Source organism: Castor canadensis, chromosome 16, assembly GCF_047511655.1.
Source record: "Castor canadensis chromosome 16, mCasCan1.hap1v2, whole genome shotgun sequence".
Lineage (NCBI taxonomy): Eukaryota > Metazoa > Chordata > Mammalia > Rodentia > Castoridae > Castor > Castor canadensis.
In genome coordinates, this window is record NC_133401.1 from 42,432,269 (window position 1) to 42,549,069 (window position 116,801).

Consider the following 116,801-nt stretch of genomic DNA (forward strand, 5'->3'; position numbering starts at 1 on the left):
CAGAAATAGGTCCAAATAAATATGGCCAATAAGAGTGCAGAAGCATTTCAGTGCAGGAAAGGTTTGATTGTAACAGACAGTGCTGGGACAACTGGTCACCCATCAGTCCCCCAAAAAAGGAAACTCAACCCAAATATCACATCTCACACAAAAATTAACTCAGAATGAATCACTGACTTAAATGTAAAACCTGAAATTACAAAATGTTTTTTAAAAATAGAAAATCCTTAGAAATATACGGCTAGGAAAAGAGTTCTTAAACTTGCTACCGAAACAAAATCCATTCATTGAAAAAATTGATAAATTGAGCTTTACCTAAACTTTTACCTATGTAGCCCAGTCTGGCCTCAATCTCACAACCCTCCTGCCTCAACCTCCCTAGTGCTGAGGTTACAGACCACTACAACCAGTTTAGAGAAAATATATTTCTAAACCTCATATCTGACAAAAGGACAATATCTAGACTATAAAGAGCTCTCACAACAGTTAAGAACAACTCATGCATTTAGATCATTAAAAGACACAAAGATATTTCACACACAGAGATGGCAAAAAAGAAGTTTATGAGTGGAAGAAACTTCAAATTAAAGCCACAGTGAGACTTTATACAACAGAAACTCAAAAATAAAAAATTGTGACAATAAACTGGGGTTGTAGCTCAAGTGGTAGAGCACCTACCTAGAAAATGCAAGGCCCTAAGTTCCAGCCCAGCACTGTAAAAAAAGAAAAGAAGAGAAAAAGCCCATTTGGAAAGTCTGACCACACGATTCCAGCTATATGACATTCTAGAAAAGGCAAAATTATGAGAAGGAAGAGGTCAGTGGTTGCAAAGGGTTAGAGGAGAGGGAAGGACGAGCAGGCAGAGCACAGGGGATTTTTAGGGCAGCGAAACTATTCTGCATGATGCTGCAATGGTGGATACATGTCACTATACATTTTTCAAAACCCATAGAAATGTACAACACTGAGTGAATGCAGTAAGTGATGGACTTTGGGTGACATCCATGAGTCAATACCAAATTATTGCTTTGGTGCATAGTGATAGTGGGGGAGGCTGTGTGTATGTGAGGCTGGGTATACACACCTTCTGCTTAGCTTTGCTGATAATCTAAAATTTCTCTTTAAAATGGGGTATATAATCCTAGCACTTAGGAGGCTGAGGCAGGAGGATCTCAAATTCAACAAGGCCAGCCTGAGCTACATAGCAAGGACTTGTCTCAAATTAAAACACAACAATAAAGCAAAATGCAAAACCATATGCAAACATTCATAGGATCTGTATTTGTAATAGTGAAAACTTAGAAACAACCCAGAGGTCCTTCAACAAATGAATGATTAAAGGAACTATGCTACATCCATACAATGGAGTGTTACTCACTAATAAAAGGAATAAACCAACCCCAGGATACTCTACCCAGCAAAGCTATCATTCAAAATAGATGGAGCAATAAAAGTCTTCCATGATAAGCAGAAACTAAAACAATATGTGACCACAAAGCCACCATTACAAAAGATTCTGCAAGGGATCCTGCACACAGAAAGTGACACCCAACTTAACCATGAAAAGGCAGGCAGCACCAAACCACAGGATAAGAAAAAGCAAGACAGTAGAGAGTAACATCAAGTTAGGTACACACAATCAAACCTTCAAACAACTAAGATAACTAAATGGCAGGAATCACCACATACCTATCAGTACTAACACTTAATGTTAATGGACTTAATTCACCCATCAAAAGACACCGTTTGACAAAATGGATTAAAAAAGAAGATCCAACAATTTGTTGCTTACAGGAGACTCATCTCACCGACAGAAATAAGCATATGCTTAGGATGAAAGGCTGGAAGAAGATTTACCAAGCCAATGGCCCCCGAAAACAAGCAGGAGTAGCAATACTTATCTCTGACAAAGTAGACTTCAAACCTACATTGATCAAACGAGATAAAGAAGGACATTCCATACTAATAAAAGGGGAAATAGACCAAAAGGAAATAATAATCATCAATCTGTACGCACCCAACGTCAACGCACCCAATTTCATCAAACATACCCTGAAAGACCTAAAAGCATATATAAACGCCAACACAGTGGTTGTGGGAGACTTTAACACTCCATTATCATCAATAGATAGGTCATCCAAACAAAAACTCAATAAAGAAATCCAAGATCTAAAATATGCAATAGATCAAGTGGACCTAGTAGATGTCTACAGAACATTTCATCCAACCTCTACACAATATACATTCTTCTCAGCAGCCCATGGAACCTTCTCCAAAATAGATCATATCCTAGGGCACAAAGCAAGCCTCAGCAAATATAAGAAAATAGAAATAATACCATGCATACTATCTGACCACAATGCAGTAAAAGTAGAACTCAACAACAAAAGTAAAGACAAAAAACATGCAAACAGCTGGAAACTAAATAACTCATTACTTAATGAAGAATGGATCATCGATGCAATAAAAGAGGAAATTAAAAAGTTCCTAGAAGTCAATGAAAATGAAAACACAACCTACCGGAACCTATGGGACACAGCTAAGGCAGTCTTGAGAGGAAAGTTTATAGCCATGAGTGCATATATTAAAAAGATTGAAAGATCCCAAATCAATGACCTAATGATACATCTCAAACTCCTAGAAAAACAAGAACAAGCAAATCCCAAAACAAATAGAAGGAGAGAAATAATAAAAATAAGAGCTGAAATCAACGAAATAGAAACCAAAAAAACCATACAAAGAATTAATGAAACAAAAAGTTGGTTCTTTGAAAAAATAAACAAGATCGATAGACCCCTGGCAAACCTGACTAAAATGAGGAGAGAAAAAACCCAAATTAGTAGAATCAGGAATGCAAAAGGGGAGATAACAACAAACACCATGGAAGTCCAGGAAATCATCAGAGACTACTTTGAGAACCTGTATTCAAATAAATTTGAAAATCTAAAAGAAATGGACAGATTTCTAGATACATATGATCATCCAAAACTGAACCAAGAGGAAATTAATCACCTGAATAGACCTATAACACAAAATGAAATTGAAGCAGCAATCAAGAGTCTCCCCAAAAAGAAAAGTCCAGGACCTGATGGATTCTCTGCTGAATTCTATCAGACCTTTAAAGAAGAACTGATACCAACCCTCCTTAAACTGTTCCATGAAATAGAAAGGGAAGGAAAACTGCCAAACACATTTTATGAAGCCACTATTACACTTATCCCAAAACCAGGCAAAGACACCTCCAAAAAGGAGAACTATAGGCCAATCTCCTTAATGAACATTGATGCAAAAATCCTCAACAAAATAATGGCAAACCGAATTCAGCAACACATCAAAAAGATTATTCACCACGACCAGGTAGGCTTCATCCCAGGGATGCAGGGGTGGTTCAACATACGAAAATCAATAAACGTAATAAACCACATTAACAGAAGCAAAGACAAAAACCACTTGATCATCTCAATAGATGCAGAAAAAGCCTTTGATAAGATCCAACATCATTTCATGATAAAAGCTCTAAGAAAACTAGGAATAGAAGGAAAGTTCCTCAACATTATAAAAGCTATATATGACAAACCTACAGCCAGCATTATACTTAACGGAGAAAAATTAAAACCATTCCCTCTAAAATCAGGAACCAGACAAGGATGCCCACTATCTCCACTCCTATTCAACATAGTACTGGAATTCCTAGCCAGAGCAATTAGGCAAGAAGAAGGAATAAAAGGAATACAAATAGGTAAAGAAACTGTCAAAATATCCCTATTTGCAGATGACATGATCCTATACCTTAAAGACCCAAAAAACTCTACTCAGAAGCTTCTAGACATCATCAATAGCTATAGCAAGGTAGCAGGATATAAAATCAACATAGAAAAATCATTAGCATTTCTATACACTAACAATGAGCAAACGGAAAAAGAATGTATGAAAACAATTCCATTTACAATAGCCTCAAACAAAATCAAATACCTAGGTGTAAACCTAACAAAATATGTGAAAGACCTCTACAAGGAAAACTATACACTTCTGAAGAAAGAGATTGAGGAAGACTATAGAAAGTGGAGAGATCTCCCATGCTCATGGATTGGTAGAATCAACATAGTAAAAATGTCTATACTCCCAAAAGTAATCTACATGTTTAATGCAATTCCCATCAAAATTCCAATGACATTCATCAAAGAGATTGAAAAATCTACTGTTAAATTTATATGGAAACACAAGAGGCCACGAATAGCCAAGGCAATACTCAGTCAAAAGAACAATGCAGGAGGTATCACAATACCTGACTTCAAACTATATTACAAAGCAATAATAATAAAAACAGCATGGTACTGGCACAAAAACAGACATGAAGACCAGTGGAACAGAATAGAGGATCCAGATATGAAGCCACACAACTATAAGCAACTTATCTTTGACAAAGGAGCTAAAAATATACGATGGAGAAATAGCAGCCTCTTCAACAAAAACTGCTGGGAAAACTGGTTAGCAGTCTGCAAAAAACTGAAACTAGATCCATGTATATCACCCTATACCAAGATTAACTCAAAATGGATCAAGGATCTTAATATCAGACCCCAAACTCTTAAGTTGATACAAGAAAGAGTAGGAAATACTCTGGAGTTAGTAGGTATAGGTAAGAACTTTCTCAATGAAACCCCAGCAGCACAGCAACTAAGAGATAGCATAGATAAATGGGACCTCATCAAACTAAAAAGCTTCTGTTCATCAAAAGAAATGGTCTCTAAACTGAAGAGAACACCCACAGAGTGGGAGAAAATATTTGCCAATTATACATCAGACAAAGGACTGATAACCAGAATATACAGGGAACTTAAAAAACTAAATTCTCCCAAAACTAATGAACCAATAAAGAAATGGGCATGTGAACTAAACAGAACTTTCTCAAAAGAAGAAATTCAAATGGCCAGAAAACACATGAAAAAATGCTCACCATCTCTAGCAATAAAGGAAATGCAAATTAAAACCACACTAAGATTCCACCTCACCCCTGTTAGAATAGCCATCATCAGCAACACCACCAACAACAGGTGTTGGCGAGGATGCGGGGAAAAAGGAACCCTCTTACACTGTTGGTGGGAATGTAGACTAGTACAACCACTCTGGAAAAAAATTTGGAGGCTACTTAAAAAGCTGGACATCGATCTACCATTTGATCCAGCAATACCACTCTTGGGGATATACCCAAAAGACTGTTACTCCAGAGGCACCTGCACATCCATGTTTATTGCGGCACTATTCACAATAGCCAAGTTATGGAAACAGCCAAGATGCCCCAGCACTGACGAATGGATTAAGAAAATGTGGTATCTATACACAATGGAATTTTATGCAGCCATGAAGAAGAACGAAATGTTATCATTCGCTGGTAAATGGATGGAATTGGAGAACATCATTCTGAGTGAGGTTAGCCTGGTTCAAAAGACCAAAAATTGTATGTTCTCCCTCATATGTGGACATTAGATCAAGGGCAAACACAACAAGGGGATTGAACTATGAGCACATGATAAAAGCGAGAGCACACAAGGGAGGGGTGAGGATAGGTAAGACACCTAAAAAACTAGCTAGCATTTGTTGCCCTTAATGCAGAGAAACTAAAGCAGATACCTTAAAGCAACTGAGGCCAATAGGAAAAGGGGACCAGGAACTAGAGAAAAGGTTAGATCAAAAAGAATTAACCTAGAAGGTAACACCCATGCACAGGAAATCAATGTGAGTCAATGCCCTGTATAGCTATCCTTATCTCAACCAGCAAAACCCCTTGTTCCTTCCTATTATTGCTTATACTCTCTCTACAACAAAATTAGAGATAAGGGCAAAATAGTTTCTGCTGGGTATTGAGGGGGGGAGCGGGAGGGGGTGGAGTGGGTGGTAAGGGAGGGGGTGGGGGCAGGGGGGAGAAATAAACCAAGCCTTGTATGCACATATGAATAATAAAAGAAAAATGAAAAAAAAAAAAAGATTAAAAAAAAAAATAAAAAAATAAAAGGAATAAACCCCTGATACACACAATAACCTGGATGAATCTACAAAGAATTATGCAGAGGGTGTGAAGGGGAAGTCAATTCCAAAATGTTCCATACTGTATGACTGTAATCATAGAATGTTTGCACATGACAATAAGGTAGAAATAGAGAACATATAAAAGATTGTCAGAGTGTGGAGAGTGGATTATGAGAAGCCTATGAGAACTGGACATAAGCACAGCTGTGCCCAATGTTCTGTAGGCTGAGTTCGGCACAGCCCTGGCCAAGAATTAGGTGAGAATAAGATGTAGAGCAGCTGCTTTTCCTAAGATGTTTCTGTAGGCTGAGATTGGCACAATGCTGGCCACAGAAGAGGAAAATGCAAAACAGCTGCTTTTCCTAAGTTGTTTATGTTCAGAGGCAGGTTCCTCTTGTTAGAATGTCACATCCCTCCCCGAGAACTGCTGTTCCACCTTGTTTATCAGTGGGCATAAAAGACTTGTTGAAGGAGGACATGAGGCTTTTGCTTTTGGCTTTTGGTTTTTTGGATGAAGGGGAGGCTTTTGGAAGGGAGGATTGCTGGAGGGAAATTTCTGAAAGGGGAAAATGAATGGCTGAAGGGAAATTGCTGAAGGGGAATTTCTAAAGGGGAATTGCTAAAGAGGGGTTGATAGAAAGTCTGTACAGAGAACTTTATATGTAGGCTTTAGAAAAGCTAAGCTAAAGAAAAGCTAAAGAGAATAAGAGACAGTGCAAGTCTGAGCACCGAGGCTGTAAGAAAGCTAAAGAGAGAACACAGGACAGTGTAAGTCTGGGGGCAAAGACTTTAAGAGAGACTATGCTAAAGAAAAGCTAAGAGAAAATCTGGGACAGAGCAAGTCTAAGGAAAGAAACTTTAAAGAACAGAAAAGACTGAAAAAGCAAGGTTTTAAGGAAAGACTTTAAAAGCAAGGTTTTAAAGAATTATAAAGGAGTAAGGCCTTAAAGAATAAAGATAGAGAAAAGAAGCAGAGTAAATGAAGAGAATAATAGAGAAAAGAAGCAATGAAGCTGCTGTGTGTCTCCATCCGAGCACCCAGCACACCTGGCTGCAACTTTCTATCTGTCTGTCTTATCCTGTGTCCTTTCTGCATCTCCTGTTGCTGCCCAGTTAGCCCCAGTTAGGTTCAGTAATAACCAGGAGCTAGAAAAAAAGCTCGCTCCTGTCAGAGGATAGATAAGAAGAGGCTGTTCTGTAACTTGACTGCGTCAGTGCTACCATTCTGATTGTGCTACTGTACTGTACAGTTTTGCAAGATGTCACCTCTAGGAAATGGTTGCTAAAGGGAACATGGGTCTCTCTGTACTACTTCTTACAACTGCATATGGTCTACAATTAAATCTAAATAAAATCGGAATTAAAAAGCTAAGTGAAGTGACTCTGTTGTTACAAATAAGACAGCTGGACATAGAGGTGCATGCCTGCAACCTCTCCACTTAGGAGGTTGGGGCAGAAGGGTCATGAGTTCAAGACCTGCTTGGGCTACATAATGAGACACTGTCTCAAAAAAAAAAGTAGACAGTATTTGTTAGCAATGGTAAAATTTAAGCTTTCAAGCAAAAATTAGAATTTTGGAAATTCTGTTCCTGCTAAATGAGCACAAGTTCCTAAAACCTAATGACTTTTTAGATGAGGTTAGTAGTGATACTAACTCGTGTTGTCTTGACACTGCATAATGAAAAGTGTCAAAAGTTGTTAAGAGCTGCATAACTCAGTGAATCAAGAGTTTCTAAATGATCAACGTAGACTATTACAAAACATGCATAGTTAAAACCCTTTTCAAAACACAAGTGGATTTTACTGGATAGAGTACAAAGTTTGTCCACATGGTTTCAGATTCCAGTTGCACTAACCTTTAAGAAATTACCATTTGTCACTGGGATATGGCTCAGGTGATAGAGTGCTTGCCTAGCAAGTACAAGGCCCTGAGTTCAAACCCCAGTATTGAAAAAAATTTACCACTTGTCAACTTTTAATAAAGTATTAAAGACCAGTATCCACATTTACCTGAAAAGATTATTCTGCTATGCCTCCCTCTTGCACTACATATCTATGTAAGGTTACATTTCTCCATATTCTTCAACTGAAATAACAAATCATAACAGACTGGATGCAGATGCATAGATGAGAAATCACCTTCTATTAAGCTAGATGTTAAAGATTTGAAAGAATGGTGTAAATCAACACCCATCTCCTTGCTACATTTTCTTTTGTTTCAGCAAATATTAGAAATATTGGGGTGCTGCCGCAATCACAAATCAGACATATTCTTGAAAGATGGTTGGCAGGGCAAAATTTACTTCTGCAGGGTGTGGCTCTGACCTTCGTCAGGCAAGCTAGCACACACCAGGTGAGAAAACAGCCCTAGTTTTTATACCTGACACAAGATTGCCCCTTTGCTCTAAAGGAGGGAGCTCATATTCACAGTTTTCATGATTAATTAAGGTTGAGGTTTAGGAGAGGGCATAGCGGAAGAGCATGTATGATTGGAGAGCATGGACATGAACTTAATTTGGTTGGTGTACTCAAAGACATAGAGGTGATGTTGTGGGGTGGGGGTGGGGATGGGGGTGCTCCAAGGGTTCTTGTCTTCGCTGAGTTTAGGAATAAGCTCAGGAGACATAAAGAGTGCGCACACAGATAGATTTATTAGTGATAGAAAAGGCTACAGATAAAGTAGTGCAGCAGTGACCAGAAACTGGTAGCTCCCTGCTACAGTGGAAGTTGAGACTTTTTATTGATGCTTTAATTCCGGGTTAGGGTAAGGGTTAGGTGGGATCTTGATCATGGATTTGTGCATGTGGGCTCTCATAATAACCTCCCCCCCCATAAACTGACCTGTTTGCCCCTTATCGGGGAGAAACAATCTTAAGAGCATCCTGTTTATCAACCCTGTGGCAGATTTTCGAGACCGTATGTCTCCTTCTCAGGATGCAGAGTTCACAGTGCTTCCATGGGGGTTGGGGGCACTGACTTGCTTCTCAGTCTTCAGATTCCCAGACCCAACAGTGTCTCATAAAGTGGGAATTCTAGAATTCTGGGGAAACTGAGGCCTGAAATGACTATCTGACCTGAAATGGCAGCACCAAGTATATAATTAACCTGTGGACCAAGGGGACCTTGAAGCAGAGATTCCTTTGAACAATGATTGTCCTAACACTAGCAGCTTCAGTTTAGGATATCCAATGACAAATGATTCTCTGCTTAAAGGCAGAAACTTTACAGCCAGGTGACATGCCACAGAGCACATAGACAACTGAGGAAATTAGTTAATATCCACACAATGACAGACATATTTTGTGGTGTGATGGGTGGGAGGAGGAAGGGTGTCAAACCCATGGCCCTGAGATTGTCTCACGCTGTACTGACTGAGCTAGCTCTTTGACAGAAAAGACCCAATTTAGTTGAGTCTCACAGCAAATAGTTATTTTCACTAAAAATTTATGTTGACACATAATGGGCTTATTCTTTTTAATGATTAATACATACACAATTTAAAGTTTTCTCATAATGTAAATACTGACTGATGCAATGTTCATAAGTAAAGCTCTATGGAGATTCGTGCCAGTGGCTAATGCCTGTAATCCTAGCTACTCAGGAGGCAGAGATTAGGAGGATCAGGTTCAAAGCCAGCCTGGGCAAATCGTTCAAGAGACACTATCTTGAAAAAATCCTTCACAAAACAGGGCAGGTGGTGTGACTCAAGGTGTAGACCCTGAGTTCAAATTCCAGCACCACAAAAGAGAAAAAGAAAGAAAGAAAGAAAAGCTCTTTGGGGTCTTCAGTAAATTCTAAAGAGTGAAGTCTGCTAAGACCTCAAGCTCTGAGAACTGCTGCTCAAGGAGTTGCAAGTTTTCTTGTTGATCGTAGGCACATGCTCAAACAAATGCTAGACAACTCACATACCCAAAGGATTATGTGAGAACACAAGGAAGTAGTTAGTTTTAGAGAGAGACAGATGCCAAGAAAGGGCAGAGCTGTCCCACTGCCTTCCCTACCTTGGGACAGGACAACCCTGAACTGCTGAAGCGGTCTAATTTTTAAGTGAAGTCTCCATCAGCAGTCTCCTGGCATCCCTCCCAGCTGGCAAATGGTGCCTGCTGGACTCCAGAAGGATGCCCTGGCCTTTCAGGCCCGCTTTTGTTAGATGCTAAAACATCAGGCTGAGCATACAAGGGCCTCAGAACAAAGGTGATGCTGATTTAAGATCTAAACTGGATCACTGCTGGGTTAACAATTGCTATGAAAAGCTAGAGGAGATGGTGGCAGTTACATAGGTTGGTTGCTCTGGACTCTTGGGCAAGCTGAGAGTTTGTCATTCCCTTGAGGCTAGGTGTGGTCCTTCCTATAAGTGGTGGGGTGTTTCCAGTAAGTTGCCTGAAAAGGTGTGTGTGGGGTGAGTCCAATCCTAACATGAATTCCCTTTTGTTCACAATAACTATATATATATATATATATATAATATACATATTACAGTAATGGGGTTTGAACTCAGAGATGATACCTTCAGTCACTCTGCCAGCCCTCTTTTGTGATGGGTTTTTTCACGCTAGTGAGGCAGGCTAGGAGTAGGGAAAGCTCAGCACTCCTGTTCAGGTTGCCCAGGGATGGCCCAGACCACCACACCTGGCCAGAACTGCCCATGCCCCTCCCCGCTCATTGATTATTGGATGGGAATCTCCTGGTTCTCCCCTTCCCATAGGTTACAGTAGGTTTTAAAAGCACCTGAAGTGCAGAAACACTCTCTCTCTGCTTCCAGCTTCCACTTGGGCCTCACCGCACTTCCCTTTGTATTCCCCTTCCCTAACTTTTAATAAACTTCATTTATACTCAGTATTCTACCATGGATTCTTCCACGTGGGGACAAAGAATTTGGAAGTCTTCTGATCACAGATTGAACCAGCCACGTTAACAATAGGGTTAGAAACTTTTTGCCCAGGCTGGCTTCGAACAGGGATCCTCCTGATCTCTAACTCCTCAGTAGCCAGGATTAGAGGTGTGAGCCACAGGACCCTACCTACAGCTACCCTGATAGTATTGAGTGCCAGCGTTGCATCATGACTTTCCTGCGCCTCAGGCACTTTTGCCTTTGGGTTCCTCCTTTCATAATAACTTAAAATATATTTTGTGACTGCTGTAGTAAGGACGAATATAATCCAAATTGGGATTATTATTGTACAAAAATTATTGTATTGTCTTCTGATGTTAAGGGAAGTCAACACCATCATTTTGACATTTTCATGGGCTCAAGACTATGGGGAGTCCTCAGCCTCCTGCCTGCTGTGCCCGATGAGTAAGTCGGTCACCTTATTGGCCCACATTGTTCAAGAAATGACACCAGTTAACAAAGCACAGTGCTTGCTTTCGTGTAGCTTGGTTGCATTCATTCCAACAGCAGGAAGCAGACAGTAAATAAAATGAGAAGGCTTAGCCCGCCAGGTGGTTATGAGTGCGAAGGAGATAAAAATATGACGGAGACGGGGAATAGCGAGCATTGGCAATTTAGCTACAATGGACAGGGAAGACTTCATTGGGAGAATCTCATTTGAACAAAAACACAAGAAAGCCTGGGAACAAATCAGAACCTCTTGGCAGAAGCGCAATTCAGGGTGGGAATCTGCGCGAGAAAGAATCCTAGCGCCACCTCCCGATAGCGTCTGCGCGCATTACGTATCCTCCAGCCTATCAGAGGAGCCACAGATGGACCGGGAATCAAGCGCCTGGCGCTGCAATCTCCATTTTGCTTCCTGGCACCAGACTAGATGGACCTGCCGTTCACGGGCATCCCTTTCCTGCCCGTTAGAGAACCGGATTCCGGTTCTCTTCACCTCCGAGAGAACGGCAGAAGGAACCCGAATCAGGGGAGTGGTGAGGCGAAACCAAGGCGGAGAGGGACTCGGTAGCCCCCTAATGCCCTTACCCAAGATGGCGGACAGAGCCTCGCGCGGTTCCTGACAGCGTCGCGCGCGTGGTCACTCCGCAGTCTCGGCACCGCGCTTGGGGGTGGGTCTACCGTGGGCGGGGGACGCAATCCCTGTGGCCAGGCCTTGAGTCATTGGCGCCACCACCACCACAGCCGCCGCCGCCACTCTTCCCGCACTGTGGAGGGAAAGATGGAACCGGTGACTGTGCCTACCGACGGCGGGGACAGGCCGGGGGCCCCGGTGGGCTCGAGCTTGTCGGCCTCGCAGCGTCGGGCCGAGCTGCGGCGGAGAAAGCTGCTTATGAACTCGGAGCAGCGCATCAACCGGATCATGGGCTTCCACAGGCCCGGGAGCGGCGCGGGTGAGAGCCTCAGTTTCCCTGCACGACCCTTGAATGATCAAGATTGTTCTTCCCGCTACAGTCCGCTGACCTTTTGACCCGGCCCCGTTCCCTGACCTCGCTCTGTCCCCACCTCCCCGCCCCTAGGGATGCCCCATGTCCCCACTCCTTGACCCCAGGTGGGTCCTGGTGGCTTCCCCCTGTATTCCGGGAGCTTCGCCCTGAGATTGTCGCCGTCCTCTCCTCCTTTCCCACTCCCTCGCCTTTCTGCAGGGGTGCACGTTTTTTTCCCCCTGCGTCCCTCGGGTAGATCGTCCCCTGTTCGTGAGTTCCAGTCCCCGACAGGGCGTCTACCTTCTTTTTCTTGTGTTGTATGACTCTTGTCCGCCCCCTCACTGCTCCTATGGGAGTTAAGGATCCTGGTCGTCATGCCTTGGTGGCTGTCCCCGGGGTCCCCAACACTGTCACCATGGATCTTCTAGAAGAGGTGGAAAAGGTCCATATGAGTGAGCATTCTTTATGGTCCCTACAAGTGTCTTGTCCCAGCCTGAGGTTTCTTCTCCTAATTAGCACAGATTACTGGTATTCATTTGGGGATCTGCATTTAACCTAAAGGAAAGTCCTCATTTTTCATCCCATAAAATTTTTCATATGATATAATTGAACACCTGGTGTGCTCTAGGTTTCCTTTAGTGATTGGCCTTAGTCACTGGTTGCAAGTGATTTAGATCCTTTGTGACTTCTGTGCGGCCTCAATTGTTAACTCTGAACTTCTAGATAGTTCAAACCAGATGGAAGAAAATCATTTTCAAATTCTTCTAAAACAATAGAAGAAACATTTTTCTCTTTAATGATTAATATCAGTACACTTATTATTTCCCAAAGTATTGCTTATTTTCTTTCTCGAAGTACTATATTTCAGTCTTTTGTTTTGAACATTTTATCTATCCTTAAAGGTTTGTTTTTTAAAAGCAGGACAGCATTCTAAAACTGCAGTAAGTGCCTACTAATGGCTGCCTGACTAGGTAAACAGTAAGTGTAGCCATGCCACGCCCTATGCTCATAGGGTTCTGGGTGTGGAAATGTAAGTTTTAAAATACAGGTTTTTAAAAAGCTTGAATGACTTTATATTTTTAGTGGAATCATCCAGGAAAAGTTAGTCTTTCTTGATTGCCCATCCTTTAATGTCTTTCCTTCTGCCAGAACACTCTTTTGGGATGCTATATTTTGAGGGTATGGAGGAACAGACTAGTTTTTTGTTTTATGCAGAATCAGCATTACGATTCTTGCAGACAGCTGAGTTCTAGCTGTAGGATCATATTTTTAATATTAATTTATGGTTTTTGGTATGTAATGTGCAGTCTTTAAATTTTCTTTTTTTCCTCAGATGAAGAAAGTCAAGCAAAATCAAAGCAGCAGGACAGTGACAAACTGAACTCCCTTGGTGTTCCTTCAGTTTCAAAGCGAGTAGTGCTGGGTGACTCTCTCAGTACAGGAACTGATCAGCAGGGTGGTGTGCTGGAAGTTAAGGGTTCCCAGCTAGGAGACAAATTGGACTCGTTCATTAACCCATCAGAGTGCAGTAGTGACATCAATTTTGAGCTCCGGCAGCGGAACAGAGGGGACCTGTCAGCCGACACTGTCCAGAGGGGTTCTCACCATGGCCTAGAACAGTACCTTTCCAGATTTGAAGAGGCAATGAAGCTACGGAAACAACTGATAAGCGAAAAACCCAGCCAAGATGATGGAAGTACCACAGAAGAATTTGACTCTTTTCGAATATTTAGACTAGTGGGATGTGCTCTTCTTGCTCTTGGTGTCAGAGCTTTTGTTTGCAAATATTTGGTAAGAAAAGAGCTGTAAAATATTCATTAACTTAGAAAATAACTTGGTTATAACAACAGGTACTTATAATCCACAGAATTCACTGCCAATATTAAGTTACTATCTACCAGATCTATGGGGCTATTTACAGGTGTATTGTAAGCTTTGTTATTCATCTGAGTTACAGAATGAGAGGCTATTAATAATAATTACTGAAGTCTTTCTACGTGCCAGGTTCAGTTCTAAATGCTTATTCATCTAACTCTCATTCTTACGAAGTAGATGTTGTTTGAACTCATGAGGGAATGAAGACTCAAAAGAGGTTAAATCATTTGTTCAATGTTACCCAGCAACTGAGTGACAGCTGGGATGAAAGCTAGGCAGTTTCATTCCAGAACCAAATAAGTGTTTATATATACTATATGTTAATTATTTTCAAATAGTTTGAAACATTAAAATGCAATGTCTGTAGTCCTGAGGATAAGTAACTTTTTTATGATTCAAAAGGTATTTCAGTGTTGTGTAACGTAGTAGCCTCATTACGATAGTCCATTTGTTTCCTATGATGGGGTCCTGTACTCCAGCATGTGGAAGAATGCAGAAGAGCAAAGCCTGTACTTCACTGTCTTTCTCTTTGAAGTATTTCCATTCAGTAGATATTTAAAAAATACCTACCATGCATCAAGCACAGAAATAAAATTTTCCAGATAATTAAGATTTCTATCATTAAGCAAAACAGTTTTTTAAAATCTCCTTTTATGCACATATTTTCTTTTTGTGTGTGTTTGTGGTCCTGGGGTTTAAACTGAAGGCTTAGTGCTTGCAAAAGCAGGCACTCTACTGCTTGAGCTATACCTCCAGTCCATTTTGTTCTGGTTAGTTTTTTTGAGATGTAGTCTCATGAATTATTTGCCTGGGCTGGCCTCCAACCATGATCCTCCTGACCTCAGCCTCTCAAGTAGCTAGGATTACAGGTATGAGTCACCACTGCCCAGCTTACATATCTTTTTAGAATCTATTCATCAAATTTGACTTTTTTCCCCATGGGTGATAAGTTGTCAGCTTAACAAAGATCAGTTATGCTTTTAGCACCTGATGATCTGGTAGCTGCTTTTTTCTCTCTCATCTGAAGAACTGTGTGCTTTCATTTTTTGAGCTGTGTTTCAATTTTGTGCCTTAGTTTTCCATGAGGCATTTGTTGTTTTTGTTCTCTGGTTTTCTTCACTGTCAGATTTCACCTGTTTATTTCTCCTTGCTGCCACTTGGGGATGTTGCCTCCTTTGATCCCTCTAATCTTTTTAATTTTAGGAGTGTTTTAAGTTAAATGTCGTTTTGATCTTTTTCATTCTGTCTGAGAAGCCAGATTGCCAAGCCATTTTATCTGCAGTAAGAATAGCTTGTCATTTGAGATGGTAGCTGTGTGATTAACTCTTTGCCCCGAACTCTGAGGGATGGGTGAGTGCTGGGCCTTTTATAAGGGTTTCAGGTTATCAGTTAACTCTGTCTGGGTGAGGGAGATATTGTTGCATGATGCATTGTACATCTTTCACCATTTAATACTCTAAATAATTTCAAAGATGTGGTAGTGCACATCTGTAATCCCAGCACTCAGGAAGTGAAGGCAGATGCAGGAGGAGCACCAGTTTGAGGCCAGCCTGGGCTACATAGCAGGACCCTGTGCAAAAAAAAAAGATTTTATGGAGGAAACATTTTGGGAGACACTGAAAGAATTGTTGACTTGAGAACCATGTTTTTTGCTAGGAACTTAAATCTCTTCATTTTCTTCTGTAAAAACAAGATTACTTTCAGCTACTTAATTCATTATTTTACTACAGTGTCTTGCTTGGAATTTCATAGTTAAAATTAGGTTTATATAGCTGCTGTTGGTTTGATTTATTGTGACTTGAATGCTTCTGTTGAAAATGCTCACTTTTACCTTCTGTCTTCACAGTCCATTTTTGCTCCGTTTCTTACTTTGCAACTTGCCTACATGGGACTGTACAAATATTTTCCCAAGGTAAATGAACTTCTTTCTAAATTATGGTATATTTAAATTATGTATATTTAAATTTTCTGAATTATGGTATATTTTCTAAATTATGGTATATTCTAAATTTTAGTATATTTAGCTAATTTTAAGGACTTAAAAAAACTAGTTCTACTTATGGTCTGAGTCAGTGCAACTCAAAATGTGTTTCATCTGCCAGGGCTGGTCTTCCAATTTTGTCTGTGCACGATGCATTAAGTTCAAAAAGTGATTAGAAACTTTCCTAGCAATACGTCATTGCCAGAACACATTAATTATATTTTACAAAAATTTTGGTCTGTGTAGGTTGGGAGAAAATTGGTCCTTCATGATAGGGTTTCAATAATATTCATCTAAAAATTATTTGCTTAATTACTTAGTAAATTTAATAATTCATTTTATTTATAACAAAAGAAATTATTTATTTATTTATTTTTGATGGGTCTGGGGTTTAAACTCAGGGTTTTGCACTTGTAAAGTAGGTGCTTCACCACTTGAACCATACCTCCAGTCCATTTTGCTCTGGTTATTTTGGAGATGGGGTCTCATGAACTATTTGCCCAGCTGGTCTCAAACCACAATCCTCCTGATCTTTGCCTTCCAAGTAGCTAGGATTATAGGCATGAGCCACCAGCACCCAACAAAAGAAATTAATATTTAAAATAGGTTTCATTATCTTACTGTGCCCCTTAATGGACAAAGAATAGCAATCTACTTTATCTTTAATGTTGAAGACAAAAAATATCTGTCATAAGTTACAGAACAGAATGATGGTGAGAGAAGTGTTTACCTGGTCAGCTTAACTGCAGATGTGTATACCTTCTGTAGGGCTTGACTTGCCTGATGCTGAAGATAACCTTAACTTGTTGGCCAGGTGAGGTATAATTCCTCCAGGTGGCAGAAGTAGAAGGATCACAAGTTCAAAGCCAGCCTGGGCTACATAGTGAAACCCCCGTTTAAAAAAAATGATAACCTTTATTGTGTGACTGAGTCTTGCTATATAGCCTAGAATAGAGTGGATGTCAACTCTCCTCCTACCTTAACCTCCAGAGTGCTGTGATTACAGGAGTATGCTATCATATCTGACATATGATGGAGTTTTGTGCATGTGGTTACTAAGAAATGACTACTTGGCTGTTTTCTGAACAAAACAGTCACCACCCCCCCTCCAAGCTGGGCATTGAACCCAAGGCCTAGTTTGTCCTAGGCAAATGCTCTACCACTGCACTGCATCCCCCATCCTGCTTAGTCATTTATAATGAGCTGACAGACCTGTGTGATTTTAAAAGATTAGAACATTTATGTTTTTGAAGGGTCAAATTGGTAAAATACACAAAGTAAAAGAGAAAGAAATGTAATGCTTTAATTAAAGTATTTGTTTAGAAACTCACTCTTGAAACATTGTTTATAGTTTTGCAATAGCAAAAGCTTGAGAACAACCTAAATATCCCTAATAAGTGATTAGATTAGAAAAAAAAATGTGGCATATCCATTCAGAATGAAGAAGCTCTCCATGCACTGGTAATTGTAACCTGTCCATGAACTGTTAAAAGAAGGTAAAATGCAGAACAGCATCTATAGTATGCTCCTTTTTTGTGAAAAGGAGGAAAATATATTTGATGTTGCTTAAACGATGAAGAAGCTCTGGAAGAAACTTAACGGTGGTTAATAGTGAGGGAGGATTTACTGTACACTTTGAACAAAGCATTCTGTTGAGCCATATATCCTAAGTCATACTGGTCATCCCAGCCCTGGGGCAGTTGTGGTAGGAGGATGGTGAGTTCAAGGCCAGTCTAGGTTATATGGCAGGACCCTGCCTCAAGAAAAAAAAAAGAAAATTTTTGTTACGGTAGTTTTTAAACACAGAAATGAGAGAATTGTGCAGCGAGCACCTGTTTATACCTAGATACTACAGTTAGCATCTCATTATATTCATCAAGCATCTGATTTTCTATCTGTTTTCAATCACCTCACTTTCTTGATGCATTTGAAAGTGTGTCCATCCAGTGTATCTCACCTACTGCAGAACAGTAGCTGCCAGTCAGTGTTTTATGGCTCTTGTCATTTCAATTGTTCTTTAGGCAAACACTGAAGTTTCAAGTGTATTATTTGCTAAGCTTTTGTTTTGTTTTGTTTGTGGTGCTGGAGATTGAATCTAGGGCCTCCTACATGCTGGGCAGGTGCTCTACCACTGAGCTACATCCCCAGCCCTCATTAAGTTCCCACAACCCATGAAACCCAAATCCTTTAAAGGTTTAGACCATATTTGTATCACCCCAGGACATTTGGTCCTGTGCCTTTCCCAGCAGTCCTAGCTCCTACCCTCCCCTACCCCCCCTCACCCAAGGTCTAATTTTCTTTTTCCTGCCATAGATTAGTTTTCTCTATTTCAGTAATTCCTATAAATGTTATCTTTCCTGTTTTACTTACTTATTTAGGTACTGAGGATTGGACCCAGGGCCTTGTCCATGCTAAGCAGGCATCCTCCCTCTGAGCCACACCTCAGCCCTGCACTCTTTTGAACAAGTCTTCTTGCATTGCACATGATAGTTTTGAGATTCATCCATGTTGTTGAGTGGATCTGTAATGCATTTCCCCCTTTTTGCTGAGTAATAGTCCATGGTACAAGTACATCCATCTGATTATGTAATCTGTTGATGGACATCTTGGTTGTTTGCTTTTTGGCGTTAATATGCTTCTTACACAAACCTTTTTTTGTGGAACTGGGGTTTGAACTCAGGGCTTTGTACTTGCTTGGTAGGTTCTCTACCACCTGAGCCACACTTCCAGCCCCTTTTGCTCTGGTTATTTTGGAGATAAGGTGTCGCTTTTTGCCCAGGCCAGCTTGGGCCACGATCCTCCTATTTTATGCTTCCTGCTGTCACAGGGATATCAGGCATGCACCACTGTGCCCAACTATTAGTTGAGAAGGGGTCTTGAAAACTTTGCCTGGCCTGGGATCCTCCTGATCTCAGCTTCTCAAGTAGTTAGGATTATAGGCATGAGCCACTGATACCTGGCTTATGTGAGTCATTTTGAGGACATAGACTTTTCTTTCTCTTGGTTAACTATAGCTGTTATATATGTATATATATATAATTTTTTTTTTTGCTGTACTGGGCCTACACCTTGAGGCACTCCACCAGCCCTTTTTTGTGATGGGTTTTTTGATCTAGGGTCTTGGGAAGTATTTGCTTGGGCTGGCTTTAAACCATGATCCTCCTGATGTCTGCTTCCTGAGTAGCTACGATTACAGATGTGAGCCACTGGTACCCAGCAAGCTGTTTATATTTTTTAAGTTATTAAAAAGTTACCATGAGTTAGCTTTGAATCTCTTAAAAATATGAAAGTAGAAAATCATAATAGAAAATAAATGTTCTTTCCCCACCACGTATTCTAAACTGTTCAGTGGCTTCCTAGTTAGTGAGTAATCAGTGGGATTTTTTCTTCATAAAGCACTCAGACTCTACATGATGTCTTGTGGATTCTGTTTGAAATTAGCCACTCATCTTCAATACACCTAGCACTCTTCTGTCACTGACTTTTGTTGTCATAAATCTTAGCTTATGATAACATAGCTCCTCTCCCTCTGCCATTCTAAATTCTGCTTATCCTTCAAGGCGTGTTCTCTGTCTTCTGCAATCCTTCCTTATATACTGTGTGTGTGTGAGGAGTGGTGTGGGGGATCTGATCCTGGGCCTTGTATATGCTAGGCAAGTGCTCTAACACTGAGCTACAGTCCTAGATCCTTTCTTCTGCTTTATTTACATAAGACAATAGAGCAATCTTCTTTGAGTCTCTGTGCTACACATTGTCCATGCCGTTCATTTAGCAGTAAATGCCCTGACTAGTACTATTTTTCCTGGTTTTTGTCTTGTGCTGTTATCTGCCTCTTGTTATTTATATCTTGCTTCCAAAAAACACTTTTTTAAAACCTTTGATAGAATGTTGTCTGTGATGGCCTAGCAGTCTGCTGATTTATATGCTCAATAAATGTTAATTTTATTGTTTTGAAACCTCACTAATAGTTTTGAAAACAGTTCTGAAAACCAGTGTTGATACTGTTTTTAATAGAATTTATGTAGTCTGCTGAAAACCGTAATATTAATTTGACTTCTCTGTACAGAGTGAAAAGAAGATCAAGACAACAGTGCTGACAGCTGCACTTCTACTGTCTGGAATTCCTGCTGAAGTGATCAATCGATCAATGGATACTTACAGCAAGATGGGCGAAGTTTTCACAGATCTCTGCGTTTACTTCTTCACTTTCATCTTTTGTCATGAACTAATTGATTATTGGGGATCTGAAGTACCATAAACCTGCAGAACTCAGTAGAAAAAACTTACAAAGTAAAAAACATATTCCATATTGCAGTGTTTCTAAAGGAGGCAAATTGGTTTACACCTTTATGTAATTCTTTTACTTAACAGGGGTGAAAAAAACACATTAGGAATGGAATGACAGATTCCCTGATTTAAAAGGGTTGAGTTTGTATTTGTCCTGGTAGGAAAAATAGGGTAACAATGTCTTTACTGATTTTTCTCGTTTAATTAGATTTCCCATTCCCCCTAACTTCTCAGATTTGTGATTCCTCTTTTGGGGGCTGAGCTAGGGATTTTAAGGTTGCAGATGAACATGGTCTCAGCCAGCCCTCAGGATTCTTCTTGTATTTATGTCATTCTGTCCTGAGAAATGAAACCATCCTAAAAATAAAATGAAAGCATTTGAATCGTCTAGTGTTGAGTCTGCACAGTTTAATGTGAGGGCTGAGTGAGGTGGCTAGTTTTATCTCTTCTTGTTGAGTTAGTGTCTTTTTACTCCAGTACAAATATTTAATGGGAGAAATGATTAAGATTCATACACATGAGCCGGTTGTATAGCTCAATGATAGAGTGCTTGCCTAGCATGGGTGAGTCCCTGTGTTGACTCCAGCATTCCAGAAACAAAATAATACATGTGAAATGAGAAGGTATTTGTAAGATTTTTACTTGCTGTATATTACACTCAGAAATATTCTCTTGTGAGTTTTCACTTACCACAAGTATGAGGTATTGGGCAGGGGTGTGGCTCAAGTAGTAGAACACCTGCCTAGCAAGTGCAAAGCCCTGAGTTAAAACCCCAGTATTGCCAAAAAAAGAAAAAGATATATAAACAAGTATGAGGTATTTCATGATGGTTGTTTGATTTTTTTGCTGTGTTGGGATTCGAACCCAAGTCCTTGTATATTCTAGAGAAGCTCTCTCCCACTGAGCTACAACCATATACATGGTAGCCAGCCCCAGAAGTATGTTTTTAAAGCAAGCTGAGAATGATTAAAAATGGGGCCTGAATAATGAAGGCATGTGATGTATAGCATAAATATCCTTTTAAATACTTTAGTAACAGTGTGACATTCAGAAGGATTATCTTATTATCCTAAAGCAATATAAAACTCAAGTTATATACAGATTTTTATATGGTCTGTTTGGTTAATCTTTGTGATATTAAAAACACTTTTTTTATTTTTTAAGCTACTCACTAAGTCTTGGCCTTTATCATTTTATTTTGAACAGAGTAATGAAGAATAAGCATAATAATTTAAGTCCATTATTTTGATTTGGGATTAAGGTCACAAGCACACACATTTCCTGATTTTGTAATGAATCTAATGTCTAGAGAACTCTGAAGTATCTTGAGCGTTGTCACTTCCTTCCTTAATTCCTGGGAAGACACTAGTGGTCTTGAAGTGCCTGTTTACTACTTTTTTTTCCCCCCTTTTTTTAAAAAAAAGGACAGAAGGAAGGAGGCTGCAGGTGTGGCTCAGGTGGTAGAGTATCTGCCTAGCTAGCAAGCTTGAGGCCCTGAGTTCAATCCCTAGTATTGCCCAAAACAAACAAACAAATAAATAAAAAACAAGCCTCTTTTAACCAGTTGACACATGCAAAGTTGGAGTAATTACAGATCATTACTAAGTTTATCTGTTAAAGAAACAACCTATATCTGTGTCCCTCAATGCCCCATTTTCTAACTGATCAGCATCGCCTTTCGTGTTGTTGACTAAAATGAAATGGTAATGGAGGTTTCTTACTGTTTCAGGGTTTTAAAATGTGTATAGGTTAAAACTAGTCTGACAAAGAGGGTTTATAGAGATTCCTGGAACCATGACACCCAGTCTTTTTTAATTGTGTAAATGGACATATATGTATCACTGTTGTTAAAAATAGTAACAGGTTGGGTGTGTAGTAGAGCACTTGCCTAGCTTGCATAAGGCCCTGGGTTCCATACCCAGCAGCACAAAACAAACAAGCAAGGAAACAAAAAAACCACAAAAAACTTAGCTGAAGGGTTATAAGGTGTTCAGAACTGAGATGAGCAATAATTGCTCCAGTCAGAATTGTCTTTTATGGGTTCTCTTAAAGGGAAGTTAGAAATAAAACATCTTTAAAAAGAGCTCTGGCCTAGGCTTCAGCTGCCTGGATTCTGGTTATAGCTTGTATTCACCACAACTGGTGAGGGAACACTGAATGTGTTCCTGAGCCTCAGTTTTCACTCTTCTGGTAGCATCTGCATGATTTAAAAAAACTCTTCCAGCTGCAACATTAACTCTGTAATTCTAAGCAGTATTCAAGTTGTGTTAATTTTAAAAGTAAGGCATCATAATTCTCAGTCACTTCTGTATGGCCTCACTTGGTTCCAAGACAGCAAACACCATGTATTACACATTCCACAAAATGTGAGCAACCTATTTTTCCCCCACTATTCATATGTAGCTGTTGTCTCTTGGAGGTCTGAACATCATACGACTGAAACAGAATCCCCAATTTTCTTTGCTTTCCCAAATCTGGTGTTCCCATGTCTTTCTTATCTCCACACATTTGCCATAACCCCCAACAGTGCTTTTAGCTCTCTTCAAAACCGGGGAGTCATCTTTCTTCTTTCCTTACCCCCAGCTACCAGGCTTAGACAATGATTCTCCCACCTATGTCGCCTGTAGCGTGGAATAACCAGCATGTGCCACCACACCTGCCTTGTTTGTTGAGAGGGATTTCTGCTATTTCTGGGGCTGTCCTACAACCATAATCCTCCCAATTTTTGCCTCCTGAGTAGCTGAGATTACAGGTGTGATCTGTCACCTCTGGCCTAGGTCACTGAATTTTCATCAATGTATACAATCAGACAATTGACACAATCAAGATAACATTTCTATCACCAGCAAAATAGTACAAAAAACAGCCTTTCCTTACTCCATTACAGCTTTCTTCAAGAACCACATTGTAGTGGGTGTTGCTCTAAACCCTTCTCAATCTTGACTGTATTTTTCACCTGGGAGGTTTAAAAATTCCCAGTGCCGCAAGAGCTCTCTAGATAAATTCAATCAGATCATCCATTTTTTTTTTCTAAGGCTTCCCAGTGCGGGCGGTGTTGAGAACTAACAGGTTGAGGATGAACCAGGCTGAGGCTCTGCTCTCCCTTGCACAACCCAGCCCTGGCGCCTTGTGCAGGGCAAACCCGGCCAGCCCGCCCTATTTCTGTGCAGCTATGCTGCGCGCCCTCCCGCCGACAGGTGGCGCTGTGGCGAGGTGACTACTTCCGGCAGGCTCTTTCCTTCTAAGGCCCGCGCCAGCACATCCGGTTTTCGTTGGTCGCGCTGGAATGGCGGCCTCAGCTGTAGCTGCGGCTGCTTCTTAAGGTTGGTCCTTGCTGGGCGCTCCTGGGATAGCGTGGCCTCATCCTTCTTTGTCCCGTTGACCCGCGCGTCGTCCCATCGGGTGCCACTTTCCTGCAGCCGGTAGCATGGGCCGGGAGTCGCGGTGAGTCTGTGCCGAGGGGGCATTCTGGGATCGGGACAAGAGGCGGGAGCCGAGCGGCGGCCGGGGGAGGCCTGGGGCAGCCACACGTGTGGCCCTCTCTGCTTGGAGCCTGCGGGAGCACCTGGGGACCTCGGCTGCGGGGAGGGCTCAGGCGTCCCCTGGACTGGCATCAGCCGGCTGGAGCCCCCTGCGGTGGGAGCAGCCCTCCAGGACGTTAGAGATCTGGCACCGCAGGCCGCCACCTCCAGGGAGCCCTCCCTGGTCACCTGGCGGCAGTAGCGAGCCGGTGGGACTTCCTTACCTCTTGGCGTTTGCAGCTTTTCTCGGCGCCCCGCTCTCTTTGCGTCAATTCTTTGTGCTCGTGTGGTCCTTCCCCAAGTTGGTTGAAAAGAGCATGTGCGCATTTTTTTCCCGCACTTTACAGCACTCGCTTTTATTGGGCTTCAAGAAATACTTGTTGCGCAGACGTACTTAGCAAATAGATTTCGTATTTCTTCTGTTATCTGCTTTCTGTCTTTTTGAAACCGTGCACTTGGTGAGACCTTATTGGAACTATATGACTTCTTCAAAACTTTATAGATTGTTAATAGCTCGGGACCTTGAGATTTTTGTCTTAAAGATGACTATTTGGTATGTAGTTAGCAGTATCTAGAAGGTGCTTGAGACAGTGTCCAGGCACAGCGAAGATTTTCCTCTGTTTTTAATGCTACCAGTATTTTATTGAGGTGTAACTAGCGTTCAGGGAAATGGACACGTTGTAAGAGTAGATAGATCTAGCGAAATTTAGCAAATATATAAATCATGTAGCCATCGCCTGGATAAAGAGGAATATTACCTTAACTACAGATATTTTCTGTGACTCTCTTTTAAATCTTCCCCCATTCAGCTGGCTACCCCAGACCAGAAATCTGGAAGTGATATTTATTCTCTTTCACTGCCTACTTCTAGTTAGATTCCTGCCCTCCCTGACTCAGTTGAAGCCCCCGATCACTCATTGCCCAGACTCTTACACCCTTTTGACATTGATTATCTTCCTTTTATCTTGCTAATCACTAGACCGCTCATACTGCAGTTAGAGAGACACTTCTGAAATACAGGTGAGATTTTGTCATTCTCCTGACTTTAGTCTCCATTGGTTCCTGTGGCTTCCAAGATGAAATTCAGACTCTTCTGGAAGTCTTCGAAACCCTCCACAAGATGGTCCATTCCAGGCCCTGCACCAGTGGCCTGTGCTGCCCAGGAGGCAGAGATCAAGAGGATGTTGGTTCAAAGCCAGCCTGGGGCAAATAGTTCACAAGACCCTCTCTTCAAAAAATCCAACATATAAAAGGGCTGGTGGAGTGGCTCAAGAAGTAAGAGCCCAGGTGTGAGGCCCTGAGTTCAAACCCTAGTGCTGCCCCCCCCCAAAAAAAAAAAAGTCCATTACAGCCTTTTAACCTTTTGCCATCTTTCTGCCATCTTGGCCTGTGCTCTAGGCTTGTTCTGGGAATAATGAAAGGTGCAGAGTTGGGGGAAGAGCATGGTATTAGAGAAATAGGTAAAGAACCCAGTTTGTAAATTTCATGAAGAACTGAAGAGAAGCAGAAGGATTAGTTCTGAAAAGGCCCAGAAAGTGAACAGACTGTTGATTAACTTTGAAGTTATGAATTTCTTTGTGAGCTCTTGAAGATTTTGAATAAAAAAATATGGTAATAGGACCAGAATTCTACTTCAGGAAGATTACCCTAACAGCAGTAAAACTTTTAGAAGGGATAAAGAAATAGAAACAGAAAGACCAGGAGTCTTTTTTTTTTTTAATTTTTATTTTATTCATAAGTGCATACAATATTTGGGTCATTTCTCCCCCCTTCCCCCTGCCCCCTCCCTTACTCCTCACTACCCGACAGAAACTATTTTGCCCTTATCTCTAATTTTGTTGAAGAGAGAGTATAAGCAATAATAGGAAGGACCAAGATACTTTAAAGCAACTGAGTCCAATAGAAGGGGACCTGGAGCTAGAGAAAAGGTTAGTTCAAGAAGAATTAACTTAGAAGGTAACACACATGCACAGGAAATCAATGTGAGTCAACTCCCTGTATAGCTATCCTTATCTCAACTAGTAAAGACCAGGAGTCTTAAAAAGTGTCCCAGCTACATAGATCTGCCGTGAATGGTGGGAACTCTGAGGAGGTGATATAATGTGAAAGAGAATTTCAGAGGTGAAATTGGTATACTTGGTGTTTTATTGGTTGTGTAGAATGAGAAAAAGAAAAATGCTGGAGATAACTGGATTAAGCCTAATGATAAATAGTTTGGGGAGGGAAGGTTCACAAGTTGGGTTTCTACATGTTGAACTTGAGGTGCTTGAAGGATAATTGGTTGTACTTATTCTCCAGTGGTCTTATACAGGTTTATGGCTTTAAGTAGCCTGTGTACACTGATGGATCCCCAGTATATATTTCTAGACCAAATCTCTTTTCTTCAACTCCACACTCATATTTCAACTACCTACTCCAAGTCGGAGTCTCCACTTGGATATTTAATACTCTGATTTCCCTTCCCACCTCCACCTTAAATCTACCCCTCCTTCAACCTTCTCTTTTTAGTAAATGGCAACCTTGTTATTATTGCTGGGTATTGAACCCAAGGACAGTGAGCAGGTGTTCTACCACCAAGCTACTCCCCAAGTGCAACTTTGTTTTTCTACTTGCGCTGGTGGCATATCTTGGAGACACCCAGGACTTGTCTCTTGCTGTCATACTTACATGTAATTCATCCTGAAATCCAATCGATGCTAGCTTTCCCCACCCCCCACTTCCAGATTTAACACTTCTCAATATCTCTACACCTGCCATTCTGACCTAAACCTTCACTTTCTCTTATCTGGATGATTGCTGTAGCATCCTAACTTTTCTCTCCTTCTACCCTTGCCTCCTTTTTTGATGTGTTCTTCACTTAGCAGCTAGAATAATACATTGAAAAGAATCATGAAGGGTTCTGGCGGCTCCCACCAGTAGTTCTAGCTATTTGGGAGGTTGAGATTGGAAGGATATAAGTTTGAGGCCAGCGCAGGCAAAAAGTTAGCAAGACTTCATCTCAGTGGAAAAAAGCTGGGCATGGTGGTGCACATCTGTTATAAAACAGGAGGATCTCAGTGAACTTGGTCTGTTTTGTTCACTGTGGTTGCTTCCCTTTCCTGATAGTTCCCCTCAATATGTGCTCCAGCAAAGGGGTTCATTCTTTTCCTCCCAATTTTCAGAGTTTATATGACACCATTTGTGTTCAGTTTGTCTGCTGAGGTTTTTTTGGAAAAAAAAAAAAAAGCTGTGTTTGCTAAGTGTATTAGTTATCTTTTTATTGCTGTGACCAAAATAACTGACAGAAACAACCTAAAAGAAGATAGATTTATTTTAGCTCACAGCTTCAGAGGTGTCACTGTATTATTCTGGGGGAGGAAGTGGCAGAGCAGAGGAGGTCACTTCGTGGCAACCAGGAAACAGAGAGGGGGTGCAGGAAGGGACCAGGAAAAATACAGACCCCAAAGAAATGTCTTTGGTGACCTTTCCTCCAACTGGGCCCAACTCCTGCTTTTCACCACTTGCAGAGATGCCATCATACTGTGAATCCATTAAGGGTTTAATTTAGGTCAGATCCCTTACTCAGAAATGTGCTTTACTAATCTCCTATGTGATTCTCAATCCAGATAACCACGATTAACCATCACACTAAGTTTAATCTTTGTATTAATACTATTCTAGCCACTATCGGAAACGATCAGCATCCCGAGGACGCTCTGGAAGTCGATCTAGAAGTCGCTCACCCTCAGACAAAAGAAGCAAACGTGGAGATGACAGGCGATCTAGAAGCAGAGATAGAGATAGAAGGAGAGAGAGGTCTCGGAGCAGGGATAAAAGAAGATCTCGTTCAAGGGACAGAAAACGCCTAAGGTAAGACATTAATCTCTGAAGGACCAGTGACAGTATTTTCAGCTAATCAGCTGTCTTAGCTTTAAGTTAAAGAGCACTAATTTATTTTACTTTTACTTGTTGCACAGTCATTGGTACTTGTTCAGCAGCCCCAACCTTTCTCGAGGTGAAAACTTGTCTTTAGCTAAAAACAATTTTCTCCACACCAAAAAAAAAAGTTTTTGACTTTTATTGAGGTGTTGGAAGCAGAGAAGGGGGGTTATTTATTACCTATTATTCAGGGAAGGTATTCACCCAGGTCAGTGCTGATAGTGCTGACTTACTCATTTTTCTATTTATGGTCCCAAGGACGAGTTTACACAATTCAGTCAAGTGCTCCTTAAGTGAAATTGGTCACATAACATCTGGTTTTTTACTTTTTTGGTGTGAAAGTAGAATTGCAAAATTTTAATCAGAGAGCTGACCTTTGTGATTTCACAGGCTACTACCAATCCAGGGCAGAAATTCTTGTCTCCTAATTTTCAAATCAGTGGTCTTTTTTCACAGTCCCATTCTTCCTATCCTTATACTTAGGCTTACACTTTTTTTTCCTTGGTACTGGGGAATTAAACCCAGGACTTTGTACTTGCTAGGCAAACACTCCCTCAACTGTAGGCTATCTTTGAAAATTAGGTTTTCTACACTGAACTGTAGACTTTAAGTATCTATTATTATAGATTTGTTGTTTTTCAGCAAACAACATTGTAAAATGATTATCCTCATGTTTTCATTGGGTACTTTTTAACAATTGCTTTAGTTTTTTATTTAGCTGATGTGATAGTTAATTGAGGTCTCTGCCTTTAATAATAATTTTAAGAAATTTCCTTCATGATTAGGCCATAATCATGATCTGAAGTAACAGTTCTCTTGGGCCACAGAATAAATGACAAATGTTCTCTTCCAGGCGTTCCAGAAGTAGAGAGAGAGACAGAAGTCGAGAGCGAAGAAGATCTCGAAGCCGAGACAGGAGGCGCTCAAGGAGTAGAAGCCGGGGCCGGCGATCCCGCTCTTCCAGTCCTGGCAATAAAAGCAAGAAAACTGAGAATAGGTAATGTTACCATTGGATTGTCTCTATTGTGTATGTTGGGAACTGACTCCCTCCCTTGGGTCTGCTCCCCTTCAAATTTTCTTATAAATAATTACTGAATTTGGCTCCTGCTATCGACTGTTGGCAAAATTTTAATTTAACAGGTTATGAAGTTATAATGCAGTTGGGAAATACTAGATTCTATTGGCTTTAACATTTGTTGTATTCATTGTGCTCTAATACGTACTACTAATGGTCAGAAATGTATTTTGTAGACATCCTTGTGGGAATTTAGGGGTTTTGTTTTGTTCTGTTTTATTTGTGGCAGTGCTGGGGATTGAACCCAAGGCTTCATACATGTTAGGCAAACACTCTGCCACTGAGCTATACCCCAAGCTCCAATGTTCCTTCATTTGAAACTGCTTTCTTAGTAGTGTTTCTGACATTTGTTGACAAATAACTTTTTAGATTTATGGTATACATTGTGGAATTGCTATTTAGGATGGGTGATCTTTGCTTGTCTAAATTAAATGTATCCATTTCTTTGAGATGCCAGTAACATTTTGGGATACAGGTTGTTAAATACAGGTTTATTATGGGGGGGGCAGGGCAGTGGTAGTGGGGTTTGAATTTGGGGCTTCACACTTCAAGGCAGGTGCTCCACCACCTGAGGCACACCTCCAGCTCTTTTTGCTTTGGTTATTCTGGAGTTAGGGTCTTGCTTTTTATTTAGACCATGATCCTCCTATTGTAGGGTTTCTGCTGTCACTGGAATGACCGGCATGCATCATCATGCCCAACTTTTGCCTTTGAGATGGGGTCTTGCTAACTGCCCAGAGTTACTTGGAACTGTGATCCTCCCGATTTTAGCCTCCTGTGTAGCCTGGGGTGACAGGGGCACACCACTGCACCCAGCTATTGGTTGAGATGGGGGTCTCACAAACTCGAACCATGATCCTCCCAAGTAGCTAGGATTACAAGCGTGAGCCACTCGTACCTGGCAATATGTTTACTCCTTATATTTCTCTTATCAGTTGTTCTTTACTGGTTAGTTTCTTCACTGGAGTCATAGTTGGTATATGGACTCACATTCTTCATGATTTTGCGCAACACTGTTTGAAATTCATCTGTGTTGCTTCTAACAGTAGTTTTGTGTGTGGGGGGGGGTTGTAGTAGTGGAGTTTGAACTCAGGCCCTTCCACTTGCTAGGCAGGTACCCTACCACTCAAGCCCTTTTTTGTGTTGGGTATTTTCGAGATAGGGTTGGGGACCCACTGGGCTGGGTATCAAGGTTGAAAGCTCTAGGGACTTCTGATGAGTCCATGTAGATACCTCTATCCTTCCTGCTTGTTTAGGTTGGTGCCTGTGTGCTGAGATTGCATCCACATGCGATGCTGAATCAGTTGGGGGGTCTACCCCAAAGATCATTGTGTGTCAGAAGCATCCTCAAGCTCTTGGCTAAGTAACTTGACTACTTTTTGGGGGAGTTTCAGCCTTTAGGAACTCCTGTACATTTTTTGTAGGTTTATGTCCAGATTCTATGACCACTGTATCTGAACCTGTCAGGTACCCATTGTAAGTAACACTGATCTGTCTGTATCTTCACCCAGCACTAACTTGTTTCCTAGGGCCCTGGTATGTAGCATTTATTTATATTGAAGCTTTTTGGCTGCCTTGTGTTTTGCACTGATGAATTTTGCCAGGATAATGGCCACTTTATTTGTGTGATACTGTTGTAAATAGCTGTAGCTCTTTATAAAGAAACTCAATATTTTATATTCTTAATGAATTTCAAGTAAATAAAACTTTCAACTAGTAAAAAAATGTTTTATAGGAATTTTTTGTTTTTCACTGTTTGAAGTGATACAGGTTGAATCTCTCATCCAAAATGCTTCAGAATAGAAGGATTTTCAATTTGGGATTTCTTTTTTTGTATTTTGTTTTATTTGCATGCACATAATGAGATATCGTGGTGGTGGGAACCAAATATGAACCCAGAATTCATTTTTGTTTCATATACACCTTACAAACTTATTGTCTGAAGGTAGTTTTATGCGATGTTTTCATGGCATCTGAGTTGTGACTGCAGCCAGTTGTAGTGGTCAGGAGTGAAGTTGTCCTCTTGTGGGCACTAAGAAGTTCAGATTTTGGATTTCAGATTAGGAGTGTTCAACTGGTACTTATAGTGAACAGTGATTTTATAAATTGAGAATAACAGATATTAATATAAATCTGACAAGGGCAGTATTAGAAAAGAAAACTATAGGGTACGCTTAATCTGAACATAAAGATTATCATGCCACATCCAACACTGTGTATAAATGTTAACATTGTGGAGCTGGCGGAGTGTCTGAAGTGGCAGAGCGTCGAGCAAGCATGAGGCCCTGAGTTCAAACCCCAGTATCACAAAAAAAAAAAAAAAAAAGAAAAAAGAGAGAACATTGTGAATAAATTGAGTTTATTTTAAGAATGGAAGGTTGGTTTGGCATAGAAAATAGTCAGTGTAATATTCTGTTATTGAAGGAGAAAAGCCATAATTATCTAAATAGATTCAGGAAAAATATCTTAGTAAATTTAAAATACTTTCATGTCTTAGTTTCCTAGCATACCTGGATGAAAGAGTATTTTGTAAACTAATCATAAAATCAGAAATGTAAAGGGACATAAATATTCTGAAGAATAAGGTTGGAGGACTTCCTCTACAAGTCTATTAAGACTTGTCAAAATTACAAAAATTAGGATAGTATTAAGTATTAGTGTAAGGACAGACAAATTAATTAGTGCAACCATATAAAGGCCCAGAAATAGATCAACACATATAGTTTTTCATAAGTGACAGGTGACACTGCAGTCAGTGGGGAGAAGTTTTTAAAGTAAGTGGTACTAGGAACATTTGCCAGTCTCCAATAAAATAAGACCACCTACCTCATTGTTTGCATGAAAAGCGATTCCAGGCAAATTATAGACCAAGTTATGTGGTAAGACTAAATCTTTTAGAAGTTTATATTGTAGGATATCTTTTTCATCTCTTGAGTAACTTTAGCAAACCTGGAATGATTTCTAAACTACTCAGAAAGTACTAGTCATAAAGAAGTGAAGGAAGATTGATTAATGTTATTACATTAAAATTAAGACACTCATTGTAGGAAGCCTTTATGTAAAACCAAAATACAAGTCCATTGTGATTTTCAATGTTTTTACATACATACATTATCATATGGAATATGAAGATCTTTGTGTATTTCTACATTTACTAAATTCTTACTTTCCTATTTAAATTTTGTAATTGTTTTTAAATGGCACATCCAGTTTTTCTTAACCTAATTTCTTAATATTTAATAATGGTTCCCATTGGTTTTGTAGAATTAATTTTTCATTATTTTCAAGGTTTTTATTATTGGAATAAGAAAATGCAATTGGTTCCTGGAAGAAATCAAAAAGTGAAATATAGATCTATGAAAGAATTTTAAAATGAGTATTTCCAATGTCTCTTTGTTTCTCCCTGTTTTTTGGTAGGTCTAGGTCCAAAGAGAAAACAGAAGGTGGGGAAAGTTCTAAAGAGAAGAAAAAAGACAAAGATGACAAAGAGGATGAGAAAGAAAAAGATGCTGGTGTATGTTTACTAACTTAAAAAGTAGTTGTGTACCAGTCTTGTTTCTGTGACAATAAGTTATTTGTTTAATGATATGCTTTAATTTTAAGTAAATGATAACAGATCTATAAGATAAACAGGAGCATAAAATAGTCCCTGTGAGAAATTTTTTTTCTGAAAACAGTTGCATAGATAGACATACCTGTTTGTACTTAGAAGATGTGATTAGACAATGTAAATATCACATTGCCCTCCAAAAACGTTGTAGAGACTATGAATTTATACATATGAAAATGTGTATCCTCACATCCTTGCCAACATGGGGGTATCAAAATTTAATTTTGTCAATCTAATAGAAAGTAATTGAAAATTATTTTTAGCTACATGACTTTAAATGAGTGAATATTTCAGTGGTATAAATTTATAATGCAATAAGAATGTTTTCTTAAGCCTATTGACTTTGTACTTTTCTCTGAATTGCCTATTCATATCTTTTGCCAACTTTTGAATGTTATAACTACACTTTTTGGGATTGGGGAGAGCCAGGGGAGACTAGGTAGTGCCCTACCACTTGAGCAACATCTCCAGTCCATTTTGGCCCTGGTAATTTGGAGATGGAGTCTCTCGCAACTATTTGCCCAGGCTGACCTTCCAACTGAACTCCTCCTGATCACAGCCTCCCAAGTAGCTAGGATTACAGGTGTGAGCCACTTTTAGGCAGCTGCTCCAATACTTGAGCCACTCCACCATCCCGTTTTTGAGTTGGGTATTTTTGAGATAGGGTCTCGATTTTTGCCTGGAGTGGCCTTGACCCGTGATCCTGATCTCTGCTTCCCAGGTGGCTAGGATTACAGGTATGAGCCACTTGAGCCCAGCTAGTGTTCTCTTTTTTTAATATCTCTCTCTCTCTCTCTCCCTCTCTCTCTCTCTCTCTCTCTCTCTCTCTCTCCCTCTCTCTCCCTCTCTCTCTCCCTCATTTATTTATTTATTTATTTTTGGCAGTGCTAGGGATTGAATACAGGACCTTGTGTATGCTAGGCAAGTGCTTTTCCACTGAGCCATATTCCCAGCTCTGTGTTCTTTTTCTTTCTTTCTTTTTTTTTTTTTTTTGAAGAAACTTGCTTGTTGAGCAGAGCAAGGGAAGTTTGGTTGCTGGTTTCTGAACTAGTTTCTTCAGTTGAATGACTGGATGATCTTGAGAAAAGCAAACTTTCAGGGGCTCATCTTGAGCAAGGGTAGTTTTATTATCGCAGACAGAAGTTGAGGAATAAGGCTTTTTTGTTGTTAAAGAAATACATTTGTATTTAAAACTCAATATAGCCTTTCACAAAGAATTTGGAACAATTGAAATAATTTTCTGCAATTCCAGGTGCCCAGTACACCCTTACTCTTAGACTTCTGTAGTATTTTTTTCATCTGTGTTTTTACATGTGTGTTTCCATAAATAGCTATAATGGTAGCATAATGTAAAATTTTTATTCCTGTAATACTTTATCTCTAAATCTCTATTATTTTGAAAGTGAATTATTCACTCCTCTTGAGAGCATTAATAGACTTGAAGAAGGCTTAAAATGACTACTTCCAGAAAACTTTGACCTAAAAGCGTAAAGGCCAAACTTTTTTTGTGGGGAGGAGAGTGGAACTGGGGCTTGAATCCAGGACTTCTTGCTTCTCTTAGGCAGGTGCTCTGTCAATTGGACCAAAACCTCCAATTCTGTTTTTGCTTTAGTTATTTTTTAGGTAGGGTGTCACATTTTTGCCTGATGCCAGTGTTGGCTGTGCTCCTCCTACCTACACTTCCAGGTAGCTGGGATGACAGGCATGCTGTTGGTCTGTCTTGTTGGTTGAGATGAGGTCTCCCTAAGTTTTTGCCATGGCTGTCCTCAAAATGAGATCCTCCCAATTTCTGCCTCCGAAGTAGCTGGGATTATGTGGGATTATAGGCATAAAACCACTATACCTAGCTAAATGTGAAGTGTTTTTGTTTTTGTTTTTTGGCAGTACTGGAGTTTGAATTTAGGGCCTTGTGCTTACTAGGCAAGCACTCTATCTTGTGAGCTATGCCCCCAGATTTCTCCATTTTGTAATAGAAAATTGCTTTTTGTAGAGGCTATCTTAGAAGATTTTAAATTGAGAATAACTGGGAAAACTGTGCTTGCTAATTCAGTTGTTACTATAAGGAAGAAATCTAATTCAAATGTACATATTCTTGTAACTAAAATAAGATTGATTTATGGTATTTGAAGGAGTGATTTCATTTTGATAACATAATGTGTGTATATAAAGATGTGTGATCTAAATCTGGCTTTCACTTAAGAATTTGTGCTTGCACCTATTTTCCCTTTTCCTTTTTTATGCATTGTAATGTCATGTGGAATAAAATTGCTAATGTTGATTTTGCTTTTTTTTTCCCCCCTCTCTCTTTTTTTCCCTCCCCCAAGAACTTTGACCAGAATAAGCTGGAGGAAGAAATGAGAAAGCGAAAAGAAAGAGTTGAAAAATGGCGAGAAGAGCAGCGTAAAAAGGCAATGGAAAACATAGGGGAGCTGAAAAAGGAAATTGAAGAGATGAAACAAGGAAAAAAGTGGAGTTTAGAAGATGATGATGGTATATTTTCTGTTAGCCTAATAGCATATAACAGTTCTTGTAGAACATTCTGTACTTATTAGTAGTACTTCATACTGGGATTTTGGGGGCTTTTTATTGTGGAAAATACACATAGTTTGGGGTTTACCATTTTAACCTTTTTTCTTTTTTGTGGTGCTGATGATCAAAGTCTGGGGATTGTGCATGCTAAGCAAGTTCTGTGCCCAGCCCCATCTTAACCATTTAACGCAGGTGGTTTCACAGTGTTATACACCCATTTCAATTATCTGTTTCTAGGGATTCTTCATCGTCCCAGACAGAAATTCTCCACTCATTGAACAACTCACAGCCTGCCTCTCACAGCCCCTTATAATCTTCGTACTACTCTCTGTCTCTATGAATTTGCCTATTTTAGGTACTTGGTATAAATGGAATCATGTACTAGTTGACTTTTTGTGTTGGGTTTTGTTGCTTAGTTAGTGTAATGTATTCATTGTTTGTAAATATTGTAGCATGTGTCAGTTTTCTTTATATGGCTGAACAATATTCCATTGTTTATATATGCCACTTTTTTTTTGTTTCTTTTGATTTCGAGATAGGGTCCCACTACGTAAGCCAGTCTATCCTCGGACTTACAATCCTTTTGCCTCAGCCTCCCAAGTGCTAGAATTCTAGGCTGTGCTGCCATGCTCAACTTATGCCCATTTTCTTTATCCATTCATCTGTTCTTGGACATTTGGGTCATTCCCGCCTTCTGCTTATTGTGAATAGTGCTGCTTGTGTGTATTGGTGTGCATATACGTAATTGATATTTTAATTTTTTGCTAATATTTTCTATTAATTTTTAATTAATATTTTTTATTTAATTTTTTGGTGGTACCAGAGTTTTGAACCTGCTTGCTAGACAGGTACTGTGACCACTTAAACTACTCCATCAGTCCTGTTTTCTGATGTTTTGTTTTTGAGATAGGGTCTCATGAACTATTTGCCCAGGCTGGTTTTGAACTGTGATCCTCCTGATCTCTGCCTCCTAAGTAACTAGGATTACAGGTGTGAGCCTTTGGTGCCCAGCCTGTTTTCAATTCAGTACCTGAATGCTTAGATGTATAAGTGCTGGATTCATATTGAAAATTTCGGTTTTTTTTGGATGTGGGGTGTCTCTGTTGCCTGGAAGCTGGCCTGGAACTCCAAGGGAACAAATGATTCTTCCCGCCTAAATCTCCCAAGTAGCTGGGACTATAGATGTGTACCTGGTCACATTGAGATTTTTAAGTGCCTCATTATTTATATTAAAATTTTAATTGTGTGGTAGCATTCCATAAGAATCACTGATTTTATTTTAGAGTGAACGATTACTTAAGTGCTTGTGGACTTGGTAAATAGCTCTTTTTTTTTTTAACCACCAGTGTAAGCATTAGTAATAAGAGTAAATTAAGGAGGGCTGGAGGCATGACTCAGGCAGTAAGACACCTGCCTTGCAAGTGCAAAGCTCTGAGTTCAAACCTCAGTACCACAAAAAGGGGTGTGTGTGTGTGTGAATTAGGACATACTTTTTAAAATTCTTCCTCTGTTTTTTCATAATTTAGGAGAGAAACATTCCCCCCTGCCTTTTTTTTTTTTTTTTTTTTTGCTGGTGAGAACACTGAACTATATCCCAGATTACCCTTCTATTTCTGATTTTGACTTTTGGGGCATTTTAGTAAAGTAGAAGATTGTGGAATTTTATAGGAAAATGGAATTTTGGTGCATTTTCTGTGAAAGTTCTAAAGAATGGTTTATATATAAAAAGTGGCCATTATGTCTTAGTTATAAAGAAAAGTAAATCGTCTTAAGGTTGAAAATGCCATTTTTTTTCTGTCTGTGAGTGAAAGGTATTTGAAAGAAATCATTTAGGTATAAAATCTAATATTCGAGCGTTTGTGGTGGTTTGTTCTTTGAGTCATTGGAGATCATATCCTGGGCCTTACACAGCGAGACACGGTGCTCTACCACTGAACTAGGTCCTAGCACTGGACATAGGCATAATTTCTTATGTAATTATTATTTAAAAGTAATACATGCTTAATTTGAAGATGTAAAAATTGCAAGTTTCTGGAAGTAACTGGTAATGAGGGTGTTTGGGTAGTGGGAGAAAATGTTAGAAAGGTATGTGGTCTGTGCTGAATATTTTCTTTTGAAACATATACACAAAGAAAGCATATTCTGATATTTTAGATGATGAAGATGATCCTGCAGAGGCTGAAAAGGAAGGAAATGAGATGGAGGGTGAGGAGCTAGATCCATTGGATGCTTACATGGAAGAAGTAAAAGAAGAAGTAAAAAAGTTTAACATGAGAAGTGTAAAAGGTGGTGGGGGGAATGAAAAGGTATGGAATTTTAATATTTATATTAAATAATATTAATACTTATATTTATATTGCTGCTGGATTTATCATTGCATTGTCCTACTTATTTGCATTTTATGAAGTTAATGGTTTTTCTTTCCCTTCAGCTCAGAGATGGCAGTTCTATATCATTTATTATCTTTTGTCAAATTACATAATACTTTTTGGGTTTACTGCTTTTCCCTCTTCCCTGTAAAATAAGCTCCAAAACCACAAAGGCAGTGACCTTTATCTGATTTGTTTATTCATTCATCCAAGCTCTCAGAACAGTGCAGGCTTATCTAATGTGAAAAGTGTCATTTAGTAGTATTTAAAAATGTATACAAATTAAAGAGAAAAGCAGACTGGTGTTGTGTTTTTATTGATTAAATTATTAAGTTTGTCTGAGATATAAATTGTAAACTTAGCACCGTGTCACATTTGGCATTTAACTTTTGTTTCACTTTTGCAAAATATTTTATATTCCTTTTTTTATTTCAGAAGTCTGGGCCAACGGTCACAAAAGTTGTCACTGTTGTAACAACTAAAAAAGCAGTCGCGGATTCTGATAAGAAGAAGGGTGAGCTGATGGAGAATGACCAGGATGCCATGGAGGTGATTCTTCACTAACTTTGACTTTGTTCACAATACTTTCCTGGGGAAGTATTTACTGCAAAGCATTGATGGAGATATGCCTTGCAAATATGCGAGCTATTATTAGGAATTCTTGCTTCTCTTAGTGGTAGTGTAGTTTTGTAGCTATATATCTGGTTGGTGGGGCGTTCTGGCATTTTTTTATCCCTTGCGGTATGCCATTTTTTCATTCCCCTCTCCATCAGCTCAGCTCGAGATGATACAGAAATGTGACAATGAATTAAACTTCTTCCCATTAACTTATGTTGTAAAGGTTCATCTAGTGAGAACTATGGCTAAATTTCACTAATGGCATCTCAAGTATTTTAGTTTTTGTGTTGACATAACTGTCTTTAAAGTTTCTATATCTTAAGACAAAGAAGAAAGAAATTAAGTTTAACAATTTTAGGAGCTGATGTATTTCTATTAAGAGCCACGGACATCATTTCAGGAGATTTTGACATTAGGAGGTTTTTAGTTTCCTGGAATAGCACAGAAACGTTGAGTGTCAGATTGTCTAATAGGACTATTGCTTCCACTAAGGGGAAAATAATAATGAATTTTTTTTTTTTTTTTTTGTAAACTCAAGTATTCTTCAGAAGAGGAAGAAGTTGATCTTCAAACGGCCCTTACAGGCTATCAGACAAAACAGAGAAAACTTCTTGAACCAGTTGATCATGGAAAAATTGAATATGAACCATTCAGAAAAAACTTTTATGTTGAAGTTCCAGAGCTAGCAAAGATGTCTCAAGAGGGTAAAATTCTTTTATTCATTTTGGGTTATAGTGGAATCAGTGGAAGATACACTTCACATTGCCTGGGAGGAAATGTGGAGGGCCTATGAGTTGGAGGATGTTTTTGGAAGTATTAAAAAAAGAGCAAAAATTTTAATTTAGTTCATGGACTTGATATTTTTAGGGGTAAAAATACTCTTCATATGAAGTTGTGCATGAGATATGTATATTACCCTTTCTGGTGTTTGAAATTTGGGAACCTGGGTATCTGTGCAACTCTTGCTAGGAGAACAAGTGGTTGTGTTACTTGTCAGTCAGTTGTTGGCTATGTTACTGCAATTTAAGAAAAGAAAATCAAGTGTGGAAAGTGGGGTGTTTCTTTGTCCTTAGTTGATTGCAGCAGTAATTGCTTTTAACTGTCTCTCTGAGATATTCGGTGCTTCCTCTTCTACGAAATTATCTTTGATAGCATAAAAAAAAAAGCTAAAGATTCTTAGTCTGAACCATGCTTAAGAGAAAGGTATAAAGCACCAGCAGAACAACATTTTAAGAATTTTAATTTGGGTTTTGCTTTGTAGAGGTGAATGTATTTCGATTGGAAATGGAAGGCATTACAGTTAAAGGAAAAGGTTGCCCCAAACCAATTAAATCTTGGGTCCAGTGTGGAATTTCCATGAAGATCTTAAATTCCCTCAAAAAGTAAGTGATTATCCACATTTTTCAGTGCTTTCCTACTCAAAATAGCCTTTTCATACAAGTATCTTTCTTGGCTACATTTTTACTCTAGCAGAAAAACTTACTCCTTTTTTCCTGTGGTGGTGGGGATCCAACCCAAGGCCTTGCATAATGTTTACTACTTAGGGTATATAATTCAATGGTACGTGTATGGCCTTGTGCAGCCATCTAATTTTAGAACATTTTCATAGTCCCAAAAAGAAACTTGTGTCCATTAGTAGTTAGTCTTCTTCCATCTCCTATACTGTGGGCAGCCATTAATGTACCTTCTGTGTCTGTAGGTTTGGACATACTGACATTTCATATAAGTGGGATTAGTTAATATGTAATTTTTTCTTTATTTTCACTTGTGATAATGACAGTGTTTTCAAGGTTCATCTCTTGGTACTTCATTCCTTTTTATTGTCAAATGATATTTTATTGTGTGGCTATACACATTTTAGAAAAGCTTATTTTTATGGGACTCTGAGGAGTCCATATATTGTGATTCTTATTTGTCTTCTTCCTTTTGTTCTCTTTTTAAGGCATGGCTATGAGAAGCCTACGCCAATCCAAACCCAAGCGATTCCTGCCATAATGTCTGGACGTGATTTAATTGGCATTGCCAAGACAGGAAGTGGAAAGACCATTGCTTTTCTATTGCCCATGTTTAGGCACATCATGGATCAGAGGTCATTAGAAGAAGGAGAGGGGCCAATAGGTACCATTCTTCTCATTAAATTATTCTTGAAGGTATCTTTGTTGTCAGTTAGTCAGAAAGACCTGATAGTCTATATAAAAGTTACTATGACTATAAAGATGTCTTTATGTACATTTCCTCTATCAATTTGGCAGTTTGGGGCTGATTTCCCCTTACCAGCAGGTGGAGTGAGAATCTTCAGAGCTCTGGAATGACATCTCAGAAGTATAAAAACAGCCTCTCCTGGCACAACTCAGTTTTTAAACTCTGACCTGGCAGGTAGACCCCTCATGCACCTATCTGTTTATTTATGTTGAGGTTTTGTTCTTGGCCCAGCATCAATGGATACACAAGCTCAATATAGAAGCTAGTAGGGAAATGTGTTTTCCCAGGCTTGTTTTGGCTTTACAAGGCTATTGTGCCAGCATTTCATTCAGGATTAGGTCTTCAGAATCACACATCTTGATTCATTTTGGCAGAGATATCTTCTGCGAATTTGAGTAGGGCTTGGAAAATTGTTCAGCTCTTTTCTTGGAAACACAGGGCACAGTGTATGTCTCCTCTGTGCCCTCAGACCAGGGTTGTTTCCGGAAGCAGCGGTATGGCTTCTGCAACACAGTGAGTCATTTGATTTTCTTTGTTCTGTGATTTGCTGTTGAGAACTATTTGCATTCTGCTTAACCAAGTATTTTCCTGAGGACTGAGTGTGGCATTTAATTCTCATTTATTTTCTTGTAGCATGTTTTTAAAAATGTACGTTCCTTTCATCACAATCTCTGCCATTACAAAGCTTTTGAAATAGAATTTTCAGAGTTACATAAAAAAACAAAAATTTCACTGAGACCTGAACTTTATTGCAGAGGTTAAATTTAGCATTTTAAAGCATGGCCTCTCAAGAATCTTGGTGGTTAGGCTTTTGACATATTTATCTTTTCAGCTGTCATCATGACTCCAACTCGAGAACTGGCTTTACAAATTACTAAAGAGTGTAAGAAGTTTTCAAAGACCTTGGGACTTAGAGTGGTCTGTGTTTATGGAGGAACAGGAATCAGTGAACAGGTAGTTACAAAAGAAACATTCCTTTTTTCTGTCTTTTCTGAAATTGATTCAATAAAGAACTAATTTTTTCCATTTTAATGTTTTGAATAGTGAATGTTTCACATATCTTAAAGTATATTAAATGTGAAAATAATCACAAGAATGAATTATGTGCTGGCATTGTAGCTTATGCCTGTAAACTCTAGCACTTGGGTGGCTGAGGCAGAAAGGTCACAAGCTCAAGGCCACCACGAGCTACATAGTGACACCCTGTCTCAAAAAAATGTTAAGTAGGACGAATATGTTCTGAGATCTATGCACAGCATGGTTGATAATACTCATATACTTAAAAATCTGGTAAGAGTAGATCTTAAATGTCTTTACCACAAAAGAAAAAATTGGTAATTATGTATAGTGATGATATATTAATTAACTGGATTATGGTAACTATTTCAGTTTGTATTTAAAGTATGTATACCTTAAATACATACTGATTTTTTTTTTTTGTGGTGCTGAGGATTGTACCCAGGACCTTGTACATGCTAGGCAAGTGCTCTGTGAATGAGCTACATCCCTACCTCCTAATGCATTTATATTTTGTTAAATTATACCTTACTAAACCTGGGGAGAGAGAGAACTTGTATTATTTTACATTTATTTTAGAATTTTGGACTCACTTTTGCATAGCATATCCTTTTGCTCCATGAAGGTAGATACTTTTTTATTTTATAGATGGGAAAATATTCAGAAAGATGAATACAGTTGATCAGTTGGGTTAATAAGAGCTGGAGTTTGCCCCAAGACCTAGGTCTTCTGATTCCCAGACCAACATTTATTGTCTCTCATGCATGCTGACATCTTTAAAGGATAGTGGTTAATGGTAGGCATTAATATCAGGTTTTCATCTGCATTCTTAAATGAAATCATTTAAGAATTATTTAAACCAACCTTGGCTCTTTTAAGTTGGCATTTCTACAGATGTCTTCTAAAGAATGATAGTAATCAGATATTTTACCTAGAAAGAAAAAAAAATAGCTTTTAGGATCACATAAGTTCTGGAAATGTTGGATTATGCAAGGTTAAAGTAAGTTTCTTTTTTATGATCTTATTCTCATATAATAGTTGTACAGATGGATACACTGTGTTGTTTACATATATACTTAGAATATATTGTAGTTGGATTTACCCCCTCCATCATTCTCCCTCTCTCCCCACCCCAAAAGTGAGTTTCTTTTCTTCAAGGGTTCTTAATCTTTAACAAACTAATGTATGTTGTGATACCAGAAAAATGGGATAAAGTAAGTGGCATTTTCTGAATTTAAACACAAAACCCTTTCTTAGGATGAGTGTTACAAGAACACACCTTGGGAATATTTGTTTTTGTTACCCAAATGCTATTTTAGATACTTGAACTTAGGTGATTTTCCAAGTTTATCTTTGCCAATTTGTTCATAGTAAGCAATACAGTTATATAACAATTTTAAAAAAACAAAAGATAAGTGCTCAGAGTACACACAGAGAGCAGGCAGTGAGGTGTGCTTTTGCATGGTGATCCACTCCTTTTGACTGTGCTTTGGAACCTCTGGGGCTTGAAGTTCCACCATCAGGACTGGGTGGGAGCAATGTTGCCTGGCTCACCTCATCAGCCCACCTTGGCTTTGTAGTGAGAGGAGCATCCCTGACCTCTTTCAGACAAGGAGGAGAAGGGAAGAGAGTTAGATAAAAAGTGACAGAAAAAGAATGTCTGTAATTGTCCGAACTGAGTCAGGACAACTTCAGCTCTTTTGACAAGGGTGTGATGATGGATTTTTTTTTTTTCATTTTTCTTTTATTCATATGTGCATACAAGGCTTGGTTCATTTCTCCCCCCTGCCCCCACCCCCTCCCTTACCACCCACTCCTCTCCCTCCCTCTCCCCCCCCCAATACCCAGCAGAAACTATTTTGCCCTTATTTCTAATTTTGTTGTAGAGAGAGTATAAGCAATAATAGGAAGGAACAAGGGTTTTTGCTGGTTGAGATAAGGATAGCTGTACAGGGCATTGACTCACATTGATTTCCTGTGCGTGGGTGTTACCTTCTAGGTTAATTCTTTTTGATCTAACCTTTTCTCTAGTACCTGTTCCCCTTTTCCTATTGGCCTCAGTTGCTTTAAGGTATCTGCTTTAGTTTCTCTGCGTTAAGGGCAACAAATGCTGGCTAGTTTTTTAGGTGTCTTACCTATCCTCACCCCTCCCTTGTGTGCTCTTGCTTTTATATGATGGAATTATTTTTGAAAGACTTTCAAAAGACTCAAAATACATGACTGAAACTATCTGGAATATGTCCTGTTCACTGTTATGGATGAATTCACTGTGATTAGGAGCGACAGCCATAGAGGATCACCTGGAGTTCCTCGGCTGGCGGAGTGGCTCAAGTTATATAGCGCCTGCCTAGCAAGTGTGAGGCCCTGAGTTCAAATCACAATGCCACAAGAAAAAAGCAAACAAAAAAATGGAATTCCAGAAGAAATTTAAATATGAGTATTAACAGATGACAAACAAGAAACTGCAATATAAGTAATCAGTTCTTAAAATTAAACAAAGTAACCATCAACAAATGTATTTATAGAATAACCTCATACATAAGTGTATATTATTTATATAGAGGTCAAACAAGTTGATCATGCCTAGGGCACTTAATTTGGTGTTTTGGGTTTTTTTTTGGTGGTACTGTGGCCTCATCCTTGCTAGGCAGGCACTGTACCACTTGAGCCATTCCACCAGTCCTCTGTTTCATTCTGAAAATGCAGGTTGTGACTTAGCAATATTGATTTCATGATTTACTAATGGTGGCGACCCTAAATTTGAAAACATTGATCTCTATATATAAGTACATATTTTACTACTCTGTCACTTTGCTTTCTTGGTTTGGGGGGCAGTGGCAAATTAAAATTGGTAAAGTTCTTTGTTTTCATTGGTTTCAAATTTATGGTACCAGGTGGCCATACTGCTGTGACTTGCTCCCTTAGTGGGGCTCCAGCATTCCAAAGAATTAAGCAGGAGACTTTGGAGTCTTCTAGTCAGACTTTATCTTGCCGCATGGAGCCATGCATGGGCCAGATGGACTGTTTTTAAATTTGATTAAGCATTAGTAATGAATGGATTATACAATTTCATCTTTTTTTTATTAGATTGCTGAGTTGAAAAGAGGTGCTGAAATTATTGTTTGCACACCTGGTCGAATGATTGACATGTTAGCAGCAAACAGTGGTAAGTCAGGGATTTTTTTTTTTTTTGTTCTTTTTTTTTTTTTTTTTTTTAACTTTACACATTTTTTATGGTTTTTGTTGTTGTTGTTGTTGTTAAAGCAGACATAAGAAACCAACAGAGGGTTTCTACATTTCTTCTTAAAGCTGTAATATCGTAAAATTTGTACTTTGACAAGTTTATTGTCAAAAGCATTAATAATTGTTTTGAGATTCAATTTAACATTTCTTTGTAGAGTTAACTCTGTACAATCTTTTTAGCATTTAAGTTGGATTCTTAATCCATTCTTTTGCCTAGCTTTGCTTTACAAAGGGTTGGGTGCTGGTCTTTTTTTTTTTTTCCCCTCCCCACGCCCCCAGCTGGGGATTGAACCCAGGGCCCTGTGCATGCTAGGTAAAAGCATTCTACCACTGAGCTACATCACCCACCCCCATCTTGTCTTTATTATAAAATTTAGACTTTTTCACCACATGAGCTAGTATTTTACAATACTAGGTAAATTAAGATATTGCAGCTTCAAGAAATTTTATCTTTTGTAAATATTGCATGTTTTTAGCTCAAATGTTTTGCTTTGTTAAATTATTCCCTATCAAAACTGTTACTAAACTGTTGACATTATTTAACTTCTGTGGAGAAAGGCCCTTCAAGATTTATAGAACTGGGCTTCCGAGACTTAAACCATCAAAGGTAGGTCAATTTAATGCTGTTCCCAACCTTGCAAAACTAATTGGGGCTGCACGTGCTAGTGTGAAGTACTTAAGTATTAGGAAGCACTATTTTGGCTCATTTTTTTTTTTTTTTTGAAGGAAACGCTTTCAAAGGTTTTCATTGCAGTATTCAAATATACATAATAGAGTGTTAAAAACTGAGTATGCATGTTTCTAATAGCATTCTGCTTGAATTTCCTTATCAATTCTAATTCTACATGAAGTTGAAAAAGTGACATCAAAGTTGTTTGATAAGTCATTGTGCTTGTGTAGCATATGAAAGGTTTTGGGATGAACGCTGATTAAATAATCCCTTGGTTTTTTTCTCAATGCTGCATTGATTAAATCTTCTGAAATTCATCTTGATTAATTTTACCTTTTTCCTTTATCTGTCCTTTTGATTTATCTTTAATAACTATTTTATACATGTTTTTGCCAGGTGATTGATTCAACAGTTGATAGCAATGCTTGTATTAATCCCTTAGAAAGAGCTTCGTTTGTATTTGGTTTTCACCGGTTAAGAAGCCAGGAACATTTATTTAAACCGGTGGGAACACTTAATAAAATTGGATTTGTATATGTACATAGGCAAGTGTATTTATGTGTATTGTATTTGGTATTCCAAGTTTTTGTGAAATGTGTTAGTTACCTAATCATGTTGAATAGCTTCTCGTGATGGTTCCACATGCCCACTTACGGAGTGTCTAACTATGTGGAAATAGACTAGAAGTAGTAGAGAAGTTTTCTGCGTGTCAAGTAGTTAGCACTGGACTTGCTTTCCACACATACGCTGTAATCTCTAATATGTTTTTTCCTAGGTGATGCTGTCAGATAATGGCTGATGTGGCTCGATGCTTCATCTCAGTCTTAGTTTTATGATGTGTTTTGGAGAGGGCTGTTTTCTGAATTTTACAGGTTCTTCAGGCCCTATGATGGTATGCAAGAGACGAGTTTGACAAAATAAAGGGCCTCATATACCCATTGTCAGAAAGTATTTGCCTCTAGATTAAGACATTGTATATCAAAATTTCTTTTCACTGTTTAAAGACACCTAACCTACCCCTCTGGTTAAGTCAGGCATTTTAGTTCCCTTTACAGTTTTTTAAAGTTCTTGGTAGTCATAAAATGAATGGGGCTGATTTTTAGTTTTCTTTTTGTCTTTTTTTTTCTTCCCATCTTAGGTCGGGTGACAAATCTTCGAAGAGTGACATATGTTGTTTTAGATGAAGCAGATAGAATGTTTGACATGGGTTTTGAACCACAGGTAAATAAATTCCTTTTTTTTTAATTGTGCTGGGTGTACATTGTGGCATTTACAGAAGTTCTAACGGTATATCAAATATATCATAGTTGAATTCACTTCCTCCATCATTCTTCTTTATCCTCTCTCCCCCCTAAATTAAATTTTTTAAGTAGTTTTAATTTTTTTTAACTTTTTGAGACAGGGTCTCACTATGTAGCCCAGGCTGTCCTTAAACTTGGTGTGTAACCCCAGCTGGCCTTAAACTCATGATCTTCGTGCCTCAGCCTCCCAAGTGTATGTGCTACCATACTGCACTTCTTAAATGTTGGAAATGTAAACCTATAACCTCAACTGCCGTGAGAATGAAATATTTGTGTGGTCTCAAACTTACACATACTTCTGGTGCCTGGTAATGCAGCTGGGTTTGGGTTGCATGGAATTAAAATAGTTATGTTTTAGATTCCTCATAAAATTCATCTAAAGGCATTGTTGGTCAATCTAGAATTACAGAACTAATAAGAGGGCCTTAAACTTTCATATCTTCTAGTTTTCATTATCTTTCCAAACATTTTAATTCATGCTTTTAACTAACTATGTGATCTGGCTAGCATGTGTTATATGTATTTGACAAATGTGAAAATTAGGCTCAAAGTATTTTGTCTAGCTTAGGTTTTTATATTTCTTGTGTATGTAATTTCCTCAAGCACAAAAGTTCAGTGATGGATAAGTGGTAGAGCCTGGCACAAAGCCCTGAGTTTAAACTCCAGTGTATCCCCCAGAAAACAAGTAAACAGGATTATGATAATATTTGAACCATGTGAGAAACAGGGAAAGGAGGCCTGTTGGCTTGGAGTAGAGAGCTTGGTAACATCCTTTAACTCGTCAAAAGTCTGAAACTTGAAAGGTGCACTGAATTTGTTCATTTAGTCTAGAGGAATAGAACTGGAACCCAGTGGAGAAACCATAGGGAACTTGATCTGAGCTTAGTGTGAAAAGGTCTGAGTAAGAGTTATTTCAAGATGAAACTGGTTGCTTTGTGAGAGGTGGTGGATACTGAGTAGCCTTCTCATTCAGGGGTTCAAGCAGAGGCACTGGGTCCATTTGTGGAGCTACTAGAGTGAATTGAAGCATCAAATGAAGATGGAACTACATGCCCCTTACTGCCTTTGTCAGTCATGTGAGGTCTTAGATTTTGTGACCATGCCTAAAGTAAAGTGATAGAACTTTTTCCTGAATGAGTTCAAAACAATGCTTTCCATTGATATACAAAATGTGAGTCATTCCTTGTCATAAGCACCTACATGTATATAAGGACATGTGTATGTGAGCCCACGTGTAACCAGGTTTCAGCAAAATAACCAATTATTCGGCATTTCTCCCTTGTGTATGTGTGTACTAACATCTATGTAATTGGGAAAATCCTGAATATATTTTTTAATTCCAAAAAACCCATCTAGAGAGAGGAACATTTATAGTTAATTAATGGTTATTTTTGTGAACTTACTAGATTAAAAAACACAGCTTAGGGCTTCAGTGTAATGGGGTACTATGTAAATCAAAGCTGGTGTTGCTGAGTGTGAATCTACATCTGACATATACTGAGAGAAGAGTAGGCAGGCATTCGAATACTTCCAGGCAAGGTTCTACATGAAGAAAAGAATGGACATTGAGAATTAACTCAAATCACATATAATGACATGGGCAGTAGTATAGGACTCTGCTAGGTGGCCCAATACTTATGCAGATTTTTATAAATTGCCTTAAACTTAGCACTGCAAAAAGTTTGAGCTATATTCTAGAGGGTAAGATAATAGGATTTAAAAAAAAAAGAATAAATCTGTATAAGTGATTGTTTAGTTTGCCTTTCTTAAAACTTACTTTTTTTTGGACTTAAGAAAAATTACAGACTTGTAATGGTTATATTTCTAAGTGCTACAAGAGAGTAGAAGAAATATTTTTAGAGCTAAATACATCTGAAGGGTGGTATTAGGCTTCCATTTGCCCCATTTGAAATGGAAATCATTTTAAAATTAGCACTGCAAGAGTGGCTTTCCATGAGAAATTGCTCCATTTTTCCTTGGTTTGTTTTTCCTTTTTATTATTTTTGTGGTTTTTGGAGACAGAATCTTGCTATGTTTTCAAGGTTGGTTTCAAATTCCTGGACTCAAGTGCTTATTCTGCCTCAGCCTCCCAAGTAGCTGGGACTGTACAGTGCCACTGTGCCTGGCCTTTTTCTTAAAGAACAAGAAAAGGGAGGTGTGGCTCAAGCTGTAGAGCACCTGCTTTGCAGGAGCAAACCCCAGTCCCACCCCAACCCCCCCCCCCAAAAAAAAAAAGAAAAAGAAATTTGCTTGGTCCAGAGATTGAGCTCAAGCAGTAGAGTGTCAGCTTTGTAAGCATGAAGTTCTGAATTCAAACTCTAGTCCCATTTAAAAAAAAAAAAAGAAGAAAAGGACTGGAGGTGTGGCTCAAGTGGTAGGGCCTCTGTGTTAACAAGCACAAGACCCTGAGTTAAACACCAGTACCACCCAGGAAAAAAAAGAACAAGAAAACAGATGAAAAGAAATTGGCTGGAAATGGAAATTGATCTTTAGCTCAAGTTAATCATTGTGGAGGTAGTTACCATATTTTGTCAAAATATGCAAATAATACTCCTGTTACATGAATGAAACCATGTATACTTATCAATTATACACTGCAAAGCATGATACTTTCCTGAGTCATTTTAAGGATCTTACTGTCGTTTTTGCTTTTTTGGGTTTTTTTTTTTTTTTTTGGTGGGACTGAGATTTGAACTTAGGGCTTTGTGCTTGCAAAGCAGATGCTCTACCATTTGAACCACACCACCAGTCCATTTTGCTCTGGTTATTTTGGGGATGGAGTCTCTTGAATCATTTGCCCAGGCTGGTCTTGAACCTTGGTCTTCCTGATCTCAGCTTCCCAAGTAGCTGGGATCACAGGTGTAAGCTATTGGCGCCTGGCAGTATCTCACTGTCTTATGGGATATTTAAATAACTTCGAATGCCCTCTCAATTTGGCATCAAAAGTAGGTAACAAGATAGATCATTAGACATCTCAGCATCTCTGTCATCTCTTTTCAGGCCTCCTGTGAAAGGTTAGATGCATAAGCAGTTACTGTTTAATAGCATGGTTGCTATTAAATAAATATTAAATATTGCTATAATTAAATATTAAATAGTATGGTTAGGTATTGAAAGAAGAGAGATATTAAAGAACTTATCTTTTAGTCATGTAATTCTTTACCTCAGAGGAAGGAGAATCAGTGTCTCAAGTGATGACAGAAAAGACTTTTCTTCCCAAGTTTTTGTTAATGTTTTCTTGTAGTTCTGGGTCTAGAACCCAGTGCTCTACTCTTGCCAAGCCATTCTCTGTTACTGAACTACATGCTCCCAGCCCACGAGGTTTCTTTTATGTGTGAGTGGTATCAAGCATTGAAACCAGGGCCTCATTCATGCTAGACAAATGGTTTACCCCTGAGCTATATTCCTAGCCTCTGTCCCCAGGTGTTTTTTGTTTTTGTTTTTCTCTCCCCATGTTTTATTCCTGTCTCAAAGTGTGTTCTAATTCGGTGTTTTTACCAACATATATATTACATCGCAGGGATCATTTTATTTATTTATTTATTTTTTTGGTGGTACTGGGGCTTGAACTCAGGGCCTCCACCTTGAGCCATTTCACCAGCCCTGTTTTTGTGAAGGGCTTTTTGAGATAGGGTCTTGTGAAATATCTGACAGGGCTAGCTTCGAATTGTGATCTTCCTGATCTCTGCCTCCTGAGTAGCTAGGATTATAGGTGTGAGCCGCCGGCGCCCAGCGAGGGATCATCTTTGTAGCTGAAATGTTAGGGTTGTGATACTTACATTCATGAGTAAGTTGATAATCTGCTGGCATATTATTTTCTTGAGAATAAAGAAGGATATCACATATTGCTTAAAGAAGCATCAGACGGGAACAAACTTTTAGGACATCTTTTAAATCAGCATATATCAATGATCTAGAGTTTGAGTCAATGAAAAGTAGGATAAATGCTAACTTGACAGCATAAGAGACTGATGAGTTTTAGCTATGAGAGAAAGGAGAGAGAAAGTAGTGGGGAAGGTTTTAACATAGCAAAAGAGATATACTCTTAACAGCATATTTACAGACATGAACAGATAATACCTGCTGCCAGTCATATAGCACATTCATGAGCATAACGAAGAGGTTTGCCTGGGATGCTGAGCTGACTCATTCAAAGATTTTTAAGTAATTGAAATGGGAACTTCATCTATAGGAAATGGTTTGTCCTTTTAAGTTGCTGTTTAGTAACTCTTAGTAAAAACGTGGGGAAAGAAAAGTATTGTCTTGAACTGTGTTTTTCAGAGTTCCTGCTCACCCATTGAGTTTAAGATATGGTGTGCAGGGGAGAGAAAAGAAAGATTTGTAAAGAGACTCCAAATGGCATTTGTGTACTTTTTTCTTTTTTATGCTAAGAAGTTAAGGAAGTTAGGGGATAATAAGATATATTTAAATTTAAGATAATTATCAAATATTGTTTAACTATGGAAGAGGATTTGGTTGGCAGGAGAAAAATAATGATTTGCTTTTCTCAGTTGCGTGTGTTACATTCACACAGCATTTAGAAGTTATTCAAGGCTGGGGGGGGTGTGGCTTAGTGTTAGAGCTCTTGCCTCTGCAAGTGTTAGAGCATGCGTGAGGCCCTGGGTTCAATTTCCAGCACCACACACAAAAAAAACATTTGCATATTTTTCTTCATTTAAAAAAAATTATATTTACTCAGCAAGTACAGTCAGGAGGACTATAAGATCTAGGCTAGCCTGGGCTACGTAGGGAGACCTTGTCTCAAAAAAAAAAATTCTTTGTTGGGAGGAAGTGCACGCAGTGGTAGCGTGCATGGTGCAAGGCCATGGTTCAGTCTCCAGCTCTGAAGAAACGTCTTTGTCTATGGAAAGTTTGATTATGATCTGTCTCAGGTGAATTTCTTTGAGTTCCTTTTATGTAGACTTTACAGAGGAAAAACATGTCCTCTTAGGGAGGATTGGGTCCTAATCTGTCTCATTTCCTTGTTCTTTGCTTACTTTTCTTAAAATCTTTTTTTTGTTTCTGTTTGCGCCTCAGATTTGATCATTTCCATTGTCTGCCCAGTTTTTTGCTGGTTATTTTTGAGATGGCGGGGGGGGGGGTCTCACTTTTTTGCCCATGCAGGCCTGTACTTTGATTCTCCTGATTTATTCTTTTTGTCATAACTGGGGTGACAGGTGTGTGCCACCATGCCTAGCTATTGATTGAAATGGGGTCTCTCAAAGATTTTTGCCCAGGCCAGCCTTGAACTGCAGTCCTCCCAATCTCGGCCTCCCCAGTAGTTAAGTGTGAGCTATGGTGACCAGACCATTTTCCATCCTGTCTTCAAGTTTGCTGATCCATGCTTCTACATGCTCAAATCTGTCTTTGGTTTCTAGTCAATTTTAGATTTGTTGTACTTTGTAGCTTTAGAATTTGTTTTCTGGAAAGTATTCATAAGTTGCTCCAGCTGGTCTAAAACTTGTGACCTTGCCTCAGCTTCTTGAGCAGGTGAGAGTGCAGGTGTGTGCCCTGTGCCTGGCGAAGATAGTTGTTTTAAAGTTTTTGTCTAGCAGACCTGCCAACACCATCTTTTTCACAGACAGTTTGTATTAACTAGGTTTCTTTCCTTTGAATGGGCTATCCTCTCCTGTTTCTTTGTATGCCTGATGAGGTTTTATTGAAAACTGGGTGTTTGAATCTAGTAATGTAACTCTGAGTTAAGAGTCTTCCTTAGTGTTTGCTGTTGTTGCTGTTTTGATTGTTGTCAGTGGTCTCTGCCAGGGATCAGTCTGAGGTGTAAACTTAAGGTCTTATGTCTTTTTCTTTTCCTTCATTTTTTATTAGTGTATATTGTACAAAGGAGTTTATTGTGATTTCTCATGTCTTTTTTGTCTGAGTCTGTCCCTTTCTCTGAGAATGTGTGGCTACTTTCTAATTTTCTCTCTGTATTCAGTTGCTGTTCAGTGTCTTTGTCTTTAATGTTTTATTCCCCAAAAGGGACAGAAAGAACAATGAAGGGAAGAAAAAGGAGGCACTGGCTTTTAAATCCCCTGAAAGTCACTTCAGCTGTAGGAGGAGGGTCTTATAGCAATTTGGGAGGTGGGTGCCACGATAATGACCACTTCCTCTGTCTATACCCCAATTATGAAAAGTAATAGTCAGCACACATCCTTGGTATTTAGAGTACCAGGATCCTTTTTGCTCAGCCTGGTTCCTCCAGGATGTGCAGACTGCTCTAGGAACATGTGCACACTTCTCTGCTGCGGGGCAGGGGACACCACCTGGGTTGTTGCTCCTGTGCTAAACACTCAAATTTGGTGGAAATTAATCACAGTTTACCTTCCACGTCTTCCCCTGGAAGTTTCAAACCTTCAGGAGGTTCCAGGATTCCAAAATAGTTACATCAGACAGAATTTGCTATTGTGGCAGTTATCTAGGTGGAAAGACAGGTTCCTGATTGCTTCCCACTCTGCCATCGTTCTGTACTCATCCTTCTTTGGTCTGCTTTTATTGCATATTTCTAGCACTTAACAATGCTTGGCACATAAGGTGTGCTTACTAAAAATGTGTTGAATAAATGAAGGAAAACAATGCTGGAACTCCCTAGATGTACTCTTAAAGACCACTGAATTTATTGATGGGGTTGTAAGGTGAGTGATAGATTAGACAAAGATGGATGGCAGTTTGACTATTCACCTGAGCGTGTGGAATTGTCATTTTTTGAGATAGTATAATTAACAGCAAATTAGAGGTTAGAATAAGTTCTGCTGTTCTAAGGTAAAAAAATGTAAAATATCTATAAGTAGTTGTCAAAAGTTCCTTCTAGGACTGTGGGCATGGCTCAAGTAGTAGAGTACCTGCTTAGCAAGGATGAGGTCCTGAGTTCAAACCCCAATACTGCCAAAAAATTAGTTCCTTCCACTTGCTTTTAACTTATATAAGTTTTGGAGACTTACAGACACAGTATTTGTTCTGTTTTCTTAGGTCATGCGCATTGTGGATAATGTTCGTCCTGATCGACAGACTGTTATGTTTTCAGCTACCTTCCCCAGAGCTATGGAGGCTTTGGCTCGCAGAATTCTGAGTAAACCCATTGAAGTACAAGTTGGAGGCAGGAGTGTGGTTTGCTCAGACGTGGAGCAGCAAGTGGTAGGTACTTAAGAAGATCTTCAATCCTCTTACTGTGTAGATCGTTTTGGCATCACTGTTTGTGAGGTAGACAGATACTTGTGAAATTAAGTAGTGTGCATCAGTGTTCTGCCAGATACACTTCATTGTTCTCTTATGTGGAGCTGACTGTTTAAAACGCTCTTTTTGTTTCTCCCACCAGAAGTGGGGGGCTGAGCACACCTATCTTGATCTTTGGTTACTAGGATTTGTGGTTAAGTACAGAAAGAACTGATGATCATTTGCCTACCTTTGAGAAGTTCTTATTCTCTGAAAGTTTGCAGGATTTTTTTTTTTCTATTTGTTGGCTTACCAGTTAAAAAATCAAAAATTTCCCAGCTCTTCCTTAAATTATAGGATGTTGTTAGTGTTTATTCCTTCACCACAAATTAAGGAATAAATGAATATTTCTGCTCAAGGTACACATTTGCATTTTTTACTCCATTAACTTGGTACAATTTGGTGTTTTCAGATTGTGATTGAAGAAGAAAAGAAATTCTTGAAGTTACTCGAGCTTCTAGGCCATTATCAGGAATCGGGATCTGTCATTATATTTGTGGATAAGCAAGAACATGCTGATGGTCTTCTGAAGGATTTAATGAGGGCGTCTTATCCTTGCATGTCTCTTCATGGAGGTAATGCTTAATTTCATTCACACAAGAAATATCTTTTATATCCTTATCCTTGACTTGCCAACATTGTCCTATGTGTTCTGAATAATATTTGCTTCGTTTCTATAATTTCATATCATTTATACCAAAGGGATTTACTTATAGCAGCTTTCTGTGGTAAGCGTCCATGTCTTAGAGACTATAAAAATCATACAGGCACGCATTGGTTTGACCAAATTTCAATACTTTTAAATCAGTTAAGGAAGAATTAAAGTGAAACTTTTCGGATTTCCCTTATATTTGTCCCATTGTACATGCTTCCTGGAGATTCTTGTGATGCACCTAGAGATTTTATTGCAATTTTAAAGTAACGTCTTAATTTCTGTGACATTGAAATATTTACATATATGTGGGGCTTAAAACAAAACATGTGGAACAGTTTGAATTACCTTCATTAACTAGGTGTTCTCCCTAGCAATGGCTTTGCGTAATGAACTGCTTCCCAGTTTAGTGGCAGCAGTTGTTTTCTTAGGTTTCTGTAGCTTGGGCTCAGCTCAGCACATCTACTCATTGTTTCATCCTGTGTCTCCAGGGATGGCTCAGTTGGGCTGGGGATCTATTTCCAATTTGCCTCATTTATATGGCTGGTAGGTTAGTACTGGCTCTTTTTTTTTTTTTTTTTTTGAGTCCCCAGGAGGGGGTGCACCATTTCTGGAAGTACTGCAATACCAGGTTGATGCGTGGAGTGGACGGAGCAAGCCCCTATTCCATCTTTCCTGTTCCAAAAATCCATTTAATGTATTGTCCTCGGATAGAGGACGTATCAGATATTAAACTGATAAGAACAGATACTACACTTGATCTTAGCCAAAAGGCCGAGAAGTGATTAGTACTGGCTCTTAACTGGGAGTTCAGTCAGCCTGTTGGCCAGGGGCCCCTGTGGACCTCTGTGAGGCGTTTTGGCCAAGAACCAGAAACTGGCAGGTGATTACGGATGATACTGGGTATTGGCTCTATTCTGTGCCATTGGTTTATATGTCTGGTGCATGCCCAGGTTATTTCATTTTAATTCCAGTCTTTTTTGCACTTACTTTTTAAAAATTAGGGCTTGCCAGGTACTGGCTCATTCCTGTAATTCTAGCTACTCAGGAGGCAGAGATCAGGAGGATCTCCATTCAGAGCCAGCCTGGGCAAATAGTTTGCAAAATCCTATCTTAAAAAACCCAACACAAAAAATGATTGGTGGAGTGGCTCAAAGTGAAGGCTCTGGGTTCAAACTCTAGTATCACTTAAAAAGGGGAGGAGGGGGGCTTAATTTTTAGAACAGTTTTAGGTTCATAGTAAAACTGAGCAGAAAGGATAGGAGTTGACTATATCCCCCGCCCCTTTCCCCAGCCTTCCTCATTATTAAGGCCCTGCAACAGAGGGGTTCATTTGTTAAAAATCAGTGAACCAGTTTACTGTTTCCATACTAAATATGTAAGTTGTTAAACATTGGTTTTTTGACACAGGGCCTCACTTTGTAGCCCTGGCTGCCTGGAATTCACAATTCTCCCACCTCCAGCCTCCTGAGTGATGAGATTATAGACCTGCTAAAAATGTTTTTGTTGCCACTTGTTGCAGAGTTTCTAGTCTAGAACTTTAGTTTTTCTCCATATTTGAAACACAGAGTCACATTTCTCACCCTTGATGATTTCTTCTTTGTCTTATATGTACTTTAAATTTTAAATATTTTGATTAACAGTTATTTGTCAAGTTGGCAGAGTGGTTCAAGTGATAAAGTGTCTTCCTAGCAAGTGTGAAGCCCTGAGTTCAAACCCCAATACCTCAAAAAACAAAAAACAGAAAAAAAAACCCCAAAACACTGATTTGCCTATGTAAGTTTTATATCTCAAAGTGCATTCCAAATGTATTCTTTGGACAGTTCTGAGTCTCTGAAAGAGAACTAGAGAGTTTTGGTTTGATGTTGAGTCTTATAATTAAACTCAATTAATACACAGGTAAATAAAGTCCCAGTTGCTTTATAAATTTATGAATGGAGAAGGTAAGACTTTTTAAAACTTGAAAAAAGTATGTATAACCATGAAATTCCTCATGTGGTATACTGCTTTAAAGTTCCAGGCCAGACTAGGTTACGCAGTGAGACCCTGAAACACCAGACTGCTCTGAGAGGACAGAGAGCTTCATGGAGACTTTTGACATGCACTGTTAATACTGATTTGGGGAGGGTTTAGCTCACTGGTAGAGTGCTTACCATGCCCAGCACATGCAATGACCTGGGTTTGATCTCTAGCACTAAAAACGAGAAACCTGAAAAAAGAGAAACCAAAAGTGTTTTGGTTTTGTGCCAGGAATAGAAAATAGGAACTCAGCTACCTTAAATTGTAAGGAAATTTTATTATTTCTCTTATTAAATCCCATGGCAAAGTGATTCAAGGATCGCTTCAGTGGCTTGACATCACCAACTTGTGGCTTGTTCCCCGCCATCATAAGACTGTTAGATTGGCCACTCAGCAGTTTTCAGGGTGATCAAGAGGTAGAATCGGTTGTCATAGATAAGATAAGCTTCAGATAAAGAAGGCTTTTCCATGTGTCTGTGTACGTCTTTTTCTTACCATTTTTATTACTAAAAATCTTGAACATAAAATCTGAGAGAATTGTGTAGCAAATACCCTTATATCTGATACTAGATTCTACCACCAGCATTTTGTTGTATTTATTATATCTTCAACTGTTTTCTACCCACGTGTGAATTTTTCTTAGTTTTTTGATGTGTTCCAAAGTAAGTTGTAGCATCAGCTCACTGTGTTTCACTTCAATTTCATATTCCTAGTACTAGTTGAATGTTGAAATTCGTATTTTAAAAATGAAGCTATAGACAAACTGCTAAAATGTAAGCTCTAAGCAAACCATTTGATGAGTTTCATAAATGCATGTAAGCTGTGACACTCAAGCCCTTGTTAAAATATAATGTTCACACAAATCCCCCAATCCCACATTTTCTTCAAGCATGAGGCAACTGTTTTAAACATTTTTTTTCCAACAGATTAGTTTTGCCTATTTTAGAATTTCAGAGAAGTGGAGTCATGCATTATTATTCACTCAGCACATGCTTCTTGAGATGAATCCATGCTGTTGCAAGTGTCAGTTGTACTGGGGACCTAGGGCCTTGCTGTTGCTAAACAAGCACTATACCCAGTTCAAGTATTTTCCAGTTAGGAATTGAGTTGCTGTTAAATGTTCAAGTTAAGGTTTTTATGTAAATGTAAGTTTTCATTGCTTGGTGGAGATAATCAAGAATGAGATTATTGGGTTGTATGGTAAATTTATTTAAGAATACTTTTCCTTGTATTTATTCTGGTTGGGGTTCATGTAGCTTTTAGAATCTGTAAATTTGTGGCTGTTATTTCCTTATTGTTGCTTGCTTATTTGCTTTTTCCTGCTTTTGTGTTTTCTCTTAATAGAACTCCAATTTTTATATGTTTTGATCTTTTGATAGTGTCCACCTATCACTGATGCTTTATGCAGTCGTTGTTAGACTTTTCCCCTCTATAATGCAAAATGGACAATTTCTTTTACTCTGTCTTCAACTTCGTTGGGGTGTGTGTGTGTGTGTTAGACAAACCAGATGAGCAGTTAAGTCCATCTGGTGAATTTTTAAATTCAGTTATTGTGGGTTTTTTTTTTTTAGTTCTAAAACTTCCAGTGGGTTCTCTTATTTTTTCTTGTTTTTCTCAGTAGTTTTCAGGCATTCATTACAAGTGTTTTTTTTGTTTTGTTTTGATTTGTTTTGTTTTTAAAGTCCCTGATCATAGCATAGATCTTTAACATCCTGAATAACTGTAACCTTGGGGTTATGTTGACACCAAACTATCAATTATCTTTTCATTTTCTTTTATGTTTCTGTTTCTTTGTATGTTTAATAACTGGTTTTTACACTGGACTTTATGAATGATACATTTAGAGATTCTGAATTCTTAGTGTTCCCTTGTTTTTCTTTTTCTTTTCTTCTTTTTTTTTTCTAAATAATACATTAATTTGGCCAGATGTAGCCTGTAAACTCTGCTTTTCTTGTAATGGGCATCATCTGAAATCTCAAGCTGATTTTTTTTTTTTTTTTTTTAAGCCATACTGCCATTTGGACTCTGCTCAATGAGTGTGTGCTTTAGGTATTAGCAAGATACTTGGCTCTCATGCACACTTGAGCATTGCCTGCTCTGTTTTTGTTTTTTTTCCCCAAGATTTTCCCCTTTTTCTTTTCCAGTGTGTGTCTTCTAAACTCATTATTATTATTATTATTTTTATTTTTTTTTTTTTTTGGTGAGATTGGGGTTTGAACTAAGGGCTTCACACTTGCAAAGCAGGTACTGTATCATTTGAACAATGCCTGCTGTTCATTTTACTCTGGTTATTTTGCATATGGGTTCTTTTGAACTGTTTGCCCGAGCTTGCCTCAAATGGCAGTCCTCCCAATCTCAGCCTCCAAAGTAGCTAGGATTATAGATGTGAGCCACTGGCATCCAGCCTGAACTCTTTCTGATGGCTCTTTTCATTAAGACAGTTCTGCCAGGTGCTGGTGGTTCACACCTATAATATCTAGCCCCACAAGAAAGCAAAGAGAGATGATAATGAATCTGTGTGTATGTATTAAACCCAGATTTTACGTGATATCTTTTGCAAATATGAGTTTTAAGGTTTGAGGATTCTTTTCTCTATACCAGAGATTCTTGGGTATTCCATCAGAAAATGTGTGGGCATTTTGTACCAGAACACTTTTGTGTTACCTTCCGCTTTGTCATTCATCCCTAACCTCTTGGGTCACATACTGAAGAGAGATAAAGTTGGATACTTTTAAAGTTTAATACATATGTGAAATTCACACAAGGATCTTGTTAAAATGCAGGTTCTGACATAGTAGTTCTGGGTGGGACCTGAGATTCTGCTTTTCTAGTCAGCCAGCTCAGGTGATGCTGCTTCTGGTCCTTGGGCAAAACCGAGTGGCAGTGCTCTAAATATCCCACAAGAGAAAGAGGCAAACGTGATTCCTGTTAGTGCAGGCTGAATGTTTTTGCTTTTTCTTTGTCCCTAAAACGGGTTGAAATTGGCGATTCTCAGATTGGACCTCTGCAGTTATAAGATGGGCAAATTTGGGAGATTCATGAATGAGTGAATAGCCTTTAATCTTGCCACTAACAATTTTAGTCTTATTTCATATTTAATTTCTCTGTCAAAGGAAATGAAAAATTCCAACATGTTTTACAGCTTGTGTCTTTACTCACAGGTATTGATCAATATGACAGAGATAGCATCATAAATGACTTTAAGAATGGAACCTGCAAACTTCTCGTGGCCACATCTGTTGCCGCCCGAGGTCTAGACGTGAAACATCTGATTCTTGTAGTAAATTACAGCTGCCCCAACCATTATGAGGACTATGTGCACAGAGCAGGGCGGACTGGGAGAGCAGGCAACAAGGTAAATGTTGGTTTCTTTTGTATTAAATATAGGCCTTTCTTTAGTATTTTAAGCACTAAATAATAGTAAAGGGGGTATTAGTAGGGTGTACAGAATGATAAATTACTTGTACACATATGCATGTCTGAGTATTGTTAAAATTACTTCCTATTGGCTTTCTATTGGCAGATACTGTCAGCCATTTCTGTGTGTTTAGTTTTTTTTTTTTCCTTCCTTTGCCTAAAAATGCCTATACACATAGATGCATATGTGTATATTTGGGATGTTTTATTGCCTTTTTTTAAGAACATGGGAGCATAAAAAACACCCCACCCCACACTTCATCACACACACACACACGCACACACACACACACACACACAGCTTGCTCTTTTGACTTGTGTATTCTGGTAACTCTAAGTCATTCTTTTGTTTGGTTTTTGAGGCAAGATCTTACTATATTGCCTAGGTTGTCTTCAAATTCCTGGTCTTAAGTGATTCCCCTGCTACCTGAACTATGGGCATGTGCCACAGCTGGCAAAGTCATTCTTTTTTCCTTTTTCTGTTTTTTTCTTTCTTTTTCTTTTTTGGCAGTGCTGGGGATAAAAACCCAAGTTCTTGCATTTGGGTAAGCAAATGGTCTACCAATGAACTACAACCAGAGTCAGACATTCTTTTTGAAAGCAATAGAGCAACAGCAGAGTATTCTGTTGTTAGAGATGCAGACAGAAATATATTTGATTTTTCCAATCTTGGATGTTTCCTAATGGAGCAACAATAGTATTAATAGCTTACATTTATGGTGTACTTATTGTGTGCCAAACTCTATTCTAGGTCTTTTTTTTGTTGTTGTTGTACTGGGATTTGAACTCAGGGCCTGAGGCTTGCTAGGCAGGCATTGCTATTATTTGAGTCACCCCACTAGCTCTAAATTCGTTACATATGTCATTGCATTTTGTCCTCAAAACTTCCTTTTGAGGTAAGTATTAGTCCTTTTTATTGATGAGAAAAAATGCACTTAAAAGTTGTCACACACTTGAGGTTACACAACATGTAGATAATGATAGCATTTATTCTTTAACTGAGATATTCTGAGGAATCGGAAAGTGATCAGTCAAAAGTCAAGTACTAAAAGCTGTAGTTTTTTGGGCCACATACAGTCTCATGTTCTTTATTCCTTTGTATATGCATTTAAACCCTATAAAATTGTAAATTTTCTTAGCTTATGGAAGGCACAGTGACAGTCCATGGCTCAACCATGGTGAAGTAAAATCTAAACCATGTTTTTATAATAGTTCACTGGGGCAGAGTGTGTTGTGAAGAAGACAACCTGAGTATGGTTTGCTGCTGTCTTACCACCACTACGGCCTTCCACATCATTGTATCAAAGAAGTCGCTGGGGGGGGCAAATGAAACTTTAGTCTTTAGAGAATCCTAGGAAGGTGATGAAGTTGATCTCACTTTTGTAAAATAGCTACAAAAATAAATAATAAAGTCCTTTGTACTTATAATCAAATACACACGCATTTACATACTTTTTTTGGTCTAAAAATATGGAAAGCAATATCCTAGGAAGTTAATATCTGCGGAGAGCAGGTTATGAGAAGCCTGTGAGAACCTGACATAAGCATAGCTGTGTCAAATTTACAGGTTGAGTTTGGCATGGCCCCGGTCATAGAAGAGGGCAAAGTGAAGCACAGTTGCATTTCCTAAGATGTTTATGTTCAGAGAAGTGGGATCGCAGGTTTCTCCTGTTACAGTGTCACACCCCTTCCCGTGACTGTTGGTCCACCTCCTTGTTTACCACTGTATATAAAGACTCGCTGAATGGAAAGGGAGGAATTGGTTGAAGATTGTTGATTGATTGGTTGGCTGCTTGGGAGAGGCAGAAGCTACTGCCAGGGTGGTTTGAGGGGACTGCGGCTGAATGACAGTGGCTGGCAGCTGCCGCTGCTGCTGCTGCTGCTGGTTGTTTGTGTGTCTGCGAGTCTAAGGACTGAGACTTTTAAGAGAGAACATGGGACAGCATAAGTCTGAGGGCCAAGACTTTAAGAGAGATTAAAGGGACCATGGGATAGTGTGAGTCTGAAGGCCAAGACTTTGAAATTAAAGAAAACATGGGACAAAGCGAATCTAGGAAAGAAAGTTTAAGAAATAAAAAAGAAGAAAGGTTTTAAAGAATAGATAAAGAAGCAAAGTACACCTGATCCCAACTTTCTCATGTTTGTCTTCTATCTTTTGTCCTTTTTGCATCTCCAGTCGCCCCCAGTTAGGTAGGACCAGGAGCTCGCACAGCTCGCGGCAAATATGAGTTAAAAGCAAAAAAGAGGAAGATTAAAACGTACACTAAAGAGAATTAATATATACAATAACGCAGTTGTGTAAAATCTCACATATTTCTACTTAGGTGTAAAGAAATTAAGAAATTTTTTTGTTTTGCTTATCTCATTTATCTACTTGGCAATGCTGAGGATTGAATCAAGGGTCTCGCACATACTAGGCAAGTGTTCTACCGCTGAGCTACACTTTCAGCTCCCTTATTTTAAATATTAAACATGTATTTCACTTTGAAGCATTGAAGAATTTAATAGGACTTTTTTCTGGCCTTTATAGTGTTTGTTTTGGTTTATTTCTTTGTTTGGTGCTAGGCAGGCACTCTACTACTTGAGCCACTGCACCAGCCCTGTTTTTGTGTTGGGCATTTTTGAGATAAGGTCTCCTGGCTTCAAACCTCATCCTCTTGATCCCTGCCTCCCAAGTAGCTGGAATTCCAGGTATGAGCCACCCAGCACCTGGCCGGCCTTTAAAATTGTTTACTAATAGTGTCAGATTTGAAGGATTTATTAGGTAGTTCATATTTTGCACTTATTTGTGATCTAAGTAGGATTCATTGTGTTTGTGCCTAATAGTGCCACATTTTCTCTTCCATTAGGGTTATGCCTATACTTTTATCACCGAAGACCAAGCTCGCTATGCTGGTGACATAATTAAAGCTCTTGAATTGTCAGGGACTGCAGTGCCTCCTGATCTAGAGAAACTTTGGAGCGATTTCAAAGATCAGCAGAAAGCTGTGAGTTTTAAAATGTCTGTTTCGTTTATGCAAATCATTAATATAACTAGTATTTGAAATTTTTTTTTTTCACTCCGGTACTGGGATTTGAACTCAGGGCCTACACCTTGAGCTACTCCAGCAGGTCTTTTTTGTGATGGATTTTTTTCAAGATAAGGTTTCATGAACTATTTGCCCAGGCTGGCTTCAAACCTCGACCCTTCTGATCTCTGCCTCCTGGGTAGCTAGGGTTACAGGAGTGAGCCACCGGCGCTTGACTAGTATTTGAACATCTTGATAAGACTATTGTCATTTACTCATTGAGGGGGGAAGTGAAAACAAAATCATCTATTTTTGCTTGAACTTAGTATGTTGTGAAATCTATATAGAGCTCTGTTTTTTTTAAACATGCAAGGTGACTTTTGTTCCATTGGCATATACCACCTTAAAATATTTAATACATTTTTACTCTGAAATTAACTTTTTAAATTTTCCTTAAAAGGAAGGAAAAATAATTAAAAAGAGTAGTGGGTTCTCTGGCAAGGGATTCAAGTTTGATGAAACAGAACAAGCATTGGCCAATGAGAGGAAGAAGTTACAAAAAGCAGCACTTGGTCTACAAGACTCAGATGACGAGGATGCTGCGGTGGATGTAAGTGTTTCTCTGAGTCTCGTTCTTGCAGTTGAAGTCATTGTGTACTGGTGGTCTTGCTGAAGGCTTATTGATTCTCCTTCTAGCAGTTTTCCTTGGGTGTGCATGTGTGGGGCGAGACACATATGTTCATATTTATCTATTTTTTGCTTTATAACCTTTTTACAAAAATAGTATGTAAAAGTCTTTCAATTAGTAAATTCACTCTTTCTCTGTATGGGTACATAATACTTCATTATGTGGATGTTTTATAGTAGAGGGAATCAAACTCCTAGTTTTCAGTACATTCACTATTTGGAATTTACTATTGCAAACTATTTCATTGCACATCCTTGCACACCAGTCAGATTAAGTCTTGTGGATTTATTTGTAAGTGGAATTGCTAGGCCAAGAAGTATGCTTAATATGGTCTTTTAAACATTGTTGGATTGTTCTACAGCAAGACAGTACCAGTCTGCACCCACCATAGTAATATGAAAGAGAGCCTGGCTTCCCATCCCTCAAAAAACATTGTTTTGTTTTGGCAGTGCTGAGGCTTGTCAAACTCAGAGCCTTGTGCTTGCTGGGCATGTGCTCTATCACTTGAGTCATGCCCCCAACAACAGAGACTATCAAATCTGTGGCCTTGCATTGGTAGGCAAGTGCTCTCTGTCACTGAACTACACCCCCTCCTGAGACTGTTTTCTGTGTATCTATATATTTATTTTTGATTTATGTTTGAGACAAGGTCTTACTATGTAACCTTAGCTAGCCTTGAACTAACAATCTTCCTGCTTCAACCTTCTGAGTGCTGGCATTATAGATGTATACTGTGGTTTTTAGTCTTCTTAAATTTGATAATTTTCAAACATCCTTAATATCAGTAAACATTTTTTGAGTGCCACTAAGTACTACACACTGTGTCAAGTGTTTTACATGATATTTGATTTACTATAAAAAATAAACAGAAAAAGAGAAAAAAAAGATGCTTATTTCCTCATAGTAGCCATGTAACTCAGAATATTTCTATTTTATAATCAGGAGACTTAAGCCTGCAAAGGAAGAATACTTCAGGTTTGCACAGTTAGTATTACTCTTATCAAAGCCCGTGTTCTTAGCAAATTGGAGCTTTCAGACTGTATTCTTCAGAATCCTGATCCCAAAAGGATATATCAATAATAATTTGTCTAATCTGCCTAGTATATAACAGTACCTTCGCTCAAAAAATCCAACTCTATCTCAGAACAGGGATTCATTCTGATCTTGTCCTTGAGGAAAGTAAGGCCTAGTAAAATTTGGTCTAGGACCACACTGGAAGTTAAACACAACCAGCACATGGGCCCTGATTTCCTAGTAACTCAAGGTCATTGCTTGTTTGCTTTGGGGGGGGGGGGATACTGGAGTTTGAACTCAGTTCCTCATGCTTCTTTGGCAGGCACTCTATGCATAAGCCACTCCTCTAGCCCACCATTTCTTTCTTGTATGCCTTTTTAGCTCAGAGTTCAATAAAGTCAATGTTCTGGGTATCTGTTACTGTGTAATAAATCAATTCAAAACTTACCAAGTTAAAATAATAAGCATTTATTGTCTTATAGTTCCAGAGAAACGAAAAGTTGGGTGGTTAGCCAGGTAGCTCTGACTTGGGCTCTCTAAGGTTGCAGTCAAGTGGTTGGCCTAGGCTGCAGTCCTTTGAAGGTTTGCAGGGTGCCTCAGTTCTCCACTTTCCCTGTGGAAGCTGGCTTCCTCCAGAGGGAAAGATAACAGAGTGCACATGTACTAAAGGAAGCCTTAGTGCCTTTTATAACTAGTCTCTGATGTCACATACCATCACCTCCAATTTTCTGTTAGAAGCAAATCACTAAGTCCATCTCACATTCAAGTGTGGGGCTCCACCTTGTGAAGGAAAGAGTGGAAAATAATTTATAGCCATGCTTTAAAACCATCTTGGTCAACTTTTTATATTATTTTTTTAAACAGTTTTAAAAAATCTCATGATGACCTATGTTGATTCTTTAGCTGTTAAAAGTAATATATAACTTTTGTAAAAAGAAAGAATAAAACAACTTAAGTTAATAAACCAAAAGTAAAGTTAACCCTACCACCCAGCACCACACACAGTCTCCATTCTTGATTTTTTTGGCTTTTGAATTTAGGGCCTTGTGCTTGCTAGGCAGGTATTCTACCAGTCTCCCATTCTTGATTTTATGTATTTATTTAGATGTTTTCTTTTTTGGTACGGAGACTTGAACTCAGGGCTTACACCTTGAGCCATTCCACCCCGCCCCTTTGTGCCCTGTGTGTGTGTGTGTGTGTGTGTGTGTGTGTGTGTGTGTGTGTCTTGATAACTTTTTGCTCAGGGTGGCCTCAAAGTTGATTCTTCTGCTCACCACCTCCTCAATAGCTGAGATTACAGGTGTAAGCACCTGACCATTAACCAGTTTTTAAGGCAAATCCAGTTGCAGTTTTGGAGTAGAGAATGAGAGCCCTGCCTTTAGAACATGTTGCACCATTGCCCTGAGAATTACTGGTTGTGTTTTAGTTATCCACTGGCCTTGAGTTATACCCGCTTTCCAGCTTCTTTCATTGTAGGATAATTTGGCCTCAATATCTGAGCCCTGGAGCAGGAGAGGTGCATCATACGGCCGAGTCTGTCTTGAGCGTGTATTTATTTGCCATACTGGGGTATATTTTTGGACCTCTTAGAAATCTGATTAAATGGTTCATACAAAATTGTATCTGTTTACTTTTCCACCATAGACAGTGAATTGTTATAATGAAATATATCACCATTAAAGATATTAATGGTATAGTAATATTAGTATAGCTGGTATATTTTCCTATTGACATGTGTAGTTTAATTTGCATGTTTTTTAACTGTCTGATTCTAGACTTTCAGTGAATGCTTTCCTTACTAATTTTTGTGGATATAAGTATTTCTGATCCAGTTTTTACTAACCTTCCCTGATTTTTCCTTGTTGTAGATTGATGAACAAATTGAAAGCATGTTTAATTCAAAGAAGAGAGTAAAGGACATGGCTGCTCCTGGGACGTCTAGTGTCCCTGCTCCAACTGCAGGGAATGCTGAGAAATTAGAAATTGCCAAAAGACTGGCTCTTAGAATCAATGCTCAGAAGAATTTGGGCATCGAGTCTCAGGTATTAAGTACTTTGTTCCGAATCTCAGTCATTACTTTGATTTAGATAATTTTCAAGAATTATATCGAGCATGAGTCAACAACTTTTCTTATAAGCCGGGTTTGTAAGAATTTAGCATTTTCAAGGATTCGTTGGTATTTGCATTTGGATGATTTCACTGGTGTGGTTAACACAGGGCTGTGTGCTTCTTCTAGAGTGCCTGTTAGGCATGTTAACCATGGTTTTGATAGAGCAGTTGAATATCCCTGCTCTGAAAATCCAAAGTACCCTAAGCTTTGAAACTGGACATGATGCTCAAAAAGTTATGAATTTGTAGCATTTTGGATTTGGGGTTTTCAATTAGAAGTATTGTTCCTTTTCTCCCTCCCTCCCTTCCTCCCACCTTTCCTCCCTTCCTCCTTCCCTTTCTCTCCCTCTCTTCCTTCCTTCTTTGGGAACTCTGGATTGAGGTTTTGAAGTCAGGGCTTCCCACTGCTAGGCAAGCACTCTACCACTTGACTCACTCTGTCAGCCCTCTTTCTTTCTTTCTTTCTTTTTTGGTGGGACTGGGGTTTGAACTCACAGGTGCTCTACCACTTTACCACTTGAGCCATACTTCCAGTCGCTCTCCCCCCACTCCCTTAATCTCTCATTGGGTGCATAATTGGGTACACAACCAGTTCCCTAAATGTGCAAACACCCAGTTATGACTCAAACTAACAAGTTTAAATAGTGAGGCAGTATGTTCTTTAAATACTTCACATGGTATCATTTTCTTGGGAGCCTTTTTTTTAAAATCAACTTTTAACTAAGTAAATTTTCATGGCATTCTGAAAGAATGGCTTACTAATTTCAGAGTATTTTGAGTTAGTCATTTACTGTAATTTATTGAATGTTGGGTTGGGCCATGATAGAGGAGAACCTCAGTAAAATTAGTGGTACAAAGATTCTAATTCAGAGGAAACTTCTAGGAGACACAAAATACATGAATGATTTTAGAAATACGATACTGTGTGTGCTATGAAGTAGTTCATTATCGAGGGTATATCTGTGATCCAGTGGAATATTTAATAGATAAATTGAATATTACTCAGTTTTCTCACCAAGAATAAGATACAGTGAACTACTGGTCAAAAACATACTGCAAAATTGCACGTTTGAGAAGACTCTTCATTAGAAAGATGCTTTCTGTGTATTTAAAGAGTTAAATAAATAGGATTTGTGAATAACTTGTGGCATGGTCCTTGGTCCTGTCTCTGCCCTCATATGAGATTTGACTGTGATCTTCTTTAACTGCAGGATGTGATGCAGCAGGCCACCAATGCCATTCTCAGAGGCGGCACTATTCTTGCTCCCACTGTGTCTGCAAAAACCATTGCAGAGCAGCTTGCAGAAAAGATCAATGCCAAGCTCAATTACGTGCCTTTAGAGAAACAAGAAGAAGAGCGACAGGACGGTGGACAGAATGAATCTTTTAAGAGATATGAGGAAGAATTAGAGATCAATGACTTCCCACAGGCAAGTGACAGATCTGAACACTTTTATATTGTGTTCCTAAAGAAGGAACAAAAATCCCTTCTTTAAAACCCATGAACAATTTACTTGTTCATTTATTTATTTTTGCATTGTTGGGGATCAAAACCCAGGGTCTGACACATGGTAGGGAGAGCACTTTACCACCAAGCTACACCTGCAGTTCCCCAAAACACATGAACATTTTGTTTTTTATTTTTATTTTGGCAGTACTGGAAATTGAACTTAAGGCCTCTCACTTGCTAGACAAGGGCTGTTACTTTTGAGTCACACCCCCAGTTCACACGTGAATATTTTAAAATGAGCATTAGTGACTTCATTTTTTTACTGACATGGTTGGATAAGTGAACCACCTGTGCTGGTTTCATCTCCCTGCATTGTAGCATTGTTCTCAGTATTTCTGAATGTGTTCTGGTGCGTTATTAGGATCTAAAGGAACTTATAATGTAGGTATGTGGTAATTATCATAATATTGATTGTACTACATTAAGCCACCCCTTGTTCTTTGCACAGATTTTTACATTATGAAGTGATTTTTGTTACGAAGTGATTTTTTTTTTTTTCCTCCCACCCTTTCTTTTAGACGGCTAGGTGGAAGGTTACCTCTAAGGAAGCTCTACAAAGAATAAGTGAATATTCTGAAGCTGCCATTACAATCAGAGGAACGTACTTCCCTCCTGGCAAAGAACCCAAGGAAGGAGAGCGGAAAATCTATTTGGCAATTGAAAGTATGCACTGTTGGTTTTGAAGTTTAGTGAATGTAAAAAAGTGAATGATCTGTTGTCAACTTAAATTTGAAAGTCATTCTAAAAAAAATAAGAATTTTAAGGACCTAACTGTTTATGCTTCTACTAAATGAAATATTCTGACCAAAGTTTAGGTTAGAAAGAAAATCAGCTGTATTCATCTATTTAATGAATTCTTCAGCAAAATTTGCCTCTGAAATTATGCTCAGTGAAGCTCATTGACACCTTTAACAAACGATCATGTGGACAGTTGATGCCACAACTTAAAGGATGAGGGAAGCAGTTTCTAAGAGTGGTCAGTCTTTCAGCCTTATTTCATTCATTCCTGAGTGAATTTATTCTATTGCAAGTTTCCATCTTGATGTTTTCCTGATTACTTTGTTCTATAATAGCACAACCTGGCATACTTTATTTTTATTTAAACTGAACATACTGTAATAGGTTTTTTGGGGGAAGAGGGGGGTTGGACTGGGATTTCAACTCAGAGCTTTGTGCTTGCAAAGCAGTTGCTCTGCCACTTGAGCCACATCTCCCATCCATTTTGCTGTGGTTATTTTGGAGATGGGGGTCTCTTGAGCTTTGTGCCCAGGCTGCCTTGAACAGTAGTCTTCCCAATCTTAGCCTCCCATATAGCTGGGATTGTAGGTGTGAGCCACCAGCACCTGGCTTGTAATAGATTTTGTTTTCTTTTGGTGAGTCTGGGCTGTAATAAATTTGTAAGTATGGTTTTTTTTCTTTGTTTTTTAACTTCATGTGTAATAGAAACATTATCTAGTGCTGTCTAAAACTGCTAGATAGTGAACCAGTTGTGCTGGCTTCTCCTCCTTGGCGTCACAGCACTGTCCTTAATGCAGGGCTTAGATTGCCAGTTTTGCTCTTTTCAGCTTAGACCATCCCCATTTAGACCTGGTTTTAACATTTGTCAGCATTCTTATGCCACTCAGGACTGAAAGTATGAAATATTTATTTTAGATATTAACCATTAGAACTTTTTATTGAAGTAAAAGTCACCATTTAATATTAAATTCACCATTTTAGCCATTTAAGATGTACAATTCATTAACTTTTAGTACATTTGCCAAATTTGGGTACTATAAAAGCAGTACTCAGAAATTTATAACTGTAAATGCTGAAATTAGAAAAAACAAGTCTTAATTGGTTCCTTCTTTGTTGTTAGATATTTTATTCTGTGCCCTCTCATATCTCTCTCTCTGTTTTTTTCTTTTACTGTTACTGCCCAGGGTGACCTCAAGCTCCTGGGCTCAAACAGTCCTCCTGCTTTAGCTTCCTGAATATTTTGTTTGCTGTTTTGATTTGCTCTCATTTACACACACACACACACACACACACACACACACACACACACACACACACACAGAATTAGCATCTTAAACTAACTCAGAGGATTTTTGTTGTTTGGGAGATGGTGTGGATTGAACCCAGGGCCTTGTACATGCTAAAATGCACTCTACCACTGAGTTACACCTGTCTCCCTGTCTCCCAACTTAGTTTTCATGATATATAAAGACTTTGCTCCTATATAGTTGTCTCATTACTTTTTTGTTGTTTTGTCACAAAGTACATCTTTATACATTATATACCCTTCATCATAGGTTTACAATTGTAAATTTATGTAGTTTTCTTTTAAATTATATAGGAAAAAAAGTAGATCTGCAAACTAAAAATAATACTGAATTCGTATTTATCTATGTTGTTACCTTTACTGTGTCCTTTATTTTTTCATGTGGATTCAAATAACTCCAGTCCCTTTCACTTTGGTGTGGAGGATTCCTTTTACTATGTTTTATAAGACAAGTCTAAGCATGCTTGAGACAGTGGTTTTTTGCTTTAGGCTATTTTTCGATAAGGTCTAGCTTTTTTGCCCAGGCCAGCCTTAGACTGAGATCCTTCTACATACGCTGGCATTAACAGATACCAGCTACCATGCCCAGCTTATTTGTTGGCTTGGGGGTCTTGCTAACCTTTGCCTAGGCTGGGCTCAGACTGCCATCATCTGGCTGTCTACCGCTCAAGGCATCTGGAATTACAGGCATGAGCACTGTGCCCAGTAAATGTCTTAGTTTCACCTTTAAAAATATTTTTTTTGCCATCACTTTTGAAGTATAGTTTTATTTTTTTCTTTTTACTCTCTCAATGTCGTTTCATTGTCTTCTGGTCTCCATGGTTTCTGATGAGAAATCAGTTATTAATGTCATTGAGGATGCTATATGTGATGAGTTGCTTTTCCAGGACTCTTTCTTTATCATTGTGTTTTAGCACTTTGATTATGTGAGTGTATTCCATATCTCCATTTTTTAAATTAAACTTTTGGCCATTTCCTCTTACATTCTTTCTATTCCTTCCTCACCTTTCTGGAATTCCTATTAGGTATATATTGGTGCATTTGATTGTGTCCCACAGGTCTCTTGAGCTCTTCTTCCTGGCCTCTCAGGCTCAATCTCAATTGACTTGTCTTCAGACTCAATTATTCTTTCTTTTGGCTGCTCAGATCTGCCTATTAATACCTTTAATGAGTTTTTCATTTCAGTTATTGTACCTTTTAACTCCAGAGGTTCTGCTTGGTTCGGTTGTTTCTGTCCTCTGTATTGAGATGCCCTATTTGTGTCAACCTTTACCTGGTTTCCATTATATCTTTGTCCATGGTTTCCTTTTGCTCTTTGAGCATATGTAAGGTAGTTGACTTCAAGTCTTTATTAAGTGCAGTGTCTGAGCTTCCTCATGGATTGTTTCATTTATTTTTTTTCCTTGGAAAGGGCCATGCTTTCTTCTTTACATACTTCTTCATCTTTTTATTGATGAGAACTAGACTTATGAATGTCTTAACTGGAAATCAGATTCTTTCCTCTGCCTGTTGTTTGTTGCTGCTGCTTATTGTAACTGTTTAGTGATTTTATTTCATCTGTCTAATGAAGTAAACTAATGACTCAACAGAGATTTGCTTAAATGCCTGGGAAGAAGAAAATATCTCTTAGTCTTCACAGAGATGGTGTGTGTGTGTGCTCGGGCAAGCCTTCATGAAGCTCCTCACCCAGGCAGTTTACAACTCTGCCTTAGGTTTTGCTTTCTGTTTACACACACAGGCTGGAGGTCAGCCAGAGGTGAGAGCTGAGGGCCTTCTCCGGTATTTTCTGAGTCTGTGCTCCACTCTGGCTGTGCACATGGCCTTCTAGGTTTCCAAGTATTGCGGAGCTTTTACAAAGCCCTTATTTCCCCAAAGCATTTTATTCCCCAACCTTTCCTCCCAAGCTTTTTGTCTTTTGAACAAGCTGTTACACTTGTCCCAGGGAGAAAGGCTTTTTTAACAAGTGCATCGTCCCCCTTCTGAATAGCTGTCTTAGCTCTGGGAGATTTCTGACTTAGGTGAAATGAAGGCAAGCTCTTTAAGTTGGTCTTTCAGGGAGCCACCTGGCAGAGCGGGTCAAAACAACCAACCATGTTTCTTTGAGAAGTTCTTTCTGATCCTAGGAGTGTAGGCTGTTGTCTTCAAGACTGGGCAGAGTATGGGTGAGTTTGGAGGGAAAAATGATTCAGGGTACAACAATGAAAAGCTCTGTTAAAGAGATTTAATGGGTTTTTTGTTGTTGTTGTTGTTGTTTTTTCTTCCTCTCTCTCCTGAGTGTGCCTGGTTGTTACAAAACTGTTAGTTTCCAGAATTCAATGAAAGTTGATTTTTGACAGACTGTGCAAGTTTATTCTGTTTTTGTGGAGGCACAAGCTTTTTGGAGTCCTCTGCTCTGCCTTTTTTGTTGTCACTCTTACAAATAGAGTTTTGAATTAGGGATGTATTGTTGCAAAGGTGAAACCCAAATGCCGCCCTTTTGCTTTCTATGTATTTTGCCACACTACCGTTTTTTTTTTTTTTTTTAATTTTGTTTTGGTGCTGAAGATTGAACTCAGGGTTTATTTATGCTAGACAAGCACTCTTCCATTGAGCTACAGCCCCAGCCCAGTTTCATACATATTTTTTAGTGTTGTACAAGAGCTGTGTGTCCAGAAATAAGCAAACTGAATTTTCTTTTGTTCTCATTTGTGACTGAAAAACTGACATAGCTATTTCGAGTCAGGTTTTAAAATGGCATCCATTTTATATATCCTGAAAGAATTTTGGTCTGTTAATGTTTTAGTATATTTCTTTTTAGGGCAGCAGTGCAGGGGATCAGACCCAGGGGCGCTTGTGTACTAGGCAAGCGCTCTACCACTGAGCTGCACACCTAGCCTTCTTTGTGTTTCTAAATCATCTGACGCTTCCTTACTATGTAGTAAAATGTGGGTTGCTGGCACCTGGATCTTCGGGCAGAGAAAATTACACCATCTTTCTGCACTTTAAATGAATTAGACTGTACAGGATGGAGAGACAGGATATGCAAATGGTGATAAAACCTTTGTTATCCATGGAGCCATACTTTTATTCTCTGCCTATCAAGCTATCATTTAAGCAAAACTCATACCTTAAAAGCTTGCCTTATTTTCAAAGAGATTAATCAGAGCCACAGTTATTTACTTTGAAAAAGGATCTTTTGTGTTTGATTTATTGAAGATTGTTAGGCTTGCATAGTATAGTATAATTCATATATCAAAGTTGGATTTACATATATCTTTTATTAGAACACATGTATACTGCCGAGTGACATGAGGTAAGATAATTATAGTATGCAGTTCACAGCTTCTCTTGTCTTTCTACCTAGTATGGTTCTGGGCACTTTCCTACACTGTCAGCTGTACTCAGGAAGTAACCTGTAATTTTTGTAATAATCTAAGCAAGTTCTCCCTCCCCCCCCCCCAGTAAAAAAGGCAAACTTGCTGTAAAGAAGTCTTAATATTCTAGAGAGATGGATGATGTGGAGTAAGAGCTAGCAACTGGTTATTAAAATCATGTAAAGCTTCTTGAATTCTGAGAGATTAGATTTTTTAAAGAATTGTTTAGTTTTTAAAACTCTAGCCAAACTCAGCTAAATACTAACAGGATGAAAACAGGTGTTGTTAGCGTGGAAGGAGCCCAGGGTCATCTGTTTCTAGTTCTGTAATTGGAGGGACCCCACTGCGTGGCTCCTGTAAGGCCTCCCAGCAGGCAGCGTGAAGGAGAACAGGAAGGGCTTACAAGCCTAAGGCAGCCTGTATAATTTATAGAGTCTGTTCTGTGACCCTTTTTTTTACTTGTGGAGAATCCCTTAAAAGCAACCAGAGTTGTTTTAGGACCAATGAAAGGAAATTCCCCCTTTTCGTGGTCATCTATAAACATGTGTAAGCTAAAGAAGTTACGTAAGTCAAAATTGTATGCTGGTGCAAATGGCCAAGCGGTTGCTGAAGTAGGAAAATTCCTCTTCACCTGGTTTCAGTGAGAGGGGTTTTCCTTATTCTAATAGCACAAAAATAGCAGCAAACGTCACAACAACATATTTTCCTTCCAGATTTCAGTTTGGTTGTAATTTTCAGTCTGACTTGGCTCTTGCTTCTACCCTTACATTCTCTTTATCCACCTTTCTTCAAACACTCATTGTCCCCCTACACAATTGTGTTGCCATGATTTCATAGCCCTGCTCTTGATCTGTTCCTTCCTTGAGCTGTTTCTGCATCTGTCCCTCTGAAATCAAAAAGTATAGTCACTTCTAGTGAGGGGGAAATTTCCTCTCAATTCTTGTGAATTATTTTCCTTATTCATATACAAATGAGACTTGAATGTAGTTCTCTACGTTGCAATCCAACTTTCCTTTTCTTCTTTGGCATTTCCATCTAGGCTCTTTTGGTCTAGTGCACTGTGCCACATACCTGTACTTACCTACTCCCTGCTGTTACCTTCCCGCTTCAGATCCTCCCCCACCTACCTTTGCTGGCATTCTTTTCTCCGTCTCTCCTAAACTTCTGGTGCATATTTCAATTAGCCTTATTTACATTTCCAACTGGAGGTCCCATGAGCATAACTACAGCAATCGCAGAATTAAATTTTACCCACTGTCATTGTTAAAAACACCTTCTCTTCCTCCTAGATTCAGTGTTTTGTTTTTGTGATACTGGGATTTGAACTCGGGGCATCATGCTTGCCATGTAGGCACTCTACTACTTGAGTCACTCCACCAGCCCTAATTTTTTTTTTTTTTGGCAGTACTGGGGTTTGAAATCAGGATTTTGCACTTGGTAGGCATTCATTCTACCTTTTCATTCACTTCTAGCCCTTTTCCCTATAATTATTTTTCAAATAGGGTCTTACACAGCTGGAATTACAGGCACATAACACCATGCCCAGCTTACTGGTTGATATGGGATCTTCCTAACTTTTTTCCCAGGCTGGCAATCCCTGCCTCCTGAGTAGCTGAGATTACAGGTGTGAACCACCAATTGTTTTTGGTGTTTTGAGGCCGGCTTTAAACTCATTATCCTCCTGTCTTCACCTCCCAAGTGTTGGGATTATAGGTTTGTGCCCCCACGCTCAGCTAAGCTTCTTAAATCTGTACCATTGCATATGTGGTTCATTTTTTTCAAAATGCTCTCCTTGTCATCTCCTCTCCCCCAGTGTGGATAGTCTTTCCTTTATGTTTAAGATGTTTACAAGACTTCTTCTTCACACACTTGTAGACTTCAAAGAACATAATAAATGGCCAATAAACCGAGCAAGTTGTATTTCCCTTTAGCCTTATTCTCTTCTGGACAAATTGCTAGTCATCTTTTCTTTGTTCTTTTTAATCACCATACCAAAGCTTTTTTTTTTGTTTGTTTTTTCTTTTTTTCCTATGTTGTACTATGGTTTGAACTCAGGGCCTTATGCTTGCTAGGCAGGTGCTCTACCACTTGAACCACACTCCCAGCCTGACATACCAGAACTCTTACCAATAAATGTAATAGAACCTCCAGTGGTTACATTAGACACTCTAAAAGTATTCAGAATGATAAGCAGCTGTTGTAGTACATGGGTGATGGTCTATCAGGTATTGAACGGCTATCTCAGCAGTGTTCTGACCTACAGTATTTCCTCCTGGACTCCATGACATGGGTAAACAGTGTAATTCTAGTAATATGAGTATTTTCTACCCAATCACAGGTGCCAATGAGCTGGCTGTGCAGAAAGCAAAAGCAGAAATCACCAGGCTCATAAAGGAAGAGCTGATCCGACTGGTGAGTAAAAGCCTCAAGGGCTTTTTTGTTTTGTTTTAATAAATGCCTTATTAATTCTAATTAAATACTGAGAAACACACACACCATAAACACAGCTCATTGATTTTTCACAGAGTAGGCACATCAATGCAGTCACGCCCTACCTAAATCAAGTATAGAACATTACCAGCCTCCAGAAGCCTTTCCTATGACTTCCTTGTCTCTGTCTCCTTCCAATGTAACCATATTATGACTTTTAAAATCATAGATTAGTTTTGCCTGGTTTTGAACGCCATATAAGTGGAGTCGTACATGCTGCGTACTCCTTTTGTGTCTCAGCATTATTTGGAGGAGATCAATCTGTTGTTGTAGGTCTTTCATTTTCTGGCTGTATAGTATTTAGTTGTATGAATATTTAACAGTTAACATACATGTTGTACTTTGGGGTTATTTAGTTTTCAGCTTTAATGAATGACACTTCTGTTAATACTCTTCTATGGCTTTTTGGTACACATTAATATGCTTTTTTCTTGGATATATACTTTGGAGTAAAATTGCTATTTGTAGAATATATATAGTTTTTTAGAAGACATTGCTAATAATTTTCCAAAGGAGTTACACCAATTTACACTTCTTGCAGTGTGTGAAAATTCCAGTTACTCTACATCTTTGCTAATACATGGTGTTGTCAATTTGTTTATTTGCTGTACTAGAGATTGAACCCAGGGTCTTGTGCAGTTACTCTACTACATGAGCTCTGCCCTCAGCCCTGTCAGTGTTTTTAAACTTAGGCAATGGCTTAATTTGATTTTGGAATAGAGCAGCCCTTTTGAGACTACTTTTCCAAAGAGGTTAGACATGCCTTGTGTCTTTAATGCCAGTTAAAGTCCATAAACTGCCTTCAACAGGTACACTGGGACGAGGGTACTTTGAAAGAGAATCTTATTCTTTCTCTTAAGACTATGTGGTTGAAGGTTTTTCTAAAATTCTACTTGCAGGAAAATCTTGGGTGGGGGATAAGAAGATTAAAGAAAAGAGGGTACACAAAATAAGACAAGAAGGGAACAGCCTTTAAATCTGGGACTTGAGAGTTTCACCAAGAAGTGTTAGAAAAAGAACCTTATGCCTGTCTATGCCTCACCATTAAATTGACTGGAAACACAGTTATCAAAGAGCACTTGGTGAACAAAGAGGAATGACTCATTATTGAACAATTCCTTCTACTTCAGTGCAGTAATACTAACGTTTTTATTTAACTACCTGATAGTTTTATAAGTTGATACAGGAAATGATCTTAAATGCTTCCTCTTTTCTTGCTTTTTTTCTGACCATGTATCTTTTATTTTCTATCACAGCAAAACTCATACCAACCAACAAATAAAGGAAGATACAAAGTCTTATAAACATCTAGAAAACATTTTTTTACTTGTGCTGGCCTGTGATAACACGTGGCAGTTGTTGACTGAAGTTTACAATATATTGTAAATTAAGACTTTTAAAAATTGTCTTGCTGATTTTTTTAAATACAAGAAACCAGTATTTGCTAAAGAAATCTTCTGACAGTAAGTACCCCCATAGTTATTCAAATTATATTTAAATCAGGCCTGTTTTCAGAGTATGATGATGTTCTTTACTGTAAAATTTAAATATTGGTATTTTAAACATATTTGGATAATATTCCTGTGACTTAAACAATGGAAACATTCAGACTTTGTATTGAAGGTAATAAAGTATAAAAGTCACAAAGGGACTACTCACTTTATCTTTCAGTGAAATTGTGATGATCTAAGAAAAGGTAAACTCTTGTCATACTGTATCCATGCTCTTTGAGCTTAAACCTTAACTCACTGCAACATATGTTATAGGAGTTTTACAAAGTAGGCTCAGAGTTTTTGTTTAAATTTTTATCATTGATAATAGTTGTCTATTTTTGTTTTTGTAAAATTAAAGATTTGTAGTATAAGGGTGGTTTTTTTTTTTTTTTTTGCTTTTCTTTACACTGCAAAGAATTTTAGTATTTTAACTACTTTTGGGTTCCTTTCATAACCTCTGGTTGTATGCCTAGGTACTAATTCTTTTTTCATCATCTTTAGAAGAAAGTGATTGTAGGCTATAAATATTAAATATGATTCCTTTCCCTCTAAAAATGTTTGTTTAGGCATCTGTACATATACTGTGTATAAATACTCTACTTTCATCTGATTTTTACAGGATTATTGAGATTATGAGTTTCTTCTTAAAAAAAAATTTTACAGCTAGGTGTGATAGTACAAGTCTGTAATCTCAGCACCCAGGAGGCTGAGGCAGAGAATTGTGGGTTCAAGGCCAACCTAGATTACATAGTAAGATACTGTCTCAAAAAGCAAAATAATTTTTTAAAAACTTACTTTAATACTGGCACCCAAATTTCATACGGACATCAGCATCTCTCAGTGAAATTTATTGCACAAGGAATCAAATGTTTTAAGTCTGGAGGTGTGGCTTAAATGGTAGACTGCCTGCCTACCAAGCACAAGGCCCTGAGTTCAAACCCCAGAAACACCCAAGGAAAAAAAAGGTGTCTTAAAGCCCTCAAGATCTAATTTTGAGTGTTCTAATTTAAATAGCTATAATTGGATTACTTAATATTCTGGTATTTTAGAACTTCATATTGTTGTCATTTTAGAAAGTTTTATTAGGAATTAAATAGACATATTTCTTGAAATTAAGGAAACAAAAAAGTTCTTTTCAATACACTTGACTTACAGTTTTTAAAGCAGAAAAAAATCAAGGCATATTATGATCATTCAAACAAATAAGGCTGGAGGCTGGCTCAAGTGGTAGAGTGCCTGTCCAGCAAGTGCAAAGCCCTGAGTTCAAGCCCTCTACTGCCAAAAAATAATAATCATTTTAATATTACAGTTAGTTGCTAAAGTGACAGTGGAATATAAATCATTCTTTTTTTTTTTTTTTGAGGTACTGGGGATTGAACCCAAAGCCTCATGCATGGCAGGCAAACACTCAGTCACTGAGCTACATCCCCAGCCCATCATTATTTCTTTAATATAAAGTTATCCCTACTGAAAAAGTAAGATATAACTGGGGATTATTTTTAGATCCCTCACATATCCGCTTACCTTATTGAAGGAGAAAAACAGACAAAACATATGTAACAACAGACCCAAATAAACCATTTACTCTCAATTTTCACTCTTTGTGGGCTCCTTTTTATTCTACCCTAGTTTATTGTCTTATCTTTATTATTGAGTGGTATTTTCTTTTCTTTCATACAATATTGGCATTGGAGCTCCCTTCAACTTCTGGGATCACTTTGAGATCCAGAGATTTTTATCATTTTTGCATTTCTTTTATATTTGTGTATGGAGTTGTGATGAGCCAGTGATGGTATTTTGTTCTAAAATTGAACATTACTGTTAGAACATTTTTTTAGTGTCACACTGATTTTTAAAAATTGAATGATGTATAGACTTTTAATTTGCTCTTTACTGCAACATCAATATTTGCTCATGTTTTCTAAATTCCTTATAAAATAAAGTTAATTCAGTATGGGTTTTCTCTATCATTCCTCCAATGCTTTTTCCTACTGTTTCTCTAATCTTGTGTATAGTCGTAGACTTTTGAGAGAAGTATTGTACTCTGTATCTTTAAAAAAAAATTAGCTACTTGAAATATTTACATTTCTCTTCTAAAAATTTCTTCTTGAAGAAGCCTCTGAGTCTTTGATATATTTATATTTTATATAAGGCCAATACAGAAGAGTAAATAGGTTCATTTTCTGCCAGAATTTAGTCACATTGACATCTGTGGAATTATCACAATCTACTGTTAATGTATGCTAACAAGAAATTGAGACAAAAAAATTGAAGTACAGTGCTGAGGGTGAAGCTCAGTGGTAGAGTGCTTGCTTACTGTGCATGAGGGCCTGGGTTTGATTCCCCTACACCACAGAAAAACAACAAAATGAAAGTAAAGCTTGAAGGTGTGACTAAGTTCTCCCCAGCTGCTTTTGCATACTTTATTACTTGATATATTTCATACCTTACTGACTTTGTAGGTGTACACATGATGTTCAATTGATATTCACAATGCATCTGTTATTTCTAATTCTTTTGGGGGAAGGAATGCTTACATATTAAGAGTTGGTTTTGAGTGGTTCATGCCTGTAATCCTAAGTACTTGGGAGGTAGAGATAAGGAAGATCACAGTTTGAAGCCTGCTGGGGCAAATAGTTCACTAGACTCTAACACACAACACAAGAAAGGGTTGGTGGAGTGGCTGGAGTGGTGAAGTGCTGCTTAGTAAGTGTGAGGCCCTGAGTTCAAACCACAGTACCACCAAAAAAACCCCAAAAGAACTTGTTTTGTCTGTTTTAAAGGAGAACCAGCTCTCGAATCATGGAATTTATAAATCTCATTAAGCTTGCTGTGGGGTCTGCTCTTATTAGTAGTAATCACACCTTGGATAAGCCTCACTGGCTATGGTACTGCCACTGCACAAAACTAGGGGTCTACTTCTAAATAACACATCAGCATCATAAAAATTGTGACTAGAAAGCAAAGCTCCCAAGTTGTGATTCAGCTGTGACCTTGCTGTGCGTTAGCAGTCATCAGCACAGTCCTTCAGTGACAGATTTGCTTATTAATACTTGTGTAAAATGACAGCTGGAGGATGAATGGTAGTAGAAATGAAGTCTAGGGTAAATAACTATCCTTTATTTAGTAAAATACGCCTATGTGCTGTTTTGTAGATCATTCTAAGTTCTTAGAGCAGACAAGACTTATGAATGGCTTGCTCAGTGCTGTCCATGAAAATACTCCTCCACATAGGCAGTGCATACCTCTACTCCACCTTTTTGAGAGGCAGATGACAAAGTATTGCTTGAGTCTAGGAGTTTGAAACTGGCCTGGTCAACAGAGTGATCAGTCAGTAGACCTAAGTCTCAAGGCACTAGTTCTTCACAGTTTGGGTTACAGTTTTGAATAACGGTGAGAATCTTCTGGCAATGAAAGCTAAAATTTTATCTTTAAAAAGGGGTATATGTGCTTGTGTGAATACATAAGGAAAGCGACAATGAATAAATATGTGTGGAGGGGTGCTATTTTTTATTGAGTTTAGATCATCATAAAACCTTAACAAATCTTACTGTGGTGGGACATTTAACTTGAGTATGACAAGATCTTAAACACCACTTAATGAAATGTCTGTTCTGTTCACAGGCCAGCTTTCTGAAGCTAAAAGCAGCTAAATTTCCATCACTAGGTTAAGTTTCCGATATGTTTGATATTATGTTTGAAAGTATTTTTTTCTATATAATTTATAATTTCTCTCAGGCATGAGTCCAAGTAAGAATGTGAAGAAAAAGTTTGAACAAACATTTTTCACAAAATTCCAAAAATCTGATGGCTTCCCTTTTACTGTGTCTTATTGTTCTAGTTGGTATGTATGAGTGTATACTGTTAAATCACATGATTTTGTGGTGAGGATTTTACTTTTTTTTATTATTGTTGTTTTTTTTCATACTGGGAATTGAATTTAGGACATCGAACAGGAATTTACCTTTGATTATTTTTTTCTTGACCATGTCTTCCATATGTAACATGAACTTATAGGACTTCATGATTTTGAAACTCAAGCCTTCAAGAAGAAATCCTAACTTTTCACTAACCCTGTTGGGGAAAGGCAAAAAGGTGCTTAGTGTTTAGTATAAAGAAAGTTTAACACCTTTGGAGTACTGAACTCAGTTACTCAGTTATTCTTACATATTAAAATTTTTTTTTTTTTTCTTGGTGGGACTGGGGTTTGAATTTAGGGCTTCACATTTGCAAAGCAGGTGCTCTGCTATTTGAGCCATGCCTCTAAGTACATTTAGCTCTGGTTATTTTTAGAGATGGGGTCTTATGAACTTTTTGCCTGAGCTAGCTTTAAACTTAGATCCTCCCAGTCTCAGCTTCTCAAGTATCTAGGATTCCAAGAGTGAGCCACTAGTGCCCCAGCTTTGGGATTACTTTAAAAGCCATAATTCTAGAATTTAAAATTTTGAATACTTTTTTTTTTAATTCATATGTGCATACAATGTTTGGCTCATTTCTCCCCTCTTCCCCCACCCCTTCCCGTGCCCCCTCCCCCCCCCCCCCCGTCCCCTTGAATAGTTTTTAACATATGAAAATACCTGGTTTATATATGAAATGTCCCTCCAAAAAGCTAGTGTTTTGAAGGGTTGTCCTGAGTACAAGTAGTACTTAGATGTTGAACTTTTGGTAAGTGCTTGGATCATGTGGACTATCCCTTTGTCAACAGATTAATCCATTCATGCATTCAAAATTTGAATAGATTTTTGAGAGGTGGTAGTGGTGAAACCATGGAAGGTGGGATTCAGTTGAGGAAAGCGGGTCACTTTGGATGTGCCCTGGAAAGATATACCTTGTTCCCTACTCCTTCCTCTCTTTCTGCTTTCTGGCTGCCATGAGGTGAGCAACTTCACTCTGCCGTTTCCTTCCACCATGATATTCTGCCTTACCATAGTCAGAAACAATGGAGCCAACCGACCATGGACTGAAACCTCTGAAACTGTGAGCCAAAGTAAATTCTCCTTTCTTTATATTGTTTCTCTCAGGTAATTGTCACAGTGGCAAAAAGCTAACCCTTTGCTTATTAGTCTCCATAATTTTGCATATTAAAGAATAAAGGAAATGTGAGGATTCAGTGCAAAGAGTATATTCTTTCTATGACCTTGGTAGTAAATAGATTTTTTAGCAGCCTCTATCAACTCCAGGCACATTTAGCAGCCTTGGGTATTAAGGTATCATTGGCCTTTCCTTATTCCTGAATTCTTAGGATGCTCTCAGGGGCCTTCCAGATAACCCAAGGATCCTTGAAGGCAGCATCTTTTCTCTGTGCCTGTGCCTCAGGAAGCCTTTGGGAACTCAGACTCGCAAGGCTCTCTATGGACTTTTGAACTGGGCCTCCTATCACCCAAAACAGCCTGGGCTCAAGTCTGTCATTGGTAAGCCTTGGGTTTGTCTGGGAGCCTAAGAGCTTCAAAGAGAGCACACAACACTTTTTACTGGTCCAGTGTTGCTATTAAATGTGTGTCTTTGCGGTCGTCATTCTTTGACACATGTTTGAAAACTGCTAACAATTTTTCCCTTCTTTTGATCTTGAATTTTAATAGGCTGTGATCTAGAGAAGTGCAATCCATTGGAAACCAGGAAGAAAATACTGAATTTTCTGCTTTTCTTGTCTTTTTTTTCCCAGTATTGGGATTTGAACCTGGCCTCAGTTCAAGCCAGATGCTCCACCACTTGAGCCATTCCACCAGCCCAATTTTTCAAATTTATCCTTAAAATTATTTTTCCTCTGGGTTTTTAAATTTTTGTTTGCCTGTTGTGCAATACTGGGGTTTGAACTCAGGGCCTCATAGTCCACTTGCCAAGTTTTCATGTTAAACATTGTTATGCCATTGGTATAACAGTCCACATACATAATTATAAATAAAGTGTCATTGAGGAAGGAGGTGTGGCCTGTTTTGTAAGTGTGGTTCAAGGCCCTGAGTTCAAACTCCAGTCCCACCAAAAAAAAGTAATGTTATATATTGGGGGTACTTGGAAAACCTTGAGCAAGTTGCTTAATTTTTTGTGTCTACATTCTGCCCCCCCACCCTTTTTTTTTTTTTTTGGCAGTGCTGAGGTTTGAACTCAGAGCCTCACTCTTGCTAGGCAGGTACTCGACCATTTGAGCCATTCCACCAGCCCTCCATTTTCTTTTCATGTATAAAATGGGCATACTTATGTCTTCAGGTCATTGTGAGGGTAAGATACCACGTTTAATGCATGTACAAGTAGTGCAGCATTTGTTAAACACATGGTAAAGTGAGCCAGTATACGTATTAACATCATAATAGGGAGTGGAGGTGCACTTTCTTACATTCTTTGCTATCCTCAATATTTAGAAGAGGGTACTTTTTTGGAGAGGTGATTAGGTCATGAGGCTAATGAGATCAGTGACTTTAGAAGTAAGATCATGAAGGGCAATGGGCAGTGACCTTGCCCTTTCTTTGCATCAGAAAACAGACCCTCATCAGACATCAAATCAGTAGGCACCTGGATCCTGGACTTCCCAGCCTCCAGAACTATGAGAATTAAAGTTTTAGTTTTTGTAAACCACCTAGTCTGTGTTATTTTGTTACAGAAGCTGAAACAGACTTTTTCAGTGCTGCTGTAACAAGCTGTCTACAGCCAATTGCTACTGTTGAAATCTAGACAGTGAAGTCCTTTGTTTCCTGTGTTTATTCCAGTTGGATTGTAAGTATTTAAGAACATTTTGTAGCCTCAATTGAAAGGTGTTTAGAGGCAGCCAGCTCCCAGATTTGGACACATACTCCTTTTCTAGCCTTTTCATTTATACAGTCATCATTTATTGTTCAAAAGTCTTGCTAAAGCTGGTGGCTTGGCTGGGCACCAGGTTTCACATTGCCTGTAATACCAGATGCTCCGAAGGTGGAAATCAGGAGGATCAAGGTTCAAATCCTGTCTAGGCAAAATGTTAACGGGACACCATCTCAACAGAACAAGGCATGTACCTGTGATTCTAGCTACACAGGAGGCTATAGGTAGGAAGGTAGGAGGTTCATGGTCTGAAAAATAACCTAAAGTAAAAAGGACTGGAGGTATGACTAAAGAACACTTGGTGGCAAATATGCCCTGAATTCAAACCCCAGTACTGCCAAAAAAACAAAGCAAAAACCATGGTGGTTTGTGGCTGGGAATGTAACTCATTGGTACCAGAGCATTTGCTTAGCATGTGCAAGGTCTTGGGTTCCATCCCCAGCACTACAAAACAAAAACTGGTGGTTCATCTGTGTAATGTGCCTTACCTTGAGCCAGGTTGAGCTAGCTGATGGAAAAGTAATGAAAAATGTTGGATTGATCCAAATTATATTTCAAGAATGTATGTATGCTTTTGAAGAAAAAAATTCAAAAAAATTAATACTTAAGTCAAACTTTGTTACATTTTAAAAGGTGTTCTTGCAAACCCCCACATCTCATGCCCCTCAGGCACTACAAGGGCTTGAACTCATACTTGCTAGGCAGGCACTCTACTACTTGAGCCACCACTACCATTGCTGCAAATTTTTCATGATGATAAATGGCTATGCTCTTGAAAAAGCCTCTGCATTCTACATTAGCATCTTATAAAATCAGCCTGAGATAATTTTCAGAAAACACCAGACCCACCATTTTCATTGTATTTAACACTCTTCTGATTATCTTATTTGTCCACTGCAATTAAGCCTCCTGACGTTAGGGACCATCTCTTTTGAACTGAAGAGTAATTTGTCTAGGGTCACTCACCTAGTAAGTGACAGACCTCAGATTTAAATCTATATCTTCACTTCAAAGTGCCTGTCCAATTCACTGACTGTAATACAGAAAGTGCAATGCAGCACACACGTGGTCTAACTTTCCATTTGATCACCATCAAAATATGTTAGTATTGCTTTTTTTAATTTACATGCTGCTGCTGAAGTGATTGGGAAGATTTTTTTTTTTCATTTAGCACATACTTCATTTCTTCAATCAAATCCATGTTAATAACATTTAGTACATGTTCTCTCCTGTGCAAGTAGGAAAAATTACATTTAACGTTTCTAACCAATATGGCTGTTAACTTCTGTACAATGCCAACTCAGTACAGTAACCTGGGATACTTTTTTCCCAAAGTTGACAGCCACAGGTAAGGTTTCCAGAAATGAAAGATGATTTTCACATGATCTTGATATAGAGCATTAAACTTAAGGAGTAATTTAACCTTCAGAACAGGTAAGTATGAGGCCTCAGCAGGATACTAGTTAAATGTCTTTCCTTTCTTCTTCATAATCTCAAGTAACACATTCAGAATGTGGTCACTTGCCAAGTCTTTGACCAGCTCTTAAACTGGAAATCCAGGCAGGGTGGTATATACCTGTAATCCCAGCTACTTGGAAGGCTGAGGTTAGAGGATCACTTGACCCCAACAAAGTTGAGGGCAGTCTGGGTAACATAATGAGACCACCTCCCATCTCAAAAAAAATTAAATTGGAAAACATGCTGTAGTTTACCAGTATGTCTGCAGAGTAAGCTAGCCAAATTCTTGCATCAGTGTTCTAGAGTTTATTGAAGTGACAAGTCAATTTAAAAAATTTTTAAGTAAATAGGGATCCTAGAAAAGATTACTTCCAAAATAGGAATATGGTCCTACATTGCCCCTTTCCCCAGTGTAATGTAAAGATGACATAAAATGTCTTTAGATTATAGGTAGCAACCTTGTTAGAGGGTCTCATTCAAGGACTTAAACATGAAAGGAAAATTGAAAGTTGAATGTTAGACTTCACTTCCTCTGAAAGCCAATTGCCATGCTTTTCAATGCTTGCCTGAAGTTAGAGGGAGTCCAGCTTGTAAGTCTGCTCTCACCCCTGACACCAGTTGTAAGTTCAGGGGTCCCCAAAACTCCTTAGATTCAGTACAGTAGAAAGCTCAACAAAATTCAGTGAAGGCTGTTGCACACACACGGTTTATTTTGGTGAAAGGATGCAGATTAAAAAGTGAAGGGAACACTGAGTGCCAGTGGTTCAGCCCTATAATTTTAGCTGATCAGGAGGATCACGGTTTGAAGCCAGCCCAAGCCAATAGTTCACAAGACCTTACCTTGGAAAAAAAAAAAATTACAAAAAAGGGCTGGTGGATTGGCTGGAGGTGTAGGTCCTGAGTTCAAACTTCAGTACTGAAAAAAAAAAAAAAAAAAGCAAAGGGAAGAAGCTCATAGGGCAGAGTCCAAGGAGGTCCTGGTGCAGAATATCTACTTGTCTCCCTGTGGAATCCTGGTCAGGGTACTTTACTGGCAACAGTGTGCACCAACATACCAGCCTGCCAGAGAACCCTACCTTCCCAACCACAGAGGCTCACCTGAACCCTGGGTTCTAGAGATTTTCCTGGAGCTGATGACATGATCAGCTGTACATGTAAATGATCAGTCTTTGGTTCCCCTGGAGGTGGAGTTGATACCATGTGACTCTGCACCCACACTAAATCACATTTTTAGACTATCTGACATGAGTCAAGTCCCTAGGCAAATAACACTATCTGGCATGGCATTCCAAGGGCTTACAGGAGTATACCTCCAAGTGTCATCAATTGGCTGAGTTCTTCACTCTACAGATGGAAATCATTAATAGGCAAAATGCACCTTCGTTACAGTGTCGGCAGCTCTGAGCCTAGGGTGTGGCTCTCAGTGTTACAGCTCCGGGCTTTAAGTGCCACTGGCACGGCACCCAAAAACTGGTGTTACATCCCTGAGCTGGGGTCAGGATCCTCAGCTCTTAGTAATTCAGTGGCTTTCTCTGACTCTTCTGGCAGGTGGGGTTTGCATCTCCTCTGCAGTCTTGGCTCTTCACAGCCTTCTTCACCAGCTTCAGCTGTCTGCCAACTCTTTCATTCTCAGTACTTCCACAGTCCTTTGTAGTCCCAGCTCTCCTCAGTTCTCTGCAGACTCCTCCTGGCCACTCTAGAACTTCTGCAGTCTTCTAGCTACTGCTGGTTGTGCCTGGGGCAGGCATTTCCAGGAGTCACCTGCTCTTCATGCAGCCAGCCAGGCCACTCTACCTGCAATTTAAACATACACACACTAGGCAAAAACTCACTGGGACTAGTCCTTATTGGGGGCTTTGAGAGTGTAGGGAGTGGTGCCTACGCAGCTGGTCACTTGTTAGTATTAGCTATTATAGGGGGTGGGGGAGAGGTGGTTCTCCTGGACCAAATTGAAGACTACTGCAATGTGGTCCTGATCAGCCATGGACAGGATGGTCTGGAGTGACCATAGACGGGCTCATCTGAAGTTTTCATGGCCCAAGAGAAGTCTCCTGCAGCAAAGCCCCATGGAGCAGCACCCAGGATGGTTTCTGCAGATTCCCTGGCTGGAATGAAGCCTCCTCTAGGATCTGAGGCTGGATCTGAGTCTGTGCAGCTGCAAGGTGTTTTAAACACAGCCTGGCTGTCCTGGTGACAGCTGAAGGATCTGTGGAGGGAACAGCTGTTTGACAGCTCCCAAGGTTCTTGTTTGTGAAAGTGGCAGGACCTCGAGGAGTGATAGCAGTAGCCCTCCTTCAGAGAAAGCTGCAGCTTCTCCCTATCTGTCCTTGTCTCTGTCTGAGGTTGATGATGGGTTCCCTGCTTCAGTAACTCCCACTATAGCAGGTACAGAAGGGCCTGACAGTTATCAGTCAAGTAGGGAAACGATTTGTGCCTGAGGACCTCAAACACATTGAGGGCTTACAACAAAAGTCTAAAGTGAAATTAACATTCTTGGGATACTTAGCTCCCTACCCAACCCTTACAGAGGAAAACAAGTCCCTTTAGGGAGGGCTGGGTCCTCCTAATCTCTCACAGGAGCCAAGGGCAAAGGCCAGGCATCTTGGGGCATATATGTACCGATCGTCTCTCAAAGACTTAAGTGCCTTGTAGATGCTCCCCTCGGCCTTCTAGATTGCTGTCCTATGGGTATCTCTTCAGTTCACCCCCAGCTTTTCATCAGAAGCAAAAGTAATTTAGTTATTTGTATTTTTCAGGATATGCTAGATTATGCTATAGTAATTACCCAAGATCTCTGATTTAAAAAAAAAAACTTATTTCTCATCTATACTAAATTCTTTTCTGGGCTGGGAAGGGGAAGCTGTACTTCATATCTTACTGCATGATCCACGATGACAGAATAGCTCTGCCATCTGGGCTGTCACAGTCCTTTGGGAGAGGTGGTTAGAGGAGTACAGTGGGACTAAATGAAGACGAGTTGTAATGTCTACCATGGCATCCAATAAACGCTTTGCAGAGTTCTCTGCAATTAAGGGTCTTGCATGAATTAAATGAGCACCTTATCACAGAGGCAAGTGGGATCATTTGACTTACTTTGTGCAATTTGGATGACTCAAACTTGGGCAGTGAGTAGGCATTAATAGAAAGGCGACTGCTTCATCTGAGGTCAAACTTTCTAGAAATTAGAACTGGATTGTGAGCAGTTGCCTAGAAAGGTAGTATATTCATACATGAGGGAATTAGTAAGCCCTTTATAGTGGGTCAAATAAGTAAAGTATAAAAGGTTGGGAGGGAGGCTCAAGTGGTAGAGTCCTTGCCTTGCAAGTTGAAGGCTCTGAATTCAAACCTCAGTACCACCACGACCAAAAAAAAAAAAGTCAAAATCTGTTGTACTGACTTGCGAAGATGACTCATAGACTGTGGTGAAACATATTTTGCATTGTTATAGCACTTATGCATTCCACTGAGTTTGTAAAATATGTCAACATACAGCATAAAACAATAGTTGTGTCAGGGTAAGCCTGGTATGAGCCTTCCCTTCCCTGATCAACAGGCCACCAGGTGAAGTTTTACCAAATAGCTGCCATCATCCAGAAAAGTCAGCTTGTATCTGTGCACAGTTCCAGTTTGGTGGCTAGATCTTCCCCAAAGTAAGCTCACTGGAGGTTTCCTGGCTCATGCTGCTCCTACAAAAGATCTTTCCAGAATCAAGTGGCGATTTAAACCCGTATGTTCCACCAGGATTCTTCCTACCCTCCACCTCAGCTTCCTCTCCACCAATCCATGTCCAGCACCTTCAAACCCCAGCTCAACACTCGAGTCCTCTGCAAGCCTCCCTCGATTATTTCTTTCAACTCTAATGATGAAAACAGCAATGAGTACTTTGTTTCTGTGAATTCTTATTTAAGATTTTGTTGAAATGTCAATGTTTGGTTATCTTCAAAGATATAACAAAAACTTGGACAGCTTAAAAACTTTTATGGAAATTTTTAAATGTTTGAAAGTACGGCTGGGGTGTAACTCAGTGGTAGAGCTCTTGCCTAGTATGTGCAAGGCCTTAAGTTTGACCCCCAATACCATAGAAAAAGAAAGAAATGTATTTGAAAGTAGTATGATGAGCCTCTAAGTACTGATGGCACTTTAAGTAGACCTAGTAGCTTATTTAATTTCACAGCTCTAGAAGGATATGGTCTTCATCTCATACATTTGGAAGAATAGTGACTTGCTCAAGGTAACATAGGCAAGTGGGAGAAAGCCATTCAGGCCCAGGAATTTCTAATTTCCTCTGTTATTCTGACTGCTTCCCCACTAGGCCTGCAAATCACCTGACCTTGTAAGTATGAAAGTGTTTGTTTTTTAAGTGTTTTTATGTTCAAATGCCATTTCAGACAAAAGTTGAGTTACGAATCTGGAATGATGATGATATAGGACAAAAGTGCTCTGATGCATTCTCAAAACCCATTTCAAGAGTAAAACAACAGCTGAGTGTAGTGACTGACCCACACCTATAATCTCAGCATTTGAGAGGCTAAGGCAGTAGGATCTCAAGTTCCAGTACATTCTGGGCTACAAAGAGAATTCTAGGCCAGCTTGAGCTACATAGTGAGACTCTGTCTCAAAAAAATAAAAAAGTAGGTCAGGCATGCTATTACACACCTTTAATATCTGTGATCCCAGTTCGTTAGAGGCTGAGACAGGAGGATCATGACAAGGCTAGCCTGGGCAACATAAGGAGATTATCACAGGGGAAAAAAAGGACCAGTTGCTGGTGGGTCATGCCTGTAATCCTTGCTACTCAGGAGGCAGTGATCAGGAGGGTCAAAGTTTGAGGCCAGTCTGGGGAAATAGTTCAACAGATCCTATCTTAAAAATACCCAACACAAAGGGAGAGAGACAATGGGGACAATGTAGCTAATGTACAATATAAATCTTACTGGAATTGTCACTATGAATCACCCCCTATAAAACAAATATATCCTAATAATTTATTTTTTTAAAAAAAGAAAAAAGTCCCTACACAGAAAGGGGCTGGCAGAGTGGCTCAAGTGGTAGAGTGTCTGCCTATCAAGTGTGAGACCCAGTAACACCACCAAAACAAAGAAAAAAGTCTTGTTTGGGGAAAATTTGTTTTTTGGTAGGTTACTTAATAATATATCCTCAAATCTGTATTTGTATTTGAACTGTTTCCTACATTGATATTTTCCCCTTATGTATAAATAATACTAATGTGATCAGTTCTGTTTTGTAGTATTTCATAGGTACAAGTAGAATGATGTTTAGTATCATGTTATGAAACCCTGCCTGACAGAAAATCCTATCTTCTCAACTAGGGAATCACACCTGAGCTTTGGTGTCCAGAGTTTTATTGGAGCTCATAGACATCTCAATAGACCCTTTGGCTGACCTCCATTTCCAGTCTATCAGTAGTATGAATGAATGGGTTTGCCTGTGTTATGTGTTGTGTTTGACTTCCTGCCTTTCACCCAGAGAAGTTGTTCCTCCTTTCATTCTTAGGCCAGGTGGCACCTGCTGAAGAGCTATACTTGTTTTGTAAAACTTGTTTTGTCTCTTCAAATAGACTTCGTTGCCTGGAGGGGAAGGACAAGCCATCTTTCATGACCTCTCCCTATTGCATAATATTGCACTAATCCTGGACCCTCTCCTTTCTGACTTCTAGAAAATTGCAGGAAGAAGGATTGAGGAAGCTAATCTCTTCTGCTAAGTGGGTTTGTATGTGGGAAGTAACATACCAGAAATCTTATAATCCATAAAAGGAGGAGTTTGTAAGCAAACTACTGCTTGCCCCACCACTTCCTTGATGGTGGAATTGTTACCAGAGTTTTAGGGCAAAAGCCCCTGCTCTGGGATTCCCAAAGGACTAGGCTTGGCCTCTCTTCACAATATGCCAATCAAAGAGAGGAACGGTAGTGAAAGGCAGGAAAAGAGCTTTAAGAACAGATGAAAAGGTTTAGTGACCCCAGATCTGTCTTGAGGAGTTGGCAGGAACTTTGGGATTTTATAGAAAAGGGGAACAAAGGCAAGGGTTGGGGTTTGCTTAGCCAGGGGTTTGCATAGCCAACGAAACAGGTCATCTTGGCCAGGCCGTGGCCTCAGGATCTTTACCTCAGGCCTGGTTCTGTGAAGTTCAAAGTGGCCATGGGCAGTCATTTGCTTGAGAGGGCAATTTGGTTCCCATCTTGTAATAATTGCCCCTGTTTGGAGTGGGGGTAGTGGAGTGATCTCATCAAAGAAGTTCGCCATTGCTTAGGGTGGTTTCAGACCCTTGTCTTAGAGATATTTATGGAACAAACCTGTCCATTTTTGGAATCCAAGCTAAGTGCAGCACAAGTAACTAAAAGGGGGAAAAAAAGTTAGAGGCAAAATGAAGTCAGAGTGGCACAAAATGTAGTAAGACCTATGACTCTGTCCGCCTTCAGAATGAAGACTGGCAGTTCTAAAGCGGTCCCGGATGCAAAAAACTGAAAATGATAGGGTGTCCCACAAAAGTCATGAGACTTTTCATTATCACATGATCTTAGGTCTCAAGGCCCCAACACCCAGTGTCATTTGAATATTCCCATTTTGTTCTCAGGTGGGAAATCTCACTAAAGAGTAGACGCCGTGTCTCTAACATGCTAGAAGAGGGACCCTAGGAACAGGTCACCTTAGCATAATGAGGCATTAAGTCTTTTGCAAACAAGACACCATGTACTAGCCCTGTATGGGGTGAGTAGGAGTTCCGACAGTACAGAACTGGGGTGAAAATGAATGCAGGAAGGAAGTCACTCATCCTCCCTTTTTTTGGTGGGACCCAGCAACCCAGCTCTTGACTACCCATCCAAGGAGCAGCACAGACCAGAACCTCGCCCGCGGCTTCGCCGTCCACGCCGCGCACGCGCAGCTTGGTCCCCCGGCCCTTGTCAAAGTTCGCGTGCTGGGCGCCGGCGGGAGACGCGGTCTCGCGATGTGTGTGCGTGCGCGTGCGCACGCCGTTCTCGTGGGCTCGCGCACGCCGCGCTCGCACTACGGGGCTGTGGCGGCCTCTTCCTGCTGCGTCCGGGGCTGGCCTTTACGCGGTGGCCGCGGCCGGAGCTGGACGCCGGCGACTACCTCGCCGCCCCGCCGCCCTCGCTGCTTGCCCCTCGGCCCTGGACTCTCCCCACCCGAGCAGGGAGGCGGCGGCCGAGGAGCGAGCGGCGCCAGCGCGAGGTTCCGGCCGATGGGCAGCCCCTGGACGCGCTGAGGGGCCGGGCTACGCGCGGCCGAGGTAGGTGGGCGCGCGGGCTGCCAGCTCGGGAGCGGCGGCGGGAAGAACCCCGCAACCCTTGCCTCCGAGGGGCCCCAGGTCTAGCGAGGGGCACGGACGCAACCCGTCCCGGGGGAGATGCACCGGCGGGCGGGGGAGGGAGAGAGGGAAGGGAGGGCGCACCCTTTCTTTTCTTGGAGAGGTCGGAACCCGCAGTCCTCCCTCCACCCTTGCAGCGGGAGCCTCGGGAGTGGCGTCTGCGCCGAGTGGCCGCCGACTTCGCCGCTCGCGGACCTCCAAGTGCGCAGGTCGCGGGTTTTGGTGTTGGGCGGGCGGGGCGCGCAGCCCTTTACTGGTGTGCTCGCCCATCTCCTGCAAACTTGTTTGATAAGGTCCTGGTAATCGGCGCTTTCGGGGCACACAACAGGTAAAGCATTCTGAACGCCTGCTGTCAAATACGGATTCCAGCACCCGGGACACTGCGCCCTGGGGCACAATTAAGGAGTAGAAGGAAGACAAAGGAGGCCGTTATTTAGGACCTAGCCTGCTATCCCAACTTTCTGCGGTGGGGCAGGGTATGTAGCAACTGGGTTTTGCTAGACAGACCGTCAGAGATGGAGATGGGTCGCGAACTCACACTTGATTTATAATTACAAAATCATATGTGATTACATACAGTTGTTAGCCAAATGTCTTGAGAGAATCCCTGAGACTAGGTTGATGTACGATCGTTGAAGGAGAGTGGAACTTGGGTTTCTTGAAAGGATGGTTTTCTCTGTTTCCAAAGCTTCAAGAATGCCTTGTGAAGTTACTAAAAATAGTTGTAGTTCTTTATGTTGGCAGTAATGACTGCTACATTCAAGATAAGGGAAGAGGACTTGATTTTATAAAGAGCAGCTCGCTGAAATAACTTCAGGAGTTAAACACACTCTGTAAAATAAGTTCAGGGAGGGATTGTGTTTCAAAAGTTCAAATTGCCTCACAGTCAAAATATATATGAATATCTTACTTTCAGGGAACCATTCTTTAAAATTTATTTATGTTATTTATGTTTGAACTCACATCTTTGAGCCATGCTGCCAGCCCATTTACTTTACTTATTTTTCTGATAAGGTTTCACTTTTTTTTTTTTGCCCTGGCTGGTGGGACCAAGATCCTTCTACCTATGCCTCTTGCCTAGCAGGATTGCAGCTGTGCACCACCACACCATCCCCTTGCTTATTTTGCAAGATGGAAGTCTCACTAACTTTGCCCCCACTGGCTTCAGGAAATAATCTTCTCAATCTCTTGTCTCCCCAGTGTCTGGACTTACAGGCATGGACACCACACCTGGACCTTAACCTTTCGTAGTCACCAGGGCATTTCTGTAACTCTTGGCTTCCATTCAGCCCACACTTTCTAGAAATGTGTTTGTTCTGATTTTCTTAAGAAATATGTCCTGAGTAGTTTCCATGAACTTAGTGTGCAGTCTTTCAAGAATAGTGAGCTTTGGTTGGAGGCATGGCTCAAGTGGTAGCGCACCTGCCTGCCTAGTAAGCTCGAAGCCCTGAGTTCAAACGCTAGTACTGTCAAAAAAAAACCAAAAGCAAAGCAGCTGTTAGACAGGCATGGTGGTGCGTGCCTGTAATTGCAGCTACTCTGGAAGCCGAGGCAGGAGGATGTGAGTTTGAAGCCCAGGAGTGAAAGGGGAGCATTATGAAATACAGGGCTAATGCTTGTATTGTGCAAATACTGATGGTAAACATAGCATCCATAGCCGGTGATTGTGCACGCAAGGGTTTTATGCTGATGCCTAGCTTAAGGTTGCAGTCTGAAAGGGAAGGATTAATTTTAGTTTCCTTTTGTTAACTGTTTACATGAGTGTTTGTCAGAGGGATTTCTTGTCTGGTTTGTTAGTCAGTTATTGAATAAGCAGCATACTGTACTTCTTGGCAGTAGCAGGGAAGGGAAATACAGAACACATAGAAGACCCACACTTTGGACATGGTCTTTATGTCATTATCTCATTTTCTTTTCTTCTGGAACAGACAGCTTTACTGTTGTCCATTTTGCATCCTATTGCTTCTTATAGTGTCTTACATCGAGTTGGCCCTCAGTAAGTGTGAATGATGCCAGCAGTAAATTAACATAATATTTTAATACAAACCAAAGGCTCAATTCCTGGAGAAGATTAAAGGAATTGGAAGCAGGTATCTTTTGAGTGGAGTAGGAGGGATAGAGTCACTCTGTAGCCCTGGCCTGAAACTTGCCTCAGCACAGACTGGCCTCAAACTCAGGATCCTCCTGCCTTAAACCTCCTAAGTGCTGAGATTATGGGCATGTACCACCACACCAGGCTATGTCTCTCTCACCCTCCCCCCCTTGCTTTTTTATTGCAGGTCTAATTTCTTAATGGTCTTTTTTTTTTTTTTTTTTTTTTTTAATCTGTGGGTTGAATAAAGGATATGTAGCCACATTTTTGGCTTTAAAAGCCTAACATAATGTAAACTGAAACTATATATTCTGAGTGCTGATCGGGAATGTCCCAGTATGTTAGAGAAAATGAAGTAAAGCAAGTGAGGTCCACAGGGAAGGTTTTGGTAAGTTTGGTGGTAGGAATTGAAAAGGTGTGAATTGTAAAACATTGAAACTGACTGTAGAAAGGAATGTGTTCTCCATCAACTGGCAGTCCTGTCTGTGAGAGAAAGAACTTACATCTTTCTTCTTCTTCTTTTTTTTTTTGGCAGTATTGAGGATTGAACCCAGGGCCTCACACTTGCTAGGCAAATGTTCTTCCACTTGAGCTCCAGCTTTTGTGTGTGTGTGTGTGTGTGTGTGTGTGTGTGTGTGTGTGTGTGTGTGTGTGTGTAAATTTTGTTTTTGAGCTAGGGGCTTGCTAACTTTGGCCAGGTTGGCCCTGGACTTGCAATCTTCCTGCCTCAGCCTGCCACAGGCACAGGCTGGGATTATAGCATGTACCACCACACTTGGCTTCCCCTGTTTTGAGAGTCTAGCAGGATGATACCAGAATAGTAAGATTGAAAAGGGTTCACTTTTCCTTTGGGATCCTCCTTGTGTTTGCATATGGTCTTTAGTCCAACTTTATTGGCAATAAACTTATTTTGGTTCCCATTTAATTCTTGTATATATTTCCCAATGAGTGTATAACTTGAAGGGAAGAAGAATGTGGTTGTCATTTCACAAACCTCAACATTGACTTTTCTTCAATATGGAAATTTATCTGACTTTATGTTACCAACAGAAAGGTTTTGTAGATATTTGTGAAGGTAGGGACTGCAGAGGTGAATAAAAACTTAAACATGGACTGGCAGAGTGACTCAAGTCATAGAGTGCCTGCCTAGTAAGCTTGGGGCCCTGGGTTCAAACCCTAGTACTGCCAAAAATACCAGACAACAAAAAAACCTTAAATAGGAACATTTTAAGTTGTATGTTTTCATTTTAGTATAGCTGAGTGATTTCCATGGTGGGAGGTAATTTTTTCTTGTCAGGGAGCATTTGGCAGTATCTAGAAAAAGTCTTGATGGTCACAAAATGTGTCAGGGTTGGGGAGGCTGGGGGAGGTGTCCTACTGGTGTCTAATGGATAGACATCAGGGATGCTGGTCACCATCCTACAGTGCACAGGACAAAACCCCACAGTTATCCCTGTTACTGTGATTGTTGGTTCTGAATTGAGATTCTCTAAATTCTTATTTGGATTTACTATCTCCCAGTATGTGACCCTGCCTGGCAGGTTGATAAAAGTCTGCACCTATTTCTGTAACATAGAAGAAGTAATTTTAGGTTCTCATTGTCATGTACCAAGGATTAACTCAGACAATGTGCAAAATGCCAAGCGTACTGCCTGGCATATCAAATGGTCATACTGGCTAGAGTATGGTTTAAGTGGTAGAGCACCTGCCTAGCAAACTTGAGGCTCCTGAGTTCAAACTCTAGGACAGTAAAAAGCAAAACAAAAAACAGAATAGAAAATGCTCAAGGACTAACTTTAGGCTAATGTGTTTGAAACTTACCCTCAGGTGTCTCCGGTTTCTCATCTGAAATTAGAATTGGAGTTAGTAAAGTGATAATTAATAACTTAGTTCTTAAACCTTTGGGGAGTAAAAATTGTTCCTTTTAATATTTGTGACTAGCTCAGTCTTGTTTTATGTTTTCAAGTCTGTTAAGCTCTTGCTGTAAACAAGTAGTATCTCATTGTAATATTTTTCCTACATAGTTAGGACTTTAAACCAGCTGGTCAATAGTTCTCTATTGATTTTTAGCAAATATTTACTAGTTCAACAGAATTTGATTCTGTGACTTGATTCCCATTTCCTTTTGCCTTTATAAGCTGAAATAAGTTCATAGTGGTTTTGGCTGACATTAATTACCTGTTGGTTTCTTGTGGCAACTATTTTCATAACTGAGGTCTTGTTGCAGCTTTACATATATATATAAAGGATAGAGGCAAACATTTCCTAACAACTTAGGACCGGACCATCAGATATGTTTATACCCTTCTAAATTTGTTAAACTCTCTCTTTTGGGACTAGAGGTATGACTCAAGTCAGAGTGCTTGCCTTGCCAAAAAAAACCCTTCTCATTTCTTGTATGTCTAAATGATATGGCTACTTAGGGCTGGATTGTTGGGGTGGTTTTAAAATATTCTTTATATAGAGAAAAAAAATCACAGCGATGTCCTCACAGACAAAGCAGAGACTTTGGACTCTTTGTTCAAGGGCTCCTGTAAAGGAGTATTGTACGTTCAAGTTTCTGTCTTCAAAATAGGAGCTATATATTATTATTATGGTTGTTGCCCATATTTTTGTAGTATAAGTCTTAGACTGTTTGTATATGTGTTCACTCATTTTAGGTAATAGGAACCTTTGCTTACTATGTTACTGCCTTCTGTTTGGATAGAGGATGTTTGAAGGGAGTCAGTACCTTGGGCCAAGAGATTGTGTTCTTTGCTTGACTTTTGTAAAGTGTAACATACACTAGGGATCTGTATAAATTATAAATTGCCATACAATAATAATGGAGTATCTGTCTTGTGGAAACTTGGAAAGGTTAGAAGTATATAGTGAGAAATGCAATAAAAGGCCAAAGGAAGATGTTCTAAGAAAGTTAGGCAAGGTGAAAAAATCATGTTAATAAGAGTTCTTGTTTTTACTGTTGTCCTTTTGGGGTTTAATAATCTAAAAGAAAAACTTTGCAAAATGTAACATTAACATTCATTTTCTACTTAACGCCAATTTCTAATCAGAGAATATTATGGCCCCTAAATTAGTATTATAATTGAGTTATATGACATTTGTCCCTACCATGATTAAATTGAGAAAAACATGGATCTTTGAATCTGCTGATGTGTATTTGTTTGTAAGTGGTCTGGAGTCCTGCCTGTTGGCCTAATTTTAGGTAGTCTGCACAGTTGTTGGAAGACAGACTATTTTCCCATTGAATGCTGTCATACAGATATATATTTGTGTGTGTGTATTTATGCATATTTGTCTTTATTTTTGGTAGAAAATGATGCATCCTGTTGCCAGCAGTAATCCAGCATTCTGTGGGCCTGGCAAGCCTTCCTGCCTCAGTGAAGATGCCATGAGAGCTGCCGATCAGTTTGACATATATGCTTCCCAGCAAAGCAAATATAGCCACACAGTCAGCCACAAACCAATGGTTTGTCAGAGGCAAGACCCATTAAATGAAACACACTTGCAGACTACAAGTGGGAGAAGCATAGAGATAAAAGATGAACTAAAGAAAAAGAAAAATCTCAATCGATCTGGTAAGCGTGGCCGGCCTTCGGGAACCACCAAATCAGCGGGATACCGGACCAGCACGGGCAGACCCCTGGGAACCACCAAAGCAGCTGGATTTAAGACAAGTCCAGGCAGACCTTTGGGTACTACTAAAGCTGCGGGATACAAAGTCAGCCCAGGGAGACCTCCAGGTAGCATTAAAGCTCTATCCCGTCTTGCTGACCTCGGTTATGGCTGTGGCACTGCTGCTTTTCCTTACCCTATGATGCATGGCAGAGCAGTTCATGGGGTAGAGGAAACCAGCAGTGAAGTGAAGCCCCCCAATGAGTGAACAAGGCAGGAGAGAAAGGCCAGGTTGAGAAGGAGATTGTGAGTAATCCCAAAGCTTCTTGCTTTTATTTTTGACATACATAACTTTGTGGCCTGGGTTTCCGATTTTGTTTTTTTATTTGGTTTCTCCCCCGCTGCTTGTGCTCAGAAGCTGCCATATGCTGACAAATACACCCAGGGCATGAGCAGTGTGGCATTGGATTTGTACATAGGTTCAAACTGAACACCTAACTAAATCATTTTTGCTTTTCCTTAAGAGTTAAGGTTGGTTGTGTCGTAGGTTTCATTAGTACTTTTATGCTGATCTAAATAGACACTTCATGTGCTGAACAACTGAAACCATTATACCTATATTGTAAGCCTACAGTATAATAAAGGTATTATCTAAGATATTTTTACTGATGGAGCAAAAAAAGGAAACTAACGATTCAGGATTACTTGAGGTGATGGCTGTGTGAGTTTTTGTAGTATTTATTTCCATGAGACCACACACAGCTATTTCTATGCTTTGGATTTTAAAGCTTATTTTTTGTTTTCTAAGTTTGAGCAGCCTCTTATTTATTGATCTACATGGCATTAATTGATGTAACCATTATTCCTAAAAGAATTCTTCAATATTTGCCTTTTAGTAATAACAGGTTGTGTATTTTTTAATTGCCTAAGAACATATATACCAAACACTACAAATAATTCATATTTACAAAAAAACCCTTAAACTATTTTATAAAAATGGCACATTACTTTTTTTGGTGAAATACAGTACATTCTGAGAATAGCATATTTAATATAGAAAAAAGAAACATTCTTACAGTTTGCATGTAGCTATAGTCACACTATTTTGCCTTTCATATATGCGGTGAGTCTTAAAGTATTAAAAACATTATTAGTGTTGCTCATTTATTTGGAATGTATTTTTAGTTTTTCTGAGAAATTGTCCCATTGCATTAGCACTTACTGTGTTTTCAGGTTTATATCTACCAAAGGATACAAATTGAGTGGTAGTGTAAAACTGGTGTGAACAGAATGTAGTTTCTTGACCATCAGAACCCAAATATTAAGAGATATAGGAATCCATCTATGCATGAAATATATAAAAAATGCTGGTTAGTGTAATAAAAAAATCTCATTGTGGCTCCAGTGAGACAACTTCATTCAAAAGCAGTTTTTTTCCCAATAATGTTTGCTTTAGAAGATAGAAAAGAGAAAAAAGTATGGGCCATGTATTTCTAGTTAGGGACAGAGAGAAGTCTCCCCTCCTTTCTGAAATAGCCCTTGTTAATACACATTTTACTTATTTGAGTTTGTTCTAAATAAAAACTGTGAGATTCAGATTTTAAAAATTCCACTGAATTTTAAGGTTTGTACTTGTAGTTTTAAATGCCTTTGAGATTAAAATGTAGATTGCAGGACCCAGAAACTTTTAAAATAATTAAAATTTCTAACGGGCACATATTATGTTGGTTGGACTTGCTCTCAGTTAATGCAAACTCTGATTGCAAATGGATGTCATGTTTCATACCTTTTTTATCAGGAAAAAAGCAGCAAGCCTTCAGGTGTTCCAGTGATGCCTGACACAATGAGCTGGACTTTATGCTGCTCTTTACAGTGAGAGGTGTTGCATTGTATGTGGGAACTGTGTGCACTGGCATCTAAGACAGTGACCTCAACTATTCTAGCTTTGCACAAACCCTAGCAAATCATGTTGGATGACTACATAATCAGTGGTAACATTCTGGCAGCTAAATTGTTACAGAATTTCTTCTTGCAGAAGCTTAGAATATAAAACTTTTAATAACTACTCAGAACAGTATAACTTCTGACACACACAAATGCTTGCATCTTTATTCATGTGTTCATCTATTCACTTTCCTTCTGTATCTGTCGTTTGGCCGTTTCTCAAGATGATGTTCAGCAGTTGCCTGTTTAGAAATCCTCTTTCAAGCTAGTTCCTGATGAGAGGTTTAATTAAGTGTTCTGCCATAGAATAAAGTATGCTTTGCCAAGGATTTGGTTGCATGTGTGTTTTACAGTAAGTTATTGGACATGCCCTTTCAGTTTATTTTTCATTCCTGATTATGTTAAACAGACCCTTTCCTCTCTCCCCTGCCCTCTCCTATATTCATTCCACTCTTCGCCCTCCAGCACATCTACTCAGTGGTGCTGTGCTGTGTGTCAGAAAATAAGCAGGTGTATTACTGTATAATGGATTTTGTATACATGTTTATGAAATAGTGAAATCAGCTAAAGGAGGTATGTTCATAAGTGTTTATTATCAGGAGCTATGTCCCAGAGAAAAAAGGGACGAATGGCTACAGTTGTGAGTGGATGACATCGTTTAGAAATCTGAATTTACTTACTGTTCGTGTGAGCAGTTACCTGGAATATTAGATGTATGTGCTGGTGAACATCTCCTGATTCCACTTACTTGTCTCCTGTGAACAGTTTACTGGTACCATGCTGAAGAGAAAGACATCTAAGTGATTACATGAGTGAAGTCTTAAAATATAAAATATTTTTACTTCTATAATCTAAAGACTACATTGTGCATCTTTTGTAACACTGTCTCTTGTTATGATAAACACTGAAATAGCATGTTAAACATTTGCCTATACTTCAGTATATTCAGTTAGGGAAAACTGGCCTTTTCCCCAACTGTACGATTGTTTCTTAAAGGGTAAATTGCTAATTTTTTACTGTGTAATTCTGTTCTTCACAAAATAGGTTCACTATTCTGTATTAAAACTATTGGTCAGAAAATGATTTGCTATTCAAGTAAGTTTGCTTTACATTTTTCTTTAAAAAATATATTAACATGCCTTATTTATTATTGTTACCATAACAAATAAGGAGCTAATACAGATGAAATTTTCACTTTTTGACAGATACAATCTTGTATAACTAATCTTTAGTATGGGATGATTTTGATACTATCTTTGGAGTTTTGCACTGGATATTAAAAAGTATACTGGCACAATGTATTGGAAGAAAATAAGTAGCATCTGGCTTAGTTTTTAATATTTGGGGACATTTTTTAAATTAGTGTTTTAATTAGACTAAAAGTTCTTTTATTTTTCAAAAGAAACACCTGTCAAAGTATATTTAATTTATTCATTCCAAATTGATGTTTGTGTGAATTTACATATATATTTTCATGAAATAAGACTAGTTTCTTTGAGTTAAAGTGGCTCCATTTATTAGGTCAAGAGTGATTCATCCAGTGTAAGAATAGTCACAATGTATGAGTTTAAAAGCAGCTTTAAAAGAATCAGTTCAGGGGATATTGATGATAACTGTTAGTCACTGTCTCTGTATGCAGTAAAATTTTACAATCCCTGTATAGTAAAATATAAGAATTTACAACAGTTCAAAACATTTTTTTCTTGGACACAAAATGTTTTGATGCTATTACTACATTTTTGTTTTTGTCACAGCATAACTATTTGCTCTTCAACTCTAGGATGTATCTAAGTCTTTCCTTTGCTTACACCCATGTATCCCAAGTAGACAAATTTATGCTCTTACATACAGTGTACTTAATTGTCAGAAAACTAATGCTACAAGAAATCAAGTATGTGGTTTAAAGTAATCAGACCACTTTGATTCTTTAAGTTTTCACAATTTCCTTTTTCCACAGACAATTATGGAGAAAATAATTACCAGTTAACTGATAATAAGCACGCTGTCCTCTGCTGTAAAAAGTCTGAATAGATACTGTGTATGTTTTAATGTCCATGAACTTGAGCTACTCGTGTGCAGTTATGTGTATGGGAATGGAGTAGTGTTCATGATTTGTACCTACATCATCATATGGATGTATATTTATTAATAAAGTCATTACTTTAAAACCAGCCATGTTTACCATTTTATCTTTTAGTGAAGTACACTGTTTCTTATGATTGTAGATAGTGTATTTTTCTTGGAATTTGGTTTTTAAAAATTCAGATATTATACATGACTCATTTTTTCTGTTAAGCTTATTATACATGACTCATTTTTTCTGTTAAGCTTAATGAGATCAGTGTCTGCACCTTGTGAAACTCATTTGAGATTTAAAAAATGCACTTTCCCTTAATTATTTAATTGTATAATTGCTTTTCCCTTTATTTTTTGATAGTGCTGAGATTAGAACTCAGTGCCTTAGCCAGGTGGCAGTGACTCATGCCTGTAATCCTAGCTACTTTTACGAAGATGACAGTTCGAGGCCAGCAGGGTAAATAAATAGTTTGTGAGACCTCATCTCTAAAATATCAGAGCAAAACAGGTTGGAAGTGTGGCTCAGGCAGTAGAGTGCCTGCTTTGCAAGTGCGAAACTCTGAGTTCAAACCCCAATCCCATCAAAAAGAAACCCAACAACTCAGTGCCTGGTGCTAGCTAGGCAAGTGCTCTACCACTTGAGCCACACCCTAGCCCTCCTTTCCCATCTTCTCTGAAGCCTGCAAATTGTCTAGAACAGAAGCTGGCAAACCACGGCTACTGCCTGGTTTTGTTAACAAAGTTTTACTGAAATGTTTGTATTTGTTTACAGATTGTCTATGGCTGTTTTTGCAGAGCTGAGTTGTAACATAAAGCCTCCAAAACCTAAAATATTTACTATGTGTTCCTTTCCTTTACAGAAAGTTTATTCACCTCTAATGTATCAGGATAAATTGGAATAGGAAACAGTAAGTAAAATAGTAAAATTTGAAGTTGAATTTCAAAACCTCAAAAAAAAATTGCAGTGTGTGATGATTCCTGTCTGTAATCCTAGCCACTCCAGAGGCTGAGGCAGGAGAATTGTAAATTCAAGGCCAACCTGGGCAATTTAGTGAAATCTGTTTCAAAATTAAATAAATACATAAAAAGGTGTGGGATTGTAGCACAGTGACAGAGCACTTGCCTAGTACATGTGAGGCTGGCCTCAAATTCATGATCCTCCTGCCTCAGCCTTTGTAGTAGAAAAAAAAATTGACATTGGCTTTTTTTGGCCTTTGGATTACAATAAATAGTCTTCAGGAGGCTGACTCAGTTCTAGGCCAGCCTGGACTGTGTAATGAGACCTGTGTCAAAAAAAACAAAACAGTGGGGACATCAAGTGGTAGAGCACTTGCATAGCAAATGTGAGGCCCTGAGTTCAAACTCCAGTACTGGGGGAAAAAAAAAAAAAAGTGCATTTCTCCAATTGTTGAGGTCCTTTCCCTTGACATGAACACGCTGTTGACTAGTATATGTTCCTGACTGAGGAAAGCTCTGTACCTTCACAGTGCCTTACCATTTGCATGACTCTCAGGGTTTCTGTTCTTACAAAAAGTTTTATAATAAGTACTTATTTGTCCCGTGCAATGTAATTATATTTGCCAAAATTCCTGTTCTCTCACATGTCAGTGAGCAGATAAGTGTCTTGTCAGTTGAAAAAAATCACCCAATTGAAGATTTATAAGTCGAAGAGAAGGGCTGTCCCTTTATCTCCTAGAATTTATGCCCTCAGTGTTAACTCACTTGGGTTTTTATCCCAACAGCTGCTGTGGTGTGTGAAAATCATGAATGACCTTTAGGAAGTATGAATTGGCATTTATAGTTTTATAACAACATAAAATCATAAATGTTGGTACAGATATTTAAAATTTAAGCTGTTGCTAAGCATATGAAGAATGAAAAGGATGAAAGGTCTGTTGCCACACATGGTTTATTTTTTAATTTCATCATTTTTACATTTACTCAACAAGTATATACATTGTTTGGGCCACCTCTCCTCACCCCGCCATGCCACCCCCATCCCGTTATGGTATTTTTTTTTTTCTTTTTCTTTTTTTGAGGGAGTAGGTGCTCTACCTCTTGAGTCACAGTTCATCTTTTTTTTTTTCTTTTTCTTTGCGGTACTGGGGTTTGAACTCAGGGCTGAGGCTTCACCTTCAGCCACTCCAACAGCCCTATTTTTGTGAAGGGTTTTTTTGAGATAGGGTCTCATGGAACTATTTGCCCAGGCTGGCTTTGAACCATAGTCCTCCTGAGTAGCTAGGATTACAGGTGTGAGCCACCAGTGCCTGGCTTGGCTCTGCTTTTTTTTTCCTGGTACTGGGGTTTGAACTTAGGGCTTCACGCTTGCCCACTCTACCAGCCTTTGCTCTGGTTAATTTGGAGATGGGGGGGGTCTCAAAAACTATTTGCCCAGGCTGGCCTTGAACTTTGATCCTCCTGATCCCAAGTAGTTAGGATTACAGGTGAGAACCACTGGTACCTGGCTACTGTGTTTTGGTTTTTTGGGACACGGTCTTGGGTAACCCAGGCTGGCCTCAAACACATGATCCTCCTGCTTCAGTCTCCAGAGTACTGGGATTAACACCATACCCGACCATACTCCTTAGCTATGATTTGAAGTGAGTTTCGTTGCCAGAACATCAGTTATGTTTGTTTCTAGGTGTCTAGCGCAGGCGCCTTGTTAAGTACATGGGAATCTTAATGTCTTTTTTGAGGGGAGGATGGACAGTGCTGAGGATTGAACCCAGGGACTAACACATGGCAGGCAAACACTACTACTGAACTAACCCTCCCAAAAGGATTTTTTCTTTTTCTTTTTGATGGTACTGGGGTTTGAACTCAGGGCCAGGCAAGCACTCTGCCACTTGAACCATGTGCCTAGCCCTTTTTGCTTAAGTTGTTTTTTGAATAGGATCTCAAATTTTTGCTGGGCTGGAATGAACTTTGATTTGACCTGTTTATGCCTCCTGTGTAGCTGGGATGTTTAACTCAGGCCATTGTACCCAGCACTAGCTGGAATTGTTATATTTCATTTTGGTGTGGATTGTTGCCAGTATGTAAAAATGCAGTCCACCCTTTGTAGACTGACCTCATATCTAGCAGCTGTCAGACTCCTATTAGCTCTGGTAGGTTTTTTTTTAATGGCAGATTTTTAAGCATTTTTTATACAGATGTTCACTGACTTAGAATGGGGTACATCTTCATAAACTAATCTTAAGTTGAAAGTATCCAAAGTAAGAAATACACTTAACACACCTAATCTGCCAAAAGTGCTTGGCAACCCAATACACTGTAGAGTGCTGGTTGTTTACCCTCATGATCAACTGGGTGGACAGGGGGCTTTGGCCCACTGCCACTGCCCTACACCACAAGACAGTATCATACCACATATCACTAGCTTGGGAAAAGATGAAAATTCACAGTGTAATTTTTGTTTTTATTATTCATATGTGCATACAAGGCTTGGGTCATTTCTCCCCCCTGCCCCCACCCCCTCCCTTACCACCCACTCCGCCCCCTCCCTCTCCCCCCCCAATACCCAGCAGAAACTATTTTGCCCTTATCTCTAATTTTGTTGTAGAGAGAGTATAAGCAATAATAGGAAGGAACAAGGGGTTTTGCTGGTTGAGATAAGGATAGCTATACAGGGCATTGACTCACATTGATTTCCTGTGCGTGGGTGTTACCTTCTAGGTTAATTCTTTTTTATCTAAACTTTTCTCTAGTTCCTGGTCCCCTTTTCCTATTGGTCTCAGTTGCTTTTAAGGTATCTGCTTTAGTTTCTCTGCGTTAAGGGCAACAAATGCTAACTAACTTTTTAGGTGTCTGACCTATCCTCACCCCTCCCTTGTGTGCTAAAGCTTTTATCGTGCTCAAAGTCCAATCCCCTTGTTGTGTTTGCCCTTGATCTAATGTCCACATATGAGGGAGAACATACGATTTTTGGTCTTTTGGGCCAGGCTAACCTCACTTCTCCAATTCCATCCATTTACCAGCGAATGATAACATTTCGTTCTTCTTCATGGCTGCATACACAGTGTAATTTCTATTCAGTGGATTGTACATTGAGCCATGTTAAGTTGGACACTGTATATGTGATCATGTCATTTGTGAATAGACAGTTTTACTGCTTTTTAAACTAACTGGTTTTTATGCCTATTACACTTGCTAGAATCTTCAGTACAATGTTGAGTAAACATAGGTGGACATCATTGCCATGCTCCTGATACTGGAGGGAAAGCATGCCGTCTCATGTCAAGTGTCACATTACCTGTGCATTTATAGTAGATGCCCTTTAACCAATTGAGGAAGTTTCCATATTTTATTTCCTTTTCTTTTTGGTGGTACTAAGGTTTTTACTCAGGGCCTCATGCTTGCTAGGTGGGTACTCTGTTGTTTGAGCCACTCCACCAACCTTGCTTTGTGCCCTGACTGGTTTTGAACCTCAATCCTTCTGATCTCTTGCCTCCTGAGTAGCCAGGATTACAGGTAAGTGCCACAGGTATCCAGCTTTTTTTTACAAAAAAACTTTTGTAAAAGTTTTTTTTTTTCCTGTGCTGAGGACGGAACTCAGTGCCTTGCACTTGCCAGGCAAGCACTCTTCCACTGAGCTAAATCCCCAACCACTGTAAAAGGTTTTTTTCTACATCTATTAATTATGTAGCTTACTCTACAATCTATAAATGAAGTTTCTGGTTTATTCTACAATACGATGTATTAGTTGATTTTTGGATGTTAAACCAGCCCTGGATTTCTCGTATATACATAATATGAAATTATTTTAATGTGGTCCAAGGTTTGGTTTGCTAATGTTTTTTCTCACCTACCCCACCCCATGGTGCTAGCCATGAGACTTAGGGCCTAACACTTGCATGTGTCTACCCCCAGCCCAATTTGCTAAGCTTTTTTGTTACATAAATGTTTGAATCAGGTCCCAAACATGGTCGTAAATTGCATTCAGTTGATATGTCTCAAGTCTCTTATGGATTCCATTTCTTTTTTTCCCCCTTGTAATTTATGTATTACTTTTTTGGGGCAGCACTGGCTTATTTGAACCACTGCACTAGCCCTTTTTTGGTCATGGGTTTTCCAAGATAAGGTCTCTAGAACTGTGTGCCTGGGGCTGGCTTCAAACTGAGATCCTCCTGATCTCTGCCTCCTGAGTAGCTAGGATGACAGGGCTGAGTCACTAGTGCCCTGCTTCCCTTATAATTTATTGTTGAATAAAACTAGGTCATTTTCCTAAAAATTCTGAATTTTGCTAATTGCAAAATTCTGTTATTTTTATTTCTCTAACCCCTGTAGTTTCTATCTAGAGGTGTAATGAGACTGTAGTTAGATTTGGGGATGACAAGAACCCTTGTGTCTACTTGTTGCATCATGTCAGGTTGCAGAAAATGGCTGGTTGTCTTTTACTGGTTACCTCTTACTGTGATGATGTTGATCTCAAGATCCAGGTATTCTCAGCCAGATCCATCTTTTTCAAAATTTATCATTAGCTTTTTCCTTAATGATTTTAGTAGACATTGATAAACTTGGCTTAAGTCCATTCTCTAATTAGAATTACAAAATGGCAATTTTAAACTGTTGTTTCCTACATCTACAAATATTTCTGTACAAAAAAGCTTCCCCTCAATAAAATATTTCATTACCGTGAAACACACTTTGTGCAGGAAAAACAAATGCTCGAATCTCTTCACCTACTGGTTGTTACCATAGAGTCAATTCTCCACATCTTCCAAACGGGATTGCTTAAAGTACACATACACACACTCACAATTTAGTATGAATGTGAACTCAGAATTGTAACATTGGCAATGCATTTCAGTCTGTTAAGATTATTCATTTGCTGGGCTCTGGTGGCTACATCTGTAATTCCAGCTACTCAGGAGGCAGAGATCAGGAGGATTTCTATTCGAAGCCAGCCCAGGCAAATAGTTCACAAGATCCTATCTCGAAAAACCCCATCACAAAAAAGGACTGGTGGAGTGGCTGAAGGTGTAGGCCCTGAGTTCAAGCCCCAGTACCACAAAAAGAAAAAGAAAAAAAAAAATTCATTTGAGGGCTGGTGGAATGGCTCAAGTGGTAGAGTGCTTGCCTAGGAAAGATGAGGCCCTGACTTCAAACCCCAGTCCCACTAAGAAAAAAAAAAGATGATTCATTTGTTGGTTAAAATTTTCCCATCTTTGGCTAGAAGCCAGTTTGGCTCTTTGGCTGTATTGACATGACCCTAGTTTCTTCATTAGCTTCCTTGCGTGTTGGTGTGACATGAGCACACCTAACAAAAAGGTTTTTTATTTTATTTTTGCGGTACTAGGGATCAAGCCCAGGGCCTCATGCATGCTAGGCAAATAACCTCTGATCTACATCCCAAGCCCCAAAAAGGTTTTGTTTTGGTTTTTTTTAGATGCCAAGAAAATTGGGGCAAGCAGTATGTTCTATCTTGAACTTTAGGATGTGTGGATTTTACATAATTTTCTAGGACTGGTGCAGTGCTTAAGTGGTAGAGTGCCTGCTGCATGGCAAGCCCCAAGTTCAAGCCCCAGAACTGCAAAAAGAAAAGAAATCTCTAAAAATAATTTTCTAAAGTTGCGATTTTACAAAACGTTTAAACTCTGAAAGAAATCTTAACAATGACATGTTTTTAAACTTTCTTATAAACAAGGGATAGTTGAAGGTTGGATAAGGAAAGGGAGCAAAAAAAAAAAAAGTCTAGTTTGAAGTGCTATATTCATCCTGAGTCCGTGGCTCCTAGTTTGTCTCTGACCAAACATTAAAGGTATGATCCATCTACTAAGCATGTCTTGTTTTTCACGTAGCTCTGCCCTCTGGCCCTTAGCCAGTCTCCTCTTTAGTAAAGCACTCTCTAAGCTTTCTACTGTATGTTTGTTGTTGTTTTAATTCTGAGAAAAAGTGTTGCTAGGAAGCCAGGCTGGTCTTGAACTTTGTGCTTCTGCCTCAGTCTTCTGAGTGCTGTGATTACAGGTGTGTGTCACTATGCTTGCTCACTAGTTCACCACATTTGCAATAAGGTGATTTTTCTTACTAAAACTTGAAAGTAGGTTTTTAGTGAGAATTAGAATAATGTATATGGACAACTTGGCATACTAAGTGGATTTGGGTTCAAGTTCAGACATGTGGGACCTTGGGCATATCACTTAATCTTTTCATTTTTAAAATGTATGTAACATCTATGCCAGGGATATTGTAAGAATTTTATATATATATATGCATGCTTTATATAACCAAACTAAAATATCTGAACCAGTACCTAGTATATTTTATGATAATTACATTTTTTATTTTTGTATTAGCATACATTAATAATACAAGGGTGTTTCATTATAATAATCCCATTCATTTATACAGTGTACTTTGAAGAAGTTCACCCCCTCCATCATATTCCCATCTCCCCTCCTTCCTCCTCCCCCCTTTTTTAAACAGTGTTTCCTTAATTTTTTTTTTTTTTGGGTGGTACTGGGGTTTGAACTCGGGGCCTCATGCTTGCTAGGCAGGTGCTCTACCACTTGAGCCACTCTGCCGGCCCTGTTTGGTGATTTTTTTTTTGTGCTCTCTATATATCTAGAAAGACATAAATAGATATAAGTATATATAGAGAGAGACTTCTGAGGCTAGGGCATAAGACATTAGAGTTTTGGCCTTGCCGTTTTGGATCCACTTGTTCTGAGGAAACTATCTGTCATGTTATGAGGACACACAATAATTCTATATTCAGATCCACATGCTAAAGAACTGAGCCCTTCTGCCAAGTAACAATCAGCATCAATTTGCCTCTTGGAAGAGATTTTCCAGCTCCAGACAAGCCTTCAGATGACCATCCCAGATAACTTGATTGTAACTCCGCATTCCTGAATTCCTGACCCACATAGATAGTGTGAGATAATAAGTGACTGCTCTTTTAAGACACTAAGTTTTGGAGTCATTTATTATGCAATAATAGATAACTGATACACTAAATAATGTTAAGGGGCAAGAAGTATAGCTCCGTGGTGGAGTGCTTGTCTAGCATGCCCAAGACTGTGGGTTTGATCCCCAGCAACTCAAAAGAAAAAAATAAATGGTACTAATAAATTAGCCATTGTTATCTGCAACTCACTAACCCCAAGGTCTTTCCATCACACCAGTCTGGCAAAACAGTAACTGGCTTAGTCTCATCTCTTGTGTTTTCCTGCTAAGAGTGCTTAACTGTCCAGTCTGCAATGATGAATTCTTGCTTTCCAGCTGCATCTGCAATGCCACCAAAAAGTTTTCTTTTGTATCCTTACTTCTCATGCCACTCTTCACTTAGGCTCTTCCAGATCTCCACTTTCACTCTCCTTGGGTACCACCAGGGCTTTCAACAGTCTGCCTTTCTGACAGGAAATAGCTTCTCTGCATGCATCCTTTCCTCCTTTTGCAATGGAGGAAGTGTTCTTTCTGTCTCTGATTTATCCTTCCCTGGAAGTTCATCTTCCTTCTCAGAGGTTATCCTCTCCCTGTAATCTTAAACCTCTTCCAACAAGATCCTTCTCATTAGTATTAAATAAAGCCAACTTTTTTTGTGTGTGTGTGACAGGGTCTCACTGTGTTGCCCAGGCTGAGTCCAAATTCCTGGGCTCAAGCAAGCCTCCTGCCTCAACCTTCCGAACAGGTGGGACTACAGGCATGCACCATTGTGCCCATGTCCAGATTCAGCTCATTTAAATCTAATATTTACACAAGCCTTTAAGGAAGTATTGGCTACAGCCAAGATGCCCCACTACTGACGAATGGATCAAGAAAATGTGGTATCTATACACAATGGAATTTCATGCAGCCATGAAGAAGAACGAAATGTTATCATTCGCTGGTAAATGGATGGAATTGGAGAACATCATTCTGAGTGAGGTTAGCCTGGCCAAAAATCGTATGTTCTCCCTCATATGTGGACATTAGATCAAGGGCAAACACAACAAGGGGATTGGACTATGAGTACATGATAAAAACGAGAGCACACAAGGGAGGGGTGAGGATAGGTAAGACACCTAAAAAATTAGCTAGCATTTGTTGTCCTCAACGCAGAGAAACTAAAGCAGATACTTTAAAGCAACTGAGGCCAATAGGAGAAGGGGACCAGGAACTAAAGAAAAGGTTAGATAAAAAAGAATTAACCTAGAAGGTAACACCCACGCACAGGAAATCAATGTGAGTCAACTCCCTGTATAGCTATCCTTATCTCAGCCAGCAAAAACCCTTGTTCCTTCCTATTATTGCTTATACTCTCTCTTCAACAAAATTAGAGATAAGGGCAAAATAGTTTCTGCTGGGTATTGAGGGGGTAGGGGGGAGAGGGAGGGGGCGGAGTGGGTGGTAAGGGAGGGGGTGGGGGCAGGGGGGAGAAATGACCCAAGCCTTGTATGCACAGATGAATAATAAAACAATAAAAAAAGGAAATATCGGCTAATGTGATAGCATATGTTAGCTTTCTGCCTGTGAGTATGACAAATACCTGAGGTGATGAACTTATGAAGAAGAAAGGTTTATTTGAGTCACAGTTTTGGAGGTTCCAGTTCATGATCAGTTGGCTGTGAGCACATAGAGTGAAGTGGCTCTCCTCATGGCCAGCAAGTACAGAAGGGGTGGGGGTGGGGGGACTGTGAGGGGAACAACATGATGGGTAATAAACGGCAGAAGTGACCTGGGAATGTAAAGGGAACAGATGGCAGAAGTGACTTTGTCTTAGATTAAAGAGTCAGGAAGACATCCTTAAGAGCAAACATCCGAGAAGAGGTGAGGAGCGGGCTTCTCACCCAGATAATGAAGTGCAGCGGTCTCTCTCCTGGATAAGGGAGGCAGAGAAGCATCTTTAAAGACCGACATCTGAAGAGATGAAATACAGACCCCTTAAGGAAAGTGACAGCATATCCCAAGATAGCAACGGGGGTCTCCAAAATAATGAGCGGGCATCACAAAATGTATACAGCACGTCTCAAGGACAGAGTGGACTCACAAGGCCCTCCTGGAATGTGCAGTTCAGTAAGGACGGGGCCAACAGAAGTTACTCAGACAGCCAGTTACAGACGCAGCTGCAAAGTAGGGGGTGCTAGGTGCCAGTGGCTCACGCCTGTAACCCTAGCTACTCAGGAGGCAGAGATCAGGAGGATCACGGTTCAAAGCTAGGCCGGGCTAATAGTTCGAGAGACCCTATTTCGAAAAAAACCTTCACAAAAAAAAGGGGGAGGGCTGATGGAGTGGCTCAAGGTGAATATCCTGAGTTCAAGCCCCAGTACTAGAGAAAAAAAAAAGGGGTGCCCAAGTCAGGCTGAGCCCAGTATTACCCCTTAGACTTCAGCTATTTTACGGCTTAGCTCTTTCACTAACCCCACCCATTAGGGTCCTTGCTATCCTTTCAATAAATTTTGTGTTTGCTTTAACTCTTAACTCCTAGTTAGACCTTTTCATTCATCCACTATGTAAGGACATGAATTTGGGAACAACATTCCAGTATCAAGACTAGGGTCCCAATCCCCTTTGAGGGCATGCCCCCAGTGACCTATGACCTCCCACTAGACCCCATCACTCTAAAGCTTCCACCATCTCCCAGCAGCTCTAAGCTGTAGACCAAACCTTTACTACATGAGCCTTTAGAGGATATTCCAGGTTCAAACTATAGCATAGCATCTGGAGTGAGTTAGTGATTGTAGAGCAAGTTATAGAAAGTCTTGCATTCAGATTAGTATGTTACCCTTGGCTTTGTCAAAGATTCCCCCTCATGACACTGAACACAAAGTTTTCTCTGTTTTCTAATGATTCAAATATTTTGGCCAGGCATGATGGTGCATGCCCAAAATTCCAGCTACTCAGGAGGTAGGTAGAGGTAGGAGGATCAAGATACAAAGCCAGCCTGGACAAAGTTAGTGAGACTCTACCTTAAAAATAAAAGCAAAAGGGCTGGGGGCACAAAGTGCTTCAAGAATAAGTCTCTTGTAAATATCTTAGATAATGAATTACTGAAGGAACTCAGTATTATTTCCTTTTCCATTAATTTAAAAAACTATCCAGTATAGATGTAATAATGAGTGCATTAGGCCAACTTAACTCTGTCAAAATACATTAAAATGATAGAGTTGGGGCAGAGGCTCACACCTTTAATCTTATCTACTCAGGAGGCAGAGATTGGGAGGATTGCAGTTTGAGGCCAGTCTGGGCAAAAAGTTCTTGAGATCTCATCTCAACCAGTAAAAAAGATATGATGGCATGTGCCTCTCACATCAGCTAGCAGGAAGTATAGGTAGGATTGTGATTCAGGCCCCCTTGGGCATAAATGTGAGACCCTAATAAAAAAATAACTAAAAAAAGGGCTGGTGGAGTGGCTCAAGTGGTAGGTCACCTGCCTAGCAAGTGTGAAGCCCTGAATTCAAACCCCAGTACTGCCAAAAAAAAGAGAGAATTGGAAAAATAACTGACTATATAACAAAAGTACTGATTTATTAAATCAAATATTGTCTTCAGATTAAATACATTTCATTGCAAAATAAAATAGTTGTCTATAAAACAAAACAACCAAAAGGTAGTGACTTACTGAAATTTTTTGGGGTGCTGTGGATCAAACCCAAGGTCTTGTGCATCCAAGGCAAGTGCTGTGCCACTGAGTCACATAATTTTACCACTGAGCCTAATAAGTTTTTAAAACTCTGTTTTGGGCTGGTGGAGTGGCTCAAGTGGTACAATGCCTGCCTAGCAAGCATGAAGCCCTGAGTTCAAACCCCAGTACTGCCAATAAATAAATAAATAAATAAATAAATAAATAAATAAATAAAAATCTCTGTTTCTGTAGGTCAGGAATTTGAGAAGAGCTTCACTGGACATTTCTCGCTCTGGTCTCAGGCAGTTGCAGACTGATGGTGGCTGAGGGATGAGTTGGGGAGTGTGCACATCTCTCTTCATGTAGTGTCAGAGCTCCCCTATGCAAGGTAGTTTGAAATTCCTTGAGCAGGTTAGCCTCAGGACAGCCCAACTGCATAGGCTGTAGTTTTGGGCCTCCAATGCAAATCTCTCAGCAGAAGAGGATGAAGATATTGGCTTGGTGCAGTGGCTCAAGCCTGTGATCCTAGCTAGTTGGGAGGTAGAGATCAGGAGGATCAGGTTTTGAGGCTGGGAAAAAAGTTTGCAAGACCTCCATCTCAACCAATAGCTGGGCATGGTGGTGTGCACCTGTCATCCCAGCTTCGAGGGAAGCACAAATAGGAGTATTTTGGTCCAGGCCGGCGAGGGCACAAAGCGAGGTGCTATTTCAAAAATAACCGAATGCAGCTAGGTGCTGGTGGCTCACACCTCTAGTCCTAGCTACTCAGGAGGGAGAGACCAGGAAGATTATGGTTCAAAACCAGCCCAGGCTCATAGTTTGTGAGACCCTACCTTGAAAAACTCTTCACAGAAAAGGGCTGGTGGAGTGGCTCAAGGTGCAGCCCTGAGTTCACACCTCAGTACTAGGGGAAAAAAATACCTAATACAAAACAGGGCTGGTGAGATGGGTCAATTGCTAACGTGCCTGCCTAGCAAGTGTGAGGCTCTGAATTCAAATCCTAGTACTGCTGGGAAGGAGAATTAAATTTTACTTATATCAACAGGCAGTCACAAAATTCCATGAGGGCTGGGGGATTGTTGTGGCCATCTTTGGAAAATGTAGCTTGCCACAGTGATCTAATGCAAAATAAATACTTGCCTGAGTACTCTCTGTGTGAGGGGGCAGGGGAAGGGGGAGAGAGGATCTCATGACTGATCAGGTTAAAAAAATCTAGGCAAATTTATCAAAGTCAAACTAAGTGCCAGAGTGCAGATATACAGCTGTATAGAACAATTCCAATTACTATCAACCTCTTGTATGAACAGTCACAGGCCATATGTATTGGCAGATAGACTTAATCCCAGCTAAAAGAAGACAATAATGTCAACTTTTTCCCCTACTTCCTAAAAACCTCACAGAAAACAGGACAAACCTGAAGACTTCAAATCTTCTCACTGCAAATGAGCCACCTGTGCCACCTGGTGGTGAGATGGTCAAGGTGGATTGTATGGAATTGTCACTAGAGGGTGTATATGTAGTACTTATTCAAAGAGGACAGACATTTCTGACATCCATAAATGTACCTGTCCAAATACTCAGCGAAAACACAAACATAGAGAGGAAAAGACCATAAAACGAAAAGGAAGGAATAGTAATCACATGACATCCAAGTTGGAGCATCCAGATGAGTCAAATCAGCCTCTTCTCTAAATCACAAATCCCATAGTAGTCAGGCTCCTTCCTCAGGTAGGGGAAGTCAGGGAGAGAACAAGACAAGAAGGAAAGGTTTGTTATTACGTGCTGTTGGGGTGAGGGAGCTAGTTAGCTAATTGATGACTGTCACCATGAACTCTAGAATGGTGGGCTCTCTCAGATCCTCCAAAACTCACTTGAGGATTTGCTATAATAAAACCATGGCAGCTCACTTAGAATATAAGAATCATCCGTGGAGTCAGATTAATGATGCATTTTTCTCACTTCTCTGTGATACATACAAGGAGATGATAGATGATGGCTATTGCACCACAATTGTGTGATCCCATTAATAATGGCTACCACTTTGAAGCGCTTCCTGTGAACCAGGCAGTGTGCTCATCACTTTTACATAGCCACGTGACACACATCTTACCTCCATTTCACAGATGAAGAAACTGAACTTTTCTGTTACATAACTTGCTGACCTAGTATGGTCATAAGGACTGAAGCTGGGAGTCACTGCTTGGCCAAACAGCCCAGGTTCCCCTGAACATTGGTATGTTAACCTAACGTAAAGATCTTTGAACATAGCCAGGCGCCTGTGTTCAAAGAACACAGTGGCTCACACCTGTAATTCTAGCTACTCAGGAGATAAAGATCAGGAGGATTGTGGTTTGAAGCCAGCCT

The 116,801-nt window shown here is 39.4% G+C and overlaps 3 protein-coding genes and 1 non-coding gene across 11 annotated transcripts; 3 read left to right on the forward strand and 1 right to left on the reverse strand.

Annotated features, from left to right (window-relative positions):
* Positions 1-12,018: 12,018 nt before the first annotated feature.
* On the forward strand, positions 12,019-21,658 carry Camlg (calcium modulating ligand). The gene is made up of 4 exons (XM_020172899.2): positions 12,019-12,315; positions 13,682-14,139; positions 16,070-16,135; positions 20,271-21,658. The coding sequence occupies exons 1-4, from the start codon at positions 12,144-12,146 to the stop codon at positions 20,460-20,462; spliced, it is 888 nt and encodes a 295-aa protein (XP_020028488.1). The 5' UTR covers positions 12,019-12,143; the 3' UTR covers positions 20,463-21,658.
* A 2,095-nt stretch (positions 21,659-23,753) lies between these two features.
* Ddx46 (DEAD-box helicase 46) lies at positions 23,754-77,480 on the forward strand. Of its 5 annotated transcripts, none has more exons than XM_020172903.2 (23): positions 23,754-23,935; positions 27,673-27,861; positions 28,784-28,927; positions 32,423-32,519; positions 34,940-35,105; positions 37,299-37,450; positions 37,949-38,062; positions 38,670-38,835; positions 39,393-39,513; positions 40,074-40,249; positions 41,166-41,287; positions 44,438-44,516; positions 46,402-46,484; positions 53,531-53,695; positions 54,186-54,348; positions 59,606-59,799; positions 62,711-62,848; positions 63,330-63,479; positions 66,440-66,616; positions 67,892-68,110; positions 68,709-68,853; positions 75,926-75,999; positions 77,334-77,480. In XM_020172903.2, exons 1-23 carry the CDS (start codon positions 23,919-23,921, stop codon positions 77,379-77,381), a joined length of 3,099 nt encoding a protein of 1,032 aa, XP_020028492.1. In that variant the 5' UTR covers positions 23,754-23,918; the 3' UTR covers positions 77,382-77,480. The 5 variants fall into 5 exon arrangements, with proteins under 5 accessions (XP_020028492.1, XP_020028493.1, XP_073914882.1 ...); XM_020172904.2 differs by having other exon boundaries at positions 66,440-66,613; XM_074058781.1 differs by having other exon boundaries at positions 37,952-38,062.
* On the reverse strand, positions 55,020-55,211 carry LOC141418242 (U2 spliceosomal RNA). Its single transcript, XR_012442932.1, has one exon. It is a non-coding gene; the product is annotated as a U2 spliceosomal RNA (small nuclear RNA).
* Positions 77,420-102,987, forward strand: C16H5orf24 (chromosome 16 C5orf24 homolog). 4 transcript variants are annotated; one of them, XM_020172907.2, is made up of 3 exons: positions 92,868-93,087; positions 98,571-99,000; positions 100,671-102,987. In XM_020172907.2, exons 2-3 carry the CDS (start codon positions 98,574-98,576, stop codon positions 100,709-100,711), a joined length of 468 nt encoding a protein of 155 aa, XP_020028496.1. In that variant the 5' UTR covers positions 92,868-93,087; positions 98,571-98,573; the 3' UTR covers positions 100,712-102,987. The 4 variants fall into 4 exon arrangements, with proteins under 4 accessions (XP_073914886.1, XP_020028496.1, XP_020028495.2 ...); XM_074058785.1 differs by lacking the exon at positions 92,868-93,087 and adding an exon at positions 77,420-77,540 and having other exon boundaries at positions 98,571-102,987; XM_020172906.2 differs by having other exon boundaries at positions 92,870-93,087; positions 98,571-102,987.
* Positions 102,988-116,801: the final 13,814 nt, after the last annotated feature.

What these genes read in the sequence shown, in the direction of transcription:
- Camlg (XM_020172899.2), top strand. Translation starts at nt 12,144, where the DNA reads ATGGAACCGGTGACTGTGCCTACCGACGGCGGGGACAGGCCGGGGGCC. An exon ending in CAGGCCCGGGAGCGGCGCGG is followed by an intron (nt 12,316 to 13,681) that starts GTGAGAGCCTCA and finishes TTTTTTCCTCAG; the next exon opens with ATGAAGAAAGTCAAGCAAAA. An exon ending in CTTTTGTTTGCAAATATTTG is followed by an intron (nt 14,140 to 16,069) that starts GTAAGAAAAGAG and finishes CTGTCTTCACAG; the next exon opens with TCCATTTTTGCTCCGTTTCT.
- Ddx46 (XM_020172903.2), top strand. An exon ending in ATGACCAGGATGCCATGGAG is followed by an intron (nt 38,063 to 38,669) that starts GTGATTCTTCAC and finishes TGTAAACTCAAG; the next exon opens with TATTCTTCAGAAGAGGAAGA. An exon ending in TTGCATGTCTCTTCATGGAG is followed by an intron (nt 54,349 to 59,605) that starts GTAATGCTTAAT and finishes CTTTACTCACAG; the next exon opens with GTATTGATCAATATGACAGA.
- C16H5orf24 (XM_074058785.1), top strand. Translation starts at nt 98,574, where the DNA reads ATGATGCATCCTGTTGCCAGCAGTAATCCAGCATTCTGTGGGCCTGGC.